The sequence below is a fragment of the Hyaena hyaena genome, unplaced genomic scaffold (assembly GCF_003009895.1).
Source record: "Hyaena hyaena isolate Hyena2069 unplaced genomic scaffold, ASM300989v1 scaffold_93, whole genome shotgun sequence".
Taxonomy (NCBI): domain Eukaryota; kingdom Metazoa; phylum Chordata; class Mammalia; order Carnivora; family Hyaenidae; genus Hyaena; species Hyaena hyaena.
The window spans coordinates 1135108-1279286 of NW_024080724.1; the positions used below are offsets into that span (position 1 = coordinate 1135108).

A 144179-nucleotide genomic window follows, 5' to 3' on the forward strand; every position below is an offset into this window, starting at 1 on the left:
CCAAGTGTTTGGTATGCAAACATCCCCAGCGCTCACTCACCCAGAGGAGGACTTGGAGGGAGGGGAATAGAGTGTCCGAGAATGAGGGAGGCCAGACAGGCTTCTGCCAGGGCAAGCGCTGGAGCCAGAGCTCTGACTTAACTGGCAAGTGAGAATGGCGCAGTTGCCATCTCTGGCCACTTAGTGGCAGCAGCTCTAGCCAGAGTCACCTCTACCTCAGTTGGTTCTGCTGGATGACTCTTTACTGGAGGCTTCCCTGTGCTAAGCCCTCCGGCAGGCACGGGGGGGGGGGGGGGCGCGAAACATTGGGAAGGTTGCAACTCATTGCCAGTGGTCCCTTTTAGGTAGTGACTGCTTTAGGTTATTCCAGCTCTAAACTCTAAGTCTAGGGGATAGAATCTACTGGAAGCAGGGAGTTGAAATTTCCAAATAAATGGAACTAAGGCATCATGTTAGTTTCTAGTATATATTCTATGCCAGAAGAGCTAAAACTCCAGTGGATGAAGAAATAGCAAAAATAGAAGAAGCTACTGTTCAACTAGAGACACCAATGAAAGCAGCTGATATGAATAATAGTGGGTCAGTAGCAGGCCAGGGAGTAAGGGGAGTCTTTTGCTCTCTTCCTTTGGGTTATAAACCAGCCACTGCAAAGGGAAGTTTGGCTTGAGGATAGATTTGGACATGATCTAGAAGTTCCATGAAATGAAAAGTGTTCACTGATTAATTACATAGGCCAGCATTTCCCAAGATGTGGTGTGCAATCCACTGGGGGAAGGTGTAGATAATTTCAGATGAAGCATCTTTTATTTTAATAGTTTGGTATTTGTTTTACTGTTCCTTAGATGAAATATAATTTATTACACCACAAGCCTGTGATTGGTTTTCTGTTTATAATGGTGATATACAATTTCCATGATATACTTTTAGTAAGAATAAGTGTATCTGAAGAAAAATTTTAAGTAAATGATAATATAGAAGACATTATTACAAGAATATGGCAAAAGTCACAAATAGTGAATGTCCACAATTGGAAAGTTTGGGAAATATTCATTAAGCCAGGGAATTAAATATACTGATTTATAGACAAGAGAGTTCAGAATACCAGATAAGTGAAGGCAAAATGGGAGGATCCAGATTCCAGTTCCAACTGCCACTCAGCCTGTGTGAGACAGGTCTCCCTCTGGATCTCCATTTCCGTATCCAGAAAATGACTCTATTGCTTTACTCAGCCTTATTATCTAGTGGTTCTATTTCACTCATTACTAGTGCAGTTATGAGCAATCATAATAACAGCCAGAGCATTAAGGTTGGCTGTGAGCTGGATACTTTCCATAATCCATCATTTAAAATTTTCATAATAGTCATGAGAGGTAGGTGTTATGATGCCTGTTTCATATGTGAGGGGATTGAGGCTGGACGATTTTAAGTAGCTTTTGCAAGGTTGCACACAACTTGATTGGAATGGACATAGATCGGACTCCAGAGTCTGTGTCTGTGGCTCCCAGCCTTGCTGTGTCATAACAGTTAATTTCTAGTCACCCTTCAAAACTAAGCTCAAGGTCATTTTACTTGACCTTCTCGCTCCATCATGGCTAGTATCCCTCACCTGTGTCCCCTTACTTTTGTATGTTTGCTGCTATTTTAGATTTGTCTTTGTATCCCTAACACACTGCATTGTTTGGGGCAGAATAATCAACAAATGGCAAAAAGAGGGAAAGCGTGAGGGAGAGGGAAAAGGGGAAGACAGGAGAGAGAGGGGATTGGAAAAGAAAATAATATATATGGCTACTTTATTTTATTAAATGTGAAAGAAGTAGAATTGAGAGGTAAGAGAGCAAGGGGATTAAGAGGTTGGTCTCCTAGATCCAAACCACCCAGCTGTGCCACTTACCAGGTGGATGACTAATGGCACAGGGTCAATGCCTGGGCTTCAGTTTCTTCATCTATAAAACAAGGAGATCAATAGTTACTTACCTTTAAGGATGTTGTAGGGACTAAATTAATTACAATGGTGCCTGGGATATGGTAAGCAAGTGTTCAATAAACATTGGCCATTATTATTATTATTATGAAATGAATTACAAAGTGAAAAAAACCCCACAATACCATTACATACATACAAAGCCTCTTCAATTCCCCAGTTCTACTTGTTAACCAGTACAAATTCATACCATGGCAGTTCTGAATAAGAATTATAGCCGCAGGGTACACAATATAATATCCTTATCTTTCCACTTCTGTGCAGTAGAATTAACACTTCTACTCTCAGAACATCTGGAAATATCAATATTAAAATGATCACACTGTATTATACTCTAATTCAGATTTACTTGCTGTCTCTCATTCTCAATCAGACTGAGTTTCTTGAGGGAAAGGACTCTTGTTCGATTCTTCTCTATGTTCACCAATTCTTAGTGAAGAGGCTGGCCAATAAAGGTTCAATATATGTTTGCTGAATGAATATTTTAGAAAATATGTATACATGTGAACAATAAAATTAAAAATACTATGTGACATTTATCATACAAGAAGCTCAAATCAAATGTGATGATAGCTCAAAAAGGAGAGATCACTTCTAGGGAGGAAAAGGTAGTAGACAGAATGGTGAAATCTGAACTTTACAGACAGTCAGCCTTGGTTTTGAGCCCTAACTCTGACATTTAGGAGCTTATAAGACCTTAGGATATAATCTAATCTCTTTAAATCACTAATATCCTTATCAGTGAAATGGGGATAATATTAGTTCGACAAACTAAACAAGATAATATATGTAAATTTTCAGGTACCTGTTATGGGTTTGTAAAGTGGCTAACATATCATCATCACCATCATCATCAAAGGCTTTGTGATGGAGGCACTCAGTATCTGGCATCAAAGGCTTTGTGATTGAGGCACTCAGTATCTGGATGGGCAGACACAGGGAAGAGCACTGAACAGTCAGGAGGTGTGAATAAAGGTACTGTGGGCGTTAGAATGAGCCAAGGCCAAACAGGGAAAGCAAATGGCACTGTTGAATCAGAACAGTGTGGGGTAACTTCAGAAAAGTAATGGGAAGGGAAGGTTGGGAAGTTGGTTTTAAAGGCCAAGCTGAAAAATTTAGTCTTTATCTTGCAAGTATTACTGAGACTTGACAATATTCTACATAGAGTAGTGACCAGTTCAGAGTTAGCCATAGGGGGAATGTTCTGGCTGTTAGTGCAGGACAGTCTAGGGAGGGTGAGGGAAAATGGAAGCAGATAAACCACTTAGGAAGCTTTTCCAGGGCTTCCAATGAGAAGTTGAGGTTCTCCTCTGGGATGGTGGCATGGAGAAGGATAAGAGGGAATGAACATGTAGGACACCGGGAAGAAGAAACTCATTGAACTGTGCCCAGCTGGAGGCTGTGTCCAGTGAGGAGGCAGAAGCCAAGACAATTGGGAAGGTTTACAGCTGGATGACCAGGAGCGTGGCGCCACTACCCTAACAGAAAGAAACCAGAGGAGACTGGTCTTAGGGGCAGATAAATCTGCTTTTCACTACGCTAAGTTTGTGGTGCAGTGGGATATTCCGTAATGAATGATATCCAAGAGACACCTGAACACGTGAGCTTAGAACTCAGACTGATATTTCTTTAGAAGATATCAGCACAGAGATAATAGCTAAAGGTGTACGGTTAGATCAACCATCTAAGTAGGGTGGGAGTAATATAGAGAAAAGATCAGAGAGTCATCCTTGGGAAATACCTCCCACGTCTAGGGGAGTGAAAGAGAAGCCTGGGAGCAAGGATGAGGAAGAGGGAGAACAGGGAAGAACACACCAGCACAGATGCCAAGAGCAGGCCAGGTTTCCAGGAGGGTGGCAGTGCCAGGAGGGATCACGAGCTACAGGAGGCCAGAGAGAACTGTGAAGGGGCCACTAGGCATGGCCTTTAGGAAGTCTCCGATGAAGCATGAGAGAACAATATGTGGAAAGAAAAACCAGAGTGCGGGTGTGAAGGAATCTAGAGGGTGTGGGTCACGGGGTCATGGTAATACAATATGAGTTAGGGAAGTTGGGGGAGAGAAAGGATAGAGACGGAATGGGAGCTCAAGGTGGGAGCAGAATTGTTCTTCTCCCGATAAACTACCACTCACAGTTCACCCAGAGATGCTTACTTGTCTGTACATTTAGAAATAGAAAGAAACCTTGTGGAGGAGGCCAGAGGAGGAACTTTGGAACAAACTAAATTGAAAGCCAGGTCACCGCCATTCTAAAGTCACGGACCGTGTTATCACTATGAGCACAACAGCATCTGTTTTAGCGGAGACAGAACTCATTTATCATGCATCACCAGACTGTGAGAGAGGGAGCCCAGAAACTCTCCCTCCCCACTTAGGAAAACAAAGCTTGATCCACTCTTTGAAAAGAATTCAAAAGCTTTGGAAAAGGATTTTAGCAAGGAAGGAACGCTAAGAAAAAGAAGTGCACAATACCTTCCTTTCCGTCATTTGTCTACCCAGCCACACTCTAGGAAGATGCCTAGGGTGCACCATTAGTAATACTATGCACACCACCCAAGTTTATGACACTCCTATCCACACGGTGCTTTTCATTCTACGGAAAGCCCTCACGATCACTTTTATCCTCACAGGATCCCTGTGAGGTTTTACTTTTTTTGTTTTACAACTAAAGAAACTGAGGGTTAGAAAGAACTGAACTATTTCCAGCCCCACCCCAACCCCCAATTACACAGCCAGGAAATGATATAGCTACGTACTTTGCTCTTTCTCGTACATGTTCTCAAAATCACTCACATGGTCCTCACAGTATGATGTTCTAGGTGTGGTATGACAAACCAAAGGGTAGCAGGACTCTGACCTTCCCCTGGTGTGGGGGCTTTATAATTATATCAGTATAGCCTAAAACTACATTAGCTTTGGAGCACTTTTTTCAGATCATGTTTTGACTAGACAGTATCCTGTTGCTTCCTTCTAACCCCCATCATAAGAGCCCTAAGGCAGAAGTTCTTAGCAATGTTTCCTTCCCTCCCACTCTTGCCCAGTTAATCAGGCCTCTGAAATGCATGAACAAGGCCTCAGTATCTAAACTTGCTCCAGGGGTGCCTGGGCAGCTCAGTGGCTAAGCGTCCAACTTTTGATTTTGGCTCCAGTGGTGATCTCACACTTTGTGAGTTGGAGCCCCACGTCGGGCTTTGCACTGGTGGCGCAGAGCCTGCTTGGGACTCTCTCTCTCTCCCTTGTCCCTAATTGTGCTCTCTCTCTCTCTCTCAAAATAAACATTAAAACACACACACACACACACACACACACACACACACAACTTGTTCTAGAGTCAAGAGGCAAGAAAGCAGTTCTCTCCCTCAATACCTGGTTTGATCTTGTAGGAAGAAGGCTGGACAAGGAGGCTGCAGACCCAGGTTCCACACTCACACCACCAGCCTAGCTCTGTGACCTTACATCACTTAATACTTAGCACCAGTGTCTTGATCTGAAACATAAAGCTTTGTTTTACGTCTGCTGCAAGGATCTGGTGAAACACTTGTGAAAGTATACCCTGTGCTGAGTTTAATTTTCTGCTGTAGCTGACTTGAATTTCTTAATTTTTGAAGGAGGAGCTGCGCATCTTCAGAGCTGGGGCCCTGGGCCCTACAAATTATATAGCTGGTCATGCCTGTGTGACCTTGACCAAGTAACAACCTCTCTGGCCTCCACAGTCTATAATTAATTGAACTGAACTGTTAGGAAATAGACAACCCTCAATCCTTCTTCTACTCTACTTATTAACAAAATTTGCCACAATCGATCGCCCCCTCCTCCTTGAAATGTTTTTTTCCCTGTGGCTTCTGGGACAGTTTACTTTTCCAATTTCCCTCTGCTTCTCTGGCTGCTCCTTCCCTGTTTTCCTCCCAATCTGTTAGCATCTCCCCAACTAAACTCCAGTCGTCTCCTGAAAGCCTGCTGCTCCTCATGTATTCGTGCCAACTCCATCCTTCCAGCTGCTCAGACCAAAACTCTTAGTGGTTGACTATCTCTCACTCCACCTCCAATTTGCAAGCTACTCTGGGAGCTGACCACTTCTTCACCACTGCCATCACAGTGCCTGGCTTCATCACCGCTCACCGGGATTACAGCAAGACCCTTCTAACTGGTCTCCCCGCTTGCACCTCCACCATCACCCCCCACCCCCATTGCTAAGAGTCTATTCTCCACACAGTAGTCAGAATAATCCTTTAAAAATATAAATCAGATCATATCACTCTTCTCTTCAAAACCATCCTGTAACTGTCCATCTCAGTAGAAATCCTTACAAGGTGCAACAAACTTACCTCTCTGAATCTACTTCCTACCACCACAGACCATTTGCCAGCATCCCTTTGCCTAGAATGCCCTCCCAGCTATCAGCCTGGCTGGCCCCTCACCTCCTTCAGTTCTGTTCAACTGTCACCCTTTCGGTCAAGCCTTCCCTGACCATCCTATGTATATATGTATTTTATTTTATTTTTAAATGTTTTATTTATTTCTAGGAGAGAGAGAGAGAAAAAGAGAGAAAAGGAGAGAAAAAGAGAGAGGGAGTCACAGACTCTGAAACAGGCTCCAGGCTCTGAGCTGGCAGTCAGCACAGAGCCCGACGCGGGGCTCGAACCCACAAACCGCGAGATCATGACCTAAGCGAAAGTCGGACGCTTAACCGACTAAGCCACCCAGGCGCCCCTGTATATATGTATTTTAAAGTTTATTTATTTGAGGGGGGAGGGGCAGAGAGAGAGAACCCTGAGCAGGCTCTGCACTGTCAGCGCAGAGCCCGACACAGGGCTCGAACTCACAAGCCAAACTGTGAGATCATGCCCTGAGCCAAAATCAAGAGTCAGACGCTTAACCCACTGAGCCACCTAAGCTCCCTCAACCCTATTTAAATAACAATCAACATCGGCTTTCCCCCTCATTCCTCAGCCTGTTGTTCCCTGCTCAATTTTCTCCAAACTCTGATATAGTACATATGTTTAAAAATTTGCTTGGTGGTTATCTCTCCCCATTAGACTACAGGCTCTGTAAAGGCAGGGACTTTTGTCTTTTAGCTGCCGTATCTCCAGTATGTAGGATGGTGTCTGTGAATGACAGTAGGCAGGGTTCCAGAACAGATGATGGGATTACTATTATTAAGTCACAGCTACATCAGTTCATCTGAGTGTATAAAGTACCTCCACAGGTTTCCTGCCCTGCATACAAGAGTGTGAAGATTTCTGGGGAAGCACTGTGGCAGCCTCTCACTCGACTAAACTGTGGGGATGGAAAGGTGAATCAGGAGAGGTAACTATACCCTAAGAGTTTGTGGCTTAAAGAGAGGTTTTGTGTAACTATGCAAATAACTCTAGAACAAGGCACTGTTTATTAAAAAATATTCAGCCTTTCATTTTATGGCTAACATCTCAAATTCTGGTAATAACCCCAGAGTTTTCTACAGGGAGAAGTGACAATGAACCATGGCTTGTTGTGTGACTACTTCTGTCCCAGACAAGTTCCTGCTCTGGCCTGCTTATCAAATCAAAGACACCTTGCCTGGCTTCCAATCTAGTTTGCTTCAAAGTCCTTCCACTGGCCCCCTCCACCCAATATTGGCTCTATTTACTGTTAACTCAAGTCCTCACCCTCTTATAGTCCCTCCACATTCTGCTCCCAGATACAGGGAACATGAAGCAGGGGTGAAGTCAACTTAGGAAGGTTGCAACAGGGTAGAGAGTCTATTAGCTCCTTGCAATAAAGATGTGCCTATATAAATCTCAAGTGTACAGTGCACAGAATTCAGGAACTATAGCTGTCAGTCTTTGCATCCTGATGTTCTTGCTCAGCATGTGTACAATAGGTGGCATTTCCTAAGTTTGCTGAATCATTGAACAGAATGTAATAAGCCCTGAGTAAGGATAATTTATTTTTTAAATCTTTATTTATTTTTGAGAGAGAGAGAGACAGAGCATATGCAGGGGAGAGGCAGAGAGAGAGAGAGGAAGACAGAATCTGAAACAGGCTCCAGGCTCTGAGCTGTCAGCATAGAGCCTGATGTGGGGCTTGAACTCACAGACTGCAAGATCATGACCTGATGCAAAGTTGGATGCTTAACTGACTGAGCCACCCAGGTGCCCCAAGAGTAAGGATAATTAAGAAATACTTCTGCATCTTCTGTAAGGACCCCAAAGATATTTTATAAGGTTATTTTATTGAGCTATCATAAGAAGAAAACTGTAAGAATGAAAGCATCTCAAATAAAGGGATCAATATTTAAAAGGCCAGTTTAGGAGCGCCTAGGTGGCTCAGTCGATTAAGCATCCAACTTCAGCTTAGGTCATATCTCACGGTTGGTGAGTTCGAGGCCCATGTCAGGCTCTGTGCTGACAGCTTGGAGCCTGGAGCCTGTTTCAGATTCTGTGTCTCCTTCTCTGCTTCTCCCCTGCTCGCACTCTGTCTCTCTCTGTCTCTCTCTCTCAAAAACAAATAAACATTAAAGAAATTTTAATACCAGTTTAAATGATATAGCACTACTACTTTATAATATTCAAAGTTACTTTAATTTTTATTTTATTTCTTTAAACCCTATATCTGAAAATCCAAAAATCCAAAAGAGACAAATAACAAATTATACCTTCCATTCCTTCTAGGACTCTTTTGAATAGAGACTCCCTGAGGTTATCAGAAATTTTAGACCTTTTCTTATGGGAAAGGCTGGAGAACTGAGAAACTTAAAGCATTAGGATATGGTGACTGAAAACCACATTAAGTTTGGGTGATGGGTACATGGGTGTTTGTTATGTAATTCTCACTACTTTCCAGTGTGTTTGAAAAGCTCATTTCTCTCATACATTTACACTACACATACATTTTCATACCCAGACAAGATCAAACGTGAAAAGATAATCTGCCTTATAATCAGTGAGAGGTGCTGTCAGCAATAAGAAAATTTGGAACAGGTAAATCATTCCTCTCCTTGGCTTTCAATTTATCTATATATAAAATGAGGGAGAAGGAACTAGATGGTTTGGGGACCCTTCCACTTCTTATTTTTCAATGTTTATTTTTGAGAGAGAGAGAGAGCATGAGCAGGGGAGGGGCAGAGAGAGAGGGAGACACAGAATACAAAGCGGGCTTCAGGTTCTGAGCTGTCGGCACAAAGCCCGACACAGGGCTCCAACTCACAAACCATGAGATCATGACCTGAGCCAAAGTCAGATGCTCAACTGACTGAGCTACCCAGGCATCCCTAGGGCCCTTCCACTTCTAAATCCTTAAGAGTCTAAAGAAGTAGGAGTTAAATATTCATTTTTTAAGGGTTTTCTCTTTATAAAGGATTCTTTTCAGATTTTCTGAGTTTCTTTAGTGCATTTAAAACTATTACTTGGGGCCCGCCTGGGTGGCTCAGTCAGTTAAGCCTCTGACTTCAGCTCAGGTCATGATTTCACAGTCCGTGGGTTCGAGCCCCGCGTCGGCCTCTGTGCTGACAGCTCACAGTCTGGAGCCTGCTTCAGATTCTGTGTCTCCCTCTCTCTCTGCCCTGCCCCTGCTCGCTCTCTGTCTCTGTTTCTCAAAATAAAATAAAGACATAAAAAAGAAAAACATTTAAAAAAATAGAAAAATGAAACTATTACTTGGTTTACCAAAATCTGGTTACTATATTTTATTATTAATAAAATCAGCTAATACTTGTTAAGCAAGTTCAATATTCTAGGCATATATAAAATGTTTGTACAGATTATTTGATTTAATCACCCCAATAACACCACGAGATAGATACCGATATTGTCCCCATGATGTAGTTAGGTAAATTGGCCCCTAGACTATCTAATTTGCCTAACTAAGCAACATTGGAATTCAAACTCTCTTCAGTCCAATCTATGACTCTAGAATAGTGTTAATCATGCATTTCTCAAAAAGACTGCTCCTATCAGGGTGTGTTCAGTGGTCCTTCCCTACTTGAACAGCCATGGTCCTCTGTGCTTCTTTACCTTCTCAAATGGGAAAACCAGTTGGGGATGGGGGTAATTCCTTTGGTTTCAACTTAATTTCTGTGGCATAACATGGTCATATTTTCATTGAGAAATCTTTTTGACCTTCCCTGGATGAGTAACAGTGGATTTCACTAGTTATCTTAAGGCATTTGTGAATGATCAGGTGAGCAGAAAAGGGTTCAGACTTGCTTTGAGTTCCTAATTTGGCTCCTTGGGTCTATTATCTAAATTTCACAACATGTATAGCTGTGAAATTAATTCTGCAACAGATTTGGGTAAAAAATGCCATATGCAGGAAAATAACATAAGATTAATTTTACATCTTCATAACTTTCACATTATGATTTTTACTTTTTCACAAGAACTCTGAGGTGGGCAAGTCAGGAATTATGTACCCACTCTGCAAATGAGGAAAGAGTCACAGAATGGGGAGGTGACTTATTCTAGGGCATGGACCGGTTAGACCTCAGAGCTAGGGCACTTTCTACACTATGCCATTTCCATATGAAAAAAGGGCCAGCAGACTCAGGCACTTCTTGACAGACAGAAATAAATGACTGCTCTACTGGAGGCTGCGCGATGCCAGGCTGCGACCATGAGGCTCCCTGTATAATTAGCAGCTGTGCTACAGGATGAAGACAGTCGGACCAGCCATGCCCCCTACTCACACCTGTGCAGTCTGATAAAGAAAGCAGAAGTAGCCAGCAGCTGTGGTCCAACTAGATAAAACTTTTAGGCGGGAAGTTAAGTGACAAGTAAACTCGTGTGTACGCGCCTGTGTGTTTAACTGTTGGTGGCTTTGATATTTTTAAAAAGGCTGCTTGTGGAAGTCAGACCAAATAGCAGGAGGTATTACAGCAAGATGAATTCGGGAAAGGACCAGTCTCGCTTGACGCTCCACCAGACACCTGGTCGTCATCAAGAAGAGAACCATGTTCCAGGTAATGAAAGAGATCTTAAGAGGTCCCTGGTGGCCACTAAGATGTCTTAGTGACAGTTGGGAAGAACTGGGGCTGTGATTATTTTCCTAATTTTTATGGCTTTGGCCCCCCAAAAGCACATAATTGAGTATGTTCATATAACCTTGGACGGGAAGGATTGGGGCTGTATAACCCTCTGAGGTGACTTCTAGTACATTAAGATTCTAATAAGCCAGAGAAACCCAAGGAGCTAATAAATTATTAATAATATATTTCCGTGAAAGTTAATGAAAATACCCAGTACTGAATGGTTGTGGTAAAACAACCATTATACCCCTATAGTTCTATGGTAGTGTAAAAGTGGTATAATTTTTGGAAAGAGATCTGGCCTGCCTATTGCCAGGTCTTTAGTAGTGCTTATTCTTTTGACTTCCTAATCTTAGCCTTGGGTCTGGTCTAAAGCAGCATTCCTCAAAATGTTTTGCAGAACCCTGGGCCTTGAGACGGCCCTCAAACTTTTTTGTGCCATGGATCCCTTTCGCACTCTGATGAACCTATGGACCCCTTTTTAGAATAAATATTTTAAATACATAAAATTAATAGATAAGATTCTGAAGGACACAATTGTAAGATACAGTTATCAAAAGGAAAAATCGTGATACAGTGTATAGGCTTATTTACAGATGCATTACATAGCAAGCTTATAGTCATGGAGGGTCTAAAAGCATTGTATCAGATCAAATATATCATCTCAACTAAGTTGTGTTTTTAGGTGTCTGCAACAACTGTAACGTGATATGTAAAAAAATCTGTGATTTCTTTTGGTGACAAAGTCACTTACTGCACAAAAATTGTTGTGGTTTGTCACCTACACTCATAATGGAAGGAAATGGTAATTTAATTAGACATTGGTAAAATAGAGATATAATATCCTCCCATCCAAATTTATCATTAAGAACTCTGTCTAAGAACAAAAGGTGTGGTGGCCCAAGGGGCATGCTCTGTCTTTGGGGGCCCCTCAGTGCAAGTTTGTAATCACTTTACAGGCTCTAAGAAGATCCATTAGCTTTTCACAAACTTAGATGGCAGCAGAGTCTTTCTTTTGACAATAATTTCCCAAAGAACTTCGAGAAACATCATCCTAAGGAAAAAATTCAAAAGGAAAAAAAACTATGCATGAATATTATTACAGTTTGAGCTACAGTGGCAAAACAAACAAACAAACAAACCCCAACAACCCATAAAATTGGCAACAACCAATACATGTGGAATGACTGGGCAAATGGGAATACATCAACTTGATTAAAGTTATAATTATGAGGACTATATCATAGGAACTATTTCTGACATAATGTTAGGTTAATAAATGATAAAATTATGGCATGCTATCATTACAACCTTGTGTAATATGGAGACTAGATAAATATGAGAAATAAAATGAAAATAATGTTAAGGATGGCAGAACATGGCTGCTTTTTTTTCTTTTATGTTTGTGCAATATGTAAAATTATTTTGAAGAAATTGATGGGTTGATAGCACACACAGGTACAAAAACTGACCCTTTCATTAAAAAATGCTTACTGAGTGTTTGCTCCTAGGCATTCTTTGGAGCATAAGGATGAATAAAATATGGTCTTTGTCCTCTAAAAGCAAGGAGAACAGACACCCAGCAAGGGGGGGGGTGGTGGTCTACCACCTTACCATAGGGCTCTTGCTAATAAATGCTACAATTTATCACTATTTCCTATAACTTCCATTTTGATCCTACAGAAACTATTGGAACTTGGAGTCTGCGAAACAGAGAACAACTCAGGAAAAGAAGATACGAAGCACAAGAGAAGCAAACTTCACAATGGCAATTTGGGTATGGTATAATTGCAAGGGAAGAGGAATGGATATTTGTCAAGTATACGCTATGGGCTGAGTAGTGCTCAGTGCTTTTACGCACTGTATTTTATCTGTCCAACAAGTCCATGAATCAGGAGCTGTTATCCCTATTACAATAATAATAATAATAATAATAATAAATAAACTAAATCTCCAAAGGGTTAAATCTCTTGCCTAAAATCACACAGGTGGTGAGGTGGCAGGAACAGAATTTTATCCCCATTCTTTCTTTTTTTTAAAAAATTTTTAAAGTATTTCATTTATTTTTGAGAGAGAGATAGAGACAGTGTGAGCAGGGGAAGGTCAGAGAGAGAGGGAGACACAGAATCTGAAGCAGGCTCCAGGCTCCAAGCTAGCTATCAGTGCAGAGCCCCATGTGGGACTCAAACCCACGAACCATGAGATCATGACCTGAGCTGAAGTCTCGGACGCTTAACCAACTGAGCCACCCAGGCGCCCCTCCCATTCTTTTTAAATTAAAGCACCAGGCAGTTGAATTCTACTGTATAGAGGCCTGGTGTTCTTTCTCCTGCTCTGGTAATATAAACATAGAAGCATCTTGTGGGAAGCAGGAGATACCTTTGAGGAGAGTTCCTGGTTAATTTTCCAAGCTTTCTATTAGTAAAGTCCTAATTGAATGAGTATAATTAACTCTCCATAGAATAAACCAAAACACTTCCTGTAAGTGACAGAAGAGTTTAGGAATTTTTTTTTAATGTTTTATTTATTTCCGAGACAGAGAGAAAAGATCATGAGCAGGGGAGGGTCAGAGAGAGAGGAAGACACAGAATCCGAAACAGGCTCCAGGCTCTGAGCTGCTGTCAGCACAGAGCCCGATGCGGGGCTCGAACCCAGGAACCCGAGCCGAAATTGGACATAACCGACTGAGCCATCCAGGCGCCCCAAGCTTAGGAGCTTTTAAATCTCCAAGCAAAGTCACCTGTATATAATCTTAGGGAGAGAGTGAAAGACCAAGATTATAAGTGAGGCAGCATCTAACTGCATCCATTTAAAACATGACTATGAAAGCAGAGGTACTTGGAGGTGCTTGGAGAAAGAAAAGGGGAGCTCAAGGAGCCAGAGTGCAACACTCATCTAAGCCTGGGTTTCTCAACCCGGGCATTATTGATGCTGCGGACAGGATAATTCGTTGTGTGGGAGGCCGTTGCGTGCATTGGAGACGTTTAGCAGCATCTCTGGCATCTAGAAACCAATAGTACCCCTCCCACCTGCATTGTGCCAACCAAAAATGTCTCCAGACGTTGTCAAATGTCTCTTGGTGTGGGGGCTAAAGGGACAAAATTGCCCCCAGTTGAGAACCACTGATCTAAGCACTCTTTTATTATCATTATTAGGTTAACAGTTAGATTTGCATTTCTTCATTGTTGCGAAAAATGTTTCTTTCGATGGCAAAGATAAAATAGGTATACATTAAAAAAACATACAATATTGATATTTTAGCACCTTTCTTAAGAAAGGGCACCAATCCCTCTGGGGACTGAGAATCTTCTCTTCTGCTATAACACATGTTTCTCTAGCCCCAATCACCTCACATATGATTGGTAAATAGGAGAATGATGTCAGTATAATGTAGAAGTTGTATTGGTTCGTGATTTTTCCTAATCAAAAAGGAATACAATTAGAATCGTCAGCTTAGCTGTTGCATAAGCAGGGTCCTTTGCAGCCGTTACCAGGGCTCCTTCTCAGGAGAATGCCACCAGCGCCACACGTAGGTTGCACTTCCTTCTGGGCCCAGCCCAGTGGCAGCCGTGCTGGCTCAGAGCACCACCAGCATTTACGTATCTCAGCAGCTGAAAGCCTGCACTTACACTGTTGCTTCTGTATATTTTTGCTACCCCCCAGACAGCCTCCAGCCATAGTAGGCTGCCTGTCTGACTACTCAAGATATCTCCCCCAGTACCAATTATTGTTTTTGTGAGTTTAAAAAGTTGCACAGGACTTGAGTTGTTTGCCTTAACACTATTTTCTCCCATAAGTGCTGTACTTTCAGTGTAGGGTTGTGCTGAAAGTGAAGTTTTTTGGGAATGCATATATTATGTTATAGCAGAAACTTCTGTACTTGAGTCCTGTGGCAGGTGACTTGTGGAAGAATATCCTACTATTCCCTAATTTCATACTCTCCAAGCAACCTTCTGATCCTTATTTGGCTTCTCAAATACCTGCTGCAGAGAAAGAGTACATTCATCTGTTAGTCCAAGCATCCTCTGCTGTGTGACTTTGCATTCCTCACCATTCACTTAAAAATTGGATTTTAGGTTTATAAATCAGTCATTTTGATCTGGTTGATGGGTTCTAGCCCAGATAAATGGAGATGGTCTCAGTATGCTGACAGAATTGGATTTCTGGGCTTGCTGGGTGGGGGGTACAAGGCTGAAAAAGTCACTGAAGAAGATGACACCTTGGTGAGCCTCTTGGCAGCTGGCTGGTCTGTACTACTGAGGGCTGTTCTTACTACAACATACCATGCAGCGAAACCTTAGTGGTTCCAGAGAGAAGTTGCAGAGTGTTATGGTTAAGAGCCTTGGCTGTTAAAGCCAGAATGACTACAGTTGAAGTGTGTGGCTCCCTCACTTCTAGCCATTTGACCTTGGACAAGAACATATCTCAGTTTTGTCATATGCCAAGTGGAGATAATAATGGTATCTACCTTGTAAGTTGAGGTGAAGATTATATAACACAATAAGTAAATTACTGAAAACAGTGCCTGGCACTTAAGAAGCACTTTAAGTGTTTCCTATATTAATATGAATAGTAATTTATATGTGAATAACTCATTCCTCTAAGTTATTATATGCAATTCTTAAAACGACCACATGACGTTGGACAGATACCATTTACTCCATTTTGTCTATGACGAAACCAAGGCATAGAGAGTTTAAGTGACTTGCCCATGATCACATAGCTGATCAGTGGCAGAGTACAGATTAAATTTTAGGCCACATAGATATACTTGCATCTTCTGAAAAACTACCAGGAAGGACATAGAACATTACTCAGATTCCCTCATATAGTGATCCACATGACAAGTTATTTAGTGTTCAATATCTAGAATCAAATAAGTGTTTCCTGAAAAAGTCACATACACCATCTTTTAAAAATCTGACAATAAGGACTTTATAATTTATCTTGTTACCTTTGTTACTTGGAATTATACTCTAGAATAGTGAGGTGCCATCCCATCATTTTTACATAACATTTTTCATATATTATTTCTAATACTAATTTTTGACTGTTTTATTTCATATATATCTTTTTAATATTAATTTCAAACTGGTTTTGGTGGGGCAATCTTTAAAAAAAAATTTAATTTTGGAAATTTCAAGCAGAAACGAAGGTGGAATAGGGTATACATTTAAGTGTGCAAGGAATTATGAACACTGCAAAGATAGAAACACACCGGTTTTATCTAGTTTGCTAAAAGAAGTACAAATATTTACTATAAGAATATTTCTCCACAAGTAACAATGGTATGAGGCAGCTTATGTTTCTCACCTTAAAAGCAAGGCCCTGATAATAAATCCTAAGTAAGGAGAGCATTTCAGCCCTGTGGTCTGCAAGGGGAGGCTCTGTAGAGCAGGTACATAGAACAGAATTTCAATAGGTTTAGAAAAAAGATGAAATGTTTATTTTTAGTACCTTCTTCTCCCCACCACCAGCCCATCTGTATTAGCCATCTGCATTTAGTTATAGTTGCAGTACCTAACAATTTGTCATTGGCCGAAATTTCCATGAATGTCCTTTTATCTTTTAGATCCTGAATCTAGCTATTCATTTGGAGTAGGTATGATATGGCCACTCGTACCTTTCCACTGGCCTTCTTTACCTCAAGAAATGTTTTTGCAGCTTTTGACCCAGCTTACAGTACACCTCGTTTGACATGTATTGCTGCTTTTTAGCATTCCCTACACAAGACAGTGAATTAGATAAGCAATCAGATATACATCTTCCGTCTGCAGGCTGTGCAGACAAGGAATTGTGCCTGGATTGCAGATCTAGAAATGCAATTGTATCAGTTTCCCCAGGGAGTAGTGGGACTAACACATACAGACTGAACCTAGAGAGACTACTGTATAAACCACAGCACCAATCTATTAGTTTATAACATCAATTATACGTTTTCCATAACCAATCTTGAAGCATATGCTCTCAAACACACACACTCTCTACACTCACCAAGAAGGTTCCTTATGAGCAAAGTGTCAGAGACAAAACATCTCTGAGGGTCATCTCATCTCCTGACAGCTAAGAGCATCTAGCACTGGCCCCTTCATTTTACAAACAAGGAGGTTGAGGCCTAGAGAAATAAGTGATTTTTTTCATGGTCATGCAACAAGGCAGCAGGAAGACCAGAGGCTCTTATTACTAAGCATCTATTTGAATCTTGTAGTCCCATTGCTGACACTAATTCTGATTTTTCACAGAGAGAAAAAATGCAAGAAGCCAAGGACAGGAAAAGGAAATAAAAGAGGCAGAAAGAGACAACAAAACACAGACCTGAAGGCAGAGCCTCAGTCACAATTTAAAAAGGACACAGGGGAGAAAGCACTGGCGCCTACGGAGAAAGAAACTGAACCGCCTAGGACTATAACAGAAGCGCTCTCTCTGGTAGCCTCTCCCAAAAAAGATGTGCCTGAGAAACAATTTTCTGCCATGGATCAAGAAACCATTGTACATCAGGAAAATTCTTCTGAGTTACAAGAAACAGCAACACAAAACCACCCTTCTGAAACATGCCAAGATATGGCTGACCCTGAAGTCCTCTCTCCTAAAATGTGCCAAGAAACAGCCATACTTCAAGGCCACCCTTCCAGAGTGTGCCCTGATATGACTAAACCTGAAGACCTCTCTCCTAAAATGTGCCAAGAAATTGCTGTACTTCAAGACCATCCTTTCAGAATGTGCCCTGATATGGCTGAACCTGAAGCCCTCTCTTCTAAAATGTGCCAAGAAACAGCCATACTTCAAAGCCATTCTTCCAGAATGGGCCCTGATATGACTAAACCTGAAGACTTCTCTCCTAAAATGTGCCAAGAAATCGCTGTACTTCAAGGCCATCCTTTCAGAATGTGCCCTGATATGACTGAACCTGAAGATCTCTCTCCTAAAATGTGCCAAGAAACAGCTGTAGCCAAAGTCCTTCCTTCTAAAACTGAAGACAGAGCTGACCTGGAAGGGTGCTCTCCTGAAGCATTCCCCACACCAGATGTGCCTAAAGGCTATGCTCATGAAACACACCAAAAAAGAGCTGAATCCGAGGAACACAATTCTGAACCAGATCAAGGAATGGGTGAGATTGAAAGCTTCTTGCCTAAAACAGAAGAAATAGCTGTGCCTAAAGACCCTTCTATAAAAACACACCAAGAAACAGTTGAACCTGAACGCTTCTCTCATGAGACATATAAAGAAATTGCTGTGCCTAAAGCACCCTGTCATGAGACAATCCAAGAAATACCTGCTGATGAGGAATATTCACCTGAAATATACCAAGAAACACCGGAGCCTGAAGACTATGCATCTGAAATATACCAAGAAACACCTGGGCCTGAGGACCTGTCCACCAACACATATAAAAATAAGGATGTGACTAAAGAATGCTTTCCAGAACCATACCAAGGAACAGGAGGGGCCCAAGGCGAGAATCCTAAAGGACACCAGGAGGATGCTGAGGATGTTTATGCTTTTCCTCAAGGTATGGATGGCTTATTGGGACAAGTCAGTGACATTGCCACTTAATAGGATTCCCCATTTATAATTAGAGCATGAACATAGATTTACACTCCTTCAGAGTGCTAATTTATAGACTTCCTTGACAATTGTAGGATACCCCCTGTTATCGCAAGTGATATCATTCATGCCATTAGCTAGTTTCAAGTAAAGAATGTTTTGCATTCAATCAGTGTCTGTTTGGCACATTTACAAAGAATTAAAAGAAAATAATTGACAATATAAGTGTGTATACTAGGTACTTGACATAGTATCCATTCTGGGAAGCTTTAGCCAGTGAAATGAAATAAACGCAATATAGGATGAATTACGTGCAAAATATTTTGAAGAATGATTAAGTTTAAACTAACAAGAAAGCTTGATAAATAAAATTTCTTGAGAATTAAAATTCCCCAGCAAACTAAAGCAAGTAAAGTGTACAAGGTGCCAAGGGGGTTAAAAAGGTACAAAATGTGATCCTGTTACTAAGGGAACTTGTTTTTGTAGGATTTATCAGGTTTGCCAAAAAACCTTTCTATGTCAGTATTTGTTCCTGAAAAGCATTCTCCTAAGCATAACACTTTTAAAATAATGTGACCTTTCTTCAATTTGGCCTTTGTCTCTGGGACATAACTGAGAACCTCGATTCTCTTTGTACAAAACTGTAGACAGTATAAGAAATGGGCTGAGTCTAGCAGACCGTATTTGTTCTTTTGGTAGCCTATTTGTTCTTTTTCCTAAAAGATAAGTACAGCAAAAACATGGGGTTAGTTGGGTTCCAATGGGTACAGGTTTTGAGGAAATCCCTTGAAAAAATTAGGTAAAAAGCAGCCTGCCTCGGCTGACAGGAGCCTCTGTTGGAGACGCACTTCTTATCCGCAAGGCTCAGTTCTAGGTTTCATTCTCACCAAAGTTAATGTGGGCAATTAGTTCATGCTTTTCTTGTTTGGGGTTTTGTCTTGCCAAACAAATGGATGTATATACCGTTTTACTGATTAGAAAATGCTCATAGTAATGAATTATAAATGTTCGTTATAAGTTAAAGCAATATGTAAGTGGTTATAGAGTAAATCCCCTCTGACACCATCTCCTATCTCTGAACCTCATCCTGGAGGTTGTTTTCCTTTGTTTTAACAAATGACATTGTATAATACATTCTATTGTGTGTAAGCTGCATTTTTTCATAATGCAGTATATATCATGGCCATCTTAATGACATCTTTTGTAACAATTGTATAGTATTGTATTATATGTACAATAATTTATCCAACCAGTCTCTGAAATGATGAACATTTAGGTTACTGCCAAGTTTTACTATTATAACAATGTTCAATGAACACCATTGGAAGTAGCATTTATTTGGCACTTTCTATGTGCCAGAAAACATAAAACCTGTTGTGTGAATTATTTTATTCAATGTTAAAAACCCTACCAGAAAAATAATATTATCCCATTTTATAGATATGGAAACTGAGGCACTGGAAGCTTAATTTAATGCTTGGATTTAATGTTTGGATACATTCTGTCAAATGAGCCTCCCAAAATGTTTTAGTAGTCCACACAAACCAAGAGTTTATAGAAGTACTTTTCCCCCAATACTGCACATGATTACATTTAAAATCTTTTCCTGTGTGTTATGTTTTAAAAAAACCAAACAACCTAATTGTTTTAATTTCCACTTTTCTGATAACCACTGCTACTAGACATTAGCATTATTATGAATCTGCATTTCATGATTGTTATAAATTTGAATTTTTTCTTTTTAAAAATTATTTCTTTTTAAAAATTTTTTAAAATGTTGATTTATTTTTAAAATTCTTTTTAACATTTATTTCTGAGAGAGAGAGAGAGAGACAGCATGAGCAGGGGAGGGTCAGAGAGAGGGGAAGATACAGAATCTGAAACAGGCTCCAGACTCTGAGTTGGCTGTCAGCACAGAGCCAGACGTGGGGCTTGAACCCATGAACCATGAGATCATGACCTAAGCCAAAGTTCGACACTTAACTGACTGAGCCACCCAGGCGCCCCCATGTTCAATTATTTTTGAGAGAGACAGAGCATGAGCAGGGGAGGGGCAGAGAGAGATGGAAACACAGAATCTGCAGCAGGCTCCAGGCTGTGCGCTGTCAGCACAGAGCCCGACGCCAGGCTTGAACTCACGAACTGTGAGATCATGACCTGAGCTGAAGTCAGAGGCTTAATCGACTGAGCCACCCAGGCGCCCCTAAAATTATTTCTTTAAAAATGTTTATTTATTTATTTTGAGAGAGAGCACGGACGCATGAGACAGAATGAGGAAGAAAGAGAGAAGGAGAGATAGAATCCCCAGCAGACTCTGTGCTGTCAGTGTAGAGCCTGACACGGGGCTTCATCTCATGAACTGTGAGGTCGTGACCTGAACTGAAATCAAGAGTTGAACGCTCAACTGACTGAGCCACGCAGGCGCCCCTGAATTTTTTCTTTTAAGAATTGCTTGTTTGAATTCCTGTTCCATTTTAAATTTGATCATTTTGGATTGATATAGAAAATCTCTATCTAATATTTAAGCCTTTACCTACATATAAGTTGTCAATGTATTTCCAGCTGTTTGTGGTTCAAATTTATTTATAGGGGTTTTTGTCACTTACATGACAAGATTTTAATTTTAAATTTTAGTTCTTCAAACCTGTCATTCTTTTCCTTTATGGTTTCTGATCTATGTCCTGCTTAGAAAGGCCTTTCTAATCCTAAGATTATAAGAACATTTTATAGTTTACAACATTTATGGTATTTTAATAGTTAAGTCTTTAATTCATCTGAAATTTGCTTTTGTGCAAGGTGTGAGGTAGAGTTTTTTTTTAATCTAGATAGTCAATTATCCCAATACCATTTATTGAACCTAATTTCATGTTTTATTTTACAGAAATGAGAGACAAACCCAAGGCAGAAGAACCAGAGATGCCAGCAATTCCAAACATTCCTCAAGAGATTCATCCAGAAAATGACGTCTATAGTTATGTTTTGTTTTAACGATGCTCAACCATCATAATTGTCCAGCAAAATACACATCTTAATATTCGTGTGATTTTCTCAAAATATTGTATATCTCTACAATACTCAATATTTTAAGTGTTTTTTTTTTCATATATAGGCCACAGTTGAAAAAGAGAACTAAGGTGTTTTTTTCAGGCTCTACCACATAGACGATATCCTGCTAGTTTGTGTGTGTGCGTGTCTATGTATATTGGGTGGTGAATAACTGATTTTTCCCCTTAAGAACAAACCTTTCTTTGGTAGGTTTTTTTAATTTATTTTTTTCCTTGGCTAATTCTTAAAAGTAGAGAGAGTATTGTCTGTTCACTTAAAATTTGGGAATTTCTTGTAAACTTTGTTCAATTATCAACGTGACAATGGCATTGACATTTTATTCAGGCTTTAGTTGGCTTTTTTTTTTTTAAAATGTTTTATTTATTTCTAGGAGAGAGAGACAGCGTGAACAGGGGAGGGTCAGAGAGAGAGGGAGTCACAGACTGAAACAGGCTCCAGGCTCTGAGCTGGCAGTCAGCACAGAGCCTGACGCGGGGCTCGAACCCACGAACCGCGAGATCATGACCTAAGCGAAAGTCGGACGCTTAACCGACTAAGCCACCCAGGCGCTCCTTTAGTTGGCTTTTTAAGTTAATGTTAACGATTTGTTCTTCTGGGACTCCTTCAAAGATATTTTGAGGTGATGAGTAATGAATGTAGTTTACTTGAGTATTTGAATTTTGATTTTCTATTTTTCCCTTTTCAATATTGTATTTGTGCAAAATGTACATTAAATCATTATCACATGCTTCGCCGTGTGGAGAGCATTGTGGTAAGCACTGTGAGGGTTAGAAGACTTATAGCATATAGTCTTTACCCATCAGGGGTTTAATCTAGTCTTATGGGGAAATAAAACAGAACATAAATAACTACAAAAGAAAATAGTAAAAGCTAGGGGCGCCTGGTTGGCTCAGTTGGTTGAGCGCCTGACTTTGGCTCAGGTCATGATCTCACGGTTCATGGGTTTGAGCCCCGTGTTGGGCTCTGTGCTGACAGCTCAGATCCTGGAGCCTGGAGCCTGCTTCGGATTCTGTGTCTCCCTCTCTCTCTGACCCTCCCCTGCTCACACTGTCTCTCTTTCTCTCTCTCTCAGAAATAAATAAAACAATAAAAAAAAGAAAATAGTAAAGGCTAGTGTCATTTGAATAGTACGTACAATAGAGGAATACTCTTTTTTTTTTTTTTTTTTTTTTTGCTGGAGTGACGTGAAAAAATTACATCTCCAAGCAGCCTTGAAAGATGGAAAAGATTTGTATTGTAGGTGAGGATCACAGCATTACTGTATGTGACACAGAGAAGGGTGAATTCAAGACATATTCAAGAGAACTACCTGCAGACTCTAGTTAATGCAGGGTCCATGTGGAATAGCAGGTTAAGAGGCTAAAAATCTCATATTATTAAGAGTGAACAGAAATTTGCATACCAAAGACTATGTTAGGTAATGGGGAACTAAGTAGGACTTTTGAACAACAGAGTGGCAGTTTTAGTATTTTAAGAATATCTGTCTGGTGATGATGGTTGGGATTAGCTGAAAATGACAAGAGACTGGGGGCAGGAATAGGAACTCTTCTGGAGCGAGGAGATGTCTGAAGAACTCCCTAGTGTTTGGCGGGGGTTGGGGGCAAGTTGTTTGCAGTTTTCCCTCTATACAAGACTCCAAGTAAAGGAGATTTTTGCGAGTAAAGGTTTAGTTTAGCAAGGGCACAATCGTACAAGCCCTGTAGGCACGCAGGCACTGTGCTAGGTTCTAGGCTATACAGGGAAGAACGAGACAGAATCCCAGTCCCTCAAGCATTTGTAGTGTAGGGCAGAGGTTCTGCACACTCAGGATCTATCAGAACCACCGAGGTAGATTTAAAAATTACAGCTGTTTATCCCCAGGGATTCTGATTTGCCTGTCTAGGATGACACCCAGGCATAGATATGTTAATTAAAACATTTTTTTTTGTTGTAAATGCTTTTTGAGGAATAATTTTAGAACTCATAGAAAAGTTTAAAGATAGAACAGAAGTTTTTGTATACCTCTCACCAAGTTTATCCTAATGTTAACATGTTCTGTAGCCATGGCCCTTTTATCAAAACTTAAGAAATTAAAACCGGTGACATTGCCATTATTTGTATTTCATTAGTTTTTCTACTAGTGTTCTTTTTCAGCTTCAGGATCGAATCTAGGATATGGCATCGCATTAAAATATTTAAAAAGCCCTCCAGGTGATCCTTGTGCAGCTACAGTTGAGGACCACTGGTATCCTAGGAGGTTACAATGCTCTTTCCTTCCTGTTAGCACACATTCCCCCACAAACAGTACATTTTTTCCTCTTGGGACATATGCATCATACAATGATTACTCATACTCCATTATACTACACAAGTGACATATTGAAGGCAGAATAACCATATAATAGTCTTTTACATCTGGATGGCACTTCAGAATTTATACTTTCACATACACTTAACTGATTTGCACAAGAGTGTATGAAATGGGCGGGGCAGTGATTATCATTCCAGTTTTATAGATGTGGGAATAACCTCAGAGAGGCTGGGTACTCACCTAAAGTCACATCTAACTTCCTCGGTACTTTTCTTGTTGGGTCTAATCTTAGAAAATCTTAATCTCAATTTCATCTTCCAGAGTGGGTCAACATTAAAGAGTAAACGGAAGTTTCATGCTCTAATAGTGTTGCATTAAGATGAACCATAAGAGATTTGCATATGTACCAGGCACAGGGGCATAAAGGTGAGAGGAGGAAGTAGAGGGAATGAACATAGTACATTAGAAGGAGAGGGAGCTTCTCTTTTTACCTTTTAGGACCCCTTCTGCTTGCCCTCTTACCCCACTCCCTGTATACACACAGTCTCTGCTTTCTCACTATTCTTATTCAAACACCAGTGTGCATCTAAACATTTTCTTGTTTTCTTCTTGGCTTAAAATGGTGAGGTCACAGAATCAAAAGTTTTGCAACCATCTAAGCCCTACTTTGTACTACCCCCCTCTCATGGTAGGTACAATGGTGGTTCTTAAAAATCCATGAAACCCATGCTACTAACTCTAAAATGATGCATGAGAAGTCCCAAAGTTTTCATTGCTTTTCAGGGATACTTTACCCCAGTGAAAGATTAAGAACCATTGCAAGGGGAAGTGTTTCTGTAAGTGTAGGCTCATGACCACCTGTATTGGAAGCATTTCCTTCTTTTAAAGGCAGATTCCTAGATCTTACCTCCAAAGAAAAGGTTGCCTTATAAAGCTTTTATTTTTATTTATTTATTTTGAGGAGGGGATAGGGGGGAAGAGAGAGAGAGAGAGAGAGAGAGAGAGAGAATCCTAAGCAGACTCTGTACCATCCACTTAGAGCCCGACTGAGGGCTCTAAGTCCCAAACCTTGTGATCATGACCAGAGCCAAAATCATGAGTCAGATGGAGTCAGATGTTTAACCAACCGGGCCACCCAGGTGCCCCAAAAGGTTGTCTTATAAACTACAAATAATCATATATAGCTCTAGATAATAAAAAACTCAAATCATATAATAAAATCGCTACATATTTAAATTCCTATTTTCCAGAAAGAGAAATTTTACATTTGAAATTTAGATGTAGCAATCTACATCAGTGTTTCGAAATCTGCTTTGCATTTCAGTACTTGTCACAGTTGGTAATGCTTTTATTTACTTATTTATTTTTTTTTTTTGCGTGATTATTACTGGATAATGATATCTAAGGCCAGGAGGGCAAATACCTTTCATTTTCCACACTAGTCTGTCCACAAATTAAGCAAGACTATCACTTTCAATACCACCATCTAGTGGCAAACGCAGCTATTACCATGCCAGTTTCACAGAGTATATATAGCTTAATGTTCTCAAACTTGTTTCTGCAGTCACACAGATTAACAGCATTTCTGCTGGAAACAGATAAATGGCATTCTTTTCCAAATTTTCATGGACAGAGGACCGAACACACATTTATGAATGTGATCAATTTTAAGTGTGTGTGTGTGCGTGTGTGTGTGTGTGTTTTAAACCACAACCTTCTCTTTAAGCCTTTGGCTCCTGCTGGGTATTTTCTACTAGTGATCTATTATTCCATAATACATGAAAAGGTTTAGCGACAGCTTTTCATGGTTGTGCGTTTAAAATCTGTGGATTTGCATGCTTTTGAATATTTGTTCTACCCCCCACCACAAACAGGATAAAAAAGCCCAGATACAGAATTACATACACAGAGAAACTTGATATAGGTGAGAGATGACGTTACAATTAAGTAGGGAAAAGGATAGTATCGCTGCAAGGATAACTGGTCATCGCATGGGATGAAAACGTGATTCTTGTTGGCCTTTTTCAGAGCTGTCCAGAAACAACGATTACAATCTCTCCCAGGTACATGGCATTTGACTCTCAATTTCATTCTCGCTTCAATAATTCCCGCAAAGTACCGAGTACAAAAAAAGTCCCCACTTATCCCCTATTCCAGTGTGAGGCTCCCCATCCATTAGACTTTAAATAAGGTTTACTTGGGGTTCCTTGCTGACAATATATCGTTTATATTGTGGAAAAATTGAGTATACAGAAGTATAATCATCTGTGCATTCCTACCACGAATTTCTAACACTTCCTAACATCCGATAATTACGCTAATGTGGTAACTGCATATATCTCCACCCTTCTTTTTTAAAAATCAGTGTCATTCGTTGGAGACGTAGGTTGTTTATTAATATTTCGAGAGAGACATCTTAGTGTGTATATCGTCATCGAATGTCCCCACTGGCAAGCACTGGAACTCGCAGTCGCTGACTGGCGGGGAATCGCAGCGGGTCCGCTACAGCCAAGGGACGCCGGGACCCGGGAAAGGAACTGAGGCCGGGAAATGGTTTCAGCGCCAACCGAAGCCTTACAGGGTCCACCAGCGCCATCCGCAGGGAGCTCGCCACCGCCCCTCCCCGCGCATGCGCCGGGCCCTGAGCCCGCACCGCTCGCCAGCGCGGCTTCTGCGCAGGCACCGGGCTCGGACACCGGAAGCGGAAAGTCTGTCGAGTCGGGTCGACACCTCGGGATAAAGTAGCCATGCGCGTCTTGGAGGAGACTGGGCCTGAGGCCACAGCGACCCCGTGCGGGTGCGTGAAACCGGCTTTGGAAACAGGTAACTTTTAAGAGACCGGCGGTTCCGCACTTCAAAGAGGTCTAGGCGCAGGCCTTTGACTTTAGTGCAGAGAGGGACGTAAAATGCGAGAACTTGAACCGAAGTGCGTCATTGCGCTTCTTGCAGAGCCACGGATCACGTGCACCAGCGACCACGTGATTTTGACGAGGCGAGCAGGATGATGTCATCTCTCGATCTGTTCTTGGTAGCAGTGGTTGGCGTGGTCTAGGCATGATGGCTGGGAACAGCCACGTGCAGTGTAACGGCCTTTCTCTCCGGGAGTTCTTGCTCCTGTGGGAGAGAGGATGTGAACGCTGGGAACTAATGAATAACCGCAAAAGAGAGGCATCCTGTGCTGTAGGAAGTGAGGAGGGAGACGGGAAAGTTCCAGGGCACAGAGACGGGAAACCTTTTTAAACTGGGCCTGGAAGGATGGGCGTGGGTTTATTTTCTTTTCATCATAGAGAGCAGAATATAACTTTTAGAAATTAGAAGAAGCAAATGGAAGAAAATCAAAGCCACCATCATCCAGGGAAACCACTTATAATATCTTGGTGTCTACCTACCATACTTCCTTCAGTGCATGCACGCGAGAAAAATGAATTGATACGTGACCCCACTGTTTTATAACTTCTTTGTAAAACTTAAACTTCATATAAGCCTGTGACCATTAATAATTTTAAGGGATTGCACATTATTTTGCTTTAGAGGTGTGTTGTAACTAACCAGTTCCCTATTGCTGGGCATTTAGGGTACTGCTAGTTTTCATTGTTCTGAAAGTTCTTAACACTAAAGTCTTTGTGCATGTTACAAATGTTTAACTTAGATGAAACTTGCTAAAAGTACTGCTACTTGGTCAGGGGTTGTGCTCATTTAAAAAAGCTGGTGTACAGTGCCAAGTTACGGGTCTAATGTTTTGACAGGCAGGAAGGAGCAGGGCTCAGAGATCTACGTAGCGTGGGATAGATCGGGGGCGGGGGGGAACCATTGATTGGATTCAGATTGTAGAGAAACTTAAATACCAGGTTAAAAATATAAAGTCTGTTAATGGTGAAAAGTGGAAAGTTTAGAGGGTAGCTAGGTGCTTAAAGTAGCTCAGTTGGTGGAGCTTCTGAATCTTGATTTTGGCTTTGGACATGATCTCATGGTTGGTGAGTTGGAGCCCCCTATTGGGTTCTGCGCTGACAGTACGGAGCCTGCTTGGGATTCTCTCTCTCTCTCTCTCTCTCTCTCTCTCTCCCCCCTCTCTCCCTCTCCCCACCCCCACCCCCCCCCCCCCTCCCCCCTGCCCCTCCCCCCTCCCCTGCACCCTCTCTCAAAATAAATAAATTAAAAAAAGAGGGTAGCAGACAATTAAGGAACGCAGAGTCTAGAGGATTGGTGTATTTTAACCCGGGGAGGGACCTGTGTTGGGGACATGAATTACAGTAAGGGTAATTTAAAAGTCCAGGCAAGTTGTCAACACCAGAATTACCTTGTGTACAGAAACTCTGCATTAATAACTTGTTGGTTTTTCTTTTATTACACAATTAATGCAGTTATTAATATTGTTAAAAACGAGGGCAAGGTCTAAGTAAGAGCTTTGAAAACTACTCTTTGCTGAGCAGTTGGTGTTATACTAGGTGCTTTAAATATTTTCCCATGATTTTGAAATATTGTGAGATTCTTCACAACTATTAATTCCACTATGATAAGAGTTCTTGTTTCTTTTACCCTAACTTAACTCAGTGTCTGGCAATTGTATACACCTGGGAAGTGTTTGTTAAACAAATGAAAACTGGACACAGGGACCCCCAACTTACTAGGTTCGGGGTGGTTTTTTGGCCATTTTTCTTTATGACATTTTAATGGAACACCAGGACTTGTTTGGCCTCAGTTTCTTCATCTTTAAGGTGTTTACTGTCTTTATTCCACAGGAACATGGATATGAATAAACAAAAGAAGGCCTATATACATACTTGGAAAAAAAATTAAAGCCCTCAAAAACATACACAGTATGGAAGTGTCTTAGAATCATAATATTGAGAGAGGAAAAAATAAGTCTGAGAAGATAACAGTTTAATACCAGTTTTTATAGAGTTAAAAGACAGAATGGGGCGCCTGGGTGGCTTAGTCGGTTAAGTGTCCGACTTTCGCTTAGGTCATGATCTCGCGGTTCGTGGGTTCGAGCCCCGCGTCGGGCTCTGTGCTGACTGCCAGCTCAGAGCCTGGAGCCTGTTTCAGTCTATGACTCCCTCTCTCTCTGACCCTCCCCTGCTCACGCTGTCTCTCTCTCTCTCCTAGAAATAAATAAAAACATTAAAAAAAAAAAGAGTTAAAAGACAGAATAAATGAAACATTATCTAGGCATGCATTTGCATGTGAAAAAGTTATATTTTAAAAAGTTGCATTAAAAAAAAGTGAGTGATAATGACCCCATTTAGGTACTTGTTTATCTCAGCAGGAAAGGATGGATGTGCCCTAGGAGAAAATTAACATAAAAAGATAACAATTTGTTGGTAAAGCTCTCGTTCTTGAGATGGGTAGTGAGTACACAAATTTCATAATATTATGCTCAATTAGTCATGTGTTACATATAATATTTTATATGTAGCCAACACTATAGTTGTGATAAGTGAAAAGAAGTGAAAGGTGCTATGAGGGACAATACCAGGCCTACAATCTCACCACCTGTGCTGGTGATGGAAGCTGGAAATAAAATGATGGTCTAGAGGGTCTTTATATCATCTCTTAAAAGAAGTTAGTAAAGCTTTCATGAACTGTAAAAAAATAGTTATTTGTAAATTAGTCATGGATACCTTGGACTTTAAACCTATGTTGATACTGCCTAGCCAAGTTTCCTTCTTTTGAAAAGAGTTGCTACTTAGGGAAACAAAAGGGGGGGGGGTCTGATTATTGTAAAAATTTCAAATATTACACAAATTACAAAGTCAAATATAAAAATAATCCAAAAATCTCACTATCCATTTTACATGTTATCACATCCATTTTACCAGAATGTTAACATTTTCGTGACTATCCTTCCAAATGGCTTTCTCAGCATACATGTACATATTTAAATAGGTGAGTGTATAAACAATCTTTCATAAATGGGATTATGTTCTTTCGCTTTTTAACTTTCTATTTTAATCAGGTTAGACTTAAACAATCCTTTTTCCCATGTAACATGAATTTTTTGAGTATCTACCTCCTTGCATGCAATATAGACAGTGAACACCATAGTAAACAAGAGAACAACTCCTGCCCATAGGGAACTTCCATTCTAAACGGGCAGAGAGCTACTGGACAAGCCTAACCTGAAATCTCCCCTGTGTCTAGACATTTTAGTAGTATGATCCCATGCACTCCCTTTATTGTGTAAACTACTTTGTTTCGTATGTTCTGTTTTTAATTGAATGCATTCCTGTTACGACATGTTTTCCTCACTATCCAAAAGTAGAGCATTCTTATGAAATGTTTGATAAGCTGAAATGACATAATGCAGAGTAGTTACCATTAATTTATATGGGAAACATTTAGATGGAAAATACTTGAGCATTCCCCAATGCAAAAAATGATCTCTCTTAGGCTTTTTTGTTACCTTAGAACACATCTTGCTAGTGGATGCACAAAATAAATCAAGATAACCACAGATGCTCACAAAGTTCAAAGATCTGGTGTCTTAATGCTGAGATGCTGAGTAGTTCCTGGGGAAAGGCCTGGGTGGGGCTGATCTCACAGCTTGAGGTGCACCCTCCCTGCATCTGTAACAGCTCTCTGCAAAATAAATACTGACAGTATTTTCACTTCTTGCTTTTTGGTAAAAGCAGACATTAGATATCTTTTGATTAGCAAAAGCAGGTACTAATGTAGGTCTGTCGTAAATGCTCAGTGGCTTAATGCAGACTTTTGAAAGCATGTGGATACCTGTATACAACCTCTGTCTCTTTATCTTTCATTGTTCTTTGCCTTATCTTTCCTACTCCAGCCAAACAAACTAGCTTGTTCCTGCATGTGCTGGAAGTTAAAGTTCTCATTTAACTTTGTGTGTGTTATTCCCTCTGTTGTAAATAGCATTTTAGCCCTGACCAGTCGCACACCTTAGTAAATGGTATCATAGAATTTGATTTATGGTCACAGTAGAACATTTAAAAATGCTTCCTGTCTTTTTTTCTTAGACCTGCACTCTTTCTGGTGCATCATCCAAAGGGATATAATAATGTATATGTAATAATGAGGATATTTATATGTATTCATGATACTATATGAAACATTTTTAATAGTTGCATTAACACTTGGTAGATGTTAAAACTATGAAATCAGTACATTAAAGAAAACATGTTTTCCTACATCTTTATTTGATATTTTGACTAATGATTTCCTACCTGATTTTCTTCTGTAGGGAATCTTTTAACTGAGCCAGTTGGCTACTTGGAATCATGTTTCTCAGCCAAGAATGGTACTCCAAGGCAGCCATCTGTTTGTAGCCTTTCGCGGGCTTGTTTGAGAATTCGAAAGAGCATCTTTAATAATCCTGAACATTCCTTGATGGGCTTAGAACAGTTTTCTCATGTTTGGTAAGTTGTCTTATAGTTAGAAGTGGTTCTTTGGGCCAGAACTTGCCCTTGAGTAAAGTCCTCCAGTTGAAGGCAGTCTTGGAGTCTGCCATCCAGACCATCCTTCCTATTGCAAGGAATTCCCGTACCATATTCTCGCGCGTAATTGTCTGTGTAACCTGGGCAACCTCAGGGAAGCTTGGAATCCACGGGGCAGGGAGGGGAGCATGATCCATTTGCAGTTGGTTCTGACTGTGATAAATGCCTTCTGTTGAGCTGAATTCTACAGACCTTCTTGATTCTGCCTGTGGGTACCTATTGTCTTCTGGACCAGGGGTCAGCAAGCTATAGCCCGTGGACCAAATCCATCTCCCACCTATCTTTGTAAATAAGTTTATGGGAACACAACCACTCCCATTCATGTATGCATTGTGTGTAGCTGCTTTTGTGGTGTAGCGGCAGAGTTGAATAGTTACAACAGAGACTTTTTGGCCTGCAGACCCTCAAATGTTTACTGTTTGACTCTTACAGAAAAACTTTGCAGACTCTGCTCTAGACCCATGAAGAATTAGGTCTGTTCTTCCTCAAAGACAAAAGAGCTTTAGAAATCTGGATACTTTAAATAATAAAGTATTACCTATATTAGGACCTGTGTTATACTGGTGTTACTGACTGTCACTTGGAATTCTGTGTCTGTCCATTCTTCTCACTCCAGCGTCACCAGTATGGCTTGGTCTAATTTTACGGTGAAGAACTAAAATTAGGTATTTATTCTGAAATGGTTTATTTTTCATATTAATTTGGAGATATGAATAGAGTAAAAACATAAGTATCTGACCTAGTTTGTATGATGTTGGTTGAATTAATTAAGTTAAAAACATTGCTGATTTTTAAAAAAATAGGTCTGGAGCTATATAAAGAGATTTCTCTGTATCCCTCCTATTTTTCTCTTCTCTCGTCCTCACCCCTTTACACTCTTCAGAGATTATTACTGTTAACAGCTTGGTGTGTATCCTACCAGACCTTTTCCTTTTTTAATACACATAGAAGCATATACATACACATTGGGAGTGGGTGTTTGTTTTAAACAATGGAATATGTTTTCTTCGTTTAACAGTATGTATCATGACAGTACATAGAGATTTATCCTTTTCGCTTTGATGGAAAATATAGGTATACCAGGAATAGACCACTCTCTTGCTAATGGGTAGTTATTTTGGTATTACAGTAATGCTGTAACAAACCTTCTTAGACACAATTCTTGACACTTGTCTATTTTTACAAATAGGATATCAGAAACGGATATATTGATGGAGGAGGGCACTTGTTGGGTTGAGCACTGGGTGTTATATGGAAATCAACTTGACAATAAATTATGAAAGAAAAAAATGGATATATTGAGCTAGCAGGGGTGCATATTTATAATTTTGGAGAGCTATTGCCAAGTTGCGCTTTAAAAAGCTTAACATATATCAGAGATGTATAAAAATGACCTTTTCCTCTACGTTCGTGCTGATGCTATATGTTACCAGCTTTTTTACATTTTTGCCTGACAGGGAAAAACAGGATTTTATTTTTCAGTTCAGTTTCTGAATTAGTAGGTTCAACATCTTTTCTTATGGGTTGCTGCTATTTCTTACTCTTCTGTGAATTGTCTTTTCATGTTCTTTGCTTAGTTTCTTATAATGAGTTGTTCTTTTCTTTGTGATATTTAGGAACAGTTTATATACCACAGATATTAACCCAATGTCCATTTTACAGATAGTAAACATTTTTTCCTGAGATGACATTGTGTAGTCATAAATTTAAGGATCTAATAAATTCGAATCTGTTATTTCTTTTCATGGCTTCCTGCTTTTGTGTCTTGTTTAGGAAGAACTAGTCAAGTTATTTAACATTTCTGAGCCTCAGTTTCCTCATTCTTTTTTTTTTTTAAGACATGCTTTTTTTGTTTTAGTGTTTTATTTATTTTTGAGAGAGACAGACAGAATGTGAGTTGGGGAGGGACAGAGAGAGAGGGAGACACAGAATTAAAGTGGGTTCCAGGCTCTGAGCTAGCTGTTAGCACAGAGCCCCATGTGGGTTTGAACCCATGAACCGTGAGGTCATGACCTGAGCCAAAGTATGACACTTAAGTGACTGAGCCACCCAGGTGACCCACAATTTTCTTATTCTTAAAATGGGGATAAATTACAAATCTTATGCTTGTTTAGAGAATTATGAAATGAGTATAAAATTGTCTAGCATACTGCCTGGCAAACAGCAGGCATTTACTCCATAAATTTTGCTTATTTAGGCCCTTGAGAAACATTTTTTAAGTTCCTACCATATGCCAATAATTGTGTTACAGGCACGGATATGGAGATGAAACTCTGCTTCCCTTCAGGGAATAAGAATGGTGTTTTTTCCCCCATCGATTACATTTTAATACCATTAAGAACATTCGTTCATTTCTAATTTGTGGAGTTAAAGATTTTTCCCCTCAAATAATTGTGATACACTAATTTGTGTTCTGTTTTTACTCTGGTTTTGTTTGTTTTCAATAGGATTTTGTTTGTTTTTCACAAGAATGGTCATTTGAGCTGTAAGGCAAAAGTGCAGCCTCCTAGGCTGAATGGCGCAAAGACTGGAGTTTTCTCTACTAGGAGCCCTCATCGTCCCAATGCAATAGGATTGACTCTGGCCAAGCTGGAAAAGGTAGAAGGTAACACATTTCCTTCCTACTTTGATCTTTTTATCCCTACCCAAAAGATGTGTTCTAAAGCCAATGTAGTATTGACCACTGCCTGTTATTCAGATGAGTACCAAGCGTGCTAGCACCTGAGAACTGCCAGACATTGAAGAAGACAAAATGACGCAAAGAATGTTACACTTAGAAATCAGTGCTCGTAGGATGCTCAGAGTCTGATTATATCATCCCATATGTCAGGAGCTATTATGTTATTTTAAAATAATGAAAGATTCCATAATTTTCTCTGACTTGGAATACATTAAATACAAAATTATTCAAAAATAATTGGTCACTTTCAGAATTAATACAAGTGACTGGTTGTATGTGGAGATATGGTAAACACATAGGGTGGTGCTGTGTTAATTCTTCCTTGCACCTTTGAAGAAGTGGACATGCATCGTGGCTGTAGTACAGCTCTTAACTCTCATGTGTGGCAAAGGCTTTGTGATGAATCTCACTTTAACATTTAATACCTGCCAGATTGTGGAAGTTCCTGTGTAGAATATCATACTAGTTTTAACTCTGTGTTCATATGTAGCTTAGTTACTGGACCATACATTTTTTGGAAGCATCCTATTCTTTTTTTATTATTATTATTAAAGTATAAATGACATACTTTGTTAGTTTCAAGTGTATAATATAATTCAATATTTATATACATTGTGAAGTGATCATCCTAATAAGTCTACCATTTGTCACCATACAGAATTACAAAAATGCTTTTCTTATGATGTGAACTTCCAAGATCTACTGTCAGCAACTTTAAAATATATAGTACAGTATTATTGACTGTAGTCACCATGCTGTACATTACATCTCCCTGACTTATTTATTTTACAGTTGGAAGTTTGTACCTCTTGATCTGTTTCAGCCATTTCACCCATCTCCCTACCCTCTTTTCTCTGGCAGCCACCAATTTATTCTCTGTATTTTTGAGTTTTGGTGTGTATCTTTGTTTTGTTTGTTAGTAAAGCATTCTGTTCTTGAGTCACTCTGACCTAATAAGCACATTTGTCAGAGAGGCAAAAGATGAAATAGGTAGACTGGAAGTCAAGAGACCATTCCGGGCCTTAGTTTGCTTGTCTGTAAAATGGGCTGAGGAGCAGGACCTGCGTCTCTGGAACTCCGTAGTATTTTTTTAGGATCTTATGAGACAAAAGCTCTTAAGAGTAGTTTTTAGGCTGCACAGTATTAAATAGGTAAGACCAGTTATTTTGTTTTTTTCCCCAGAACTTGAAATTCCTCCCCTGGATTGTATTCAGCTGGGCCTTATGTAGGTTTTCCAGGAATATTCTGTAGCCAGTTCAACTTGAGCTTTATCAATTTGTGATGGCTAGCCAGCTTGGGTAGTAGTACTGGAATATTTGTGATCATTCATGCAACCCACACATATTTTCTGAGCATTATACATGTGCCAGGCATTGTCCTAGGTGCTGAGGGTATAGTGGCAAACACATCAGATAAAAATCCCTACACTGCAGAAGAACTTAAAATTTTAACATGGGAGACCAAATTAGAAATGTAAAAGGCAAATACAGTAGCACTGTAGACATTCTTTTTTTTCTTTTTTTTTAGACATTCTTAACAAATAAGTGTTATGGTGACTACTAGTATTTGTGTGGTGCTTTACAGTTTGTAAAGAGGGTTCATGTTATGTTCCGTGTCTCTTTGAGTTTGATAGGGTAGCAGTCTTCTATGGATGAAGGAACCAAGGCGCTTAGATGTTTGATAATTTTCCTAATGGCATCCAGCCAAGTGATTGTCTGACTCTAAATCCCATGCATTTTTACCTATGCTGCAATGTCTTTCTTCCTTCTGCAGACATTGTTAGGCATAATCCATCACTTAGGAAGTCCAAAGTCCTCGTTCCAAAGTTGCAGGCTCATTCACAGTGAGCATGTTGTAGAAATCAGTGTCCTTTGTTGGTCATGTTTTTCTTAAATGGAGATAGATTCTTAAATGGAATGTGATCATATGCAATTGTTTTATTCTCATCTGGCCAGTTTCTCAAGGATCATGTTAGTAGGCTCTGCACCAGTAGCAGGAACTGGACATGCGACTGTATAAGTGAGATAACAAAAGACCAGTCCTTAATATTTGGTAGTGGTGACTTATGTTCTGCTTAATTGTTTGAGTATTAGGCTTCTATTGCTCTGTAACAAAGTACCACACACTTATCAGTTTAAACATTTATTATCTCTGGAATGTTATTGCGTTTCATAATAATTAGAAGTATATGAACAGCTTAGCCAGTCCTCTGCTTAGAGTCTTAACCAGGCTGCAAATAAGGTGTCATCTGGGATAAGTTCTTACCTGGAGGCTCAGCTCTGGAAGAATTTGCTCCTGGGCTCACTCATGTTGTTGGCCGGATTCACTTCCTTGTGGTTTTGGGATCGAGAGCCCCAATTTCTTGCTGATTGTTGCCAGGTGGCTGCCTTCAGCTCCTAGAGGCTCCTGCAGTGCCTTGCCACATGGGCTTTCCCCGTGTGGCTGCGTGCTTCATCAGGCCTACGAGGAGAGTATCTCCAGCGAATCTGCTAGCAGGCACAGGAGCCAGACAATGTAACATAGTCACCAGAGTGATACCAGGTCACACTCAAAGATACATTGAGGACTCTGCTGTGCCTGGAATAGAGTTTAGAAGCCCCAGTGATGCAAAGATGAGTCAGTGCTCAAGGGCCTACTGTCCAGAGAGACTCTAACTAGGTCATTGCCAGACCATGTGAAAATAGCTGTAATAGAGGTCTGTACATAGGCCTCTCTGTGGAACCCAGAGGAAAGAACGCTTCTGTCCAGAAGAGCCAGAAAGACTTTGTAGACGAGATGTTATAAAAGAGCCTTAAAGAGCATGTAGGAGTTTGACAAGTAAAGAAGAGGATGGGTTTCCAGGTAGGATGAAAAGGGTGTATCAGTACCAGGTATCAAAGAGCCTGGCGTGTAAGGGAATTGTGAGTAAGCTTGGTGAGGCATAAGGAGATGGTGTTAGTTTTTAATTGTTTGCACTATTCTTCATTGTTACTGTCTCTAAGAGGAGGTGTTTTTCACGTTATAGGTGGCGCCATCTACCTTTCCGGAATTGACATGATTCATGGCACACCTGTCCTAGACATAAAGCCCTACATAGCTGAGTATGACTCACCACAAAACTTGATTGAACCTCTACAGGACTTTAATTTACAGAATACGCAACATAAGCATCCAAACTTGTCCCAGTCTGGTGGCAAGACTGACAGCTGTGACCAGCAGCAGCTCTCAAGGTGCGATAAGCCACCGCCCTGTAGCCACCCTAAGGAGAAACTTAAATGTCCCGAAGACAGAACTTCAGGAGAAAACTATATGAAACGGGACAACTCAACAAAAATCCGGCGAAACTCCCCTAAGCATGGAGAGAGAGTGGGAGATTTGGGTGTCAAATCCACAAGTGATCAGAGTCCGCGCGTGGCTGAAGAGCAAATTGGCCCATATTTCCTGGAGAAGAGCTTTTCAGAGGAAGATACAGCAAGGAGGCTAAGGAGAGGGAAAGAAGCAGTAATTGCACCAGGAAGTAGTGCAGAGGTCCATCGTGGGGCCCTTCGCTGCCCGCCCAGGACTGATGCAGCCTGCTGCAGCGTGGTCCCTGCCTGGGTGAGAGAGGCCCCCGTGGCCACCCTGGATGTGCGGTTTACTCCTCATGCAGAGATGGATCTTGAGCACCTCAGTTCAGGAGGTGAACCAGGTACTTTCTGTTCCTTACTTCTCGGTGAGAGCTTTAGTCAAATTTGGTATTTCTGAGGGCAGTCATACAGCATATTTGTCAGGATGGCTGGTCATAAGAAATGTAGGAGTATAAAATAATATTTGAGCAACACCACCATCTGATGACTTCCGTTCAGCCACTTTGTTCAGTACAGTGAGTCCCAGACACTCAGTAAAGTGTTTCTGAGAATGGCTGCTGCCTCATGAGGTGGCTCGTGATTTAAGGCCTCTTATCAGTCTGTTAGAGTAGTAGTCCCTGGAGTTTTCAGACTCCAGAAACTAAATTGTGCTTGTTCTATACTTACGTCAATTAACGTGTTTTTATCTGTTTTACTGTCTGACTAGAGAAATATCCCATCTTATTCTGACTATCAGGTGGCTGATAGCTCTACCTCTGGCACAGAGCCCAAGGGTGAGAGGGAAAGTCTCGTAGCACAGTAATTGTTCCCATAAAGTCCCAGCACTAAAGACATAACCCTTTACTGTAGAAGAGAGGCCACAGGGCTTTTACTTGGAGCTTGTTTACTTTAATACCTGGTTTTTAGCAAACATTGCAATCTGGTTTCCCCAGTCCACAGCAGATCCCAAGCAGCAATCTAGAGTGAAGGAAGGGGCTGTTAAGAGGTGGCTACAGTGATCCCAGTAAGAAGTAGCCAGTTAAGTTGCTAAGGGTATGTCCGATTTCATCTGCCACTCCAGGTGTGTTTCTCATTCTTTCCAAATGCTTTGTGCTTAAACAAAGCATTTGATTATTAAATTGACCTCTTTAGGGGCGCCTGGGTGGCTTAGTCGGTTAAGCGTCTGACTTTTGCTTAGGTCATGATCTCGCGAATCGTGGGTTCAAGCCCCGCGTCAGGCTCTGTGCTGCCAGCTCAGAGCCTGGAGCCTGTTTCAGTCTGTGACTCCCTCTCTCTCTGACCCTCCCCTGCTCACGCTGTCTCTCTCTCTCTCTCTCCTAGAAATAAATAAAATTTAAAAAAAAAAAAATTTTTGTTTAAATAAAAAAAAATAAATTGACCTCTTTATTTAAAAAGTTCTGTCTATGGCGCGCCTGGGTAGCTCAGTTGGTTAAGCATTTGGCTCTTGATTTCGACTTGGGTCATGATCTCATGAGCACAGAGCCTGCTTGGGATATTCTCTACCCACCATGTGTCTCTGCCCCTCTCATGCTTGCTCTCTCTCTCAAAATAAATGAACAAAAAAACTTAAAAAAATTCTGTTTATGAAAATTGTTTCATCATTGTATATAGTTGATGGGAAGAGGAAGGTCAGTTTTAAAAGGATTTTGTGATAGAACGAAGAAAGCAGTGCTGCCTGGAAGATACTTTCTATATATACTTACCCTTTGATAAGCCTGCAGTTATCAGTGAATGCTTCATACTTGGGAAAGTTTTATCTTTTTCAAACTATAGTGCTATGTGTCTTGAGAGGTTACAATATGCCTTACTGTTTTATTTTTTTACTTAAAATTTTTTTTAATGTTTTATTTATTTCTGAGAGAGGAAGACAGCATGAACAGGGGAGGGTCAGAGAGAGAGGGAGGTACAGAAGTTGAAACAGGCTCCAGGCTCTGAGCTGGCTGTCAGCACAGAGCCCGGCATGGGGCTCGAACCCACGAACCGCGAGATCATGACCTGAGCCTAAGTCGAATGTTTAACCGACTGAGCCACCCAGGTGCCCCTGTGCTTTACTGTTTTAAAAAATCATTAAAAAGAGAAATTGTGAAATGTAACAAGGATTGATTTAGAACAGAATTTGGAGCCAATACAGAAATAAGAAATGACCTCAGGAAGTTTATAGTCTAGAAAAGAGAAAACATTGAATGGCACTGGTGTGTGTGTGTGTGTGTGTGTGTGTGTGTGTGTGTGTGTTGGGTGGGTGGGATTGGTGCTGGAATGGAGTGCTGTGGACACATGAGGCAGAGAAGGATTGTGACCTGGGAAGCAGAGAGGAAATCTGGGAAGACTTCCTGGAGGAAAAAGTGTTTGAACTAAACTTGGAAGGTTTAGTAGGCAGAGAAGTGAGATGGCAGATGAACAACCAAAGGCCTGGAGCTTTTGCCAGTTACACTGTTACTAAAGAGTGTGATGTTTTTGAAGCTCCTCTTTTTTGAGTGGCCTTGGAGTACTTTTATGAGCCATGCAATGAAAGAATCTTAGCACTGCATAATTGGTCCTTGTTTTTTTTTGTTTGTTTGTTTTTAAGGATTCTATGTGATCAGCAGTTGAATTGGTTGGTCCTTGATTTTTGACCAAAAATTGAAATTCATGGCTTTACTTACAAACTTACTTATTAGATATAGCCCAGAGTGATTTTTGCCTGTTGTCTAAAAATTGAATTTACTTTCAGAAGAATAAAGATCTACCACTACTCCAGACAGTATTTTGAACAGGGTCAGCACCCTTCCTTCCTTCCTGGAAAGGCCCAGCCTTCATTTGGATATATGTTATATTGTAGCTATTAAAAGTTAAGTCACAGTTAATTTTTTTATTTAACTTTTGTACATACTGTATTTTTAAAAATTAGAATACATCCACAATTAGATAAATGTAGGAAGTTTTGCCACTTGCCAGGTACACAACTGTTTACCTGAAATATAAACCTGGGTGGCATGGGGTGGCCTGTTCCCTAATGATGGTGTTCAACTTTCTCAGTGTACCTGTTTTGTCATGTCCTTGTTCCTTAGGGAATGTGGTGTTACTTTTTTTTTTAATGTTTATTTATTTATTTATTTATTTTTAATGTTTTTTATTTATTTCTAGGAGAGAGAGAGAGACAGCGTGAGCAGGGGAGGGTCAGAGAGAGAGGGAGTCACAGACTGAAACAGGCTCCAGGCTCTGAGCTGGCAGTCAGCACAGAGCCCGATGCGGGGCTCGAACCCACGAACCGCGAGATCATGACCTAAGCGAAAGTCGGACGCTTAACCGACTAAGCCACCCAGGCGCCCCTTTAATGTTTATTTTTAAGAGAGAGAGTGCAAGCACGACAGGGACAGAGAGAAGGGGACAGAGGATCCAAAGCAGGCTCTGTGCTGACAGTAGCAAGCCCAGTGTGGGCTCAAACTTGCGAACTGCGAGATCATGACCTGAACCGAAGTCGGACATTCAACCGACTGAGCCGCCCAGGCGCCCTTGTGGTGTTACTTTTAAGTGGAGCTGTGACCCCAGCTGTCTGAGGCACCCTCTCTTACAGCTGGAGCTCTGTGTATGTGCGGGTTTAGTCCTCTCTCTTGTGGCTCTCTGAGAATGCTGGAACTGCCCGTGCATTTCCCTGACCATGCTGCCTTTCTGAGAAAATGACAAGGAATTGAATTAGAGTCTATGTTGAGCATAGAAGATTTTGTTTAGCAAATGAAAGTTGGGAGCATGCATAAGTTTAATACTAGCAAATATACTTGAAAATGACATTCTCTGTAATGACTGAATAGATTTCCAAACCCAGTTCATTTCAAGTGATAGTCAAGGAACCAACCAAACTCCACATTAAAGTTCACTGTAATGAAATTTGACCAGCATGGTGTTCAGCATTAAGTTGTATTCTTCTCATTGCAGATGGCAGTCAGTCTTCATTTAAATATTTTCAATCAGTAGAGGAAGCAAGGCATGCCATTGAGGCTGTGTTGTCAGCTGACCCTCGGTCTGTATATCGACGGAAGCTCTGCCAGGACCGCCTTTTCTACTTTACTGTAGACATAGCGCATGTCACTTGCTGGTTTGGTGATGGCTTTGCAGAGGTTCTAAGGATCAAGCCAGCTTCAGAGCCTGTTCAAATGACTGACCCTACAGAGTCCTTGGTGTCTATGGGATCGTAAGTAGCCTCTATCATGTGTTTAAGACAGCCTAATTGACTTTGGATGTGGCTGTTGGATTATCTGTATAAGCTGACGATATGCTCTCTTTGCAAAAAGAAGCAACACTTTGTTATCTCATTGCTTTGATTGATTTGGGATGTTCAGAATATTTATTTGAAATTTGTATTTTAATAAAGTGAAAGATGTAAAATTTAGAGAAATTCCCATACGCTTTTCAATTAGTTAATATTGAAGAATCCAAAAGTGATGATGTGTCAGTGAGTTCTCAAAGAAGTTGATTGTTCTTGACACTTGGTAAAACTGGGCAGAGATCATTCTAGCAGGAACTCACAAGCTAAGGGGATCTGTTCAACAATTCATATTGGTTTTCTTGTCTGGAATAGCTTGACCCCCTATTTTTTTCTAAATCAAACTGAGTTAACGGTGTTTTAGGAAACAGAAAATAAGTGGTTATAAAGAACGTTAGAGATTAAACCCCTGTGTATCAGAGACTTTGACCCATACACATAGTTATATATGTAGCATGTGTATATTTAATCCTGATTCCAAAATAGGGACTCTGAGGTTTCTCTGGATGTCTTTTTATCAGAAAAGAAAGTCACCCCAGAGGTCCAAGAAAATAACTTAATTACTGGCTTATTTCTTACTTATTCCATGAGTATTTACTGAAAAGCTAGCGTGGGTTAAGTTTTGGTGATAAAAGGAGGTAAAAACAAGACGCAGCTCTTGTTGCAAGTCATAGTTAGGAGAGGAAGAAGACATAAGCACATTAATTTATTACAGTTAGATAAATATAGTAATTAAGTTTGTACATGGTTCCTGTGCAGCACCACGTAGGAAGCGGTTGTAGGAATATATTGCCTATAGGTGGTGTTAATGATGTTGATCCCAGATAACTGAAGATTTATGATCTGCATAGCCAAATTAGACACCTGTCAACATGACAAGCTTTCCTAATCACAACTGTAAATCTTAATAGCTGATTGATCATGGTTTTGAAATGAGCCCTGCTGCCTGTAGATACTTGCACAGAGTCATTTGTGGCTGATGACACTGCACTCTTGAGCCAGACTGAATTGCCTTTGAGGTCACTTAGAACCTCTTGGGGAAGTATCTTTAATTTGATTTTTAAAAGCACTTTATTTTGAGAAAATTACAGATTCACAGGAAGTTGCAAAAATAGTATAGAAGCCACGTGTACCCTTCATCTAGCTGCTTCCCGTAGTAACATCTTACATAAACTGTAGTATAATGATAAAACCAGGAGGTTGACATTGGTATAATCTACCCTTTATTTTGGATTTTGATGCCTTTTCTCTTAAAATTATTTTGAGACTAAATCAGGGCTTGAGGCACAAAATGTTGATATTTAATATTGAAAAAATAGTGTGAGGATGGTAACAACCAGCCTTCTAGCAAGAGGACTGTTCAGTTGTTTGAGACTTTAATATAATTCTCAGGAATATGTATGATAGTGCTCATTATTAAAATGCTCTTCCTTTCTAGGAGATAAAGTCTGTTCTCTTAGAGCCACTGACTAGTGGGGCCACATAACATAAGGCCAGTAGCGCCCTTGTCTTAGCCTGTCAGATATCATCTGGCTCCCTGCCCCTCAGTCCTGTGTCTTGGCTGAGCCACCCTCATTTCCTTCAGCTCCTTCCCATGTAACATGATGTTAAGCCTCTCCCCACCCCGATCTTTGAATCCCCCGTGTGAGCTTTTGTCTCCAGGTATGTATTTTCAGTGTTCTGTTGTCAGGAAATTTGGATCTCCAAGTCACAAACTTCCATCCTTCAGAAGAGAAATAGTTTGAAGTAAGTCTTATATTCCTTTTCATTGTGGGAACTTCTCCAGAAGAAAGAGGTACAAGGCTGTTATCTACCTTAAATTTTAGATTTGCTGTTTGGTGCCTGTAGGGGGAGCCCTTGATAACTGATTATTTTCATTTCACTAGCCTGGAGATAAATTCCAGTTGTTCGAGCTGTTTAGGTAATTTTGACTTTCCGCCCACTTACCCCAGCTTTCCTGAACAGTAACTTCCACAAGAAATACTGATGCTTGTCTATCACTTATAGGAAGAGGTTAGAGGATGTGTGCCATTTATTAAATGTTTTTTTTTTAATTTTTATAATTTTTTAAAAAATTTATTTCTGAGAGAGAGACAGACAGGGTGAGCAGGGGAGGGTCAGAGAGAGAGGGAGATACAGAATCTGAAGCAGGCTTCAGGCTCTGAGCTAGCTGTCAGCACAGAGCCCGATGTAGGGCTCGAACCCACGAACTGTGAGATCATGACCTGAGCCAAAGTCGGACGCTTAACCAACTGAGCTACCCAGGTACCCCTAAATGTTTAAATCGTAGCTTGGCTTAAGGGCTAGCATGGGTTATTTCAGCATGTGGAGGCTGTTCACAACCACACAGACTCATTAGCCAAACCCATGAGCTTGCATATACATGGTATTCATGCTCTTAATGTATTTGTGACTTTTTTCTTTGAAGGGGTCTTCTCTTTGAGAAGAAAATGGAGTTAAAGGTACAAATCAACCTCTTGTTGATAGTTTTCTTTTTGTGATAGGGTCCCAAAGAAGGTAGATGAAGACTCAATAATAATGAAATCTGTATCAGTTACTAAACATCTATCATGTCCTTGGCACCAGGCTACATGCTTTTCATACATTGAGCAGAGGTTAAGTAACATGCTTAAGCTCACACAGCTGGTTAGCCATGCACTGAAGATTTCAGCCCATCCAGTCTGGCCCCAGAGTTGGCTTCCTTCCCAGCATGGCTCTGCTGCCTCCCACTTGCAGATGCAGATGCTTAGCAAACCCTGCTGGTTTATTTGAGGGTCAGCAATTTCATGTGCTTAGTAAGTGTAGGACACTTAGAGTGATGTTCATGGGAATCCAACCACTAAATTAAGAATGGGGAGGAATGAGAGTAGAAATGCCCATTCCAGATCTCTGTAGGACCTCCTGGGAAGCAGCATGGGAGATGTGGAGAACGCTGAGTTTGGCCTCAGAAACTTCAAGTGCTGTTTTCTGCTCTGCCCTGTGCAAGCTTTGTGACCTAGAGCAGATCACTACACCCACCTCCAAAACTCCACCCTCTTCAGAGTTGTTCCGAGGATAATGCTTGGGGAAGTATTTTCTGAACTCTTCAGTGGTCTACAAACTTAGGTAATATTTTTATTATGCCTGTTAATATTGACACCCTTTCTGGCTTACCTGCCTGGATAAGCAGACTCAAGGGAACCAAGTGGTCCTTAAAATACAATGTGTGTGGATGGCCTTTGTATTCTGTTTTTATTACAGGCGGTTTTTTTTGTTTTTCTTTTTAGTAAGTAGACTTCACACTCAGCATGGAGCCCAACACAGGGCTTGAACTCATGGCCCTGGGATTAAGATCCGAGCTGAGATCAAGAGTTGGACACTTAACTGACTGAGCCACCCAGGTTCCCCCAGAATTTTTTTAAAGGACTCCCGTTAGCAAGTTATAGGATATTTGGTAAGGGAGGTATCACAAAATGCCCTACCTTAAGGAGCCAGGTGACATTAAGCCACATGCCCAGGGCAGTGTCTACCTTCCACCTGGCCTTCCCTTCTGGGATTGCACGTGAGCCTTCCCTACCTGTGTGTGCAGTCAGCAGGTCAACCCCTTTCTCATACATGATCCTCTCCAGTGTCCTTTCTCTTCTACCTTCTTTCCTGATTCCAGCCCAGATACTTCAGGAAAATCTCTATATTTCTTTTCTTTTTCCTTTTCCTTTCTGTTCAAGCTTTTATTTAAGTTCTAGTTAATTAAAATGTATGGCAAATTTGGTTTCAGGTGTAGAATTTAGTGATTCATCACTTACATATCTGCATTTCTTTTATAAGAAAATAAAATTATAGTCATGGTATAAAATGATTAAGGTAAGTTTTACCTCTTTGACAAAGAAGAAGCAAGTCATAAGGATTAAAGCTCAGTGAAATATAACAGGGTTTTTTGTTATTGTTCAGATAAGGCCCCGGGGGCACCTGGGTGGCTCAGTCAGTTAAGGTTTGACTCTTGATTTCGACTCAGATCATGGTCTCACAGTTTGGGAGTTTGAGCTCCGTGCCAGGCTCTGTGCTGAAAGCTGTGCAGAGCTTGCTCGGGATTCTGTCTTCCTTTCTCTCTGGCCTTCCCCTGCCTGCACGTGGCCTTCTCTCTTTCAAAAATAAATAAACATTAAAAAATAATAATAAGTCTCTCAATATAGGGAGTCACCAAATGACTCTCCAGCATCCGCTCTCTTCTACTCTGCCCCTTCTCCACCTTTGTAGGTTCTAGCGGGTGCAACTCAGAGAATTCAAGGTTTAGGTCAGTGCATGTGACTGTGAACAGGGCCAAGAAAAGCCTTTTTGATGTACGCAGGAGGTAAAAATTCAGTGATCCACTCTGTTTTTTGATGGAGGGGGCCGCTTGTCCAGTGAACTCTCACATCACACTAACCAGTTTTGAGTCGATGTGTGTTTGTGTTGTGCTGACAAAAAAGGGAGGATTGGATGTACTGTAGTGTCCTCTCCCTGTGCTGCTGGGCAGCTCACCTGAGAGTCCTGTTCTGGTTCTTCGCTAAATCATGCAATGCAAGATACATGAACCTTTTTTATTCAGTGTTAACAGGTTTTATTTTAAATATTTACCCACATGCTAAACACTGCAGAACAGTCTAATAATTCTTCACATTGGTAGAGAGATTACGGTTTACAAAGCAATTTGAAGTATATTCTCTTTAGGCATCTCAGCAACCCATTGTGGGTCAGTTTAGCTTCTGAGAGCTAAGTTTGGTACCTAACTGCTATTTACAATGGGGGTCAGCAAACTATAATCCGAAGGCCAGGTTTGGCTCACATCCTGTTTTTATATAACAGCCTAAGTAAGAGCTGAGAGTGGTCTTTACATTTTAAAAAGATTGTAAACAAAAACAAAACAAGAAGATGTGACAGAGACTGTGGCCTGCAGAGCTGAAAATACTTATTGTTTGGCCCAAATTAAGTTTTGGGGCTATTACATGCTTCTACGTCAGGGATTATCTATGTTTTTGAAAGGATCTAGTCATACAGCCATGTGAGAAAACTTACAAATATGACATAAATACCATGTATGTTTTAAAATATTCTATTTATATGCATAAAATGAAGTTCCATGTTTACACACATGTAGAACGTTTCTGGAGGGATAAATAAAAATATGCCAACAGTGGTTGTCTCTGGGGATTGGTCTCTGGGAGCTCATTGGGGAAGGAAACTCATTCTCTTCAGTATGATGTGGGCTTTTTCTAATCATGAATACACATTATTTTTATACGTGGAGCATAAGGAGAGTAAAATGTCCTAACTTAAGTAAGTTAGATTTATACAGCTAAACACATAACTGTATGACCCGCTCCTGCCCCCAAATCTGGTAAATGCAGGTACAGACATTTTTACTTTTTCCTGGAGCATCACATATGGATCACAAAACCAGAAACCGCCCAGGTCACACATCAGCTGTGGAGCTGAGCCACTTTGGGGCAGGAAAACTGGCGGAACCTGGACAGCTTGTCCCCAAGGGTACACTGACGTCTTTTGTTCTTCCAGAGACAGGGTTTTGGATAAGGCATTGTGCCTCTAGGCACCTGTGTGGATGCTGTTGCTGGCATAGAGCTAAGCCATGGTGAGCACCTTAACCCAGCACTCACCAAGCCTGCGCACTTCATCCAGTCTGGACTATGGGATAGGTCTCTGCTTGTAGGATCCATTCACTCGTCAGCTCCACCCACTGTCTCTGTCTACATGTTTTATTTAGTGAGCTCACAGACTGACTGGTGGGGATTGCTCTTCCTGCGTCCCCAGAGCTGGCCCTTACTCACTGTCAGAATGGAAGCTCGGTCAGCAAGAAAGGAGAAGCTTGGAGCTGGGGATCAGCTGTGCCCACTGGGTAAGGGCGCTGTGCTGAGGTGGAGATGGGGCAGAGTAGGAGGAGGGGCAGGCTGGCCTGTTGGCAGGTGGCAGAGCAGAGCCATTCTGGGTCAGGGATGGAGTAGGGTTGTCAACTTATTTGGAGGCTCAGGCTCTGCCTGGGTTGGGGTGGAGTTGAGGTCTGGGAGAACTGGCAGAGCCAAGGCAGAACCGAGTCCCAGAGGGGTGAGGCAGGTTATCCAGGGGACCTCAGGGACCCGTGATATCAGGACCGCTTGACTCCTGTCAGGACTCCCTGCCTGGGAGTCTCTCTCTGTCTCCCTGCCCTTGCCCAACTCGCTCGCATTTTTTCTCTCCCTAAATAAGTAAATAAACTAAAAAAAGCAAAAAAAAAAAAAACCAAAACCCTTTAATAATAATAAAAAAAGAACAACTGATTTTTCTTAGTTCTTTGCCTAATGTCCTATCTTTGCCAAGATAAAAGGTCACATTGAAAGATACCTTTAATATAGTCAGACAACGTGAGTATAGAGTGCTTGCAAATGACTGTAAAGGGAAAACAATTGACATAAAATTAGTGACGCCAAGCACAGAATAGCCCCTGGGTCATGAGGTGGGAGGAGCTTGGTCGGCAGGGCTTACCCCTCTCCTCTTCCTCTGGGGAACCCTTGTACTGCCACGTGAACAACCCCAGGTTAACCGGCTGGATGATTCTCTAGTTATGCCCAAGTCCCAGCTGACACTGAACTCGTCACCACACATACAAATGCAGTTTGTCCCTACATCGCCTAGATCTGAGTTGTCCTAGACCAGAAAAACTGCCCAGCCAATACATAGAAACAGGGAAAATGTTATTTCAAGCACAAATTTTAGGGTAATTTGTTACAAAGCAAAAGCTAGCTTCTGTATGTGTACCACACTCTTGAGGGGACCAGTAGAAAGCTGATTTATCTAACAGGAGGGATTAACATGAAAAAAGTCCCAAGATGCTGAAAGGGTCTTTACAGTAGTATAGATTTTTGTGATAATAATAATGAAAGAGCAGATAAATAATGGAAAGATACTACTATTTTTTCCATTGTACATATGAGCAAACTGAGGCTCAAAGACATTTAATTACTTTATAAGACCACATAGCTAGGAAGGGGGAAGACTTAGGAGGGAAAACCTGAGTCAAACTGCAAAACCAGCATTCCTTTTTTTTTAAAGGCCACACATGGCTTCTTCTTCTTTTTTTTTTTAATGTTTTATTTATTTCTAGGGGAGAGAGAGAGACAGCGTGAGCAGGGGAGGGTCAGAGAGAGAGGGAGTCACAGACTCTAAAACAGGCTTCAGGCTCTGAGCTGGCAGTCAGCACAGAGCCCGACACGGGGCTCAAACTGACGAACCGTGAGATCATTACCTAAGCGAAAGTCGGACGCTTAACCGACTAAGCCACCCAGGCTCCCCAAAACTAGCATTCTTAGATACTGACATCTTAAATACTGAGAGAATCTACAAATGACAATTCCATTAGAAAAATGAAAAAGCCAGAAAACCAAACTGAAACAGAGTTTACCACCTCTCTGGAATCACGTCTCTGATTTCTGGATAAATATAGAGTGAACCCATGCATTTATTTCTGTTGCCTGCTAAAATCCCAATAAATGAAAGCAAAAAAAGAAAATAAGCCCAAATAAGCAGAAGAAGGAAAATAATAAAGGTAAAAGCAGAAATCAATGAAATAGGAAAAAAAAAAGAGGAAAACCTAAAGCTGGTTCTTTCAGAACAAAAATTTGATAAACTTCTGGCCAGACTGATTAGAAAAAAAAGAAGACAACGGGGCTGTCTCTCTCTCTCTCTCTCCTAGAAATAAATAAAACATTAAAAAAATTAAAAAAAATAAAAGAAGACACCAATTAATAATATCAGGAATGAGAGGTGACACCTCTATAGATTCTTCAGATTATTTAAATGGAATATTATGAACTTTATGTCAATACATTTTAAATGAAATGAACAAAAAATATGAAAGATACCAAGTAGCAATCTGCTTAACAAAGAATAACCCTTCTATCAAACTGAAATTATAATTAAAAACCTTCTCACACAGAAAACTTCAGGTGCTGAGGGCTTCACTGGTGAATTCTATCAAATGTTTAAGGAAGAAAAATTCTAAACAAAAAATATGAAAGGGAATATTTTTCAACTCGTTTTGTGAGCCCCAAATTACTTTGATACCAAAACCAAACAAAAATATTACAAGAAATAAAACTACAGCCAATATCTCTCATGAATATAGTTGCCAAAAGTTCTAAACAAATTTTTAGAAAATTTAATCCAACAATATATTAAGGGATAATACATCATGACTGGGTAAGGTTCATCTCAGGAATATGGGGTTGGTGTAACATTTTAAACAAGCAATCAATGTAATTCACCATATTTACAAACTAAGAAAAAAGATGGTTTCAGTAGATGCAGAAAAAGCATTTGACCAAATCTAATGTCCATTCCTGGTTCAAAACAAAAACAAAAACAAAAAAAACCCTCAAAACTAAGAATAGAAGGGAAGTTCCTCAGTTTGACAAAAGGGCATCTATAAAACACCCGCAGCCCACATCATAATGCTGAAAGGCTGAATGTTTTCCACTCTTGAGATCAGAACGAGGTATCTATACATACCACTTCTATTCAATATTGTACTGGAGGAACTAAATGCAGTAAGGCAAGAAAAAGGAAAGGCATACAGATCAGAAAAGAAGAAATATAATTTTCCTTATTTACAGATAACACATCTATGAAGGAAACTCTAAGTCACCAAAAAAAGCCACTAGAGCTAATAAGTGAGTTTAACAAAGTCATGGAATATAAGGTCAAAAAACAAAAATAAATTTTATCTCTATAAGCCATGAGCAATTAGAAGTTTAAATAAAAATACCATTTAGATAAAATTACAAAATAAATAGGGATAAAATGTTTTGAATTATGTGTAATGTCTGTACACAAAATTATAGGACACTGCTGAGGGATATTGAAGAAATGGAGATATCTACAAGGTTTGTGAGTCAGAAGACACAGTATCATTAAGGGTCAACTCCTCCAATTGATTTAAAGATTCAAGGAAATGAAGTAGGCTGGCTATCTAAGGCAAGGGGCACTTCAGTGGGAAAGCCCTGAGGCTGGCTCTGCAGCCTACCTCCAATATGAGCCTCAATCCATCAGCAATCTGCTCTTTAAGGCTTGCCTGTTCCATATCTTGGGCAGCCAACATTTGGAGTGTGGGGGCAATACTTGGTCACTGAAGCCCCTTGACTACTTGTTCAGTTTCTGAGCATCTCTCAGTTCACTGATTCTCAGAACATCTTCCAGTTGTGACATCGGAGCTGGAGTCTTCTTGGACTTCACTATCTCTCTGGACTATTTGACCCTTGAAGGAATCCCTAATTTAATCTCCAATAGCTTTTTCCTAAAGTGGAAACTCCAAGGAGATACTCCGTTCTGCGGTGATTCCCTCCAAATACTCTTCCTCTGTTCTCTGCCTCTGGGACACTGCTTCTCCAAGGTTGGAGTCTGATGGTATACAACTCCACTCACAGGTTGTATCCTGCCATCATTTGACTGGGAGTGACTCTGGACTGCCTTTCTTGTCCCCCGTACAGTCACATTGTGCCACGATTTGTCTATGATGGGTGAAAGTTTGTCTTCTCCTTGGACTGGAGGTCTTGTGTGAACCATGACCAACATCTCAGGACCTTCTGGCTTCCTTGCTCACAGCTGAGAGGGCAGGGAAAGAAATATTCAGGGAATTTTTTTGTGATCAGCTTGTCTCCTGACTTGCCCAATGGTTTCTTTCAAAAATTTTTAATGTTTTATTTATTTCTGAGAGAGACAGCATGAGCAGCAGAGGGTCAGAGAGAGGGGGAGATACAGAATCCAAAGCAGGCTCCAGGCTCTGAGCTGTCAGCACAGCTGATGTGGGGCTCGAACCCACGAACTGTGAGATCATGATCTGAGCCAAAGTCAGACGCTTAACCCACTGAGCCACCCAGGCGCCCCTCTTTCAAAGAGCTAATAAGCAAGCAACCTTGGCTTAGTCATCCCTGAAACACGTGTGGCTGAGAGGGAAAGCAGACCAGGGAAACTATGTTTTGGTCTCTATCAACAGTTTAATGGACTTAAGGACCTTGAGAGGTAAGTTCTACCTCTGCTGTACTCCAAACCATATAACCTGGGCTTCTAGTGCTTATCTAATGCCTAAATCAAGGAAGGAAAGCTTTCAGAAGGAATTCAGGCAGTGTTTTGATTCATTGAAGGTGCCAAATCGCCAGTTTCCTATTGGTTATAGTACTTTACAGGAGGGGGCAGTTGGCAACAAGCCTTGAATGACATACACCTACAAGGGCTCCTGCCAGAGATATCTACCCAACTTTTTGTCCAAGTGAATCTTTAGGGTGTTTTCCAGTTGCTCTTGATGAGTCATTCCCTGAGTGACATATGAAGTCACTTTGTCTCCTCATAATCAGACCCTAGGCTCCTCATGGGGTAGCTTTCTAAATACTAGATTATTTGGGGAGGGGGCCTTCCTTGGGCTATGTTACAGAGTCTTTGCATAGCACTCCCTAGCTGGCACTTTGCCAGGCCCCTCACATGGCAGCTTCCTGGATGCCTCACTGTCCTCTGGCCTAGATCCTTCCCTGCTGCTTTGGCACCTATGATAGAGGGCTGTAAAGGTCCACATTTGCCCTTTGTTGGAGAAGTCCCTGCTAATTTGCCCTGAGGCTGTATTTGTGCCACATGGGCTCACTGCTGGATAAAGTTTTCAAAGGTGGTGCTGCAGTTGCCCCAGATCTCATTGCTAGGAAATTCTCCAGCAAAGGCAGAACCTGGTACTTAAGACCAAGAGGCCCCATAGGAGTGTTGGGAGTTGGAGGATTAAAAATTTCTTGAGATCTTTGGACTACAAGAGGGCAGACATCACAAATGTTCCAGCTGCTTCTACAATAAGTGCCAACCCAGGGATTTAATTTCCCTTGGGATGAGTGACTGTACTTCATCCTGGTATCTAGGAAAGGACACTCCACAGGCCCTAATAGGGACTGAGAGAGTGGGAGAAAAGTCGAAGAGGGCCTGGGGTGCCCCAGGTCAGTGGGGATTCTTTAGCCTGTATTTGAACTGGGCCCATTAGGGAATACACTAAATAAGACAGGGAGATGCTAGTTGGGGATAAACCCTCTCCAGAGACCAGGACACTAGCCCCAAGGACTCATGCAGAGAGGGGAGACCCTGGAAGAGCTGGTTCCATTTCTGCTGCCAAGAGCCTTCTCCCCCCAGCCCCACCTTCAGTGTTGGGGGATTGGGAACTGAAGACGATGCAATTGCTCTGGTTTATCTGTTCCTTCACAAGGGTTGAGAGTCTTCAGCATCCTGTGTGTCAGGAAGAGACTAAAGTAGTCCCAGAAGAATTCATTGATGTGCTTCAATTGTTTGGGAACTACCCTTCCTCCTATTCTTTCCCGTCCATAATCTGGAAACTCAGTCCCTTTGTGACTTGTGTATTCAGGAGCTCCTAGATACCAGGGCTGAGGGGAAGAGGCTACCACCTCAATGCAACTGCTTGCAGAGTCCCCCAGAGACGCCTGTGAGAGAGGGGAGGCCTCGGGCAGAGGAGATGTGGAAACCAAAGTGGACCCAGAGGGAGCAGCATCTTCCCCAAACTCCCCAAACATCAGAAGATCAGCTTCTACAGTCACTCTATCGATCCTCCCAGCGGGGATCTTGCTGTCCCCATTAAGAAGTTAGCCCAGATGGTTCCACAAGATAAGAGGTACAAGTTGCAGCTGGGAGCAGAATGGGGATGGGGGACCCAGCAGGCCTGGCAGAAGTCACATTCCCCTATATCCTTGCACAACACTTCTTTCATTTCTCAACCAGGGAGTTTCTGTCACATCCCCTTCCCTATAGATTCACCCTCCCGTGCAAGTTCAGCTGCAATGGGGTCCTGGAATCACATGGGCCATGCTAGGAACAGAGGTACAAGAAAAAAGGAGAAGAGATTCATTAATACCTGCTTTTCCAAAGAGCAAGCAGGTTCCTTGTCACATGACCTTCTTTCTGGCAACCTGTCCAACCTGGGACACCAGGAGAAATGGTCACATGTGGTGAAGGGAGGAGCAAGGGATCTTCTAGGAGGCTGAGTAAAATGGTCTTGGGACACTAGGCTCTGAGAGCCCCAAGCATTAGTATACAAGATAAGTCAGTGAAAATGGACAGGCTCCAGTATGGAATAGTGCTTTATACTTTGTCCCATCAGATCCTCACAACTACGCTGTGAAGGATGCAGGCCAAGCGTATCTCCACAGGAATATGAGCCTTAGGAAAGTTAAACAGTTTGTCCCAAATCAGGACCTGAATCCAGAGAGTCCTACCACTGCACCTCACACCGCCACCTAGTGGACAAGACCCACTGGCCAACTCCCTCAGTCTTTCATTCCCTTGGGTGGGCCTAGCAGAGAACCCCAAAATATTCTAGGTTCTGACTCCTTCCTCTGAGTTCCCCTGCTGAAAGCTTTGTTTTCAGAGAGAGATGGGCTCTCGCAGCTGACATTCTCACAGACTGTAGACCTGAGTGAGTCTCATGGAAAGGAGAGACTAAGTTAAACTCTTGAGAGCTCTGGACTGTTCTGGCAGAAACTTACCTGCAAATGCTCCCTCTTGGCACTTCTTCTTACCCCTGCCTTGATGTTGAAAGACAAGAAACAAATGAGGGGCTTGGACTCAATTCTTCCTCTTTTCTCTCTAGGCAGATCATTATTCATGGATAACTTTTCTACGGTGCATTAATGGAGCTCGGCATTCCTTCTCTTTTATTCATTTGTAAAGTGGATAAAAGTATTTTCTATTTTCTTTCTTTTTTTTTTTTAAACCTCAGAGAAGGGTCTTTTCTGCAGGGTCCTCAGTTGATTTTCTTCAATTGGAAGGCCTCTCCTGAGGAAGAGTCCAAAATCTCAAATGGGATATGCTCTAGAAGGTAGAATTCTGCTCCATGAGGACAGCACCTGATTAAAAACTTTCAGAGGCTCAGCACTGCTATCCAGATTAGTTGTAACACATAGGAAAGGCTGAGCCAAGACTGGTGAACGAAGGTTGAGGACTCTGTTCTGCAGGTTCTCTGTACTCTGAATAATTCAGTTTGTGGTCCCTAAATTGCATGACTGGGGTTTCCCCAGAACCTCTGTACAGCACCCGGAATGGTGGTCTGTGGGTGTTGGATAGAAGCCCCTGTCTCTACTCCAGCCCTTTCTTTCCCACAAGGGTGATTCTCTCTTCTTTTCTGAGAGTTTCCATCTCAGTTGTCTCTCTAGGCCAACATAATTGATTTAGAAAAGTGAGATTTAGAAAAGAGGGATGGGGGGGTGGGGAGACTAGATCTGTGCTGGAGGCTGGTTGTCAGTTTCTCCAGGATAGTGGTTTGAGGGGGGACAAGGTATAAGGTGAATTCCTAGCCTCTCAGCCCAGCAGACCCCTCAAACCTCCAGCTCTTTCTAAACCCTCCCTCCCTCCTCTGTGCCCTCCTATTCTCCAGCATCTTTTCATCATGTCAGATGTATACCTCCTCATGCTATTCCCTCCCTATTCCCCTCACCTTGAACCTGGATATTAACTGGGTCCTTCTTTACCCCTTGGAGATCTCAGCTTGAACCCCACAGCCTTGGAGGGCCTAAAGTCATTTCTAAAGGCCTAAAAAAGAAATTTTTGCTCATTCACTTGGGAGCCTTTAACTCCAGCTTCGTTGCACAACCTGTTCTTGCCTTGCATCAACACAGGTGTACAACTCATCCCCGGCCCCCTTTAGAACTCCCAAAAGGATCCCCTTTCACATAAAAGAGCTAGTGAGCAATGCAGCCTTTGCTAAAGACTGTGCAGAAGTGACCAGAGAGAAAGAGGCCCATAGCACACACCATGGCAAACAACTTCAAAATCCTCTCTATTAATTCTTTTCCTCCCAAAGTCCCTTTTGTGTTGCTGTGCCCCTAAAGGCTCTCAACTCTCCATCCTCTACCCATGCAGCATCCTGCCCTGCTGACCCTTTCCCCTCTCTCCCAGGTGCCTCCCCTCTTCCCAGCATGGTGATTCTTTCCCCTCATTTTACAGAGCAATCCCCTCTTCCAAGGCTCTGCCCCAGCCTGCACAACCAAACCCATCCTGACCTGAGGAGTAGGAGGTGACTTCTCCTTAAGGTAGTCCAACCTTATTTTTAACATTTATTTATTTTTGAGAGAGAGAGAGAGAGAGGAGGGAAGGGGCAGAGAGAGAGGAGAGAAGGGGCAGAGAGAGAGGGAGACAGAGAATCCATAGCAGGCTCCATGCTGGGAGATCATGACCTGAGGCGAAGTCCAATGCTCAACTGACTGAGCAACCCAGGCACCCCTAAGGTAGTTCCGCTTTTAAAGAGAGCATTTGAAGTTATTACAAAAATATATTTGGTCAAGTTTGAATCGTGTCTATACTTCTCCTATGAAGGGTTTCTTGATTTTTCTTACCTACGTTCTATATTTTTACCAAAATCCCTATTGAAATCTTAATATTTTTGAGATTATGTCTTTCACATAACTATTCATTTTTTTTTCTTTTTACAGATTTTAAAAAAGATTTTATGTTTAAGTGATCTCTGCACCCAATGTGCGGCTTGAACTCACAACCCTGAGATCAAGAGTTGCACACTCTACTAACTGAGTCAGCCAGGCATCTCTCTTTTTACAGTTTTTTTATGTAAATTACTTCAAATGTACAACTTAGGGACACCTGGGTGGTTCAGTCGGTTATCGGAAATCAACTCTTGATTTCGGCTCAGGTCATGATCTCACAGTTTGTGGGATCAAGCCCTGTGTCAGGGTCCTTAGCACTGACACTGCTGGAGCCTGCTTGGGATTCTCTCTCTCCTCCTCTCTCTGCCTCTCCTACACACACGCACACATATGTGTGCATGCTCTCTCTCTCAAAATAATCTTTAAAAATTGTGTAATTTGATGAGTTATGCCATATATATATGCCAGTGCAATCATCACCACAATGAAGATGAGCAAATCAAATAATTTTCTTTTTTAAAATATTTATTTATTTATTCATTCATTCATTCATTCTTAAATATTTTATTGTCAAGTTGGTTTCCATATAACACCCATTGCTCATCCAACAAGTGCCCTCTTCCATGCCCATTAACCCCCTTCCCCCTCCCCCACCCCCATCAGCCCTCAGTTTGTTCTCAGCATTCAAGAGTCTCTCATGGTTTGCCTCCCTCCCTCTCCCCAACTAGTTTTCCCCTTCTCCTCCGTTAAGTTCCTCCTAATCTACCTATACGTGCAAACATATGGTATCTGTCCTTTTCTGCCTGACTTATTTTGCTCATCATAACACCCTCAAGGTCCATCCATGTTGCTACACATGGCCACATTTCATTCTTTCTCATTGCCATGTAGTATTCCATTGTATAGATAAACCACATCTTCTTGATCCATTTGTCAGTTGATGGACCCTTGGGCTCTTTCCATGTTTTGGCTATTGTGGAGATTGCTGCTATGAACATTGGGGTACATGTGCCCCTATGCATCAGCACTCCTATATCCCTTGGGTAGATTCCTGGCAGTGCTATTGCTGGGTCATAGGGGAGTTCTGTTGTTAATTTTTTATTTTTTGAGGATAAAAACTACACTGTTTTCCAGAGGGGCTGCACCAGTTTGCATTCCCACCAACAGTGTAGGAGGGTGCCCGTTTCTCCACATCCTCACCAGCATCTAGAGTCTCCTGATTTGTTCATTTTAACCACTCTGACCGTTATGAGGTGGTATCTCAGTGTGGTTGTGATTTGTAGTTCCCTGATGAGGAGGGACGCTGAGCATCGTTTCATGTGTCTGTTGGCCATCAGGATGTCCTCTTTGGAGAAGTGTCTGTTCATATCTTCTGACCATTTCTTCACTGGATTATTTGTTTTTCAGCTGTGGAGTTTGGTGAGTTCCTTATAGATTTTGAATACTAGCCCTTTATCCAATATGTCATTTGCAACTATCTTTTCCCATTCCATTGGTTGCCTATTAGTTTTATGGATTGTTTCCTTTGCCGTGCAGATTTTCATCTTGATGAGGTCCCAGTAGTTCATTTTTGCTCTTGATTCCTTTGCCTTTGGGGATGTGTCAAGTAAGAAATTGTTGTGGTTGAGGTCAAGGAGGTTGTTTCCTGCTTTCTCCTCTAGGGTTTTGATGATTTCCTGTCTCACATTCAGGTCCTTTATCCATTTTGAGTTTGTTTTTATGTATGGTGTGAGAAAATGATCTAGTTTCATTCTTCTGCACATTGCTGTCCAGTTCTCCCAGCACCATCTGTTAAAGAGGCTGTCTTTTTTCCATTGGATACTCTTTCCTGCTTTGTCAAAGATTAGTTGGCCATACGTTTGTGGGTCCAGTTCTGAGTTCTCTATTCTATTCCATTGGTCTATGTATCTGTTTTTGTGCCAATACGATACTGTCTTGATGATTACAGCTTTGTAGTAGAGGCTAAAGTCCGGGAGTGTGATGCCTCCTGCTTTGGTTTTCTTCTTCAATATTACTTCGGCTTTTCAGGGTCTTTTGTGGTTCCATACAAACTTTAGGATAATTTGTTCTAGCCTTGAGAAGAATGCTTGTGCAATTTTGATTGGGATTGCATTAAATGTGTAGATTGCTTTGGGTAATAATGACCTTTTAACAATATTTATTCTTCCGATCCATGAGCATGGAATGTTTTTCCATTTCTTTGTGTCTTCTTCAATTTCCTTCATAAGTTTTCTATACTTTTCATCATACAGATCTCCTATATCTTTGGTTAGGTTTAGTCCTAGGCATTTAATGGTTTTTTGTTCAATTGTGGATGGGATCAGTTTCTTGATTTCTTTCTGTTCCTTCAATATTGGTCTATAAAAATGCAACCAATTTCTGCAAATCAACTAATTTTCTAATAAAACAATAAGTTCCAATCAAGAAATCCAACTGGAAAAAAAAAAAAAAAAGAAGTCCAACTGAAGACTCATGATAAACTAACCAGATTCATGGAAGTGAGACCCTGCAGAGCCCAAAGTTGTGGGACAGGAAGCACACAGTCTTACAGAAGGTCATTGGGACTGAAGGTCATTGGGTTAGTAGGGCCAGTGCTGCTTCCACCCCTTGGTTCCCAGGCCATCTGTCCTTCCTAGTGGGGTCACACCACCATATAGGGGTCTCTGATTTAATGAATATACTACATCCTGAAGGATGGCTCTCTATCCTTTCAGGATGTTGCCTCAGAGGTGGTACCTTGTGCCTTTAGAAGGGCATTTCAGCATTCTATGAGGCTAGCTCCTGCGGGTGCAATATGTGATGTTAAGTGGTGTATCCCATGACCATATCCCATACCCTGAATAGGCCCCAAGCTCTGAGCTGTCAACACAGAATGCAATGTGGGACTTGAATCCACAAACTGTGAGATCATGACCTGAGCCAAAGTCAGAGCTTAACCAGCTGAGCCACCCAGGCACCCCGCTATGTCAGTTTTAACAGTGGTTGATAAGACCCTTTCCATTGAGGTTCAAGGGCATTTTTCCTTGATGTCTTTTCCAGAATCCATATTTCCATAATTCAGACCCTACAGAGGCTGCTTAAGTGGGTGTTCTGGCAACTTATAAAAATAAAGCAAAAAAAAAAAAGGTTTCATCCACCTTTCTCTCTTGCATGTCTGTTTCTTCCACCAATTTCCCCCAGGATGGGAGCCATGTTTTAATCATGTCTGTCTTGCTTCATCTTCTCCAGAGACCCCCACAGGGCCAGGTGCAGATACATATTTAGAAAAAATATGTTGAACAGAATGGCATTGTGCCCACCTTGCTTGCAGTGGGCTCGCTCTCAGCCGCTCATTCTTCCCGCGTGTCCAGCCTGGCGGATCTGTGCTGTGGCATGCACTGCTTGAGTCCTGAGAGACTGGCCAAATTCCAGGGCAGTACTCACTGCTTGATGAAGCCAGAAGAATGCCTGAAGCGGATGAGCACATTCCCATCCAGTGTGCAAATGGTAGTGAAATCACTGTAGCTTCCTGGGAGGGAGTCAAACGCCATGACCCCAACCCCAGCAGGAAGATGCTGGTGGATATGTGAACAGAAACAGATTTTCCAGAACTCAGAGTTTTTGCATCTTATACTACCCAGGGTCATCATCATTAGAGTGTAGCTTTATTTTTCCCTTTGACTTGAACCTGGTGAGACTGCATTTGTAAGAAAAGGTTTTCTTATCTCCTCACTTGCTCAACAGTGGAATGGCTGCCGTGGGAAGTATTAGCTCCCTGCCTGGGGTGCTGGATAACTAATTGGCAGAGATGTGGTGGAGGTGGAGAGGACTCCCAGCCCCAGGATGCTATGAGTCCCATTGTCCCCAGGATGCTGCCAGAGGTACGCAATCTGATGCGGATTTCACAATGCAGTTTTGAAGTTAGTGATGCAAATTCATTCAGGAGAAAACTGTGGCTAGTGAGACGGACCCCAGACTGCTGCTGGTGCTCAAAGGGCCTGACTCACACTTCACAGCCCCTGCCAGCATTTCAGAGGGAAGCGATGTTGCGATGTTGTCTCTTGTTCTTCTTCCTCTGCTCATCCCCTGAAGGTAGGCGGCTGGTCTTCAGCCCTCCTCTCTTCATTTCATGCAACCCCCCCCCCCCCCCCCCCCCCCCCCCCCCCCCCCCCCCCCCCCCCCCCCCCCCCCCCCCCCCGCCGTGGAAATCTCAGCCACACCTCTGGCTTCAACCCCTACCTCTGTGATGATACATCCTAACTCAGTGTCGCCAGCCTTGACCTCATCCCTTAGCAACAGACTCATCTAACCAACAGTTTATTGGACATCTCCCTTTTGTCCTACCTTGCAAACACAGTGTGTCCCAAATTAGGTTGTTTTCTCCTGACTTCAAACCTGACGCCCTTTACCCAGCCAGTCACCTCATGCAAAAACCTTCCATCTCCCTCTTAAGTCCACTTTTACCTTGTGTTCTTGTTCTTGTATTCCACCCCTTCAGTGCCTCTTTTAGGCAGCTGGGGGTTTTTTGGTTTTGTTTTGTTTTGTTTTGTTTTGTTTTCCCCAGTTCTGTTGCCACTTAATTTCATTACCCCTCTCTCCTGGACCTTACAGTCGAGCTTCATGACTGGTCCTCTTGTGCCAGCTCCCTCTTTTCTAACCACCACACTATGCTGCTGCCAGAGTGAACATCCTTCAGCCTAGGTAGGATCGTGTCACTCCCCTCCAAACAAACTAGCCTAAGACATACAAAGGCCGACAATATCAAGTGTTGGTGAGGGTATAGAACAACCAGAACTCCGCGCGTTCTGGTGGGAGTGCAAATGGACAAAACGGCTTTGGGAAACTAACAGTGTCTATTCATACAGATACCTGCATTCCCTATGACCTGCAATTCTACTGCTAGATAGGTAGCTAACAAATGTGCCTCCATGAAAACACCAAAAGACATGCACAAGAAGATTTACAGCCCCTATCTGGAAACTACTCAATGCTTGTTAATAATTATGATACATTTGGGGCGCCTGGGTGGCTCAGTTTGGCTAAGCGTCCGACTTCGGCTCAGGTCATGATCTCACAGTTCGTGAGTTTGAGCCCCACATGGGGCTCTGTGCTGACAGCTCAGAGCCTGGAGCCTGTTTCGGATTCTGTGTCTCCCTCTCTCTCTGACCCTCCCCTGCTCATGCTGTCTCTCTCTCTCTCTCTCTCTCTCTCTCTCTCTCTCAGAAATAAATAAAACATTGAAAAAATTTAAAAAGATAATTATGATACATTTATACAATGGAATATTAGCAATGGTAAAGGAAAAACTACATTTATGTATAGCAACATGGATGAGTTTTGAAAACATTGTGTTTAGTAAAAGAAGCCAAATGCAAGAAAATAGGGAAAACTAATTTATGATGTTCAAGTCAGAGTAGTGCTTTCTCTTTCTTCCTGAAAGGGGGAGGTTTTTAAAATTTTTTTTTATTCTTTATTTATTTTTGAGAGAGAGACAGCAAAACAGAGTGCAAGTGGGAGAGGAACAGGGAGAGGGAGGGGGAGACAGAATCCGAAGTAGGCTCCAGGCTCTGAGCTGTCAGCACAGAGCCCAACACGGGGCTCGAACTCACAAACCTTGAGATCATGACCTAAGCTGGAGTTGTACGCTTAACCAACTAAGCTACCCAGGGGCCCTGATTTGGGGAGTTTTAGTAATGATTTGTTTCTTTAGCTGGGTGATGTTTGCATAGGTGTGGTCAGTTTGGGAGAATGTTTACAATTTTCTGTATGTATGCTATTTTTCAAAAAAATTTTTTACTAAAACATGCCCACCCACACATACACACCAGAACAAAATTGCTTCCATGTTCCTGGTACTCAGAGGAAACATTTTCAGACCTTAGCAGAACACTCAGTATTCTCAATGGTATGACCCAGTCTGCTAGGCACCTCCTTCCCTCCCATGTCCTGACCCCAGTCTGCCAGGCCACCTCCTTCCCATCTGTGGCATGTGTGCCGTCCACACTAGGTCACTCCTTAATCTCCTCACGCATCTCTGTACCCTTGCTTTTGCAGCTCCTTCCACCTAGAATTCCTTTCTCTATGTGGCTTTTTGCTGAAAATGCCACCTCTTCTGTGAGGCCTCCCCTGATTTCTCAGACCAAACAGATCTTCCCCGGTGTTGCACTCCCATGGTGTTCTGCTTTCCTTCTCTCATGGCTCTCTCTTCCTCTGCTTGCATGGGTTTCCTTGACTGGAGACAAACCTTCCAGGTGATAGGAACAGTGCCTCATTCATCGTGGGGCCAGTGTCGTGTCTGCGACAGTGCTTGAGCTAACATATGCTTGACAAATAATTGAATGTGTGCTCTGAGTTAAGTTGCAGTCCGTATTGCCAGAAAGCCAAGACACCCAGCGTGCCTGCAGAAAAGCTTTTGCCAAGAGCCAAGTCCCTTTGGAAGTAAACACATCCTGCAGTCCTTCATTGGCTGCTGACAGCCAAGTAGATGTAAATGTGTTGTGCAGCGTTGTGGGCAGGTCCAATTAGACTCGGTGAGACCGAGCAGCCCCACTAACATGAATAAGCCGTGCAAATATGTAGTTAATGACCATGTCGCTCCGTGTCAATTCTTAATCCCAGATAATTAGCAGATAGATAATTGGTAGAAGAAGGGGAGGTGATGATGGATGTCCCATCACTTGGGTGAAGCTAATGATCCTCTGTGGATTAAGACCCACCCTCTGTAAGTGTTGATGGCTCCTATTTGAAATGCTCCTTTTGAAAGGGCCTAGATCCAAGAAGAGGTGTCAGGAACTCCAGAGTGGGGCGTAGACATCAGCACTAATTCCTGGGCTGCTTCTATTGAAGCTGGGTGAATGGGCCTCATTGCTGCCAGCCTGGTGCAGACAACTCAGAGTCTTGTACTGCCCCTGACTTGGTGGGTAATCCTGAGTAGACCTTTTTCTTCTCTCTCGGTTTTACCATTTGTCTAATGGCAAATGGTGGAAAGGGTGGGATGAGTATGTTGATTCCTGAATCCATTGTCTACATGAATTTCCCTACTGTTCCTTCTAGGCCACATCAGAGGCATAGTTAGCTGGCTTGGATGATAGGATGCTGTGGAGGGGACATTATGGAGGAGAAAGTAGTATCTGAGGAGTGAAGTGACAATGCCTTACATGAGCTGAGGCAGGGCCAGCTAGCTACCCACTAAAACAGAGCACCTAGTTCCGCAGCATTGAGGTATCACTGGCATGAAGCTGGCCAGCCAGTGACTCTGTTTTCCAGGCCCCTTTGCACTGAGCTGGGGCCTTGGGAGTGGTCCTCACTAGTGGAAGGTGAGTGTAAGTGGTGCGTGTCACTTGCCACATGGAGAGTCACCTGGTAGCTGGGAACACCCTGGGTGGACCGTTCTCAATAAAATCGCATTGTGTTAAAATTTTTAAATTCTCGGGTTTATTTGTTACAGAAGTCAGAGATCCCTAACTGACTACATAGGTAATCAAGAAATCAGTTTCTTCCTGTGAAGCTGATACTAAGAGCTAAAAAGTGAAATATACTTATAGTTCACAAATATTACTAAGCACCCACTTTGTATCAGGTGCTGTGCTTACTATATGTAGGTACTATGTTGGGCGGCTGATTTGAGATAAAATGAGTCAATGTAAAGGAAAATATCAAGTTAATACTAGTATTGGTTGCATGAAGATTTGGCCTTGAATGACCAGAGGGTAGTCAACACTGACATACGCCAGACTATATCTGGCACATGCTAGGTGATTTTTCTATACTGCTAAGTGCCTATGTGCCAGGACATCATTAGACAGGGATACAGTGAATAAGTGTGTAAGTCACTGCTCTGTCCTCAGCGTGCTCATAGCCCAGGGCAGTGGTTCTCCACAAGGGACGATTTAACCCTTAGTGGATATTTAGTAATGTCTGGAGATGTTTTTGGCTGTCGCAATGGAATAGGGGTGGGGAAGAAGGGGGTAGGTATTGTCATCTAGTAGGTAGAGGCCAGAGATACTGGGAAATTTCCTACAATGCATAGGGAGTCCTTATAACAAAATACTGTCTGGACCCAAATCTCAATAGTGCCAAGGTTGAAAAACTGGAATCCTAAGAACAAAAGAGTAAGGAGATAAATCTACTAGATGTTTCAAATGTATAGAGACAGACACCCAAGGTTGTGCTATAATGGGGTAACAAAGATCCATTTCTACTGGGGAGGTTCCGTGAGGGCCTTGGGGGAGGTTGGATGTGAGTAGGTTACAGATTGGACTGCCCCAAGAGACATGCAGGAAGAGAGAGGCACCCGGGGAACATCACTGAGCAGCTTACCAAAGCCAAAAGAGACCAGCCCCAATTCTAGATGTGAGTTATGTCAGGGGAGGCACTGACTGAGTGGACCTGAGATAATGGGTGTGAAGATGCTTTGTAAAAGGTAAATTTAGGGCCATGACAATAGTTGTTATAAAAAAGTGGCCTGGGTGTTGGAGGTTGGTTTGGATTTGGAAATCTTAACTTTTTAAATTCCTGTGTAATAATTTTGTTGGCATAGACAATCTTTTTGTCCTGAACCCAATGGCAAATTTCTTCTTCCAGAAGTTCTCCTGGAGAACCAGTGAGCTAGTAGCACCAAGTTACACAACCCCAAGGAGCACACTTGCATTGCCCGCAAGGGGATACTAGTTCCATCAACAGTTGTGTGCATGGTGACCCTGGGGTCGTACCCCCTGGAAGCCTGAGTACAACAGCTTTACATTTGACAAACCATTCATGTTCAAGAGAATGAAGCTTAAAGGAAGCTCTGCAGTGGAATCAGGTGTAGAAGAGTGAGCTCTGGACTCAGGAGGCCAGGTTTGAGGCTGTTACCGTAGGTGGTAGGTAGTTAGGTGGTTGTGGTTAGGTCACAACCTTTGAGTTTTAGTTAGTAAGAAATTTATATAGATATGAAACCCAAGATTTCTGAACCTAAATCCAGTGTTATTAAAAAAAAAAGATTCTAGTGAAACATATCCATATAAAAGGAGTTGGTACAATCTTTCTCCTCCTCCTCCTTTTACATCATCATCAGCAGCAGCATCACCAAATGAGCATCCTTGAACCAACCACCCAACACAAGAGATCAGAACATTATCATAGATCCCTTGGGATTCCTCTCCCCTATCGTTTCCTAATTCCTCCCAGTCCAAGATAACTACTAACAAGAGTTTTGTGCTAATAAATCCTCCTGTATTTCTTTGTAGTTATCCTGTGATGGTGTAGAGGACTGACATTTAGCCTGTTGCTCAGGTAAAGCATCTCCCATTGTTTACAGCTGGTGTCTGTTTTGGTTGGCTGGGTGTCCACTCTGATTGGTTGGTGCCTGTGACTCTTGCCTGAATAGTCAGCAGACATTTCTAATATTACTCCTATATGTAGAATTCCTAAATTAGAAAGGTATTACTTAGTTTCATCCCTTAGCACTTTTTGCAAATGGAATCATAAGGCATGTGTTCATCTGTGACTTTTCTTTTTCATGCTCGACATTTTGTTTTTTGGATTCATCCATTTTGATGTTTGCAGGTGTAGTTCATACATTTTTACTTCCAAGTATCATTGAATTATATGAGTATAATTTATGCACTTTTTAAAAATTTTTTTAATGTTTTATTTATTTCTAGGAGAGAGAGAGAGAGACAGCATGAGCAGGGGAGGGTCAGAGAGAGAGGGAGTCACAGACTCTGAAACAGGCTCCAGGCTCTGAGCTGGCAGTCGGCACAGAACCCGACGCGGGGCTCGAACCCACGAACCGCAAGATCATGACCTAAGTGAAAGTCGGACGCTTAACCGACTAAGACACCCAGGCCCCCTTATTTATGCACTTTGAAGGACATTTGTGGGTTTTTTAGTTTGGTACCACAAACGTATTGGTGTAAATATTCTTGTATACATCTTCTGGTGCACACATGCTGCATCTGTGTTTATGTCCTCTTTTCCTTAACTAATTGTATTTATTCGAGCCTTCTCTCCCTCTCTCAATCTCTTTCTCTCGTCAGAAGTTTGTCTATTTTATTAAGCTTTTCAAACATATGGATTTTAAACATATGGATTTTATTTTTGTTGATATCTCTTTATTGTATTTTTATATTTTATTAATTTTCCTCCTCTTTATCTTCTACTTTTTGGATTTATTATTGTTATAATTTTTAATTTTTAATGTTAGCATGCTTACTAGTTAATTTTTTTTTAATTTTTAATTTTTTTTTTTACGAATAGTTTATTGTCAAATTAGTTTCCACATAACACCCAGTGCTCATCCCCACAAGTGCCCTCCTCCATGCCCATCTCCCTCCTCCCCCGCACATCCATCAGTTCTCAGTTTTTGTCAGCATTCAAGAGTCTCTCATGGTTTGCCTCTTTCCCTTTCCCCCACCATTTCCCCCCTTCTTCTCCCTACCTAATTAATTTTTAATTCTTTCTTTTTAAGATAAATATTAAGGCTCTAATTTTCCCTTAACATACTGCATCAGGTCCAACCCTCAGGTTTTGATATGTGATATTTTAGTTATGGTTTGATCTTAAATATTTTTCTATTTCTATAAGATTTCTTCTTGGAGTTGTCTTGAATTGTTTTAAATTTTCCGAACACGTAGGGCTCTATAATTATTTTTTTTTGTTATTGATTCTTAACTTAGATACATTGTGGTCACCTTTGAGACTTGTTCTGTGGGTTTGCACCCGGTCAGTATTTGTAAATGTGTCAAGTGTGAAAACAAGGAATGAGTTTTCTTCTTTTGTTGGATGCTGTATTTCATGAATGACCTTGGGTTTATTAACTGAGTTGTTCAAATATTCCTTTATCCTTATCGATACTTTTATTTGCTTTATTTTTGATTATTGAGAGAGATGTGTTCTCTGTGATGGTGTAGTGTATTTGTTAAAATCCCTTTTAGTTTTGTAAGCTTTTGCTCTATGTTTTAAAGTTATGTTGTTAGATGCATATAAGTTTAGAATTATCTTCCTGGTGATTGGAAAGTGTTATTACGAGGTAACCTACCTTATTTCTTGTGAGGGTTTTTTCTTTTTTTTTTTTTTTTTTTTACAGATAGTTTATTGTCAAATTAGTTTCCACATAACACTCAGAGGGTTTTTTCTTTTTTGCCATGAAATATATTTTGATATTATTGCAGGCACAAGGATTATTTTATTAACCTTAAACCTTAATACTTTTAGGGGCACCTGCGTGGCTGAGTCAGTTCAGTGTCCGACTTTGGCTCAGGCCATGATCTTGCGGCTTGTGGATTCAAGCCCCATATTAGGCTCTGCATTGGTGGTGTGGAGTCTCCTTGGGATTCTATCTCTCTCTGCTCTTTCCCCACTTGTGCTTTCTCTCTCTCTCAAAATAAATAAATAAACTTAAAAAAATAGTTACAAACAGAGAGAGGGAGACAAACCGCAAGAGACTCTTAAATACAGAGAACAAACTGAGAGTGGATGGGAGGGTGGGGGAGAGGGGAAAATGGGTGATGGGCATTGAGGAGGGCACTTGTTAGGATGAGCACTGGGTGTTGTATGTAAGCCAATTTGAGAATAAATTATATTTTAAAAAAAGAAAGAAAAACTTAAAAGCATGTGAACTTGTAAACTTTTTAAAAAAGTTTATTTATTTATTTTGAGAGACAGGGAGAGCAAGTGGGGGAGGGGCAGAGAGTGAGGGAGAGAGAGAATCCCAAGCAAGCCTCACACTGTTAGTACAGAGCCCAACGTGGAGTTCGAACTCATGAACTGTGAAATCATGACCTGAGTCAGTTTCTTAGCTGACTGAGCCACCAGGTACCCCAGATTCATATGCACCTATAAGAAGTAATACAGAGATCCTGTGTACCCTTTACCCAATTCCCCCAATAGTAACATCTTCTAAAGCAACAGTATTATAACATAACCAGGATAGCAAAGTTCATTTAGTCAAGATGCAGAACACTTCAAACACCACAAGGATCTTTCATGTTTTGCTTTTATATTTATATCCACTTTACTCCCACTTTCACCCTGACTTTAACCCTTGGCGGCACTAAGCTGTTCTCTACTACAGTAATTTTTCATTTCAAAAATGTTATATAAATGTAATTACACAGTGCATAATCTGTTGGAATCAGCTTTTCTTCCCACTCAGCATGATTCCCTAGAGATTCTTTCAAGTTCTTATGTATATTGATTATTAATTCCTTTTTATTGCTAAGGAATAAACCTACTGGCGGGGTTGTGGGAGGGGGGATGGGCTACATGGGTAAGGGGCATTAAGGAATCTGCTCCTGAAATCATTGTTGCACCATATGTTAACTTGGATGTAAATTAAGAAAAAATAAATTAAATAAAAATGAAAAAATAAAGGAGTGATCCAGGTTCTCTGACTCCTTACCAGTATTTGGTGTTGTCATTCTTTGCCTTATTTTAGTCATTGTGATAAGTGCGCAGTGATATATCACTGTGGTTTCAATTTGCACTTCCCTACTGGCTAATGATGTTGAACATCTTTTCCTGTGCTTATTTGCCATCTGTATATCATCCTTGGTGCAATATTTCTTTTGCCCCTTTTCTAGTTGGATTTTTTTTCTTACTGTTGAGTTTTGAGAGTGGTCTATATATTCTAGATCTAAATCTTCTGTCAAATACGTGGCTCGAAAACATTTTCTTCAACTTTGTAGCTTGTCTTTTTTTCCTTTTAACAGAGTCTTTCACAGACAAATGTTTTAAACTTATTTTACTAAAGTCCTATTTAGTGATTTTTTTTTCTTTTATAGATTTTGCTTTTGGTGCCAAGTTTAAGAACTTTTTGTCTGCCTAGTCATACATCCCAATGATTTTTCTCCTATCTTTTTTTCTAAAAGTTTTAGAGTTTCACATTTTCTGTTTCAGAGCACTTTCCATTTTAAGTTAATTTTAATATAAAGTATAAGACTTGGATTGAAGTGGGGGTTTTTTGTTGTTGTTTTGTTTTATTGCTTTTGGGTGTCCAATTGCTCCAGCACCATTTGTTTAAAAGGCTGTCTTTCCTCTATTGAATTGCTTTTGCACCTTTGTAAAAAATCACTTGGTGATATTTGTGGGGGTATATTTTGGGTTTCTCTGTTTTTTTTCTTCATTGATCTATGTGTCTTTCCCTCTACTAACACCACACTGTCTTGATTACTAGAGTATATAAGAAGTCTTGAAGTTGGGTAAATGAGTCCTCTCACTTTGCAATGGACTACATTTTTATGTCCTCTGAAAATTCATATGTTGAAATCCTATCTCCCAATATGAGGGTATTAGGAGGTGGCGGCTTTGAAGGGTAATTAGGCCATGAGGGTGGAGCCCTTATGAATGAGATTAGTGCTCTTATGAAAAGACCCCAAAGAGCATTCTCAATCTCTTTATACCACATAAGGAGGATACAATGAGTAGTTGTCAATTTGCAAACTGGAAGAGGGCTCTCTCTCACCAGAACCCAACCATGGTGGCAGCCTGATCTCAGACTTCCAGCTTCCAAAACTGTCAGCAATAAATTTTTATTGTTCATAAGCTGCCCAGTCTACAGTATTTTGTTATACTAGCTCAAACTGATTAAGATCTACTTTATTCTTTTTTCAAAATCTTTGAACTATTCTAGTTCCATAGCCTTTGCAAAATTTTAGAAGAATCTTGTCTATATCAACAAAAGCTCTTGCTGGGATTTTGACAGAATTACATTAAATCTATAAATCTATTTTGAGAGAATTGACAGATTCATATGCTGAGTTTTCAAACCATGAACATGGTATGTTTTTATTTAGATTTTCTTTGATTTCTTTCATCAGAATTTTGGAGTTTTCAGCATACAAGTTCTGTACGTGTTTTGTCAGCTTTACGTCTAAATTTTTTGAGTCATTGCATTTTTTATTTTGATGTCCACATTTTCATTGTTAGTACATAGAAATATATTTTTTGGTATGTTTATATTATATCTTGTGACCTTGCTGGACTCAGTTCTAAGAGAATTCCTTCCTTCCTTTTTTTTTTTTTTTTGTAGAATCCTTGGGTTTTTCAAAGTAAATAATCATGTCATCTGAAAATAGGAACAGTTTAATTTTTTTCTTTTCCAATCTGTATGCTTCTTATTTCATTTTCTTGCCATAAAACTTCTAGTACTATGTTGAACAAGGGCACTAAGACTGGACATCTTTGTTGTGATCTTGATCTCTGGAAGCATGGAGGAGGGCACTTGTGGGGATGAGCACTGGGTGTTATATAGAAACCAACTTGACAATAAACTATTAAAAACAAACAAACAAAAAGAAATAGTCATTATTTCATCATTAAGTATAATGTTATCTGTAGGTTTTTGGTAGATATTCTTTATTAAGTTGAGGAAGTTCCCTTCTCTTCCTACTTTTCTGAGAGTTTTTATCATAAATGGATGTTAATTTTATCAAATGTCTTTTCTGCATTGATTGATAAGGTTTTGTGATTTTTTTCTTCTTTAGCCTGTCAATATAGTGGACTACAGTGATTAATTTTTGACTGATGAACTAGCTTTTCATCTCTGAAATAAACTGCATGGTCATGGTGTGTAATTTTTTTTCACATATCACTGAATTCTATTTGCTAATATTTTATTAAAGACTTTTCTGTCTATATTTATAAGGAATTGTGATCTATTGTTTACATACACACACACCTTTATCTGATTTTGGTATTTGGTAAAAGGCAAAAGATTTATGCGATCTGAAGAGAATCCACAGTATTGATTTTGGTATTTGGGTAATACTAGCTTCATAGAATGAATTAGAACTTATTTCTTTCTCTTCTGTTTCTTGGAAGAGATTATGTAATTGGTATTAATTCTTTAAAAATTTGGTGGAATTCCTTCCAGTGAAATCATCTGGGCCTGGAAATTTTTCAGAAGTTTGAAAAATTAAAAATTTAGTTTCCTTTATAAGGCTATTAAAATGATCTAGTTTTAATCTTTTGAGGAATTGGTCTATTTTATCTAAGTTGTCAAATTTATGTGTTTTGCATTATTTGTAGAATTCGCTTATCTTTTTGATATCTGTGGGGTTTGTAATTATATCATTTGCTTAATCCCTGATATTGGTGATTTGTCTCTTCTCTATTTTTCCCTGATCAGTTTTGCTAGAGGTTTGTCTGTTTTTTTTTTATGCTCTTTGTTTCCTTTATTTTTGTCTACTGTTTTTGTTTTCAATTTCAGTGATTTCTTCTCTTATAGTTATTACTGCCTTCCTTCTACTTACTTTGGGTTTATTTTGTTCTTCTCTGTCTACTTTCTTGAGGTGGGAGCTTAGGGTTATTGATTTGAGATGTTTCTTTTTTTCCAATGTATATTTAGTGTTATAAATTTTCCTGTCAGCACTGCTTTTGCTGTGTCCTATAGCTTTTTATATATTGTACATTCATTTTCATTCACTTTCTTGTTTAGAAAAGAAATTCCCTGAGACTTTCTCTTTTACCCATTGAGGTTTTTGGTTTTTTGTTGTTTGTTTTGTTTTTCAATCTCTTATACCCAATGTGGGGATCAAACTCATAACCCCAAGATCAAGAGTTGCATGCTCTACCAAGTGAGACAGCCAGGCTCAGCCACTGAGTTTTTAGATGCTGTGTAGTTTCCAAGTATTTAGAGATATTCCTGATATCTTTCTCAGAGAACTTTAGAGAGCTCATTCTCTATGATTTCACTTCTCTTGTAGAGTTTTTTTTTTTTTTTAATGGCCCAGGATATGGTCTATTCTGGTATATATTCGATAGACATTTGAAGAGCATGCGTATTCTACCGATGCTGGGTGGAGTGTACTACAAATGTTAATTAGACCCTGTTGTGGTATTGTTGGATTGCACTATATCCTTCTGTTTTTCTGTCTAATTTTTCTACCAATAATGGAGAGAGGGATGTTGAAGTCTCCAATTCTAGTTGTGAATTTGTCTCTTTCTCTTTTCAGCTCTAAAAAATTGCTTCACATATTTTGTAATTCTGTTATTTGGTGTATACTCATTTAGGATGTCTAAGTGTTCTTGCTGGATTTACCTTATTGTCATTATGTAATATCCCTCTCTGTCCCTAGTAATCTTCTTTGCTCTGAAGTCTACTTTACATGATATTAATATAGCCCTCTGTTTTGGTTTGGATTTCTATTAATGTTTGCATGATATATATTTTTGATCTTTTATTTTCAACTTGCCTATATTGTTGTATTAGAAGTGAGTTTCTTATAGACAGCTATATTAATTTCTTATGGCTGCTAAACCAAGTCACCACAAACTTGGTAACCATATATTTATTCTCTTACAGTTCTGGAGATCAGAAGTCCAAAATCAGTTTCACTGGAATAAAATCAAGTTGTTGGCAAGATTTATTCCTCCTGGAGACTCCAGGGGAGGATCTGTTATTTGTCTCTTCTAACTTCTAGAGCCTGCTAGTGTTCCTTGGTTCATGGTCATATCACTTCCCATATATCAGTTATCTACTGCTGCATTAACAAGTTACCCCAGAACTTAGTGGCCTAAAACAATTAATTGCATTTATCATCTCACAGTTTCTCTGGCCTTCTTCTTCAGGATCACTCACAAGCCTGCAGTTATCTCAAGTTTTGACTAAGAAGGACCCACTTCCTAGCTCACTCACCATGATTCTGTTTGCTGGCAGTTCTTTACTATAGGACTAAAGTCTCAGTTCCTCATAAGTTCCTCAGTTCCTTACCATCTGGGCCGCTCCATCCTTCATTTTACAACATGGCCATTTGCTTCATTAGAGCAAAATAGAGAGAGAGAGAGGAAGGGAGAGAGAGAGAGTGATAGCAAGACAAAGTCACAGCTTTTTGTAACCTAATCATGGAAGGGACCTCCTATCATTTTTGCCGTATCCTGTTCATTAGACGCAAGACACTAGGGCCAACCCACATTTATTGAAGTGGAGAGAGATTACACAGCCTGTGAATACTGGGCGATGGGATCATTAGGAGCCTTGTCAGAAGCTGCCACACTGCACAACTGTATGGAACAGGTAGGAGGGACAGATGTGGTATGAGGCACATTAAACCTGAGATAACCATCAGTACTCCATCTGGAAGGTTGTGGACAGAGGGCAGCAGCTTGGGTATTCAGGCTATACATGGGTCTGACTCTGGGTCAGGCACTTTGGATCTGATTAACGTATAATATTGGGCCCAGATCTGGGTAGGTGCTAGCCCTAAGCCTCCCTAGACCCAGGCTGAGTACCAAGGTGGGAGTTGACTTTCATCCTTCTTGCTGCCAAGCCACTTTCTCAAGTCTGTATGCTGTGAGCAACCACTGCAGGCAAGGCACAATGACAGGCACAGCATTATACCTGAGCCAGTAATGTGCTGGGTGTCCATTCATTTGCAGAAATTCATAGTGTAACAGCAAGAGCACCAGATCAGAGCCTGATGTCACAAGTCTAGTGTCGGATCCACCCTACTTGCCAGTGACTTCTCTTTGGGCTTCAGTTCTCCATGCTATAAAAATCAGTGCACTAACCCTCTGCCCCCCATATCACTCACTTTGGGGTTCTTTCAGGGCTTTATGAACTAATGACATGAAAGGCTTTGGAAATAAACTTTCACACTACAATTACCAAAAACTTTCACATTATGCATTTCCAGCCTCATTTCATATTCAGGAAATGGGGACTCAGACTAACCAAATTCTATGTTAAAGGGACACAGGAGGCCACCTGATTGCTCCCAGCCATACACGTCTACCCAGGGTATGCGTGAGACTACTAAAGACAAGATACTACCCAAGATCACATGCAAAGTTGGTGGCTGTGGACGGGTGAGGCCATGAGTCTTTTGACTTCTACCCTAGTGCCTCTCTCAGAACCAGGAGCCTTATGATGCAAAGTGTTATCACTCAGAAGCTCTGGTGTCTGACTGCCTGGCTTCAGACTCTGCTCCCACCATTTCCTAGTTCACGGTCTCTATCTCCCCGGGGAGTCTGTGGAAACCCAAAAGCACCAAACAGTGCCCGCCACATAGCTCACTAAATATTAGCCATTGTGATTGGCATTAGAGAGGGAAGGCAGTGTTGTGTCCATTTTCTGTTAGGGAAGGTGAGACTGAGACCTGCCTAGGTGCTGGAGCCAGGACTTGAACCAGTACTTTTCTGACAAAAGCAGGCAATCTCTCAGAAAACAGGAAAGTACCAAACTTGGTCAGATTTGACTCTTATTAATACTACACCATAGACTCTGAGTTCATTTCCTGCATGTGTGTAGAGAGTACAGGGGGCAGTGGAGGGCAGCCCAGCTTTCCTGAGGATGAATTCAGGAGGAAATTTTCAAAATGAAACCTAAAAGTGCCTTGCTAAGAAGCAAGGTTTCTGCCAGGGCATATAACTTATGGGGCCAGTCAACCTGGCACTAATGTTTTAGGAAAGCTGTTTATGTTAATTGTAGTTTAGGATTTGGGTGAAAAGACTGTTTCAGTTCTGGGGTTTTGCTCTCCTATCGGGCCAGCTGCAGGCCCAGACGGGCCCCTGTTGGAAGGAAGTCAGCCCTCCTCCCCCCAAGGAGGAAGGGCCCTCCTGTCTGTGGTCGGGCAGCATTGTACTTGCTGGATTCCAGGCTGTCAGTCTCACGGCAACGCTCCCAGGACGCTTAGGCTGTAGATTGTTTTGTTAGGTTTCTCCTACAATTAATTTGGAAATTACCCAGCTGCCCACAGCCTCTCCCAGGTGTTCCGTAAACTACGGGCCTGTTCCTGCAGCCTGCGCCTTGGTGGGACCAATGGTGGCGGAGCTGGGAGGGTAAGTCTTGGCTTGGGGGACAGGAGGCACTGTCTGCCATGGTGGGGCTCATTGTAAGCAACAGTCCCCTTCAGCTTTAGCACTAACCATCCTCCTCTGTAGAATCAGAAGCAACCAGATCCAACACACCTCACAGACATTATCTTTAAGCCTCACACACCCTGTAGAGATAAGTCAGGGTCCTCTGGGGGATCCGCCCCACTCAGGGGCCCAAAGAGAGAGGCTTTCCCTGGAGCTCTGGTCAAAGCCAACAGGCAAGTCTTCCTGATTGCCAGATCCAGTAAGGAAGAATCCTCAGACATCTGATTTGTTTTGCTGTAGATTTCGTTACATTGGTTGAGTCCCTCCCATGCCTAGGTCGCGTGACCTTGAGCTTATTCTCTCCTCTTGGGACCTCCTTAGCCTCATCTGAAAAAATGCAGCTGAAACCTGCTGCCTCCCAAGACTGTTGTGAGGACCTAAAGGATGACATATATGGAAGTGCTTGGTACACTCTGAACACAGTCACTCTTTGATAATATCAGGATTACAAATAGTCTGCCCTACCCCTGCAGAGCCACTTGAAGCTGGGGAACAGCAATGAGAGAGCCTTGGATAGGGTCTAAGATGTTAGCTCACTGCACAACCATAGAAAGTTACCTTCCCTGGCCCTTGGTTTCTCCTTCTATAAAATGAGGGTGGGACTAGACAACCTTTCAGCTGCAAGTTTATAAAAATAGCAAAGGAGATAAACTAGGAATCAGTTTTTCCCCCCCTGTCCATTAAGGGTCACCGTCTGTGCCAGTTATGCATTTGGCTGCAAGTGACACAAAAGCCCAAAGAAAAGCAGCTTAAGCTTGGAGGACATTTCTTATTTCCAGCAATAGGTGCCCAAAGCTATAATGAATCATTCCAGCATTAGTTAGTTCAGCAGCTCAGTGATGTCATCAGGCACCTAGATTCTTCCCATCTTTCTGCTCTGCCATCCTTGGCAGGTTGGTTTATTCTCTTAGGCTGACACCTCCCAGGTCCAGTGTGGCTGCCACACTTCCAGGAGTCACACTCAAACAATATTCAGAGAAAGAAAAGGACTGTTTATCTTCCCTTGTCTCTTTTTAAGAACAAAGACATGTTTCTCAGAAGCCATCAGCATACTTTTCTGGATATCTCATTGGCTTGGAAAGTATTCTGTGGCCATTTCTAAGTAATTCCTAGCAGGAGTGATGGAATTATCACTATGGTTTCCTTAGCCAAGTCCGACATTGTGCCCATGGGTACTCCAAGGGGTAAGTCTTCCCCTAAAACATATGACCAACTGGAACCTGGACAAAATCAGGGTCTTATGAGCAAAGAAGGGGGAAGTAGCTGGGTAGATGACTAGCTGTGCCTGGTACATCTTCTTGAATATGGCAGAAAGAGGATGTACTGTTTTATTTCTGTCCAGAGTTTCCCCTATATGTTGTCCTCAACATGTTCCATCTGATGGCTCTCAGCTCCATCATCAAGACCCCTGTGCCCAGTCCCCACGATAGGATATTATTCTTTGAGCACCGTTGCATAGAAAAATGTGGGCAGACCACACTGCACATAAGGTTGAGTAGTTGTATAAAGCTTTGATGAAAGTGTAGAGTAAAAGGAAAGTGTTACATGGGAGGGGGAAATTTTGAAAATGCTCATATTAAACGTAATTTTCCCACAGTGTAAGAAACCTTTCCCAGGGCTGCTCATGGACATGCCATGCTCCTACTCTCAGTCCCTGGTCCTGAGGTCCAGACCTCTGTGAGAGAGTGACATAATCTGTTGATGTTTGAGCTGTGTCACATGTTGGCTGCTGGAAGGGAAATGTCTGAGGGAAGCAGTAGATGGAGCAGGAGGCTGGTACTGTGATTGAAGAGAGAGATAACGGAGGCACCTATTGGGTTGGTAGCCTTGGAAGTCCCGAGGTGGCATGGGGCTAAGAGGTAACAAATGCACGGCGACAGGAACACATAGACGTGTCTAGGGAACAGTGAGGTGGCGCATTGGCTGAAGCCGAGAGGTGCAGGAAAGACAGCTATGGGAGGGGTGGCTGGGAAGGGGGTGGTGTAGGAATCATAAAGGGTCCTGAGTGCCAGATGAGGAGTTTGGGCTCTCTGCTGTAGACTTCAAGAAGCCTTTTCCCAAAGAACTAAAGTCTGACATCAGGAAGTGAAGTTGGTTGGGGGGAGGGCAGTATGGGGAGGCCCCTGCTGGCTTCTGGGAAGGGGTAGAGCTGAGAATTAGGCCCTGTGAGGCTCTGGTTCTCACACTTTATCTCTGATTGCTGAGTGAGTGTCTCCATGCCTGGAACACCATGGGGCTTGGCTCTGCCCACACTCCAGGGAGAAGCCACTCCACTTCTCAGATAGCAAGATAAGCCGGGGCTCTACATCAGGGCTGAGATCCACCCTGATTCTGGCTTCCCAGTCTCTTCCTCACCCTGGGAGGGGCTGACAGTTGATCCCTGGGCCTCCCAGACTCTGTGCTTCTGCACCTGGTTAACCCTGGGCTGAGCTGGAAATCTGAGCCTCAGCTCACAGAAGAGGGGTTGTGGCGCGAGCAGAGGGGCTCAGGGAATTCTTAAGGAAGCAGGCTTCCTCTCCTGAGGTAGAGTAGTGAAGGCTATTTGAGGAGCTCTGCAAAGGCTGGCTTTGGCCTCAGCTCAGGAGAGAAGATGCTGGAGAGAGGGCAGGGATGGGGAGAGACCGGGCACCAAACTCATTGAGGAACTCCTACCCTTCCTGACCCCCCCGTCTGCCCATTTTTAATTTGGTTCAGTTTTTAACTTAGGCCATTGCTCAGTTTAGGATGAGAAGCACCAGCCACACTCTGCCCTTGTAGGTAGTTCTAAGCTATTTATTTAATCAGTCCCAGCCCAGTTTACCCGTTCATCCATAGGAGGCCCTAACAGGGAAATCTTCCAAGGTGCTCTCCACCCCAACTCCCAATCCCTACTTTTAATACACCCCCATCTGATTACTTCCATCTCCACATTGCCGTTTATTAAGATGATAATCAAATGCAATCTCCCTTGGGGGAGGCATAGATTCTAGTCTAGCTTGGACACTTAAAGCTATGAGATTGTGAGTAAGTCACATGCTCTTTCTTTAGCTCTATGGAAGCTCTATACATACTCACAGTATTTCTATTATCGAGAACTCATATGATCACTGAGATGAGAGTCCTGGCTCTCCCAATGAGTTGGTATGTGATCCTGGGCTCCAGCCCCCTTCCTCAATCTGGGCTCCTGCCCCCTTCCTCAATCTGGGCTCCTGCCACCTTCCTCAGTCTGGGCTCCAGTCCCATTCTTTGGGAGACATGCCCTGTCTGAATTGCTTTTCATCACAGACATTTTTTTTTTTTTTTTGCTCAGGTACCAGGAGTCAGCTCTTCTCAGGAACAGAATGAGCATAGAAATCAAATTCTCCTGAAAGTTGTGCGTTTGAGGCAGGATAGGATTCATTAGAGTGTCCAGGATCTTGGGCTGACCAAGGGGCACTTAAAATGTTCTAGTAGAGGATCCCTTGGCCAGGATGGACTCAGAGACAGGGACCCCTTCCTGCTGGCTACTGTGTCCCAAGAAGAGAGCTTTTTTTCCTCCTAAACCCCCACTACCCAAAATTTGGAGCTGGAACTGAGGGATCAGAGGTCAAGTTTATTCCATACTTGGGCAATGACTGCTGCTTAGGGAGGGTACAGAGACCAGAACCCAAGGTCTCCAAAGTGCTTCAGGAGCCCGGGTTCCTGCCGTGGCTCCAACTGGCACCTCAGCTTTCAAGACACTTTCAGGTGCACCCTCGTTGAACGCCATGTCACAGTTACCCATAAGGCTGGGAACATGAGGCGAGATGTATTCTAGGGCTAGACTCCAAGATGCAGAGAATACACCCAAGGAAGGAGATGAGATGCTTCACCCCAAACAACCTTCTCCCCTTGCAGCCCAGCTCTCTCCTCTGTGCAGCCAGAGCCCCCACAGTAGCAGTGTATCACTGGTTGGGGACTTTGGTCAGAAAACAGGAGGCTCCTGGAAGGTAACCTGAGATTGCTGATCTCAACAACTTAACACATGTTTTTTCATTTCTCTAAATTTCTGCCTCTTTACCTAGGGCACATGAATCACCTGAGGGTCTTGCCGAAATGCACGTTCCGGTCCAGCAGATCTGGAGTAGGGCCTGAGATTCTGCATGTCTAGTGAGCTCCCAGGGGTTGCCCATGCAGCTGGTCTGTGGCCCACACTTGGAGCTGCAAGGCCTCAGGGCCTCAGCCGCTTATGTAAAATAGCAGGGAGGGCGTCCTGGCCCTGCACCCGGGATTCAAATGAACAAAACCAGAGAAGTTCAAGAATGTGAAAGTAAAGGGGATCTGCCATCTAGTTTTGCAGATGGTGAAAATGAGGCCTACTCAGTGCAGGAAGGAACTGGTTCAAGATCTCACAGCATTTCAATGAACAAGTTGAGACTTAGGCCTCCTGCACAGGAAAAACAAAAACAAAAACTAGAAAACACACTCACTGAAGTGTTTGCTGCACTTTCTCTGGGCAATCCGTGGGTTCCTTTGATTTCTTTCTTTCTAACTTATGTTATTATTATTTTTACAATGAAGATGTACCAAATTTGTAATAAGAAAAAACTCAATTTTAATAAAAGAAAATCCTCACAAAGCTCTTAGTAAATGAGATTATGTTTATGAACCGTGCCGGGTAAACTGTAACTATATACATTAGCTTCACGTCATGGGTGTGTGGTTCAGCTCAAACCGTCCCCAATTTATTTCAACGACATTATCCTTACTCCTCTGGGCACACGAATCACGGAGGTGTGGAGAAAGGCCAGACGGTTACCATCCATCTACAAGCGCCGCCAGCAGCTTCCTGCTCCCCCTAGCCTCGGCTGGCTGGCTGTCGGGACACTTCCCCCAAACGCTGGCCACAGGAATCTTTCCCCTTAAATTGGGGGGAAAGGTTCCCTGATCCGTTTTCGTAGTAAACGACCTCAGGCCAAGTCTGCTTTTGTTGCTGGTTTCCTAAGCTTAATTGCAAGCAAAGTTAATTTGAAAGAAAATAAATGTTACAGCTCTGGGGCGAATTCTAACGAGCCTTGGGCAATTAGGGAAGAACGCATCTAATTGCCCACAGCCCGGGGGCGCCTGCACACGACGCTGGGGTGCAGGGCCCAGAGAGGGGCAAACGATTTTTCTACTTTCATGAATAGGAAGAAGAAAAAAATAAAGAGAAAGGCGCCTCCCGATTCTGAGCTCCCAAATGGGGAAACCGAGAGGCCCTCTTCCATGGCTTGGGGATTCTTAGAGTTGGATTGTTCCAAGACGCTGCAGTGAAATGTTCTCAAGATTAGAGTCCCGAGGACTGCAGGGTCTGCCCGCTGGCTCGGCTGCGGTTGACGCCGCAGCGGCGCTCCCTCGCCTGCGCAGCGTCCATTCCAGGCAGGCCGGGTGGCGCGCGAGCGTCTGGTGCGGCCCGAAAGAGGCCGAGAAGGGCTGCACCTCGCCCGTCTCCCAGTCTTCTCCCGGCTCCCGCTGCACACACCCAGTTCCCTCCTAGAGGCATCCTTTCTCCAGGCACAGCCCCTGTCTTTGGACAACATCTCACCTGAGGTTCTATGCGACAAACTGGGGAGAGGGTGCCGAGACGCATGCACTTTCCCACCCCATCCTTCCCGCTCCCGGAGCTTTACCCCCAGGCTCCAGGAGGCCTCGCGATAAGGGGCGCTTTAAAACGTTAAAGCCCTCCTGTGCCCCGCACTTTATAGTTCACAAGCACTTTTCACCTCTCTTGTCCCCTGTAGCCTAAGAAGGGCACTCCGCGGTAGGAGTCACAAATTCCCATTCACAAAAGTGGACACTGGAGGAAAAGGGACTTAAGGTTAATGGCCAACGCACTCGACTTGGTAGTTAAAAAAGAAACCAAAGGTCAACTACCGCACTAACTGGGCATATAGACCGCCCTTTGCCAGCCCAAATACCGCTGCTGGGCCCTTGCTAGCCAAGGACAAAACCCCTGAGTGAAGGTCTCTCAATTTACGGCTGCTACCAGCGAGGCAAGGCATCTTGACTTCTGGGCTGGGAGAGCCAGACTGTCTAGCACGCCCATGGAGAGCCTTTGCATTTCATACCTGCAAGGGTCTATATAGAGATGAGAGAGGCCCAACACCTCGACTTTTGCAAGGATGCAGGGCTGGATCTGGAATCTGGACCCAGACAGCAAGGTCAGTTCTCCAGCGACCTCCTGCCTCCAGATGGTCATTTACCCACCACTGAAATCAGGAAGGACCAGCATCTAGACCTGTAGAGTCCAGTACGGTAGCCATCGGCCACATAGTGCCACTGGCACTTGGCATGTGGCTAGTCCAAATGTACATGGGCTGTGAGTGCAAATGCACTCCAGATTTTGAAGATTTAGTGTGAAAAAGGTTAAATATCTCAACAAACTTTTATATTGATTATATGTTGAAATAATAGTTTGGCTATATTGGGTTAAATACAACATACGAGTTAATCTCAACTGTTTATTAATGTGGCTACTAGAAAAAATTAAATTACACATGTAGTTTCTATTTTGGACAGTACTCATTTAGACAAATACCCGTCTGGACTGAATCACATTCACGTCTTTGTGAACAAGAGAGCACAGTTCCCGAGATTAAAAATAAAAATTACCAATGGTTTTCAGTCTTCTTTCTCACGCACCCCCCCCACCCCTTCGCTAGCAAGTTAACTACTCAGAAAGGTGTTGAGTTTCTCTTGCCAAAACTCACTTGATCAAAGATTTGTATTAACACAGTTCATCTGAACACTCGGGTTTACCTGAGAGCTGCATACCGAGCCTCTGAAGTATTTAACCCTGGAAATTTTGGCTCCAGAATAAGAACTTAACGAGATATCTCTAGAGAAAGGTGGGAAAGTGGTTGGGTTTTCTCTGATTTTGGTCAGCTCGATGCTTAAACTTAAAACAAACAGATATAAAAGAGAGCTAAAAATCCAGTGTCTTTCTAAAGCTTACTCCACGGGCGGACCCAATGAATTTTTCTCTTTCCTTTTTGTATGGCAGAGGCTGCCAGGGATGGAAAAGCCAGCTCGACAACCTGAAAGCTGTCACCAAAGGGCTGCCCTGAGTCCTGTTGTCTCTTTGAATTTTAGTTTGCCAATTTGGTGCAGGGTCACTTACTGAAATGAAAGAGTGGACAATGGACACATGAATTTTTACCTGCCTCACTGGAAAACCCAATTTACGACCTAGCAGTAACAGCTACCGAATGATCAGCACATCATGCTCAAAAGATTTGAGAAATTATAATATAATTGCTTCCTGGAACCAATCCAGAGACTTTAGGTTAGGCGCTTGTCTTGAACTCGGTTCCAGTTCTTGGGAATAGGGTTAGGGCCTGGGTGGCCCGCCCATGCTGCCAGATATGTGTGGCAGCAGCCATGATGATGGGTGCTTAAAGGCCATAAGGGGGTCGGATCCTGCAGCCCTCCTGTATGACAGAGGAAGAGACTGTGTGTGTGGGCGATGGGATTAGGTCACACTCTGGAGCCGAGGCATAGTCTCCAGACTACCAGCCAGGTCTGCAGTTCTCAAAGGCAGGGGAAACCAGCCCCAGGTCAAGCGAAGCAGAAATTTCTCCCGTTTTTGTTTTTGTTTTTTTTAAAGGAGGGGGCTACTTCTTTTGCAAATTCATCTTCCTCACCTTAAGGAAGGCGCTATTGGAGCCTTTGCTGTAGTAAAGTAATCAAAGGCGCGAGAAGCAGAACGGTGTAAAAGGCCGGACTGAATTTCTTGCAAGAGAGGGATGGGTGAAGACATGGTGATTCCCCACGGTTCGGATCCTAGACTCTGGTGTAGGCACTACTCTGCGCCCCCATTATCGCCAAGGACCTCCCCAGTAGAATGTCAGAAAGGCACGTCCTTTGGAGCTTCGCCTTATTGAGGGTCCTTTGTCCCAGTCCGTGGGCCCCCGCCGCCCCCCCCCCTCCTCCCACTTCCAAAGCGAACCGGAGTGTACGCGGTGCACTGGGAGGCTGTGCCTCTCCTGCCCTCTCTGTCCCTTCCACGTGGCTCTCAAATCCTCTCTTCAGTCCTGTTCTCAGGTCTCAGGGAAACTTAGTTCATGTGGACAGCCGAGGTATCTATGAATTTTCGACCGTAAGCTCGGCTCACATGGCGGACACATAGCGATCCACCCCGCCAGGATAGGCAGTCGCATGGCGAGCATGATAGGCGCCTCCACTGCCCGCTCCGAGCTGCCCACCAGGATTGTAGCAAGGCCCCAGCGCTCCAAACTGGCCGGGCGATGTGCGCCCATAGAAGTCCACTGCGGTCTCGACGCCACCACTGCTGCCACCCGCGGGGGGCGAGGCGGGCCCCGCCAGCCGGCCAGCCGCTGCGAAGAGGGCACTGCCTGCCCCTTGCGGGTACGCGCCATCAGGGCCCGCGTAGGCGGCCGCATAGGCGGAGTTGGCGGGTCGGGCCCCCGCGCAGCCTGCAGGCTGGTAGCCGGTGGTGGCTGCGGAGACGCCGGCCGAGGCAAAGGCGCAGGAACCCGCGGGCCCCGACGACGCAGGGCCCAGTTCTGGACTGAGTGGCCGTTCAGGCACCAGGCCGAAGACGCGGCATGGTCCTGGCGACGCAGCCGGGTAGTAGACCGGGGGCGGCGCCGCAAGCGACGGCGGGGCATAGCCTGCGTAGACGGCGCCGGGGTAAGACGGGCGCGCAGCGGGCACTGCGCCCGGGAAGATGGCGGCAGCGGCGGCGGCGGCGGCAGCGGCGGCGGCGGCGGCCGCGTCGTGCATGTAGGCTGGGTAAGTAGAGAGGTCCGAGCGCTTGAAGCGCTTGCGGCGGCGCAGGAAGCTGCCGCTCTCAAACATGTCCTCGGCGTTGGGGTCGAGCGCCCAGTAGTTGCCCTTGCCTGGACGGCCAGCCTCGCGCGGGATCTTGAGGAAGCAGTCGTTGAGCGTCAGGTTGTGGCGGATGCTGTTCTGCCACTTTTTGGGGTTGTCGCGGTAGAAGGGGAAACGCTCCGTGATGAACTTGTAGATGCCGCCTAGCGTGAGGCGGCGCTCCGGCGCGTGCGCAATGGCCATGGCAATGAGCGCAATGTAGCTGTAGGGTGGCTTTCCGCGCTGCAGGGGGCGCTTCCGCCGACGCCCGCCGGTGCCGCGACCCGCGGCCTCCGTTGGGACCCCGGTCGCCGCCTCGCCGCGCTCTTCCTTCACGGCCGCCAGCACCTCCGTCTGAGGCGGCGGCGGCGGCGGCCGGCTCTCGGCGGTCATGGCTCAGCCGTCCCGCGTCCCGGGCGTCCCCGCCGCCCGCTACTGTCGAGGGGCGGGGGCGGGTCTCGGAGGCTGCCGGCCGGGCTGCTGGGCCAAGGGAGCCGGCGCTGGACCCTTCTGCGGAGAGCCCTGGGAGTCCTCGCGGGCTGGCACTCGGAGCACAGCTTCCCCAGCAGGGGTACCCTGGAGTCTTGGCGCCCTGGGCTTCCGGGCTGGCTCGGGAGCGTCCCGCCCACCGACGGCTCTGCTCGTGTTCTGGAGCTCGAGGCCAGGCGCCGGCAGCGCGGTTGGGAGCGGGGCAAGGCCCCCCGTCGCGGGCTGAGGGGCCCTTTGCGCGCTGGTGCCGGGCGGTCAAGGGGTCCCCCGAAACGGTCCTGGGGCTGGGGCGCCTGCAGCTGGTCTGGGCTTCCCGCTGATCTGAGGCTAACCGTCGTCGAGTCGCGCGCCCAGAGGAGGCTGCGGGCCCGAAGGCCTGAAGCGAGGGCTGTTAGTGCAGACTTGGGGCACTCGGTGGGGGCTGCCCAGGCCGCACCTCTGCGGCCCAGCCTGTGGCGGGTAAGGAGGCGAGGTGCAGGCGCGGCGACTGTTCCTCTCCGCGGCGTTGGCCTCCGGCCGCCGAGACCGCAGGCGAGGCGCTCCCTTGCACACACCCGGACGGCTCCTCCCTCCACCGGCTTCTCTCCTTAAAGGCGCCAGGAAGCTTGGGGCGGCGCCCGGTCCCCGCCCGCCCCCCGACTTCCCGCCCCCTGTCCCGGGCGCACCTCTGCAGGTGGGAGCAGCGGAGGAGGCGCGGCGGGAGCCCCACAACGTCAGAGCGGGGAGGGCTCTCGGAGATCGCCCCGGGCCGGCCTCCCTGCGCGCCGACGGGGAGACTGAGGCCGGGAGAGCCCAGGGACTGTCTCCGGAGACCTCGGCTTCGGAACTCAGCGCTTCTGGACTTTACCAGCCTCTGCAGAGGGCTGGGACCCGCAGGTGAAAGGACGGGCTCGCTACGCTTTTTATTGTCCAGAGAGGGTGAGAATTGGCGGAGGGGGCTCTTGGTTCTTGGGGGGCAGGGATTGGGGAAGGGAGAAGACCTTCCAGGTGGCTGGCTCTAAAGGTATTTCAAGGATGATTTTCAAATCGCAGTCAGGGCTGCCTTGCCCCTTGCCGGTCCACTCCCTCATCTTTCAGACGGGGGTTCCTAGGCCTCGTAGGGGAGGTGACTTGCCCTGTGGCCTCACCGCGACTTTGCCGCTTAGCGGAGCCTCGCACCTGCGTCTCTGTTAGGACTGCGCTTTGCAGCCACTTTCTCTCTTTGGACCCCAGGTTCCTCGATTGCACGGAGGGTTTGCACCTCAAGAGATCTTCCGTTACCGATATTTAGGGGAAGGCCACACCCCACCAACCCTCTGTCTTTGGGTGACTCAGGACCTCTCTATATGACGGAAAGTGGCACACAGCGTAAAGAGGACAAGGACTAGGCGTCTGTCCTCTCGAAGTAACCTCCCTCCTCCTCCTGTTCACCCAGGTCAGGGAGGCTCCGAGTGGTTCCCAGGACCCCCGGGGGCAGCCGAGCAGCCCCTTCCCGCAAAAGGGCGCGAGGGCGGCGAGAGGCAGGGGCCGAGGTGAGGGGCCTCCAGGTGGGCACGTCTCCCGGGGGAAAGGGCGGGCAGATGGGACCCGTCTGCTTCGCGGGTGTCCTGTTTCTGAGTTCGTTTCCGGCCATCCCCTAGGGCGGGACCTCCCGCCTCTCCCGAGAGAGACTCCCAGCTGCGGGCGCCTCTTTACCCTGGGTTCGCTTTGTGGTCTGGCGCGGGGACACCTTGGGCCAGTCCTTTCTCCCAAGGGGGGGCCTCAATTTTCTCCTCCGTGCATTTGGGGCAGCAGGGCATATGCGAACCTCGGAAGCCCCTTCTGCCCTTAGGAGTCCGGACTTTGGCGCCGACTCCAGACATTGCAGCGGGGGTGCAGCTTTCCGCGGGGCTGTGGGGGTAGGGCGTGGGGAGCAAGTCTCCAGAGCGCGGGCGGCAGGTCGTCCAGGGGTTTAAGTCGCGTCCTTCGTAGTGGTGAGCTCGCGGTAGGTTCATTCGGCTGAGCACTGAGCAACTACCTTCGGAAGAAAGAGGTAGAGAGCCCAGATCCCCGCTTGGCCGCTCCGGGTTTGTAAACAGAAACACGGTTTGCATGAAGACCCTCCTCAGTGGATGGGTGCTCTAACGACTGGAGAGGGGCTTTTTCACCCGTTCAGCAAAACTGTTTCCTTCTAACAAAGTAACGAAAATGCGAAAATCCAGATTTCACGGTTACATTTTTTTGTAAAAGGGGGGGGGGTTTAAATTTTTATTTTAACTAGATTATATCATAACAATATTTCAGTACTGGATTTTGTGGTTCTAGTTTTAATTTTGGACCACTATCCTAACGCGTTCCCATAAATCAATTAATGTGATTCTCTAATTCTAAGAGTCCATGACCAGAAGTCTAAGTTCTTTGACTGTGATTATATCCCTATGACTTTAAGCTTCTGGTCAAATGTAAAAGCGTAGCCCTCATATTTCGAGATGCTGGGACGAAGATTTTGTGCCTGAAAATATGATGCTACTACTGGAAGCTGCAACTTCCTTCGTCTTTAGATATTTTCACCATTCTAAAGTATATATTACTTAATTTGAATTCCTGTCTAGGAATGCCTGATTAGAAGATTTAGGTCCTATAAATCCACACCTCTGTTCTTTCTTAATTCTAAAATGTTAGTAGTACTGGATCCAAAGAATTGCCAACTGTCAGTACTGGATCCACTATTCTGTAACTCAAGAACTCTAATTCTGATAATTCTTATAATATTTGTGACTATATGCTTTAATGATTGGCCTTATGACTTTATGCGTCTTTTTTTTCACATTCAGCTCCTTAATTTATCTGTCATTCTTAAAGTAAATGGCAAATCTACTTTTCAAAGATGAAAGCCTGCTATTACTGAGGATATCTCCAGTGTTCTCTGCAACTCCAAAACCAGGAATGTTTCACACAATTGCAGCACTTTGCTTTTTAAGGCAATTGCCCTTAATTTATGCATACTCATTTGCCTTTGTTTATGAGCCTTTACTTTTAAACCCCAATGACAGTAGTTAGAAGCCACATGTCTCAGGATTTCTTGATCCTCAAAGTTTTGTGTCCGTGAACCCATTCTTCTAGAATTCGGATTCCTCTTTCTCAGATTTTGCTGCTACAGAATTACACCTGTGCATCAGACCAAACATTAGCATTCTGAGATTAGCATTCCTAAGGTCAAGATTTTCATGCTCAAAGGAGCCTAAAGATTCTATTCCATAGACGTTTTATTTAAACAACATATTTCAAAAATCTGTACTTTGAAGATTCCATAAATCCATGATGCAAAAAAACTGAATTAGGAAAACTATACAAACTGATCCCCCTTGATGCCAGGGCATTTTTTCTCTGGTCAAGTCCGCCCTCTTCTCTGGTGCAGTCTTCCTTAGCATCTGTGGGGGTAGCAGACACCACGGACAACCATTTGGAAGCTTGGAGATTATTTTCCTAGTTTAGCAGGGGTGGGCTGATGCCGATGTGGGCGGCTGCTGGGTGATTTCCATCTCCTTTGCACCTGCTTCCAGCCCTGCGTGTATTCCCCTTTGGAAAACCCCCAAAGGCTATTTTACGTTCAGTTTTTAGGGAGAGGGGAGGAATGCTGGTGGTCTGTAGGAGACCTTGCAGCTCTCCTCCCAGCAACTACTTTCCCGAGTTTTAAAGTGTCCTTGGAAGGTTTGTAAATATGAAGGAGGGGATCCATGGAGTTATGGAAAATTCCTCCGTATCTCTTGACCCAATGCCCTTCATGCAGATGCAAAGGTAACTAGCTCTTCTTCCTAAGGAAATCTTGGAAATACAAGCTGGAAGGAAACTAGGCCCAGATTGCTTAAAGGATTACTTAAAGTCTTGCAGAGGAGGTAGTGAGCTTCAAGGGAAGCTTGCGTCTTGGGCTCCTTACCTCCTGGGTCCTCAGCCTCTCTGTCTTTCCCCAAGCTCTCAGAGCCTCAGTTGCGTTTACTGGCCTGGCCTGAATCACTCTCCTTAGCAAATGACAATGGAAACTTCAGGCCCTGATGCTTGCAAAATCACATCCAAGAATCTTGGGACCTCAGGAATATAGTGACCTCTGTTTGGTTTGCTCTGGGACAATAAGTCAGGGTCTGCTGGCTCTATGGCTTCAGAGAACATCAGAACAAGACGCTGCCACAAAAGGAGTCCGTGTCACACTCATTACTGGCCCAGCAGCCTTGAGCCATCCGCTGCCCTTTTAGACCTCAGTTTCCCCATCTGTGAAGTGGGGCATCCCCTACCTTGTTGTGCCTCTTCCGGAGAATCGAGATGATGGAGTAGTACGCATTGCTGACCCGTGATTGTTTCCTCCGTCTTTTAAATTGTTTTCAGGGTGAAACTTCGATGTGGAAAAAAGACAAGCTGCTGGGGGAAAGTCAAGTCGTTCTCATTCATGAGCGGAGATAAGACACACTCCTTGAAAAAGCAGCGGTTGATGAAATTACAATGTTTTCTGCAGCTTAACCCAGGGTTTTTAGACTTCGAGGCCCCTTGAGCGGCTTCTTTTCACGCATAGCGCGGCTCAGGGACCCCTGGAGCTGGGTCGGGGCAACCGGACTTTGAGCGCTTCTTGTCATGGGTTCACTTAAACTCCGTGAACGCAGAATTATAGTCTCTCTCAGAGACAGAATGGAAGAACTGGGTCTCAGAGAGGGGCGCCTTCTGCTTCCCGCCACCCTGCCTGGCTAGCTCTGCCACCAGCCTCCCGACTCACCCTGACGAAGAGCCTCGAGTCTTTCTTTGCTCCCAATCCCTGCTCCACAACCGTTTTCCAACCCTACCCACCAGTTCCCGAAGCGGGGAGCTTAGGAGCCGACTCGGACATCCAGGAGCTCAGCCGCGGCGGCGAATTGGGCACGCCGGCTCCGAGGGCGCGCGGACTTGGCCCACCTCGCACGGCAAGTCTGGGACAAAGCCCAGCCTGAGCTCGGCCTCGACCTTGCCCGCGCCGCACTCTTGCTCTGCGCTCAGCGAGCGTTCCCTGCCAGGGCCGAGGCACTCCGGCGAGATCCTCGTCGGCTCAGAGAGAGCCGGCCACCGGGCGGAGGAGAGCTCGGCGGTGGCGGTGGCCTCTCCTGGGAAAGGCGAGGACCTAGTCTGAGATGGCGATGAGGGCAAGAACCTGGGTCTTCTCAGCCTGGCAGGCGGGCGCACGTCGCTTAGATTTTGGCACCGTGGGCGCAGGAGCAGCCCTCTGGGATCGTCAGGCGGCCGGGTTTCATAGTTTTTCCGCGCTCTATGCACGGGCTTTGAGACTTGGAGGAGCCCGCAATTGGCACGGGAAATTATGGATGTTTATGTCGGGAGACAGAGTCCCTGGTTTGTAAGACAATCTCAAGCGGCTGTTGATCGCTTCCCTTTCTCCCTCAAGGGGGAAATGCACTAGGCAGCGTTCTACTTCAACCACCTGAGGCATACAGGAAGAGACCGTGACCTGTTCCGCCTCTTCAGGCCAGGCTTGGGCTAGAACCGAGGCCTCTGACTGGGATCCTTGAGGTCCCCTGCCGCCTGGCACGGAGCTCATCAGGATGGCCTGCCAGCAGCTGGGTCCAGGTTCCTGGGGTGGGGGGTGGGGTGGGACTGGGGTGGTTAGAGCTTGGCAGGGTGCCTCAGGCAGGTCCCCCCTGTGAACCCAATACCGCTGGCTGGCTGGTTGCTCAGGACCATGGTCTGGGGAACTGGAAGACAGTGTACCCCGGAAACACGTGCAGGTGGTCCAACTCTCCTCTGGCCCCTTTCCTTAGGGCATTTTTGGGCCTCTGTATATCTCCAGGCCTGGGGGTGTGTCTCTCTGGTGTCACCATCTGTCTTTCTACCTCTGTATGAGTAGGACTGCACCCGTCCTCACCTTCCAGCCCACTGGTGGGAAGTAAAGGGGCCTGCACGCTCCGGCCAGGGCCAGGCTGCCCACGCCAGTCTCTTCCCTCCCAGGGGATGGTGTGGACAGTGGCAAAGAGGGATGGAGGGATGTCCAGCCAGGAGGATGCTGCAGCTGGTGGGAGTCCTGATACTTGGCCTTTCTGCCCAAATGCCTCTCAGAGTCCCCCGCTACAACCCCTACCCCTGCTGAGCCTGCCGAAGGTGAAGGAACACGGTAATCTGGCTCCACCCTTCCAGACAAGTCTAAGGCTCCAAATAGTCCTCAGCAGGGCACTCCCACTGACTGTCTCTGCAGAAACCAGGCCACTTGGCTGCTTAAAGATCCTCAGTGGCTCCCCTTCATCCAAGGCCAGATCACATGCCCCTTCCCTGGCCTGGCTACACAATGGAGCCCCTTTCTGCTCCTTCTCTTTCTCTTGGTCTTCACTGCCTCCAACTTCCGGGAGGACTTCCAGCAAGCTTTCTCCAGTCCCCTTGTACAAGTTCATGCCCTCAGCCTGGAAAAGCTGCCCCCCCAACCCCCCACCTCAGCTTAAATGTCTCCTCTTCTGGGAAGTCCTCCTTTTTCTGCCTGAGTAAGTCAAACACTCCCTCTTTGAACCTGCCCTAGCATGTTTGGATTTGGGCATTTGTCACATGTTTGGTGGTTTAATGATTTGGTTAATGTGACTGTCTCTGTTCTTCTCTGGGAGCTCCTTAGTGGCAGGAACTGGGACTTTGTGCAACTGGGCACCTGGGTCACCAGCCCAGGGCCTGGCACAAGGCACAATGTGGCTCTGCTGTGAGAACCAGTTACTTAGAGTCACTCACTCCTGGGTCAGTTCCTATTTCTAGCTGTGTGGCCTTTGGCCACTTAGCCACTCTCAGTCTCAACTTTTTGATCTATAAAATGGGGATGATACTAATGTCATGAAAAAATTGTGAAGGTTACTGATATCACAGTACTCTTTTATGTGCACACACTGTTTTAAAACTCTTTACATACTTAAATACATGAATGTATCAGGACATCTGTAGCTCTCAGGCTTGTCGCTAACTGGGCCTTGGGGGTACATCCAGGAGAGCAGGCAGAGCACTGGATCTGAAAGGCATGATTAGCTATGCCATCTAGCCTGGTGTGTGGCTACAGAAAGAGGGGTGTCGCAGGTGATATGCAGGAAATGAGGGAAGGGCCTTGGGTTTGCCTGCAATCTGGGTTTCTGCCCAGGCAGATCTGGCCCAGCCTTTTGGCAGGAGGGTTGGGGAAGGCTTCAGCATTGAGCTGGGTATATTCAGAGGCATGTTCTTTAAGTCCCGGAGCTGTCCATGTGCTCCACCCATAGGGTAGAATTCCAGGGGCTGCGGGGCCAGTTAGGGGATCCGGGCTTGCCCTCCTGATGTATGTTTGGACATACTCCAAGAGTAGGGAGGAGGTGAGAGACTGCTGCTGGGGTTCCTCTAGGGGCTCTTACCTTCCGCGGGGGGTGTATGTGGCTTTCCAGCTTTCCTGAGCTCTAGCCAGGAGTTTTTCATGTTCTAACTTTCTCATAGACGCCTACTATTTCCTATCTGTGGTTTGTGGAGCTGCTTCTGACTGTGAGGGCAGTTTTCTGGCCAGCGATGATTGGGACTAGCTTTCCCCCAATGAATAAGATGGTCCAAACTCAGATAAGCAGCTCTATCTCTTTTTCTAGGTTCACTTTGCTGACCACCCCCTAGTGGGATCTGGGTTTCTGTCATTGATGATATTGAAATAAAACAGACCGACAGCAATGGAAAATTTTCTCCAAGAAGGAAAGAGTGTGTCCTTTCCATCACACCCTAGTTCTGTTAAGCATTTTGTCCGTGATTTAGAAGACGTAGACAGCAAGCTGATTGAGCTTGTGGCTGACCACACTGAGGTGCTGATGCGGGTAGCTGATAGATGCAAGACTCAGAATAATCACCAGGTTGGGAGACTGAGCCAAAACCAACAAAGGAAATATTTTAAAAACTGGTATGAAAACATTGTAACATTACAGGAGACAAAACAGGAAGAAAAACGTCACTCACATGCCAATTACCTATCATTCACCTACTAGGTTTCCCTATGGTCTGTTGTTTTTCTCCTTTGTGTTCTTACACATGTATGTATGTTTGCATAGGTGTAATCATTGTGTATGTACAATTCTGTAGTCTTTGTACACAATGCATTTGCATTATTTTGTAAACATAACTACATGTTGCCCCTTACTTTCCATTTTTCATCTATAATTGTGAGTATAATGGTCTAGTGTTGATTTAACCCTGTCACACTAGCTGGGCAATTAGGTAATTCCCAATATCTTTGATATAGGTGATCCTACTATTAAGGTGTTTGTATAAGGAGCTTTTTATTTCTTTTGAAATATCCTTTAAAATAAATTCCTAAGAGTGAGATTTATGGGGCCAGGAGTGTTTTTATGGCTCTTAATATAGTACTACCAAATTGTCTCCAAGTCTCCCGACTTACCATATCAAGATAATCAAGGGGCACCTGGGTGGCTCAGTCGTTTAAGCATCTGAATTTGGCTCAAGTCATGATCTCGTGGCCTATGGATTCTAGCCTTGCATTGGGCTCTGTGCTGACAGCTCAGAGCCTGGAGCCTGCTCTAAGTTCTGTGTGTGTGTGTGTCTCTCTCTACCTCTCCCCTACTTGCGCTTTGTCTCTCCCTTTCTCTAAAAAATAAACGTTAAAAAAAATTTTTTTAAAGGTAAGATAATGAACATATCCATCACCCCTAAAATTTCCTTGTACCATTGTGGTTGATTTATCTGACCCACCCTGCCACTGTCCACAGGCAATCACTGATCTCCTTAAGTCACTATAGACTATTTTGCATTTTATAGAATTTATATAAATGGAATAATACACCATATTCTTTTTGTCTGGCTGCTTTCACTCACCATATTTATTTTGAGTCTCATCCATGTTGTGATATCAATAGTCAATTTCCTTAAATTTTTTTTTTTTTTTGCTAACTAGTATTCTATTATAGGGATATACCACAATTTGTTTATCTTTTTCACTTGTTGATGGACATTTGGATTGTTTCCATTTTTGGCTATTACAAACAAAGTTGCTATGAATATTTGTGTAGAAGTTTTTGTGTGGACACATGTTTTTATTTCTCTTGGGTAAATACCTAAGAGAGGAATGGCGAGGTCAGATGGTAGATGTATGTTGAGGTTTTTAAGAAATTGCTACACTTTTTTCACAAAGTGGCTGTATTTCATTCATTTCTACTAGCCGTATATGAGAGAATTCTAGTTGCTCTATCTCCTTACCAACATTTGATATGTTCAGTCTTTTAAAATTTTACCCTTTTTAGTGAATATGTACTGTTATCTCACTGTAGCTTTAATTTGTGTTTCCCTCATGACTAATAATATATTTATTATTTATTGCTGTGTAACAAATTAACCCCAAATCATCGGCTTAAAACAGCAAACATTTTCTCACAGTTTCTATGGGTCGGGAATCTGGGTGTGGCTTAGCTGGGTGTGCCTAGCAGAACTGACCCATCTGAGGTTGAAATTGCTTTGGGGTAACGCTGGTTACAGGAAGACTGGAGAGGAGAAGTAAACGGACAAAGGGCTGGAAAAGTGGACAGAAGAAAAACAAATGAACAGATTGGAAAGAATTATCATTCAGAAAGAAGTAGTGGTTCTGAGCCAACTGTCAGGCTGTAGTTCTGGTTTGTTCCTGATGATTCTGGGAAATGGAACATTTGTTGAGCAGGGTACCTGTATCAGGCTTTGGATAGGATCTATAAGTTAGTTCATTTAATCAGTACTCAGAACAGTCCCATTTTACAGATTAAAAAAATTTTTTTAATGTTTTTTATTTATTTCTGAGAGAGACACAGCGTGAGCAGGGGAGGGTCAGAGAGAGAGAGGGAGACATAGAATCTGAAGCAGGCTCCAGGCTCTGAGTTAGCCGTCAGCACAGAGCCGGATGTGAGGCTCGAACCCACGAACCAGGAGATCATGACCTGACCCGAAGTCGGACACTTAACTGACTGAGCCACCCAGGCGCCCCCCATTTTACAGATTTAGAAATCAAGATCTAAGAAGTCAAATATAACTTGGCCAAGACCATATACCTGAGACTGATTTAAGCTCTGTTTCTTGCCAGATGCTCAGGTCTTTTATCACAGTACCTGTATATTCGTGTATTATTCCACTTCTGCCACTGCCTCTCAGTATCCTTTGCCCCCGGGGCCAGGGAGATTTCTCTGAGCAAGTTCTAGTGGTCACTAGGAAGTGCAACTCCTCCATCACTCAGGTCTTTAACTGTGGTAGCCTGCGTTCTCTTTGGAGCTTGAGCTGTGTTGCCAAACCTCCCACCTTCCCCACACCTGATAGGCTTCAGTGGCCTCTGTAAGGTCAACCTCTCTATGTAAGAGGACTGTAGGTCTTTGCTCTGGCTGCCTCCATGAATGACATTTGCCCCATAATGAAAGTCACTGGTGGCCTGGCCCAAGATGTCTTCTGTCCTGTGAGAAACCCCTGTTATATGGGTATGACACCCATAGACACAATAAATCTTGGATGTGAAACCACTTCAAGTTTTAGCTTCAAGTAGTGAGCGGGTTTGAGAAGGTGAAATTTCCTCTCCAGCCTTAGGTTCTTCAGCTATCACATCAAGGAGGAAGATTTGGTTGGCAAGATTAGTACCCCATGAAAAAGAAGACTGCAAAGTCTGCTCCAGTCTCTAAGAGCACTAGACATTGTCTTTTGATGAAAACATTCATAGATCTTCATTAAAGTTGTGTCACAAATAAAATGCAAATTCATATACAGATGATACTGAAGTTTTGGTCATTTTTCGGACATGAAACATTTCTCAGTGCTTATAAAAAAGTATATCTACCTTACATGTATGTGTGCATGTTTTGAGAACTGTGGAATTTATACTTGTCAAGAAAATAATTTGTCAAAATGATTGAGAAACACTAAGAGATTATCATCTCTCTAGCCTGATGGAGTAATATTAAACATATTTAAAAACTAGGATGTTATTCAATGAGTATAAAGTTACAGTTATACAAGATGAGTAAGTTAGGAAGATCTGCTGTGGGACATAGTGCCACAATATGTCCTAGAGTTAACAATACAGTGTTGTGCACTTAAAAACTTGTTAAGAGGGTACATTTCATGTTAAATGTTCTTACCACACACACAGGTACAATGATTCTTTTGGAGGAGATAGATATGTATGTTATTTGGGGTGATAGCATTGCCAGTGTATCCATATATCCAAACTCATCAAAATGAGTGCATTAACTATGCTTTTTTTGTGTACCTATTATACTTCAATAAAGCTGTTAAAAAAACAAGCCAACAAGACAGGGGTATTGACCAATCAGAATACATGCACTGGAACATGGGCCAATCAGAATGAAGGACTGCACTATAGCATCCCTCCCCAAGGTTTCAGGCTGTAACCCTATAGTTGTAGCATCTTTGTGTTTCCAGAGAATCCCAGGGGAGGTTCCAAGACAACCAAGACATGCTGGGAGCAAGGGTGGTGTGGGGGTGGGAGTTTGGGCAGTCACTGCTTAGCTATGGCACATCTCAGTATTTCAGTATCTCAATGTTCAGAGATTGCATGTGGCTCATCCTTCTGGCTGCTGTACCAGGATGCCATGCGATGCCTGGGCACGGGCTTGGACTCCTGCATTCCTGTACAGCTGACTTTCCATGGCTACAGCCCACCTGGTATCAGGGCACTGCACCAGCCTACCCCAAATTTGACTTTAAAATGCTGGGCAGTTTTCCACCCAGGTGGTAAACTCGTGACCCTCCGAATCTGGTTTTGGTGGAATGAGTTCATCTCCTCTTGACTAAATGTGTGCAAGTGAGCTGTGTAAAGGAAAGGAGGCAGGATTTGGGGTCGGGAGTTGGTTCTGGGTTCACATGTCAACTCTGCTGCTTTTTTTTCCGTATCCCTTCCGGGGATGAGGTCCTCCTGGATTTCATTCCTGTGACCTCAGTTTTGTAGTCAATTAATGGGATGGTGACCTCTGTCCTGTCCCCCTCATAGGGTTGTGTTGAGGTTTAAATGACAGGAAGGAGGGGAAGTGCTCTGCAAACTGTAGAGCACTGTGCACACATCAACAAGTCTCTGTTCCATAGATTAGAAGATCTGGCTGTTGAGAATGTTGCTTGTCTGCTTCTGTTTGAATTGGGGGTTACGGATCTGAATGTTCCCTGACTATTCTCAAATGTGATCATAATATAGCTCCAGCTTTTTATGAGGAAGGGGACGGTGGGCTGCAGAAAGTGTGATCTTTCTTTTCCCTTAACTCTGCAATATCAGAGCTGACATGGGCTGCTAGAGAGTACCAATTCATCCCCTCCATTTTATAAATGTGGCTGCTGAGGTCCAGAGAGGGCCAGTGAGTGGCCCAAGGCCACACAGTGTGTTCGTGGTGGAGCCAGAACCAGGTCTGATGCCCTTCATCACAACACATGATGTGTTTTGTGGCAAACCACTCATTCACATTTTCGTTCATTCAACAGCATTATTGCGTCCCTACTCAATGCTGGGCTCTGTGCTGACAGTTTTTGAGGTAGACAAGTCAGGTGCAATCCTCTCTAGTTGCTCATGACACTGGGCAGAGAATGCTCTTTCAGAGTCCTAAGAGGGGACCAGATAAAGTGTTATCCCTGTAGGTCAGGCAACCCCTCCTGGGGATGGGGGTCGTTTTTGAGAAGAGTCGGAAAGTGTGCTGATGAAGCTGGTGATGCCACCCTAACACCAGTGAATAACCAGCCATCCTCACCTAGCTGTCTTGTTCGGGTTTCCCCAGCTGTTCACACTGCAGATGCAGGCGTTGAGTCCCCAGGAAGGAAAGGGATATGACCAGAGTCACAGAACTGGAAAGTGCCAGTGCCACTTTGAAAACAGAGTGTGATTCCAGGGCCTGGTGGATCTTGTGAAGTGGCTCAGTTTAGGTAGAAAGGGTACAGGTTTGGGCGCTGAAGAGACCTGGGCTCCAATCCCTGCTCTGCCACTTCCCAGCTGTGTGAGTTTGGCCACATTACTATTCTGAAGACTGTTTTCTCATGTGCAAAATAGAGATCACAGGGTACTTACCTTACAGGGCTCCTGTGGAGGGGAAACCAGTGCCTGGGAGCCGAGTTCCTGCTAGTGCCCTGCATGCAGTGAGCACCTGATATGTGTTTCTTTGCTGTCCTACCTGAAGGGGCCAAGTACTCCTGGCCTGACTCTCTGCATCTGAGTCCTGTGCTCCCCTGAGGAAGGCCTGGAAGATGTTCCTCAGCTGAACAATAATAAGGGTCGTGGCAAAGGTGAGGTTTGCTGAAGGCTCAGGCTTGAAAGTTGGGCCCTCTCCCCCAAAGTGCTCTTTTGGGCTCTCTGTCTCTCCCTGTCTCTGCCTGTCTGTCTCTGTCTCTCTCTCATGGGTAGGGCCTACTCAAAGCTCCCTTAGGCCCAGTTTGGATGCCCGGAGTTGCTGCCATGCCTGAGTGCACGGGCTGTCAGTTTTGCCTTGTTCCTGCTGCATTCCGGCTTCGTATGTCAGCACCTCATGAAAATCTTCCAGGTCCCGGCTTTGAATAGCCCCTTGGCTGCCTGGGAGTGAAGAGGCTGCCTCTGTTTTGCCTGTCAAATCATCTGCTTTGTCTGTCTATGGGCAAGTAAGCTGGGTCCTCTTACATAATACCGACCGGGCCATCACTGTCAGGGCTGATTTTGTCCTTCTCAGGCTGAACAAACAGCCATTCAGACCCACCAGCAGAGGCCATGCGTGGCAGGAGCTATTCTTCTGATGCAGTTTGATGACAGGCTCTGAGCAGATGCGGAGTGCCCCAGTGGGGAAGGAGCTGGGCTCTGACTTGCCTCTCCCAGCCACTGCAAGTCTTCCTTTCCTCGCTGAGTCAAACCTTCCAAAGGACTTCTGCTCTTTGCACTCACGGGGTATGCAATTCAGGGAGTGGGTAAAATGAAACAAGAGCGAGACCCTGATATACAAAGAAAATATACGGAGAACCTGATAACCTGCCAGATTTCTTCTTTTGCCTTAACTTCTAGGGGCCGTGGAACAAATTTAGTACTGGAGGCAATAATTACCTCATCCCAACTACCCAGTAACATCTTATTTGTTTGTTTGTTTGTTTACTATTTGAGAGAGAGCGAGCCAGTGTGAGTGGGGGAAGGAGAGAGAGGAGGAGAGAGAGAGAGAGAGAGAGAGAGAGAGAGAGAATCTCAAGGAGGCTCTGCCCTGTCAGCACAGAGCTCCATCTCAAGAACCATGAGATCGTGACCTGAGCCGAAATCAAGAGTCGGACACTTTCCCAACTGAGCCACCCAGGTGCCACCTTCTCCATAACATCTTTAATCAATCTTTCTTTAATGTATTTTTTTATGCTGGTAAAACACACATAAAATTTACCATTAGTGACATTCACAGTGCTGTGCAGCCATTGCCCCTCTCTATCTCCAGAACTTTTTCATCACCCCAGAAGGAAACTGTTGACACATTAAGCAGTCATTCTCCATCCATTGACTTCTGAGACAGCACAGGTATCCTTGTGAAGTGTAGGGTGTATGGTCTGTAAACAAAAATAATAAAAGAGAGGAGACAAGTCATAAATTTCATTGCAGCTAGACAGATTCACTTTTTTATTTTTCCACATTCATTTTTGTTTCCTTCTCTTTGTTCAGTTGGGGATTGAATTATGACTCATTTCTGATTTGGCTGTGTCATCCCAAATTCCTTTCTTTCTTCTCCCTGCCTTTCCCTCCTTCCTTCTTCCCTTCAGATCTACTGTCTATCTAACCTACCAACCCTTTCTCTCTCTTAAAAAACTATTATTAGTCTGTCTATCTATCTCATTTATATATCCATGTATCTTATCTAATATCTATCTATCTATCTATCTATCTATCTATCTATCTATCTATCCATCCATCCATCTACGTCTCGCTTTGTAAACCTAGATCTTTGGCTCCCAGCCCTGCACATTAGAATCATCTGGTACAGTTTTAAAATCTACTGATGCTTGGGTCCCATCTCAGGCCAGTTGAAATGGAAACTTAAAAAAATTTTTTTTAATGTTTTATTTATTTCTGAGAGAGAGAGAGAGAGACAGACAGACAGACAGCGTGAGAAGGGGAGGGTTAGAGAGAGAGGGAGACACAGAATCTGAAACAAGCTCCAGGCTCTGAGCTAGCTGTCAGCACAGAGCCTGACGCAGGGCTCGAGCCCACAAACCGTGAGATCATGACCTGAGCCGAAGTTGGACACTTAACTGACTGAGCCACCCAGGTGCCCTGAAATGGAAACTTTTGATGAGGGTCCTAGGCATCTGCATATTTAAAAAAAATTCTCCCAGGTGATTCTGATGCATAGTCAAGGTTAAGAACTACTCACCTAAATACTTATCTTTCTGCAGAAACTTTGTATTTCATTCTGGTCCTCTGTTGTTGTTGTTTTTTTAATTTGTCTGTTTGTTTGTTTTTTACATAAATGGCTGTTTACCACACATAATGCTGTGTAATCTGTCTTTTAACAATATGTATAAACAACTTACTATGTACTGAAATAGTTTTTAAGAACAACATTTTAAAGTCTGCCTATGGGTGCCTGGGTGGCTCAGTCAGTTGAACATCTGACTCTTGATGTCATTTCAGGGCTTGATCTCAGGGTCATGAGTTCAAGCCCCATGCTAGGCATGAAGTATACTTAAAAAAATAAAAAAAATAAAGGCTGCCTAGTATTCTATTAACATATATGTTACATTTATTTAGTTAGCCTCCTGTTGGGATTTTGGTATTATGTCAAGTCTCTAAATTAATTAGGGACACTCTATGTATATGTCATATTTCCTTAACTTAATTTAAAATTCTGAAATTTTGAACATATACAGAAACAAATATGATATACCCCTGGGTACTTTAGCCTGGCTCCAACAACTATCAGTCATATTCAGTTCTGTCCCATGCATATCCGCATCTTATTCTACTATCTTAGTATTTTGAAACAAACCCCAGATGTCATTATAAGTTCGTCTGCAACTATTTTAGTATATATCTCTAAAAGACAACAAAACCCCAATACCATTGTTATATGTCTCCCCCTCAAAATAAAAATAATCCCTTAATATCATCAAAGGAAACTTGATGACTTGTGATGGTTCAGATATCCAAATGTTTCATAAATGTATTTGTTTTATTTTTATGCTTTGAGATGAAAAAAATTTTTTATTGTGGTAAGAACCCATAGAGTTGTTTTGATTGTTTTTATTTTTTTAATGTTTTATTTATTTCTGAGACAGAGAGAGAGACAGCGTGAACAGGGGAGGGGCAGAGAGGCAGGGAGATATAGAAGCAGGCTCCAGGTTCTGAGCTAGCTGTCAGCACAGAGCCCAATGTGGGGCTTGAACCCACGGACCGTGAGATCATGACCTGAGCCGAAGTTGGATCCTTAATGGACTGAGCCACCCAGGCATCCTTGTTTTGATTGGTTTTAAGTTTCATTTAATATATAAATTCCCACTCCACCTTTATTTTTTCCTTGGAATTTATATGTTGAAGAAACTAGATTATTGGTCTTGCAGAGTTTCCTACATTATGGATTGTATTTTTACAATGTAGTTTACCTTGTTTCTCTGTTTTCTGTATTTCCCATACATTGGTGACTTGGGCTAAAAATTTATGTGATATTTAGCCTTCCAATTAATGAACATGTAATATTTATCATTTTAATTTAGCTTTTCCTTAATTTCTACTGATAAGCTTTCCTATTTTTCTCCATAAAAGTCTTGCATGTCTTTTTAAAATTATTATTATTATTATTTAAGTTTATTTATTCTGTGTGAAAGAGGAATAGAGAGAGCAAATGAGGGAAGGACAGAGAGAGAGGGAGACGGAATACCAAGCAGGCTCCATGCTATCAGTGCAGAGCCTGAGGCAAACTTGATCCCCTGAACCATGAGATCATGACCTGAGCTGAAACCAAAAATCGGATGCTTAGCCACCTGAGTCACCTAGGTGCCCCAATCTTGCATATCTTTTAAAAATTAATTAGTTAATTAAGTTTTGAGAGAGAGAGAGAAAGAGCACAATTGGGCAAGGGGTATAGAGACAGAGGGAGACACAGAATCCAAAGCAGGCTCCAGGTTCTGAGCTGTCAGGGCAGAGCTGACACAGGGTTGAATGAAACCCATGAACTATAAGATCATGACCTGAGCTGAAGTTGGACACCCAACTGACTGAGCCACCCAGGCACTCCTATTTATATGTTTGTTTGTTTTTTAAAATTTTATTTATTTTGAGAGAGAGAGAGAGAGAGAGAGAGAGAGAAGGAGCATGAGCGAGCAAAGGGAGGGGCAGAGAGAAAGGAAAGAGTATCTCGAGCAAGCTCTGTGCTATTAGCATGGAGCCCGACACAGGGTTCAGTCTCATGAACAATGAGATTATGACCTGAGCACAAATTAAGAATCTGACACTTAACCAACTGAACCACCCAGGTGTCCCAAAGTCTTGCATGTCTTATTAATATTATTTCTAATATTAGTTTGGTTTTTTTTTTTTTTTTTGGTTAAAATTGGAAGTGTTAGCTGCTCTTTTTCTTTTCTTCCCAGCTTCACGGAGATATAATTGACATATCATGTTGTGTAAGTCTAAGGTATACAATGTGATGATTTGATACAAATATGTAGTATGTATTGCAAAATGTTTACCACATTAGTGGTTTAGTTAGTGAGTTAGTTAACACATTAATGAGTGAGTTAATTAACATATTCTTCATCATACATAATTACCATTTTTTGCTGTGATGGTGAGAACATTAAGAATCTACTCTCCTCTTAGCAACTTTCAAGAATATAATGCAATATTGTTTTATTAATGTTTATTTATTTATTTTGAGAGAGAGAGTGAGCAAACTGGTGAACAGGAGAGGAGCAGTGAAGAGGGAGAGAAAATCCCAAGCAGGTTCCATGCTGTCAGCTTGAAGCCCAACACAGGGCTCAATCTCATGAAGTGTCAGATCATGACCTGAGCCGAAATCAAGAGTTGGAGGCTTAACTGACTGAGTCACCCAGGCGCCCCACTTTTTTTTTAAATGTGGGCTCCATGCTCAGCACAGAGCCCCATGTGAGGCTTGAACTCACATCCCTGAGATCAAGACCTGAGCTGAGGTCAAGAGTTGGACAGTTAACTGACTGAGACACCCATGCACCCCAGGGCATAAATATTTTACATATGTAAAATAGATATTCCAAATTTCAGGTAAGTCTTAGAAATTGGATAGCAACCAGTTCATAGTTGAACTCTCTGAGACCAGGGCGTTGATGACTGCTTCAGTTTTTCTGCTTGCCCATATCCTTAAAATCTTTTTTTTAAGTTTTTAAAATTTATTTTGAGAGAGAGCGCACAGGAAGGCAGAGAGAGAGAATCCCAAGTAAGCTCCGCACTATCAATGAAGAGCCCAACGAGGGGCTCAAACTAATGAACCATGAGATCATGACCTGATCTGAAATCAAGGACGCTTAACCAACTGAGCCATCCAGACGCCCCACCCATATCCTTATAATCTTAAAGGATAAGCCTTTAAGATTCTGATTTCACTCCAAAATTTGGAGTGAAAAGTAAATGCTGGCTGTGTTTGATTTTTATCAGGTCTGTCTCACATACTAGTTTAATTCAAATGCGTCTATCTTTATTTTCCTTATTTTGCCTTTTTTAAACCATTAAACTCACACTATGCCATCCTATCATAGACACTAACCTTAGCCACAGCCCTCCTCATGCTCACACTGTTTTATTTATGCATTTTATCCAAGGTCCTTCCAATGGTCCTCTATTTGATAAGTACTGTTTTTCCCAGAATCAGATATGAACAGATTTTTTTGACGAATTAGAAAGCATGTTGAGCCCAGACTCAGGGTTCAGGGTTTGTAATTTTGGATTCATCTCCTGTCCTCTCTTAGCCTGAAAATGAGGCTTAGAGAGAGGCAGTAACTTGCCAACATCAAACAAGAAGTTAATGTAGACTTGGGTTTAGAATCTAGTCCCTTTCGGATAGTGGGACTTAAAACAAAACCCTTCTGGGTGGCCATGATGAATCTCCCCACTTCATCCCTTCATGCCCACCTTTTCTAGTTCAAGCAGGTATTGAATCTGCTACAAAGTTCCAGCACCTCCCTTCAAGATCAGGGCTCTTCTGTGTCTCTGGCCTCCTTCTCCACTACTCCTCCTTACTTGCTCTTTTCCTCATATATTTCTCTGACTCATCTCTTACCCAGTCCTGACCTATCCTCACTTCTCTCCCCTCTACCTTTCACTGGGTGACTCCTCATGAGGCACCTCTTCAGGAAAGCTGTCCCCTTCCTGTAACTAGTGATTGATTCATCAGTACTTTGTGGACTAAACTAGATGCCAGGAATAGTCTGGGTGGCCAGTATATCACCAGCACTGACTGCACTTACACAAGCACTGAAAGCAGTGCTTGGCCCAAAGCGGTACTGAGTGAATGTCTGCTAAATGGGCAGATGAATGAATGAAAATGAGTGGAAGGCATTTGGTGATGGCTTTGAATGAGGATTTGTTTGGAGGTCAGTCAAATTATTTTTTTTAATTTTTTAATTTTTAAACTTAAAAAAATGTAAGGTGTGGAGTCCTCAGCAGTCAAATTATTTTAAAGGCCATCCTCACAGGGAGCTAGGGAAATGACACAAAAATGACAGGCAAAATGGCGTCTAAAAATACCAGAGCCTCAGGATCTTCTTTTTCACACCTGGCTTGGCCACTTCTGTTTATTCAGAATCCTCATATTTCCATGTAAATCACATTCCTTGATATTAATCTGGTTTTGACTCTATGTCTTCCTGCCTTGTGGTTAAAATACGGAAAAATTGCCATGGTTAGTGAGCTTCTGGATTTAACATCCAGAAATTATTAAGAGGTACGTAAGCTTCTTGTGTCAGGGAGTGTACCAAGTGCCTGACATCGGGTATCTATTAAAATCCTCACTGGTCTTGGGGCGCCTGGGTGGCTTAGTCGGTTAAGCGTCCGACTTTCGCTTAGGTCATGATCTCGCGGTTCGTGGGTTCGAGCCCCGCGTCGGGCTCTGTGTTGACTGCCAGCTCAGAGCCTGGAGCCTGCTTCAGTCTGTGACTCCCTCTCTCTCTGACCCTCCCCTGCTCACGCTGTCTCTCTCTCTCTCCCTCCTAGAAATAAATAAAAAAAAAAATTAAAAAAATTTAAAAAAAAATCCTCACTGGTCAATGGTAACTCCGCATTTTGCAGGTGAGGAAACAGGTCCAGAGAGGTTCACTCATATATTGTCATCCAGGAAGCTGGAAAGCTGGGATTTAAATCTATATAGTATCCTTTCGTGCTGCCACTCTTGCCTCCCCAATTTACAGAGTGGTTCCACGTCAGTCATCTCAATGGCTCCTTGAAGCTACTCAGTGAGGGAAGAGAGCACGGGTCCCTAATCCCACCTTACATGTGTGGAAATTGAGGGAGTTAAAGGCAAACTGAGCACCTCAACTCAGTCCAGCCGACCCCTCATTTGGCCCTTGCCAAATGTGGATGATTTGCATTTCTACTCCAAGTCTCAGACTCCTCATCTGCAAAATGGGAATGAGGACTTTTTTCCGCCCTTGATACCAGATATATGCTCTTTCCCAACACTTCTCCAACTTTCTGACATCAACTATGATTCGTTCAATTCTTTTTCTTTAATTAAAAAATTTTTAAGTTTATTTATTTTGAGAGAGAGAGAGAGAGCATGAACAGGGAAGGGGCAGGGTGGGGGGGAGAGAATCCCAAGCTGGCTCTGCACATCAGTGCCCAATCCAGCATGGGGCTCGAACTCACAAACTGGAAGATCATGACTTGAGCAGAAACCAAGAGTCTGACACTGAGCCACCAAGGTGCCCTGATTCATTCAGTTCTGACACTGACTACTCAGAGCTAGTGTCAGACTCCACAGGTTCAGGGCACAGTCCCATAGTACTGCCCTCACTTCAGAGGCCATTCCAAGCAGTGGGTCCTCGGGTCACCTACACTTTCGCCAGACTTGGCTCCAAAGTCAGGGATTCCCAGGTTCAGTAATTAGCTAGAACATCCCTCTCATTCCAGAGAATGCTATAATTACCACTACAGTTTATTAGAAAGGATGTAAATGAACAGCCAGATGAGAAGGTCCATAGGGTGAGATCCAAGAGTCTGGAGTAGAGAGACTTCTGTCTCCATGGATGTGGAGTGCACCTTCCCAGCACCTTGATCTGCTCGCCAACTTAGAAGCTCTCTGAACCGTTTTTTCAGTTTCTTTTTAAATGGAGGTTTCATTACATAGAATTGATTTAATCACTGGCTATTGGTGATTGAACTCAGTCTCCAGCCTGACTCCCTGCCAACCCCCTCCCAGGGCAGATGTGAAAGGTAGGGCCGCACATTTCATCGTCCTAATCATGCCTTGGTCTTTCTGTGACCAATTCTGTCCTCAAGCTATTTGGGACCCACAAGAGTGACCTCATTAGCATACACTCAGGTAAGGTTCAAAGGAGCTTATTATGAATAATAAAAGAAATGTCTATCACTCCTTTCACTCAAGATTTCAAAGGTTTTAGGAGCTCTGTGTCAGGAACCTGAGATAAAGGCCAAATACATGTATTTATTATTATACCTCAGGGGATAAGAACCTACCTGCAGGGTTGCTGGGGGACACTTAATGAGACAGTGGAGGTAAAGCAGCTAGCAGACGTGATTTGTCTACAGGAAGCCCAAACCTTTCAGGCAAAGGGAGTGAAGATACAATGATGAAGTTGGAGTGGATGGAAATAAGGTGGAGCCTGGGAGGGGTTGGAGAACAGCAGCCAGGGGTGGATGGCTGGACTCCCCACGGACTTATTGGGGCCTACCAGCTGTACCTACACCGCGTTAGCTGAGGGGGGTCAGAGCTGAGGGAATGACCAAGCCCAAGCTACTTGGATGACTCCAGTGAGGGAGAAGTCCTTGACCAGCACCTTCTTCTCTAATCTTTCTTTGGCCCTTTCCCTTCGTGCATCCCTTGCCAGCTTATCAGAGACTCTTGTCTCTTCCTCCTGCCTCCCAAGTTGCATCTACACACATGCATGTGAGTGTGTGTGTGCATACACATGCACACACATGCACACACACAGACAGAAACACATATGCACACTCTTGGGACTCATACAGTCTTTCCGCAAAACCAGCCCATCATTTCTCCCAATAGTCAGTAGCATCATCCTCCTGAGCAACTCTCAGAGTCATTCATTCATTCATTCATTCACTCATTCATTCATTCACCAAGCATTTCCTGAGCTTTGGGCACCCTGCTTTGGCCTCACTGAACTAAACAAATCATGTCTCCCTGCCCAGTAAGGGAGCTTCCCTGTCAATCTCAGTGATGCTTTCTCAGCTGCATGCCCTGTCTCCAGATACACTTCCACTTTGCCGCTGCAGGGTCCAAGGGCAGTGCCCCAAGATGGGCTACTTTGGCACATTGGTTATTATTTTATTTTTAATGTTTTTATTTATTTGATAGAGAGCAAGCGCAAGTGGGGAGGGGCAGAGAGAGGGAGACAGAGGATCTGAAGCAGGCTCTGCGCTGATAGCAGAGAACCCAGTGTGGGGCTCAAACTCACAAACCGTGAGATCACGACCTGAGCCGAAGTCAGATGCTCAACCAGCTGAGCCATCCAGGCGCCTTCACTTTGGTTATTTTAAATAGAAGTTACTTAAGAGACTGTCTATGCAGGAAGGACACTCAGATCCTTCTCTTTCCCCTTGAAAGCAGAAAATAAATCTCCCCTGGGAAAGGAACGCTCCACATACCAGGAGGTAGAGACATCTTAATCACCAGAGATGGGAAATTTAGAGCCCAGAAGGCTATATAAACAACCCTCGTTACCTTTTACTAATTTACTTACCACAGCCCAAATTCTGTTTAGAATTCCTTACTAATTGAAGGTCCCAAAGTTAGGTTTTCTGTGTCCTGTCAATTCCCCTCTTCATCTATAAAGTATAAAAACCACTGATTTTAGACATTTCTTTAGGTTTCACTTTCATTATTGAGCTTCCATGCATGCATGCAGTAAAACTTTGTTTCTTTTATTTTGTTAACCTGTCTCAGATAAATTTAATTCTTAGTCCAGCTGGAAGACCTTGAGGGTAGGGAAGAATATTTCCTTCCCTTTACTGCACTTAGGGAATTCTTCCTTGGCATCCTGTTTCTTATCCTTAAAAATATTTTAAAATTACCACTTAAGTAATGTTGAATAAGAATAGTAATATTATTAATATTATACCCATCACCTACTGCCTGAACTTTCGGCCTTCATATCTGCATGAATACTACTATGTTTATAGAGTTGATTTTAGTGTGGAAGGTAGTATAACAAAGTGGTTAAGAGCTCGGACTTTGGGGTTGGCATAGACCACCTGGGTTTGAGTCATGCTTGTATGTCTTAACAGCCATGAGACCTTGAACATGGTACTTCCCTCTACAAACCTCCATTTTCTTATCTGTAAAAGTGTGGTATTATAATACCCAACTCAGAGAGTTATAAGAATTAGGTAGGATAAGGTTTATAATGTGCTTAGCATTCAATACATGTTGGTAATTATATCTGTAGTCAGATTGTATACTTTGCCATGACCTACTTTCTCTGCTTCATTTCAGAAAAATTTTCTACCTTGTAACTGATCATTCATATTTATTATTTTGAATGTTTCATCAAGCTTCATTAAAATTAATTTAGTCATTTCCACATTGTTAGATATTTAGGTTATTTCTGATTTTTCTCTAGTATAAATAATGCTGTGATTAATATTTTGCAACATAAAGTATTTTTTAAAAGCAAAACAAATGGAGTCCAACATATTTTTATGTCTCAACTCTATGTAAAATCTGTGATAAATGTGGGACACTCCAATCAAATGGGGGGAGCCACCAAATGTGGGGTGTCCTCATTGGGTGGAGGCCACAGCATGGGCAGTAAAAAAAATTCACCCAAGACAGAACAGAGGAGATAGAAATTTACTGAATACATTGCAAGGGGGCAGTGGTCAGGCCAGCAGAGGAGAGACTGTCTGGGATAAGACACCGTTATAGGGCAAGGTGAGGGAGTTATGTGGACGTATGGGATTTTCCCTTTTTCTGTAATCTTAGGAACTGTGCCTGGTTGAAACTGGTCAGTTAGGGCCTATGGTTATTTATTTCAAGGTGGGTCGCTTAATGAGAATGTTTGCATTCAGCTCAGTGGTCACTGTGGGCCCTTTTGCCCTGCTCTATAATAAATACTCTGGATACAAAGATTGCTCAGACTAGCTCCCTTCCTTCAGGGATATCACAGTCTGTGGTCTAGAGAAGCCTTAGACATACCTGTCCATTGTATAAGGCAGGGAGTACCTAGTGCTTCCAGAGAAGAATAGATTGCAAACGGCTGACGTGAAGGGAAGTGATTGGCGAGGAGGAAGACTTTGTGGACCTGGACGCTCCATGAAAGTTGTACTCACATTCAGACACACATCCAGCATGCAAGGCACCTTGACTATGGGATCTGCATCCTGTCCTGGAGAGCTCATGTGCTGTTGGGGGTGTGAAACCAGGACTCCAAGCCTAGGTGGAGAGGCCACAGAGAGGTTGACAGCTATTCTCAGAAGCAGGAGAACTTGTGACAGCAGCCTGCTGGGAGGTGGGGGAAGGCTTCTGAGGCAGGACTTTGGCCCAGAGTCTGAAGGATGAGAGAGTTGGAGCCTTGGGAGAATTTGCAGACAGCAGGAGGAGCCCTCTGGGAGGGAGCATGCAAGGGGTAATGACGTTGTTTCATGCTAGTTTGCAATTGTTTGGAGTTCTGGTAGAGGAGGAGGAGGAATTTCTATAGAAGTACATTTTGCTTCCAAGGGACCTAAAACATCTACCAAAGATGAATGTTTGCTGATTTCCAGGTCACTTTCACTCACCAAACCTTGATAAAACTGGACAGTAAATGACTGCAGCACTCCCCAGGGGCCAGGAATACATTAAATTTTTTTTTAAACATTTATTTGTTTTTGAGAGACAGAGAGAGACAGATCATGAGGAGGGAAGGGTCAGAGACAGAGTGGCACACAGAATCGGAAGCAGGCTCCAGGCTCTGAGCTGTCAGCACAGAGCCTGATGTGGGACTCGAACCCACGAACTGTGAGATCATGACCTGAGCCGAAGTCAGATGCTCAACTGACTGAGCCATCCAGGTGCCCTGTGGAATACAAAAATTAACTTATTTTGGTAAAAAAAGAAAAACACATTATATAAGATGTATCATTGGAATCATTTAAGTAATCTCTACACCCAACACGGGGCTCATATTCACAACCCTGAGATCAAGAGTTGCACAGTCTACTGAGTGAGCCACGCAGGCGCCCCTCACTGTAACCGTTTCTAAGCATACAATTCAGTGGTATTAAATATCTGCACATTGTTGTGCAATCAATCTCAAGAGCTCTTTTATCTTGTAACACTGAAATTCCATACCCTCTAAACAATAGCTCATCATTTCTCCTTCCTCCCAGCCCCTAGCAAATACATTATACTTTTTGTTCCTAAGAATTTGACTTCTTAAGGTATCCCATATAAGTGGAATCATATGGTATTTGTCTTTTTGTGACCGGCTTATTTCACTTTACATAATATCCTCAAGGTTCATCCATGTTGTAACATGTGTTTGAACCCTGGCCTCCCCCTCCCTGCCTGCCTCCTCCTAAGACAACTATTAATCTTCTTCTGTCTCATAGAGTTGCCTATCCTGGATATTTCGTCATAACTGGAATCATACAATAAGTGACCTTTTGTGAATGGCTACTTTCACTTAGCATAATGTAATGTGTCCAAGGTTTATTTATGCTGTAACATGAGTCAGTATTTCATTCCTTTTATTGCTGAATAACATCCTATTGTGTGTTAAGTACCACATTTTATTGACCCATTCATCAGTTGATGGACATTTGGGTTGTTGCCACTTTTTGGCCAATACGAATAATGCCATGAACATCCATGGATAGGTTTTTGTGTGTACATATGTTTGCATTTCTCTTGCTTATATACCTCAGAGTGGAATAGCTAGATCACGTGATAACTATGTCACCATTTGAGAAAATGCCAGACTGTTTGCCAAGGTGGCTGTAGCATTATATATTCATCAGCAGTGTGAATATATCAGGGTTCCAATTTTTCTACATTCTTACCAACTGTGTGACATGTGTAGTGGGTTGAAAGACCCCCTCCCCACCAACTCCAAAGATATGTCCATGTGTTAATCTCCTAATCCTTGGAAACTGTGAATGTGCCTTTGTTTGGAAAGAGTCTCTGCAGATGTAATTAATTTAAGGACCTCATGATGACATCATCCTGGATTATCCAGGAGGGCCCTAAATCCAACGATGCATGTCCTTTTAAAAAACACACGGAGGAGACACAGAAAGAAGAGGAGAAGGCCATGCAGAGATGGAGCGAAGATTGCAGTGAGCAGCCACAAGCCAAAGAATGCTGACAACCACCAAAAGAGACATGGGATGGATTCAGATTCCCCTAAAGCCTCTGGAGGGAGGGTGATGCTACCAAACCTTAGTGTTCGACTTGTATCTTCCTGAACTGTGAGATAATAAAATTCTGCTGTCTTACATCATTCAGTTTGTGGTCTTTTGTTATAGCAGCCACAGGAATTGACACTTGATATTATGTGTCTTTAAAAAAATTTTTTTAAATGTGTATTTATTTTTGAGAGAGACAGAGCACAAGTGGGGGAGGGGCAGAGAGAGGTAGAGACACAGAATCCAAAGCAGTCTTCAGACTCCAAGCTGTCAGCACAGAGCCTGACCTGGGGCTCAAATTCATGAGCTGTGAGATCATGACCTGAGCCAAAGTTAGAAGCTTAACTGACTGAGCCACCCAGGTGCTCTGATATCATGTGTCTTTTTGATTATAGCCATATTGTAGCCATCCTCATAGGTGTGATGCAATAGATTCCAATCTTTCAGCCCCTCTATGGGTCTAGACAAAGACACAGGATTCCAAAAGTGGTCTAAGAGATGTGGGATACAAAATGGTGTCATATACATGTCCTCAGTGCCCATGGCCCCAGCATCTTTGTCCCATATTTTCCCAACTTTTGCCCCCACCGCTAAGGAAGTATTAGTTCTGGATCTTGGCTCCAAATCTCTAGCCAGCAAGCTAAGATGCCAACATGACATTGTGGGTTTGATACCATGGAGCCAAGATTGCCAGCTGTTGTCCTGAAACACCTCTGCAAGTTGATCAATCAGTCCTGGCCATCAGAGGCTCTGGTGAGAGAATGCAGTCTGTGGACCTGACCCTTCCTCAGAGAGAGGAGCCACAGGGGGCTGGGGGTTTGAGTTAGGTCCATTATACTTGCCCAGGTGGCCATCTTACATGCCCAGTGTTTACTCTACCTCCCCAACATCACTCTAATCCTGGCCCTCTTCTCCATCCCTCCCAGAAGTCACTGTACCACTATAACCATCTTCTTAATGGTCTCCTGCTTCTAGTCTCTGACTCCTCTGACCCCACACAGCTGCAGGAGGGCCTTTCCTAAGGCACAGTCCTGATTATGATACTTCCTTCCTCAGGACCTTCAATGACTTCTCATTGCCTACACAACAGTTTCAACTGTTTAAGCCTCGTATTCAAAGCGCTCCTTGATCTGGATCCTTTGTCTCTCTCCAAGATCATTTCCTTCTTCATGCCACTCTCATCCTTTACTTGGACCAAACAGAATGACTCACTCTTCCCCAGATGTACCCCTTGCCTTTGCTCTTATTATTTCTTTCTGCTTGGAATACCCTTCTCACGACATCTCATGGACTGAAATATTTCTACTCTTTAGGACTTGGCTCAGATGTCATCTCTCCATAAAGCCTGCTCTTTTCTCCCAATTGTGTGGCAGTCCTTGATTTCCTCACCTGTCGGACCAGGGCTGCTGCAGTACACGTCTCTGGGGATCAGGGTGAGGGGCAGTCATTTCATAGTCTAGGGAACTGATTTCCCACAGAGTTGTGCAGTTAAAACAGCCTGTGCAGCCCTACATGGTCACTGTGGGCAGGGCCACTTTATCCCCTGGAGCCTGGGGGGGTATGGTCTTGAATTTTCTGAGGGCTTTCCAAAGATACATTGGCTCCCAAATATAAAAAGAGCATATCTAAAAGAATAGTAAGTTCTAGAGAAAAATTACTAAAATGTCCTACTTTACAGTTAGAAATGCTTACATTAAAATTGGTTTTTATAATAAAGATTTAATTTTAACTAGGGAGATGCAGCTTCTGAAGAAAGAGTGATTAAGGCTGACGGTGATGATGATGATGATGATGATTGATGATAGGTAACATTTATTAAATGCTTTCACATACTATTCACTATTCCAAGTGTTTTACAGAGTTTTAATTAATTTAACCTTTATGGCAGCCCCATGGTGTTGTGCTATTATCCTATTTCAGAGACGAGGAGACTGAGGCATAGCCTATGAATGTCTTTAAATAGACCTGCTTGTCTGTATCATCCTCTGAATCTTAGACATCAGGGACTATTAATGATTCGATTCTATATGCAGCTTAGGTCTTGGCATATAATGGGTACCCAGGGGCTGTAAAATGAAAGAATGAATAAATAGTTGAGTTGAGGATCCTTCACAGCATCTTAGATGCACCATGTACGTCTTTATGTGATGGATTCACTCCTATCTCACTGATTTTTTTTTTGGTTGTTGTTCTTATCTCCATTCCTAGGCTCTGTTAATTTAACTACTTCAGGTGGTAAGAAATGAGTTTTGGTGATTGCTTTGCTAAGGGATTATTGTAAGGATTCATAGGAAAGAGAGATAGAGAACTTCTGAATGGTCACAAAACCAAGATTCAGAGAAGCCTGGAGCAGCATTTTGAGTGCAACAGGTTTAGGAGTTGTCCTGTAGAAGCAGACACCTGATGCACTAACCAAGGTATTGTGTACAAGTAGTGAGCAAAAGAGAACTGGGGTGGATGTATTATTATCAGACAAAAACATTTAAATATAAATTTTTTTTGACAAAATTGTATATTTTAAGTCATACAATGTGATGTTTTTACCGCAGTCAAATTAATTAATAATTGATTACCGTGTGTGTGTGTGTGTGTGTGTGTGTGTGTGTGAATATTTGGGATTTATTCTCTTACAAATTTCAAATATGATATATAATGTGTTATTATTACCTGCAGTCACCATGCTGTACATTAGGTCTACAGAGCTTATTTGTCTTATCTTACAACTGAAAGTGTGTATCCTTTGATCAATATCTCTCATTTCCTTCCACCCCCTAGCCTCTGGTAGCCACCTTTCTACTCTCTATTACATAAGTTCTACTTTTCTCTTGTTTGCTTGTTTTTTGGATTCCACATATAAGTGAAATCATGTGATATTTGTCTTTTAGTGTCTGGATTATTTCACTTAGCTTAGTGTCCTTTAGGTTTATCTATATTGTTGCAAATGGCAGGATTTCCTTTTTTTTTTTTAAGCCTGAATAATCTTCCAATGTGTTTATATGCCACATTTTCTTTACCCATTCATTCATCTGTCAGTGGACATTTAGGTTGTTTCCATATCCTGACTATTGTGAATAGTGCTTCAATGAACAAGAGATTGCAGATATCTCTTCAAGATAGCAATTTTGTTTTGTTTGGATAAATATCTTGAATTGGAATTCCTGGATCATATAGTTGATCTGATCTTAATTTTTTGAGGGAACAACCATACTGTTTTTCATAATGGCTGTACCAATTTACATTCCTACCAACAGTTCACAAGGATTCCCTTTTTCTCCACATCCTTATGAACACTTGTTATCTTTTAACTTTTTGATAATAGCCATCCCAACAGGTTTGAGGTGATATCTCATTGTGGTTTTGATTTGCACTTCCCTGATGATGAGTGACATTGAGCGTTTTTTCATATGTCTGTTGCTCATTTGTAGATCTTCTTTGGAAAAATGTCTATTCAGGTCATTTGGCCATTAAAAATCAGGTTGTTGTTGTTATAATAATAATTATTATTATTATTGCTGTTGAGTTGTAAGAGTTCTTTATATATTTTAGATAGTAACTCCTTATCAGATATGTGGTTTGCAAATATTTTTTCCCATTCTGTAGTTTGCCTTTTCAGTTGACTGTTTCCTTGTCTGTGCAGAAACTTAGTAATTTGATGTAGTTCTACTTGTTTATTTTCACTTTTGTTGCCTGTGCTTTTGGAAACAAGTAGATTTTAAGTGAAAAAGATTACAAGAGACAGAGAAGGACAGTATATCTTGATAAATGCAACCTATTAATGGGCATTTAATTATATAGCAATTATAGACAAATTCACACCTGAAAATAGAGTCCCAAAATATATGAAACAAAAATTCGCAGACTTGAAAGGAGACATTGTCAGTTCTACAGTAATAGTTGGAGGCAGGTTGGATTTGGAGTGTCGTTCTTCTCCAACTAGTTCAGGCGATTCAGGGTTGAAGAAGAAGAGTTAATTGCAGAGCAATGAGTCACCATGGCCTTCGGAGCCAAGGTAAGAGGGGAATAAGGGCAAATTCAAAATAAGTGGATGGGATGCTGCAGCACAACTCTGAAGTTGAGGGCATGACAATTCAACTGGTGTACAATTACGAGTTTAAAAACAAATTGCTATATTCCCATCATTGGCAATGGGCATGGGGATCAGCACATCATCCACAGCACCTTGGAGGCTGACTGGAATTTCTTTGGCTGGTAGCTGCTCTCAATTTGGAAGGGCCTTTGGTCTTTATGTGAAATTCCTCAGCCTCTTACCAAGCACCTACCATGTGCCAGGCACTAGTAGGGTGTCAGGTATATAAAATGAATAAGGTAAGGAATGAAGTTTTGACACATGCTACAACATGGTTGAACCTCCCCAAAATTATGCTAAGTAAGAGAAGCCAGACACAAAACACCACATATTACATGATTTCATTTATAGGAAATGTCCAGAAAAAGCATAGTTGTAGAAATAGAAGGCAGATTAGTGATTGCCTGGGCCTGGATAGGAATGAGAAGTGATGGGTGTGAGGGATCCTAGTGGGATGATGGAAATGTTCCAAAACTGGACTATGGTGATGATGGCACAGCTCTGTAAATTTATGTTATAAACCATTGAATTGTACACTTAAAATAGGTGAATTTTATGGCACATAAATTACACTTCAATAAGGCTTTTCAAAAAATTCATGAAGTCTTTGCATCCTCTTTGGGAATGTGGACCTTCTTCAGGAGGAGGGACTTGCAAGATATACATTAGATATTGAGTTGGAGCCAGCATGTATCAGGCACAGGGCTAGGCACTTGAAGGAAGGTAAGGAGAAGGTGAGGGAGAAGTGAAGTTGGCCCATTTTCATTTTGGGAAACATACTGCACATGCTACATGTTTTATACTTTCCCAAAAAGCAAAGTATTCATGCCTAGCTCAGGAGGGGAACTACACAGCCCTGTCAATGTCTGCTCTAATTGGTTTGTGCTAGCCTGGTATGTTTTTTTGATTGTCAGCCATGGGTGGGAGTATAAGCTCACCCACCCAGTCTTCTTAGAACACTGAGGCCTAGAGGGGGAAAGGACAATATGGTCCTCGTTCAGACAGCAACTGAGTAGATTTGAACCCAGATCTCTAGCACCCCACACTCCTGCTTCCTTTTAGCAGTTCTCTCTGGGCTCCTGCATAGCAGGCTCTTGAGGACCTGGGGTTGTCTCGGAATCATGGTCTTTTTCTTCTTAGATAGTAGAAATCTGGACATAAGTCCCAGCTCTGACACTGGGGGGAAATCGTTCCTTATCTTGGGGACCTGGCATCTGTATTTGCAGATTGGGGGCCATTGGATGAGGAGACATGAGCATTGATGTCTTGTGAAATAAAGGCGTTATTCTAAGGAGCTTGATAGTTCCAACCTGCCCAGGAGCCTGGGACATCCCCTCCCCTGGGCCAGCCCCTGGAGGTGAGTCATAGGGAAGGAGAAAATAATTCCATTATGGAAGGGGGCCACCCACTGGGGCTTTATTATCCAACATAATAGTAAAGTAATTGCCTCTATTACCCAGGGCCTCATATGAACCTGGCACTGTGGTAGGTGCTTCCCAAGTTTTATCCTACTTAATCCTCACAGTAAAATGGCAAAAGGTAGGTGGTATTATTTGTATTTTACAAAAAAGGAAACTGAGGCTCAGAGAGGTGAGGTAAGCTAGTACACATTCCCTTCCCACAGTTGCCTGTTGAAATCTTACACAAGACTCGAGACTCACCTCTGGCACCATGGCTCTCCTTGAGCCATCTTAAATTTTTTTAAATGTTTTTATTTATTTCTGAGAAAGAGAGAGAGAGAGAGAGAGAGAGACAGTGTGATCAGGGGACGGTCAGAGAGAGGGAGACACGGAATCTGAGGCTCCAGGCTCTGAGCTGGCTATCAGCACAGAGCCCGACGAACCCATGAACCGTGAGATCATGACCTGAGCTGAAGTTGGACGCTCAACCGACTGAGCCACCCAGGAGCCCCTGCTTGAGCCATCTTAGTACCTTCATGCCACTGTATCTGTCTGTTTCCCTACAGCACTTTGGATGTGGACTGTGGGTCTTTGAGTCTAGGTCAGCTGCCCCAGTAGGCCAGGAGCTCCTGGAGGCAGGAAGCAGGCCCTGTTGGACTCTATCTCCCCGAGCCTGGCCAGGCCTTCTGGGAATGTGGTTTGGATCAGCACCCAATTTACAGATTGGGTCAATACCCACAAGTAACAATAAGAAGGAAAAATACAAGGTCAGCAATGGTGAAAGTAAGTCATAATCCTCACACCAACCCAATCCCTATGAAGAAGGGATAAGGATCCCCATTAAAAAACAATAAGGAAACTCTCTATGAAGCTTGAGTAATTTGATTGAGGTCACACTACCAGCATGTGGAGGAACTGGATTCCAGCCCTGGCCTATACGATTCAAAAGCCATGTTCTTTTCAATGTTCCAAGGAAGTTGCCCAGATTTAAGTCTTTTGATTCCTCCTTTATAATTTTTGCCATATCCACAAACCACCTGTGAGATTGTCTCATCAGTATTTTCTCTTTAAATCAGCTTACTTTTTGGGGCGCCTGGGTGGCTTAGTGAGTTAAGCGTCCGACTTTCGCTTAGGTCATGATCTCGCGGTTCGTGGGTTCGAGCCCTGCGTCGGGCTCTGTGCTGACTGCCAGCTCAGAGCCTGGAGCCTGTTTCAGTATGTGACTCCCTCTCTCTCTGACCCTCCCCTGCTCACGCTGTCTCTCTCTCTCCTAGAAATAAATAAAACATTTAAAAAAAATAAATAAATCAGCTTGCTTTTTTAAACATAAATTTATTCTGAAAAGAAACTTTAGGGGCGCCTGGGTGGCTCAGTCGGTTAAGCGTCCAACTTCAGCTCAGGTCATGATCTCACGGTTTGTGGGTTCTAGCCCCGCGTCGGGCTCTGTGCTGACAGCTAGCTCAGAGCCTGGAGCCTGCTTCAGATTCTGCATCTCCCTCTCTCTCTGATCCTCCCCTGCTCACGCTGTCTCTCTCTCTCAGAAATAAATAAAAAGCATTAAAAAAATAAATAGAAACTTTAGATGGAAACCCAGTATCATTTGCCATAATTAATTAATTAGCTACTATAATAACAAAGTTCATTCCGGTGCCTTTTAAAAAAACTTCCCCTTTGATTTCTTGGTTGACCCATTCATTGTTTAGTAGTATGTTATTCGCCTCCATGTATTTATGTTCTTTCCAGATTTTTTTCTTATGATTGATTTCTAGTTTCATACCACTGTGGTCAGAAAAAGATGCATGGTATGACTCCCATCTTTTAAAATGTGTTGAGACTTGTTTTGTGGCCTAATATGTGGTCTACTTTGGAGAATGCTCCATGTGCCCATAAAAAGAATGTATATTCTGCTGTTTTAGATGTAATGTTCTTAATATATCTGTTACATCCATCTGGTTCAGTGTGTCATTCAAAGCCACTGTTTCCTTGTTGATTTTCTGTCTGGATGATCTGTCCGTTGATTTAAGTGGGGTATTAAAGTCCCCTACTATTATTGTATTACGGTCAATCTTCCTTTATGTCTGTTAGTAGTTGCTTTATGTATTTAGGTGCTCCGATGTGGGGTGCATACATATTTACAGTTATATTCTCTTGTTGAATTGTTCCCTTCATCATTATGAAGTATCCTTCTTTGTCTCTTGTTATCCCAGCATTCTTTTTGCTTCCACTTACATGGTAAATGTTTTACCATTCCTTCTCTTTCAATCTGCATGTGTCTTTACTCACTTTATCTAAATTGAGTCTCCTTTAGGCAGCATATAGATGGGTCATCCCAGTGCCTTTTTGGGTGGTTGACACATATACTCTGGGGAATCCATGTTACATATACCCCATGTGTTTCACACTGTTCCTATGATCACTTTTAAATCTCTTCTCTTTTCTCTTATTTACTGTCCATTTTGTCACGTGATGCTCAGAGTCTTAGAGAGTGAGATTGGAAGGGGCACTAGAGAGGTTTGTGATGTCATTGAGGCTGAGAGAGCTTGTGACTTGCCCACGGGAACATGAGAATTAGTGGTCATATGGTCCAGGTCCCACAGGGGCTTTTCACCTGTGCTTACATTTCATTGGCCAGAACTGGTGTCACCTTACTGCACAGTCACATGGTGCCACCTTTCTGCAAGGGGACAGAAAGTGCAGACTCCTTTAGAAGGAAAGAACCAAAATAATAGTGAGCATAGTAATATCTCCTATATATTATCCTTATACCATTCTTCTGGGAGGGGTACTAAATATTATTTCTCTTTTATAAATGAAAGAACTGAAGCCCAGGGAGGTAAGTTGACCAAAGCAACACAAGCCAGGACTTGAACCCAGGCAATCTGGCTCTAGGGTTCATGTGTAAAACCCAGTCAGAGTGCCTAAGATTTAGGCAGCAGTCTATCCATATTAGTTTTCGATGGCTGCCAAAACAAATCACCATAGACTTGATGGCTTAACACAACATGAATTTATTAAGTTCCAGAGTCCAGAAGAGGGAAATAGTTTCACTGGACTAGTTTCAAGGTATAGGCAGGGCTGTTTCCTTTAGGAGGGCTCTAGGGAGAATCCATTTCCTTTTCTCTTCTTGCTTCTGGAGACAGCCTATACTCCCTAGCTCATGGCCCCTTCCTGAAATCATTCTAATCTCTTGCTTTCACCCTCACTTCTCTATAGTCAAGTCTCCCTCTACCTCCCTCTTACAAGGAAACTTGTGATTACATTTAGGGCCCACCCAGATAAGCCAGGATAATATCCCCGTCTCAAGATTCTTAATTTCATCACACCTGAAAAGTGTGTAGATCTCTTTTGGGTGCCATTATTCAGCCTGCCACCCTATCCATGTGAGCTCTTATTACTTGGATTCTGGTTATCTTTGGTCCATCCCTTTCTTGGGGCCCTAAGTACGTTCTACCTTGCAAGATAGCAATTTGTCATGGTTTCTTTCTTCTTTTGGAATTCAAGCTCCCCGAGGGCAGGGATTGAAGCTGATTCACCTTTCTCTCTGCAGAGTCAGACACACATAAATGATATAATTGTGGAAGTGATTGAATTGAATGAGCTAAACATTTCCCTCAAGGGCATCAGAAATAGCTATGGTGAAGGAGGAGCCAGTGAATGGTGGTGTCCCAATATACCATCTTTTTGAGGAGGAAGGGGGGGTAACCAGTTGTTCTCCGGGGGCTTACTGCTGCTTCATCCGGTGCCACTGCCTCATGCCTGTACACTGAGGAGGTAAGAGCTGAGGGAAAAGTTGGCTGTCTTCTCACCAATGCCTTTGACTCACTGACTCATTCAGTAAATGTGTATTGCCTTTATCTATACGTTAGTAACATCTTCAGCTGAGGCAGCCATGGCCTTAGGAGTCTCCTTCTGATGCTTGTGGAAAGGCTTTGGGTCATATTTGTTATGTGCCGTGTGCAAATTCCCAATGAATGAGGTGGGATGGAAGGAGGCTCAGGATACCCTGGCTCAAGTCCTAACTTTGCTGCTGCCTTGGACAAGTCACACCACTCCTGGAGTGTCCACACAAATCTATGTTATTGTATTTACCACATTATTAAAATGCAATTATGTATAGTTTCTGCATTCTCCTTCCATACTACGACTTCTCTGAGGAGAGGACAGTGGCTATGTCATCTTTGTTTTCTCCTCCACTATCTTAACACTTGGTACATCATAAGCTCTTAGAAGTAGCAATAATAGTATAGTAATGATGGTCACAAAAGCTGTTTAGGGAGAGTTTACCATGTGCCAAGCACTGTTTTGTGTACTTTCACATTGTAACTCATTTAATCCTTGTAACAATTCTTTGAATTAAATAGTATTATTAGCCACACTCTGCAGATGAGGAAAATGAGGCAGAGAGAGGTTAAGTAACTTGTCCAAAGTCACACAATTAGTGAGTGGCAGAGCCAGAGTTTAAGTTCAGGTCCTCTACCCATAGTTCATGGTATAAACTACTCTGCAACATGGCTTGCTCAAAGAATGAAATAAAATGTGGAAATGTGAAATGAGGATCTCCAAGGTCTCTCTAGCTCTGATTTCCTGTGAGTCTCAAAAATGCCTCTCAGCAGATTGTAGAAAGGACATCTGCTCTGGGATGGCAGTGTGGACCATGGAAACATGGGTACAGGCAGGGTCTACTGTGAGTGGGAGTTTAAATCCCAGCTGTGGTGCTTATGGACGTTACCATTTATTTATTGGATGTGACAAAGTTATTTAACCTCCCTGAATTTCATTTTCCTCATAGGGTAAAAGGACAGTTATATTTGCATTGCAGAGCTACTAGGAGAGTAAAATAAAAATATAAAAATAAAACAGAATATCTTATGGAAATGTGCTTGGTGTACAGCCCTACAGAAAGCAGTGGAGTTCGGAATGTAATTGTTACCAAGTTGGATATTCTTCAGAACAGAACTTGGTGGACCAGTTAGGTGGGTCAATTTCTCAAGGATTAGTGTAAGAGAGCCCCATAGTAAAAAGTTAAATGAATCCAAGGGTGGTTTATTTTCTGGATATATGGAGTTTGGACGGAGATCGAGCAGCTTGCTTCTGTGTGTGGGGGTGGGGGTGGGATAGGGGATAGTCTTGGCATCAGTTGCTGGGGATGGGGGTGGAAACATATAGTGGAATGAAGAGGAACCAGGGGGTGAGGTAATATGTTCGAATTCCAGCTCCGCCATTAACTTCCTGTATGATCTGGCAGGTGTGGCAAGTCACCAACGTCTTTAGGTTTCTGGTTCCCCAATTCCAGGATGAGGATGTAGGATTTGAAAACCTCCAAGGTCTGTCTGAATACTGCCAGCCTGGACATTTCCAAGCCAAATTCTTCAATGAATGAAAATTCCTCTAGTATCCATCTTTTATCAAAAGAGCAACAGTTTTTCCTTCTTGCTGGCATTGCTATGGATTTGAGTCAGGCACAGGCAAGAAGCATTTTGTTCTGGTTTTAGGCCCCTCCCCTTTCAAGTGGGGAAGGAGCTCTGAGAGGTCTATCTATCCCAGCCAGATTGGCTCAGGCCTCTGCACAAGAATATCCAGTGAACAAACATTTATTTTATTTTTTTCAAAAATCACATAATTAGTAAATAAAGGATTATGGGAGAAAACAGATAAGCAAAATGGACAAAATTAAAATCTCTTATAATCCCATCACCAAGAGATGATCACTCTTAATATTTTGGTATACATTCTTCCAGATGCTTTTTTCTATGTGGATTTAAATGAAAAAAATTAGATCCATGCAGAATATACCTAGCATTTTGCAACCTGCATTCCCCACCTAACATTATACTGTGAGCAATTTCCCCATAGATTACATATTCTACATCTTTAATGGCTTCAAAGTATTCCATGGTATTGGTGTGATATTTAACCAATCCCTCGTTGGACCTTTTGGTTATTTCTATTTTTCACCCTAATGAATGTCAATGTCCTCAAAAATTTGAGTACATGTTTCAGGCTTTCTTAAATTTCTCAGAAGAGGAATTGCTGGGTTGACAGATTTGAACATATTAAAAGATTTTGATACACATTTCTTTTTGCTTTCTAGAAAGTTTGTATCAAACAATACAAGTTTATATATTACCACTTTAAGAGCAAATAGGAGGGTTGCCTATGCTACCTATGCCTATGCCTATGCTAGTAAGGGCTGGGGAGATCAGGGAAAGCTATGCAAAGGAAGCATCTAGGTGGAGATCTGTAGGATAAACAGGAGTGAACCAAACAAAGAGAGATAGCATGTGAGAAGGCCCCAAACGCATAGTACTCTCAGGACAGAAATAAATTCCACGTGGTTAGGGTTTGGAAGGCAGGCAAGTAACAGGAAACTAATGGGAGAACTAAGCAAAAAGCCGACGCAGAGTGACGTAAGATTCGTATTTTAGGAAGGTTACTCTGTCTTCAGTGGAGACAGTGGATTGGAGGGGACAAGACTGAAGACAGAGTGACAAGTTAGGAGGCCGTAGCAGTCCCCCAGGTGAGCAATATGGCGGTGGCCAAGACTGAGATAATGACAGCAGGAGTGGAAAAGACAGGCTAAAGGGACATTGGAGAGGTACGAGGATAGGACTTAGTGATTGGCTAGTACGAGGATGGGAGAAAGAGAAGCCTTAAAGACGCTCTCAGGTTCTTTTTTGACCTGGGGAAGATGGAGAACCTAGACACTGCCCTCTGGCTTTGTGATAGGAAGATGGTATGTTCAGGTATGCTACCTGTGGGGTTCCTGTAAACACGAGGATCTCTAGAAGAGAGCTGCAGTGGCTGCTGGGACCTGGAGTCTGGGAGAAGATGCAGTCAAGTCACCCTCACCAAGGAATGTCTGAGAGAGAACCTCAAGGCACATCAACTTGCAAGGGATGTGTGGAGGACGAAGACACTAGGAAGAAACAGCCAGAGGTAAAATCCTTGAGTGCCTGTTGTCATGGACGCCAAGGGAATTTTTCAAAGACAAGGGTTGGCACACTCGGATACAGATCTGTACCTCACATTTTCTCAAAGAGTATCTCATTTAAACCTCCCAACAAATTACTGGGGTGGGGAACTTCATCGTACAATTTTGGAAGAGGAAACGGAAGACCAGAGAGGGAAGACAAGTATCCTAAGGTCCGGCAAGGCAGCGGCAGATAAAACTTGAACCCAGGTCTTGATTGGCAGGGTGAGGGCCAGGAGGGAGAGCCTAGCACGTAGAATTTTAGCGTGAGCTCCTGGGGCGGGTGATAGGAGAAATAATTAATGGCCACCATTCAGTGTGTGCCTAGTATGTGCTGGCACTGCTCTAGGCCTCACTTGCATTATTTCTAATCCTCACAACCACCAGGAGAGGTAGTAATTTTACTCCGAGTGCACATAGGAGCCTGGGGCCCAGAAGTGAAGTGACTTGTCCGACTTCACGCCTCTTGGCAGGTGCAGGGCCAGGTCGGGGACCCAGGTCCTCCCCCTCTCCAACGATGATCACCCGATCACGCAGGCCGCTCCTTCCCGAGAAGGGAGGCTGCTGCTCCTGCGGGAGCTCCCAGAGGCGCCCCCTGAGACCCCCGTTCGCCCGTCGCCCCCGCGCGCATGCCTAGCCGCTGAGGCGTGAGAGCCGCTGCCCGGGGCCCTCCCTCCTGCGCGCCTTGCACAACCGGGCCAGATAAGTGCTGCGTCTCTGGGCAATTATCGCCTTCCTGCCGCCACCGGGGCTGGCCGGGCAGAAAGCCAAAGACCAAGGGACTCGCAGCCACCCAAGGAGAGCGGGACCCGCCGGTGCGGCCAGGTATCAGCGCCACGCGGTTGCACAACGCCCGGACGCGGGAGGCGGCGCGACGCGATGACGTCACGCTCAGCCCGGCGCCGGAGCCCCCCCGCCCCTGCGCCCAGGGCTGCCTGGAGGGAAGCCGGCGGGGAGCGCTGCCGGGTAGTCCCCTGTGAGGTGTTCTTCTCCTCCTCCTCGTCCTTCTTTCTTCTCCGTTTCCTTCCTTTAGTCCTTGCTTCATGTTTCCCTTTCATCCCTCCCTCCCTCCTTCCGTCCTTCACTCCTCTCTCCTCTTCCCTTCCTTTTCCCTCTTTCCTTCCTCCCTGCATCCTTCCCTCTCTTGCTCCACTGCTTCCTCGCTCCTCCCCTCCCTCCCCTCTCTCTCTCCTTCCTCCCTCTTATCATTCCTTCACCTTAAAAAATAATTTTCGGGGGCGCCTGGGTGGCTTAGTCGGTTAGGCTTCCGACTTTCGCTTAGGTCATGATCTCGCGGTTCGTGGGTTCGAGCCCCGCGTCGGGCTCTGTGCTGACTGCCAGCTCAGAGCCTGGAGCTCTGTGTCTCCCTCTCTCTCTGACCCTCCCCTGCTCACGCTGTCTCTCTCTCTCTCTCTCTCTCTCTAAGAAATAAATAAAACATTTTAAAAAATTAAAAAAAATAATTTTCTAAGGCCTGTTTTTAATTGTGGTAAAAAACAATATAAAATTTATCATCTTAAGTGTTCGGTGGTAAGCACGTTCACAGTTTTGCAACCAGTCTCCAGAGCTTCTTTTTTTTTTTTTTTTTCATCTTGCAAATTATCCATCAAATAACTTCGCCTCCCAGCCCCTGGTAGCCACTTTCTGCTTTCATTTTCATTTCTTCCTTTTGCCTTTTTGTGCCGTTTCCTTTCTCCTTTTTCTCCGCCTCTCTTTTTCATCTTCCTCTTTTCTCCCTCTTCTTGAAAACCTGATGGCCCTGCTGCACCCTTGCCAGCCCTCTAGAATCTGTGCCAGGGGTTGGGCCAAGAGACCTGTCAGCGAGGCTGTTACAGCGCTGGTGAGTCATCCTTCCTCCCCCCGTGTGTCAGGGCCAGTGGGCGGCCCCTGGAAGCCTCACCTGGCTCTTCCCTGGTAGGCAAACATGTCCAGCAAGGAACTTTTGCCAGGACGAGTTAATTAGAGAGAGGCCCCGACTCCAGTGGAGTCTAGGGTCAGGCTGGGAGCCCCTCTCTGCTCTGGGCCTTCCCCAACCCTGGGGCTCCCCTTCTAGACAGTGCAAGACAGCCATGATGATGGTGATGGTGGTGATAACTTGGACTGACACAAAACCTTACAGTTTACAAAGCATTTCCATAGACGTGATCTCATTCTCGTTCTCACAACCATCTTGGGAGGTAAGCCTTATTATTCCCGTTTTACAGGTGAGGAAACTGAGCCTCAGAAAGGTGAAGGGATTTGCCTATGACCATGGAGCTAGTAAGCTGCAGAGTTGGCAAGGTGGGGACCCGGATTTATATCACAAAAGCAGAGAAAAAGTGGTTAGGTTAAAGTTTAAAACATCTTTTTAAAAAAACTCCGTGCTCTCTTCTGTGTTCCCATAGCACCTTGTTTAGACCTCTTGAGTGCAGACCCCGCCTGGTGGGTTTCTTCAACATCTGGGCAGAAGGGGCAGCTACTACTGAATGAGTGAGTGTATTTGATGGCATGCATAGCAAGTGTAAAAGAGCTGATTTCTAGGCAGCTAGGAGACTTTTAAAAGTCAAATTGAGTTGCCACTTAGCTGTCTCTGGGTTCCCTGGAATTTTGCATCTCCGTTAGATGTACAGAGAGAATACAGGAGATGTATCCCACCTTTTCTGGGTAAAATCTCTGGCTCATGGAGTACATTGTTTCAATTCCTTTGTCATATCTTGGTGTGGAAATAATTTTCGGTGTCATGGGAAATTGTGGTACATTATTATTTTTTTTAATTTTTATTTATTTCTAGGAGAGAGAGAGAGAGACAGCGTGAACAGGGGAGGGTCAGAGAGAGAGGGAGACACAGACTCTGAAATAGGCTCCAGGCTCTGAGCTGGCAGTCAGCACAGAGCCCGACGCGGGGCTCGAACCCACGAACCGCGAGATCATGACCCAAGCGAAAGTCGGACGCTTAACCGACTAAGCCACCCAGGCGCCCCAATTGTGGTACATTATTAATGTTTACCAGCATCCGTTTCTCCTCTACTTCTGGACACATGGAGGCATACACTCCCCTGGCCCCTTGAAATAAAGCTGTACCTTGTGGGCTGGACTCAACCATTCTTCTCCAGCTGCATTGAGGCCACATTTTAGAATGTTGGAGCTTTTTGGCCTGCGTCTCAGAGATATTACTGTAAACATAACCTCCTATGAACTATTATGGATATGTAGAGTGGGTAAGAAATAAACTCTGGTGGTATTAAGCCACTCAGCCTTAGGGTGTTTGTTACTGTGGCTTAATGTAGCCTGTTCTGACCAATACATTATTCCATAGAGCAATCAGTATAATACACTTAGTGTATTAGTGTAGTGCCTAGTCAATTTTTTAAACATAACATTTGCCTTTTGGAACAAGATTTAAATATTTTAAAGCAAAAATATTAAAATTGCATAATCTAGTAGAAAATATAAGCTTGATTTATATTTTCTTCCTTGAACCTAAATTATCGCATATACTTTTAAAAATGTTAAGAGTTTCATGGAGATATAATTGAAATGCAATAAATTCCACATATTTAAAGTGTATGATTCGGTAAGTTTCGGCATGTTTGTATACCTGTGAAACAATGTCTACAGTTATGATAGTGAATATATACTTGACCCACAAAACTTTCCTTTTGTCTTTTTGAAACTCTTTTCCCTATTCCTTCCTACCAACCCCACCCTGTCACCTAATCACCAGGAAACCACTGACCTGCTTTTGTCATAATAGCTTATTTGCATTTCCTAAAATTTTATATAATGGAATCATACAGTATGTACTCATTTCCGTCTGGCTTCTCATCCCTCAGTTCTTTTGAGATTCTTCCAGGTTGTTGCAAGTGCCAGTAATTTATTTTTTTTTATATTGCTGAGTAGTATTCTGTTGTATGGATATACCATGATTTATCCATTCCTCTGTTGATGGACTTTGGTTGTTTCCAGTTTTCGGCTATTACAGTAAAATTACTGTAAACATTTGTGCACGAGTCTGTGTGTGGACACGTGCTTTCATTTTCTTGGGATACCTGGTAAATGAATGGCTGAATCATGTAGTAGTTGGTATATGTTGAACTTTTTAAGAAACTACCAGACTGTTTTCCAAAGTGATAGTAACATACATTCCCACCAGGAATCTACGGTGGAGGCTTTTAATTCTTCCATATCTTTTCTGATAAATTGGTATGGTTGGTCCTTTAGTCTTTTTAATTTTAATCATTTTAATAACTGTGTAGTGTATGTCATTGTGGTTTTAAAAATTGTGATAAAATACACAAGCATAAATTTTAACATTTAACTATTTTAAAGTGTGCAAGTCAGTGGCTTTAGTACGTTCACAATATTGTGAACCATCACCACTGTAGTTGCAGAATATTTTCTTCACCCCAGAAGGAAGCTCCATACTCTCTATAAGAAGACACTCCCCCTGCTTCCCTTCCCCAGCCTCTGGCAGTCACTAATCCCTATTCTCCGTATTTGCCTATTCTGGATGTTTCATAATGGAATGTGGAATAAATGAAATCCTACAACATGTAGTTCTTTATGACTGGCTTCTTTTATGTAGAATAATGTTTTTGAGGTTCATCATGTTGTAGCATGTATCAGTACTTCATTACTTTTTGTGTCCAAATAATATTCCATTGTATATCCATTTTTGTTTATCCATTTACCAGATGGTGGACATTTGCTTTGTTTGTTTGTTTGTTTTGCCTTTTTGGTTATTATGAATAGTGCTACTATGAACATTTGTGTATATATTTTTTTAAAAATTATTGTAAGAACATGAGATATACCCTCTTAACCAAATTTTTAAGTGTACAGTGCATTATTTTTGACTGTATGTATCTTGTACAGGTTGTTGTTTGAACATCTGTCTTCAGTTATGTTGGATATACACCTAGGAGTGGAGTTACTGGATCATACTGGTGACTTGATGTTTAATTTTTTTGAGGGACTGCCAAACAATTTTCTACAGTGGCTACATTAATTTGCATTCCCCCCAACAAGGCAGGAGGGTTTCAGTTTCTCCAGATCTTGTCAACCCTTATTATTTTCCATTGTTTGGATAGTAGCCATCCTAATGGGTTGAGGTGGAATCTCGTTGTGTTGCCTTTGTTTCTAAAAGATAATTTCACTGCGTGTACAATTCTAGGTTGACAGTTTTTCTTCTTTTGTGTATAAAAGATTTTGCTCTACTGTCTTCTGCCTTTCATTGCATTTAACAATAAACCCGTTGTCATTTCTTTTTCCCACTGTGTATAATGTGTCTCAGACTGCTTTCAGGATGTTTTCTTTATCATTTGTTTAGAGCAATTTGATTATAATGTGCTTTGGTGTAGTTTTTAGATTTCTTTGTTTGGGATTTATTGGGCTTCTTGGATCTGTGTGTATTTATAGTTTTCAACATATTTGGAAAACCTTTTATTGTAATTTTAAAAACATTTATTGAGATATAACTTACATACTATATAATTAACCCATGTAAGCTGTACAGTGAAGTGTACACAGCTATATATATGGATGATGGACAACCATCACTGAAATCAATTTTAGAGTATTTCATTATCCCAAAGGGAGACCCTCCTTTTTGTAGCTGCTGTCTTCCAATGTGCCCCCTCTATCTACTCTGGGTCTCTATATATTTCACTATTATGGATATTTCATATAAATAGAATCATACAGATACCATCTTTGGCCATTATTCCTCTAATATTTTTTTTTCTTTTCCCTTCTCCCTCTCTCTTTTAGGTACTCCCATTAAAAAATTATTTTGAAAGCCATATTTCAGTATAATTGGCTTCCTTTATACTCCTTTATGTTTATTTTATGCATTTCAGTAACTTCTTCTAAGATACCCATAGGCCTGACCAGACTGCTAGAGGGGTCCTTGTCACCAACATGTCAAATAGAGTATCTCTGTTTTGTAAAGTGTTATAGATCAGTGTTTTGCAAACTGATTTTTCAAAGAATGCTATTCCTTAGGATATTAATAGTTGCTGCAGTAGAGATATTCTTATTGCTCACATAAGCTTGGGAAATACCTCCTGAAACAACATTTGACATCCTTCTCTGTTGGATTACTCAGAGCCTTTTATTTGCTAAAATGCTTTGTGTATCTCTGAGAGGAAATATGGCCAACACTTTCTAAGCAATATAGCACATAGTATACACTTTTTAAAAATAATTCCTCTGGGGCGCCTGGGTGGCTTAGTCGGTTAAACGTCCGACTTTCGCTTAGGTCATGATCTCGCGGTTCGTGGGTTCGAGCCCCGCGTCGGGCTCTGTGCTGACTGCCAGCTCAGAGCCTGGAGCCTGTTTCAGTCAGTGACTCCCTCTCTCTCTGACCCTCCCCTGCTCACACTGTCTCTCTCTCTCTCTCTCCTAGAAATAAATAAAACATTAAAAAAAAAATAATTCCTCAATAGTTGATACAAATCTGTACATGCAAACACATGCTAATTAAGTCAGTGTTCTTTCCAAGTTCAAATGTTGTGTGGACATAAACCTAATTTTTTAATTATAGTTTATTGTCAGGTTGGTTTCCATATAACACCCAGTGCTCATCCCAACAAGTGCCCTCCTCCAGCCCATCACCCATTTTCCCCTCTCCCCCACCCCCATCAGCCCTCAGTTTGTTCTCAGTATTTAAGAGTGTCTTATGGTTTGCCTCCCTCCCTCTCCTTAACTATTTTTCTCCCCTTCTCCTCCCCCATGGTCCTCCGTTAAGTTCCTCCTAATCCACCTATACATGCAAACGTATGGTATCTGTCCTTCTCTGCCTGACTTATTTCACTCAGCATAACACCCTCAAGTTCCATCCACGTTGCTACACATGGCCAGATTTCATTCTTTCTCATTGCCATGTAGTGTTCCATTGTATAGATAAACCACATCTTCTTGATCCATTCATCAGTTGATGGACATTTAGGCTCCTTCCATGATTTGGCTATTGTTGAGAGTGCTGCTATGAACATCGGGGTACATGTGCCCCTATGCATCAGCACTCCTGTATCCCTTGGGTAAATTCCTAGCAGTGCTATTGCTGGGTCATAGGGGAGTTCTGTTGTTAATTTTTTGAGGAATCTCCACACTGTAGCTGTACCAGGTTATATTCCCACCAACAGTGTAGGAGGGTGCCCGTTTCTCCACATCCTCACCAGCATCTGTAGTCTCCTGATTTGTTCATTTTAGCCACTCTGACCGGTGTGAGGTGGTTATCTCAGATTATACACTTTTTTTCAATTTGTTATTTTAAAAAAGCTTTAATAGCATATAGTTCAGTGCTAGATTAAATGCTCCAAAATACAAATCTCCTAAAAAGGGCCAAGACTCTTTTACATTAGATGTGTATTTCTCAAACAAAGGATAATAATCTAATGGACCCGTTTAAAAGGACAAAAATCTTATAGACTCCCCCAGTATTGACTTACATGTATTTTAATTTAATGTAATTTAAATATATATACATATATAAAAGTAGAGATAACCTCCTTATATATAGTGAAATCAAAACACATTTACAAGTTAAATACAATGCTACAAAACCCATCAAAATCCAAACTAATAAATACATTCAGTGTGATGGATTTTTTTTCTTGCGACACTTAAAGGCTATGTTTGTGTAGTTTTCCTGTTTGTTTGCAACATTGCTATGAGGCTGACCTCTTAAGGGGAAGTTTCTTGTGAATCTGTCATGCCTTTACTGCTGTGTGCATGGGGTGACTCAGTTCTCCCATTGTCTTTTTCCATTCAAACTCCTGAAAGCTTGCTTCTTACAGGCCTGTGGTCTTGTTTCATCTTTCGTTAACACCTTGGGATTAGGTCTGCCTCTCTTTTCTTATTAACTGTTGTAATAAAAGTACTATTGCTTTGTCCCAATTCTATCATAAAAGTACAGACCTGGGCAGTTTGATGGTTAATTTTATGTGTCAACTTGGTTAGGCCAAATAGATATTTGGTCAGACATTACTCTGATGTTTTTATGAGGGTGTTTTGAGATAAGATTAATATTTAAATCTTTAGACTGAGTACTGCTTCAGATTCTCTGTCTCCCTCTCTCTACCCCTCCCCTGCTCGCAAACATGCACATTTTTTCTCTCTCAAAAATAAATAAACATTCAATCTTTAGACTGAATAAAGCAGATTTCCCTCCCTAATGTGGGTGGGCCTCATCCAATCAGTTGAAGGCTTGCACAGACTAAAAAGGCCAATACGTTCCTGAGTAAGAGAGAATTCTCCCTGCCTAATTGCTTTTGAACTGGGACTTTTTTTTTTTTTTTCGTAATCTTCAGCCTAACGGCCCTTAGACCAGAACTATACCATCAAATCTCCTTGTTCTTAGGCCTTTGGACTTGGACTGGAACTACACCATCAGCTTTCCTGGGTCACCAGCTTGCTAACTCATCCTGTGTGTCTCTGGAGAACGATGATTAATACAGGCACTGACATCATGTGGCAATAGTTAGGGGTAAAGTATAAATTTTTAGTATTTAAATATGTCCTGTGCAATATCTGGGATATAATTATACTAAAAAAGTATTTGTTGTTTATCTGAAATTCAAATTTAATTGTGAGCCCTCTATTTTCTCTGGTAATCCTACCTCTAGATGATACAGGATACGATTTTATTTTTTATTAAGATTATTATCAAGATAGAAAAGTTAAAATTCTTCCTGAAACTTGAAGATGGACCTGCAGACTCCCAGCTGAGAAACCACCGTGGTGTTTACATGAATGGCACTCAAGGGGAGTGATTTGGGAGGCTTGCCCCCACACCCGTGCACCACCCAGGAGCAGAGTGGCGGGTTCTGTCTACCTTGTATTCCAGATCGCCTTAACACTGTGTCACCAGAGAGAAAAATGGTTCTAAGGATCCGGTATCAGGCACATCCCCTCCTCAGAAGCTTTCACAGTGAACTGCAGGGCTGGCCACCTAGGAGAACAATCCCTTAATGGGCTTACTCTGTGATTTCTGCGCCACTCACCAGCACAGAAGAGAATTGTTGCCCACCAGCCATGAGCCTTCTCTCTTGATCAAGGCCGTCTTTCTCTAAGAAATCCTCAGATTCTTCACACTTCTGTTTGCTTCGTCATCTCCAGAAGCCCAAGCTCTGCAGGTCAGTGGGACCCTAACCCTCGTGCTCTAGTCTGACTCCATTTCTCATCCCTGTGACACTCCCAGATTCTTCTTCTGTGGGTTTGTGAACTCATGGCTGTCTGCGACACTCTACCCAATAACCTCAACATCCTCTCTAAGTGAAAACTGGATGTCTGCTTGTGACACCTTTTCTTCCACAACCCTTTCAGGTGGAGGGAGTCTCTCCTCTTAAACATTGGGTACCTGAGGGCCTGAAGGTGGGGCAGGTGGGGTAGGTGGGCAAGTAGGGTGAACTAGCTAGGGCCTCCTTGCTTTCTGTTGTCAGTTCCAAAGCTATTTCTTCTGCCTCTTCCTTCAAAACTCCACTTCTCTGAAGTACAACTTAATGCACTCTTTACCCTCATTCATTAGTATCTTTAGCATTGATATACTATTTTCCTGTTTGTTCTTTTTCCTGACATCATTCCTGGCTATTTCAGCATCCATGTGGATGTGCTGTCCAACATGCTGGCCTCTTAGCCCCATGTCTGTCTTTGTTTTTTTTTTTTTTTTTTTAATGTTTTTTATTTATTTCTAGGAGAGAGAGAGAGACAGCGTGAGCAGGAGAGGGTCAGAGAGAGAGGGAGTCACAGACTGAAACAGGCTCCAGGCTCTGAGCTGGCAGTCAGCACAGAGCCCGATGCGGGGCTCAAACCCACGAACCGCGAGATCATGACCTAAGCGAAAGTTGGACGCTTAACCGACTAAGCCACCCACGCGCCCCACCATGTCTTTCTTTCATCTTCTTTGTGATCTCCTTCTTTGGTCTGAACCCCCCACCCCCACCCCAGCCACCCAGTCCTTTGTCATATCCATGACCATGTCATCACCAAAAACCTAGGCATCCTGCTCTCTGACCCTCACTTATTCTAATTTCAGCTCCCTGGGGGGGGTACTATTTCCACTCCATCAAGACTTCCAAAAACATTGACCCTCCCACTTTTTCACTCTTATCATTTCCCTCATGTTCTTAGTTCTTCTCTTAACCAGCTTATTTCTGTGGTTCATCATAAGTGCTCTTTTCAGATATTCCTAATTCCTTTTTTTGCTCTTCTTCCTTCATATTTGCTCTCAGTAAGCCTGTATATCTGCTTACTACATACCTGAACTCCGGCAAGTAGACATCATAGGAGAAAACACGTACCCAGACCTGTTGGCCTCACTTAAAACTCCTGGCCAGACATCTCAAGTCAGCACTCAGTCCTGTTCAGCAATCCTCCCGCCGATCTCTGGGTGTTTACTCCCACTCTCCAGCACAATTATTTTTTGTCCTTACTTCCTTTCTTCCCCACTCATTAGGAGGGCCTCTCTGGAGAGGCCATCCATTCTCTGCCCCTCCCCCACAGCTAATGACCTTACCTCCCATTTCACTGATACATGTAACAGTTAGACAGGAACATCCTTATCTTCCCACAATACCTCCCAAATCATCTAAATTTGTTTCCCTATTTCCTGCCTGCTTTTATACTGCTATGTATGAAGTGTCCCTGCTTTTATCAAAAAATATACTCTTCAGGGCACCTGGGTGGTTGAGTTGGTTGAGCATCCACCCTCAATTCAGGTCATGATCTTGCAGTTCCTGAGTTTGAGTACCACATCAGGCTCACTGCTGTCAGCGCAGAGCCCACTTTGGATCCTCTGTCTCCCTCTCTCTGCCCCTCCCCAACTTGTACTCTTTCAAAAATAAATAAACATTAAAAAAAAGATATACTTGTGAGCTAATCTTCTGGCCTCTTTTTTCAGTTCTCCCATCTCTGCTGCATCCCTGGTTGTCTACTGAGATCTTTTTTTTTTTTTTTTTAATATTTTTTAAAAGTTTCCCTTTATTTATTTTGAGAGACAGAGAGAGTGAGCAGGGGAGGGGCAGAGAGAGGGAGACAGAGAATCCCAAGCAGGCTCTGCACTGTCAGTGTGAAGCCTGATTGTGGTCTGAGCTGAAACCAAGATGAGTTGGAGGCTTAACCGACTGAGCCACCCAGGCATCTCTCACCTAGATCTTTTCTAACAAAAGTATACCCATCCCATTATCACTGTTTGCAGTGTCTTCCTGCAGCTGACATCCTATTTCTCTGCTGCCCTTGATGGCAGCCCTTTCCATGCATTTGTCACCTCTCCCTGCTTCCTTACCTCCTGTTCTCTAGTTGGTCCTCTGCGATTGGGCTTCTGGGACTCTGACAAGGTCATCTGACCTCCGATAGTCATTTCTCTGTCCTTATGTGATCTCTCTGCAGTATTTGATACAGTAGACCACTCCCTTCTTGAATTACTTTCTTCACTTTGCTTCTTGACTATCATATGCTTTTGGTTACTCTTTTGTGCTGTCAGCCTTATTGCTGCTTGACTTCCAAATGTCAGAGTGCTCCAAGTCTTGACCATAGATCCCCTTCTCTACATCTTCTGCTAGTGATCTTCTCTGGTCCAAAGCTTTGGATACACTGTATGCAACAGTGCTCCCCCCCGCCCCAACACTCTTATCTCCAGCTCTGCCAATCTCTTAGACCTTGACTCATAAATATCCAAACTTATATTGAGTACTTTCACTTGATGTCGATAGGTGTCTCAGATTTAACTTGTTCCAAGTCAGACTTTTGATTCTTCCCACCTTTAAACCTGTCCTTCCTTCCGCCCTCCCTATTCCAATAAATAATACCCATTCACACAGATTATCAGGCCTAAAACCTTGGGTATATCTTTGATTTATTGATCTTTCTCACCGCTTAGAACCAAGTCCTGTTGAATATCCCTCTAGAACTAATCAAGAATGTGAAACTTTTCTTCATCATCACTATTACTCTCTTTGTTCAAGCCAACATTAACTCTCATGAATTATCGCAGTGGTCTCTTAACTGGTCTCTCTATCTCTGTCCTGTTCCCCTACTTACTATTTTCCACCCAGCAGCCAGAGTGATTATTAAAAGTATAAATCAGATTGTGCCAACTATTCTTCTGAAAGCCCTTTAATGGTCTTTCAAAGCACTAAGAATAGGCTAAACTCTTTATCCTGGCCTACAAAGCTCTGTGTGATCTAGCCTCTCCAGTGTCTTTTTGAACCAGTCTCTTCCTCTTCAGTGTGCTGGCCTTCTTTCCATCTCATCAACACATACATTGTTTCCTGCCTTAAGGTTTTTCTAGTCGGTGTTCCTTCTGCCTGGAACTCTTTTTCTCCAGATAATGTTTCACAGCTTTCCCTGACACAGTCCATTGAAAAGAGTCATCCCAATAATATGAATCACATCGTCTTGTTTCATTATTTGTGTAGCAGTGATTTCTACCTACCATTTTCTTATTTGTTACACAGCCTGCTAGGATGAAAGCCCTGTAAGAGCAGGGATCTTGTTTGTCTTATTTACAGCTGTGCTCCTAGTGCCCAGGCCAGTATCTGGTACATAGTAAACATTCAATAAACAATTCTAAATAAACAAAAGAATGAGTGAATAAACATGCTAATATAAAATAATTATGTGCCCCATAGCCAGTATTAAGCCTTGCAAGTCTTTAATTAAGGTCTAGAGGGGGGGTTATAATCTAATGAAGCCTTTTTACATATGAAGCTCTTCCATAATGGTGTTACCTCCCTATCTTATGCCTATCCTTGTGGCAGACATGATCAGTCAACACACTTTTTCCTGATGAGCCTGGTCAAGGTTCCACAATCCTTTGCAGAGAGGGAGAAGTCCATTTGTTATTCCAACGAGGCTATGGTCTAAACTGCTTTACAGTAGAGCTGTGTCTGTAGCTTTGGGAGGTTGGACACAGTTGGCCAAGGTAAGGTGATGGTAGGAATTTAGATCTATTTGTTATGTTCTCTGATCTTAAGTACTGACATTATTCTTTGACAGAACCCCTGAGCTGGTGCTTGGGCTGTGGCAGGAGGAAACCTCCAGTTCTGGGTGGTGTTGGTTAATTGTAGTGGCTTAAAGTGAGTCATGGTGTGAATATGCAGTCTGTTGGGAGAGCCTAGAAGTAGTATTTAAACACTTCTTTTGGGATTTCAAGTGAGTAGAGCCATCCGTAGCCCCTGAATGTCATGCATCCTGGTCTGAAGGGGAGGTCTTTGGAAATGGCATTTTTAGAACCAGGCAAGGAATTAGATATTGAAAAGGAAACCTGACACCCTTGTGTACACAGACAGTTCAAGGAGATCTACTTCCCTGCTTGAGCAGATTCAGGGATGAAGTTGGTGAGGATGGATTTGGTTAGGTCGAGACTGAGGTGTCTGTTGGATATGTGCTGGTCTTAAATCCCAGGGGAAGATTTGGACTGGGGTTAGAGATTTGGAGGTCATCAGCATCCACCTTGTAGTGGAAGCTGTGGTGGAGGATGAAATCACTTGGTAGGTGTGGCCATGATGGAGTCATTATGACAACTTGGAGCTCTGATCTTTATGAAACTCTGACCTATGTCTGTCTATATGACCAAAGCTAAGTAACCGATTAATGTTTCCAGTAGGAACCATCAATCATCAATGTGATCCAAAATGGGTGAATTGACAAATGAATGAATGAACAAATCACCTCCATACAAGCAATGTGTTCAGGGCCTTCAGTATCTTGCCAGGCTCTTAGTGCCACTTGTCAGTCCTTTTATTCATCCTTTCATTTCTCTAAACAACTATTCATGCCCCATAGTTTCCCGTACCCCTCCCTATATGTCGTACTTCACGGAGCAATTGAGACCATCAAGTGTGACCTTCCCTGTCTTCTCACTTTCTTATCCTCAAATCCAACATCGCCCCCTTTATCTCATTCTCAGAATGTCCCTCCTTCTTTTCAAGGCCAATCTGTCCCCCTATACTCTGCACTTCATTCATCCCCTCCAGCTTTCTCTAGGATCTTGTTCTAACAGTTATCTCCTTCTTGCCTTTTTACTGGTTTACTAATCTTATCCAAATTTCTTTAAAGAGTAGTTAGTACTCACCATTCCTACTTCTTCACTGCCTGTTCACTCTCGAGCTCATTACACTTTGCCTCTTGCCCCCACCTACGTTTCCCTAAGGACACCAGGAACCCCTAATAGCCAAACCCATTAGAAGCTTTTCAATCCTTATGTGACTTAACTTTCTTTTTTTCCTGCATTTGACAGCTGAGGAGCCTTTCCTTTGGTAATACACACAATACTGAGTTTTCCTGATTTTACTCTTACTTGTCTCCTTTGTGGGCTCCTCCTCTCCTGACCTTTTAAAAAATATTACTGTTCTTGGGGCACCTGGGTGGCTCAGTCAGTGTCTGACTTCAGCTCAGGTCATGATCTCACACTCTGTGAGTTTGAGCCCCACATCAGGCTCTGTGCTGATAGCTCAGAGCCTGGAGCCTGCTTCAGATCTGTGTCTCCCTCTCTCCCTGTCCCTCCCCGACTCACACTGTCTCTCCCTCAAAAAAAAAAAAAAGAAAACATTAAAAAATGAAAACATATTAGTGTTCTTCAGGATCCATCTTTGTTTTACATCCCTTGTTATTCTGTAGGCTTTCTTTGGGCAGTCTCATCCACTCCTGTGTTTTTAGTGTATTTGCTTATATGCTGAGAGGCATGGGGGTACCATGGCAAGGACACCCAGTGTCTTCAAGGTGAATTAGGAGAGCAGTTCTGAACTTCATGATTAAGAGGTAAGGGGTCTGGATTCAGAGCAACTCTGGTTAATATTCTATTCCCATTGCTTTCTGGATTAGATCCGATTGCATCTTTCTATCATATTGTGTTTGGTTGTCTATTAAAGATGTCTACCTAGGGGCGCCTGGGTGGCTCAGTTGGTTGAATGTCCAACTTTGGCTCAGGTCGTGATCTCATGGTCTGTGGGTTCGAGCCCTGAGTTGGGCTTTGCGTTGACAGTATGGAGCATGCCTCAGATTCTCTGTTTCCTTCTCACTCTGTCCTCCCCAGCTTGCATTCTCTTTCTCTCAAAAATAAATAAACATTAGGGGCACCTGGGTGGCTCAGTCGGTTAAGCATCTGACTTCGGCTCAGGTCATGATCTCACAGTTTGTGGGTCAAGCCCTGCCTCAGGCTCTGTGCTGACAGCTTCAGTTTCTGTGTCTCCCTTTCTCTCTGCCTCTCCTCTGCTCATGCTCTGTTTCTCTCTGTCTCTCAAAAATAAATAAATGTTTAAAAAGATGTTAATAAAAAATAATAAACATTAAAAAAAAAGATGTCTACCTAGTAATGACCTATAATCCCTTACAATCTTGGGGTGCATTTCTATTCCCTAGTAGATATTTGGGATTTTTATAATTTTATAAAATATTTATTTAAGTAATCACTATACCCCACAGGGGGCTCGAACTCACAACCCCGAGCCAGCCAAGCACCCCTAGGATTTTTATAATTTAAGAGTATTAATCTGCTACATTCATGATGGGCATGGGGAAGACATCAAGACACCGAGCTGATTGTCACACTCCTGAGAGCTCACAAGGTGAATATAGAAGATTGCCTGGACTAATGTCTTTTTTTTTTTTTTAAATATTTTTATTTATTTCTAGGAGAGAGAGAGAGACAGCGTGAGCAGGGGAGGGTCAGAGAGAGAGGGAGACACAGACTCTGAAATAGGCTCCAGGCTCTGAGCTGGCAGTCAGCACAGAGCCCGACGCGGGGCTCAAACCCACGAACCGCGAGATCATGACCTAAGCGAAAGTCGGACGCTTAACTGACTAAGCAACCCAGGCGCCCCTGGACTAATGTCTTTAAATTAGGGGTGAAGGATGTGCTACTTTAGATGTTTTAAGCCTCACCATCTCTTATTTAAGCTGCTGCTACAATTACCACTTTTGTGTGGATGCCAACTTCCTGTGGGCTCACCCTGATAGTGTCTTACGTAGGCTCATGTTGCATAACTTTCTCCTCCATCCTGGGACTTCCCTGGTGACTCTCCTGTAGAACCCATATGATGCCCATACATGTGCAACCCAGAAACATGGGGTTAATTAGCATCTGTGGGAAAACTTCAACCACTGGGAAAGAGAGTTAGTGGATTAATTCTTTCCCTTCCCCCTTGAAAACAGTCCTGTGACTAGGGTAGACAAACTCATTCTGATTTGCCTGGGACTTTCCTGGTTTTAGCACTGTAAGTCTCGTGTCTGGGAAATCCTATGCAATTCAGTCCCTATGAAAACCAGGACAATGGGTCACTCTACCTGAGATGCAGATTGCCTGGGGGCATTTCCATGAGATGGAAAATGAGACTCATTTAGCAGTGGCCATCTCCATAGCACATCCTTCTATTGGCCTTCTCTCCTTTCTGCTTCACTCTCCTTATTCCTCACTGCTGCTCCTTAATGAAAAAGTAGCTCATAAGCCCCCTGACTCATGCTCTGCTTTCTGGGGAACCCAGGCAAACTCAAAGGAAGTAACCTGACTTACTCTGGTGATAGCCATAAGTGTTTTGATTGTGGGAAGAGGATTGTAAATTATTGCAAGGAGGAGAGCATTTTTCTGAAATTCATATAAGTTTCATTGGCACCTGTACAAGGCCTCATCTTCCAGCCATGCGAGCTGCATCTCTTTTGGCCTTTTTCTCCCACCACACTCCAGCTGCACTTTATCGCCCAGTAGCACTACACCATATGCACTTCCCTTATATATGCCACGCTGCTCCAGACTCTCAGCTCTGCTCATACCTGGAATGCCCACCCCACCTTCTTGTGAGCAACTCCTACCCATCCTTCATGATTCAGCTCAGATACTGTTGCCCTGTTGGCCGAGGCTGGGGAGAGTTCCCTCCTTTCAATCTAGTGCCTGTCTTTACTACTTCTTTCCCATATTCTCTGTTTTCTCTGTTCACTCACTAGAATGTGAATTCCTTGAAGGCAGGGATTTTATCCTGTTCAACTTCATATCTCAGCACTTGTCACACTCCCTGCTCAGTTTCGATTTGTTGAATGAATGAATACATGTTCCCAGCAACTCTGTGAGGTCAGTTGTGGTGGTCAGTTTTAAAAAAAAAAAAAAAAAAAAAAGTAAAATTGAGGCTTGGAGAAGGGAAGGAGTGATGTGGGCAGTTAGAAGCCAGGTCAGGGGCTCTCTCTACCCTACCAGTTGTCTCCCTAGACAAAATATTCCTGGCTTTTCCAAGCACTGTAAGCAGAGAGCAGTCAGGAACTCAGAAACACGCACTGAGTAAGACTCCCAGGGAGCCTTTAAGCGCAATCCTTAACAAGCTTATCTCCTACTTGGAAGGTAAGCTCCCAGTTCCCTTGTTACCCTGACAGCTCCTCTGTAAGACTGCTGCAGCCTTCTACCTGCTCTGGTTTTCAGCTCTCCCCTTTTTTTTTTTAATTTTTTTTTTTTTTAAATTTCTGAGACAGAGACAGAGCGTCAGTGGGGGAAGGGAAGAGAGAGAGGGAGACACAGAGTCTGAAACAGGCTTCAGGCTCTAAGCTGTCAGCACAGAACCCGATGCAGGGCTCAAACCCACCAACTGTGAGATCATGACCTAAGCCGAAGTTGGATGCTTAACCGACTGAGCCACCCAGGCGCTCCATGTTTTGATTTTGGAAATGCCCTTACTTTCCTACAACATTTCCTATATATTTGAAATGACTAAAACAAATATTACTCAGCATTTCTGGGTGTTTTGTTGCAGGGAGCTTCCAGGGTATTTAGTCTGCTACTTTGCCAGGAACCTTCACATTGCCTTCACCACCCCACTCCATCTTGATTGATATGTTTCTCTACAAGTGAAGGGCAGTTGTGCAGGAAAATCTAAAAGGTTGTCTCTCTTGACCCCACAGTTCTGTTGAAGTTATGGAAAGGATTGACCTTGGGGCTGTATAACATCCCATGAAGGTGTGGGCAGGTCTGGGGAGGAGAGCTTCACACCCAGCTGGAGTCCTCTTTCCAATGAGCCCCAGTCCTTTGACTCTATGCTGCCTACACAGTAAAGTCTAGTCTTCTTTGCTTGACCTTATGGCCTTTTGCCACCTGCCCTGTTGCCCTCCCCAACCTCACCTCCCCTTTCAATCAACCATATGATCCACCTGCTGTTACTTGGACATAGTCCGTCTTTCCTGCCTCCCAGACTTGACCTCATGCTGTCTCTTTATCCCATGTAGTCTTTTGCCAATGTTTTGCACCTCACATCTCTGCTGTCCTTCAAGGGTCAGGTCCAAGATCACCTTCCAGGAAGTTTGGGGACTCTTCCTCTCTCCCAGTTCCCCATAGTCCATCTCTGTCCCTCCTTGTGGCCTTGTCAGCATGTCTAGGGTCCATGTCTATACAGTCCTGGCTGGGAGGCCACCTTTGGGTTATTCCTTTCTTGCCAGTGCTCAGCACAACACCTTGCTTATGGAAGTTACTCAGTGCATTTGTGTGGAATGATGATAATAGGTTGTAGGGGCCTAGCTGCCACAGGGAGGTGTGAGAAACCTACTAAAACAGCATGCTTCCAGTCACTGGGAGATGACCATCTCGTGGCAACCCTTGAACTTGATGGAAGGTGACCACTGAAGCTGCTCTCCATTTTCTCGTCAACACTGGGGTTGAAGACTCAAACAAAGGAGGGGACACAGCTTTGCTCTGAATGGAGGAGAGTTTAAGGCTCTTAACCATCCAGGTACTAAAAGGAGACAAGATTCCAAGTCCTAAAAGATCCCTCAGCTACAATCATCCTATGGCCCAGACCATGTAACTCCCTCCCAATAGCACCTCTTTCAGTACCTTTGAGCAAATTATTGGGAGATCAGCTGATGGTGAAGGAGGTTTAAGAGTAACTTTGAGTATGTGGAGTTTTTACCTTGTATGCTTAGTTTAGCCCCCAGCTCCCATGCCAAGTTTGTCTCCACCCCAGTGCCAGCACCTGGTGTAGGGCTTGGAGAGAAATGCTGTTGTATAAATGAATGATTTCTCCAATATTTGAATAAGGAGGACCCTGAACGATTGCCAGACCCATCCACATTTTATGGAGAAATAAATTCTAGTAATAACCATTTCTTTGAAAGCTGTCTCTGCATTAGAATCCATGCTGAGCACTTTACATACATTATCTAAAAGATACGTGATCTGGAAGTTATCATCTCTACTTCTTTTTTTAAGATTAAAAATACATAAATAAAGAGCTAGGATTATTTCCTTCATCTGGTAGTTATCTTGTATAATCCACTCAAGGATGATCACTTAGTCTGACCTGATGAAGCCTGTATCCTTCAAGTACTGATGGAAACTGAAGGCACATACTGAGACTGTATTTCTGGAGTGTATGGTACAGTTTGAGCAGATACAGCAAAAGTGGGAACTCTGGGTATAGTTTTGCAGACGACCCCGATAGAGCTACTGGTGACCCATCTTGTTTTCAGGGGTGCAACAAGGCGAAAGCTTGCTCAGCTGATGACTTGCAGAACCAGCTGTGTCCAGAGCCCACTAGCTGACCCTCTGCTATATTGCTTCTCATTGCATCTGGAGAAAATAGAGACTCACGGAAAGGCAGAAACTTGACCTGGTCCCCCAGCCTCTCAGGCGGGACAGCCGCTTTATCCAGAGGCTCCTTCATTCCTGGGCCTTCCAAGACACCTGGCTGCAAGGACATGATGAAGAGGAAAAAAGAATCTCAAGTGCATTCTAAGAACCATCTTCATTCTCTTGCCGTGTAGGGAAGGAGCATGTACTCAAAGACCCAGCCAGGAAGAAAGATTTGATCTCCTGGGCAGGATCCACTTCCCATGGCGACGCCTTCTTGAGTAGAAGCTCTGGTATGAAGTAAGACTTGTTTAAAGCAGTTAAAAGCAGCAATCCCCATTGTGTCAAGTGGTGACAGTATAATCCTCCTTAATAATTTTGTTCCCTCTCCAAACTCCCCTCCATTATGCACCCTTAAAATGTGACTTCAGACTCCTCTTTAGGTTTCTAGTCCTATAAGTGCAGGGGGATTTGGCGAGAGGGGAAGAGGTAAAGACTGTCTCTCTTGCACTCAGATCACTCAGTGATGCATCACTGGAAATACCTCCTCCATTGTTTTGGCTAAAGCTGTTTTTTTAGAGTTTTTTTTTTAAGGCAAATTTAAATTTTATACAAAAAGTAGAGATATTAGCATGTTCAACCTCCACATCCCCACCACCTAGCTTTAATAATATCAACATATATGGCTGGTCCTGCTTCATTTATATGAAATCCACTCCCACCCCCTTACCACTGGATTATTTTAAAGGAAATTCCAGAGGGGTTTCATGGGCAGGTCTAGGATGCCATGGCCATGCATCCAAAATGATTGCTTTTAATGGCTATAAAATATCTCACCCGATGGGTGCAACATGCTTTACCAAACCACTTCTCCAGTCTTGTAAATGTTTGCACTTTTTTATTATTTGTGAGTAATACTGTATGTTTTTGTGCACAAAGCCTTTTCTGTTAAATTCTTCCCTTAAGACAGATTTCGAAGAGTAGAATTATGTTTTGGCTCTTGATGTATTTTATCAGTTTGCTTTCCAAAGAAGCAAACAATTTATATCCAAACAGCACTGTATGGGTGTATTGGCTTTTCTGTAACTTCAACAGCATCGAGAGTTATCATTTTAAAATGTTTTTTTTTCCCTCTAATTTAACGGGTTTAAAGCCAAACATAAGGTTGCTTCGAATTTCTTTTTTCCCCTTTACTCTGTCCTTACTTGTCAGTTCTTTCCGCTTAAACCAGTATTACAAAGGGTTCGTTTGTTGAATTTGTATCAATGTGGTACTGGCTGCTTAAATGAAACTCAGGTTACTTAATGCAGTACCTCTAGTACAAGTTGTATTAAAGATGTTCTTCTAACCATTAAAAAAATCAAAACATTTAAATTCTAAATATCAGAGATAATTAGCAGCAATATTTTTACTGGATTCTGTACCTACAGGAAATTCACAAGCAGGAGTAATACCTAGTTATATATGAACTAGCCCACAGAAAATGCAACACAAACAAAACAAAAACCCAAAACATTTGGAAATAATCTTTTACATGTGTAAGACAACTTAGAGGTTATAAGTAGCTTTCACGTTTATTATTTCATTTGAGTTTTATATTCACTCCTGGTGGTAAACTGGGA

At 43.1% G+C, this 144179-nt stretch overlaps 3 protein-coding genes and 1 long non-coding RNA gene across 8 annotated transcripts; 3 read left to right on the forward strand and 1 right to left on the reverse strand.

Moving 5' to 3' along the window:
* The first annotated feature begins 2878 nt into the window (after positions 1-2878).
* Positions 2879-21599, forward strand: HEMGN (hemogen). The gene is made up of 6 exons (XM_039234750.1): positions 2879-2956; positions 7186-7286; positions 10790-10914; positions 12664-12757; positions 17223-18490; positions 21407-21599. Exons 3-6 carry the CDS (start codon positions 10836-10838, stop codon positions 21511-21513), a joined length of 1548 nt encoding a protein of 515 aa, XP_039090681.1. The 5' UTR covers positions 2879-2956; positions 7186-7286; positions 10790-10835; the 3' UTR covers positions 21514-21599.
* Positions 21600-26557: 4958 nt separating this feature from the next.
* On the forward strand, positions 26558-73145 carry TRMO (tRNA methyltransferase O). 5 transcript variants are annotated; one of them, XM_039234842.1, is made up of 7 exons: positions 26558-26704; positions 31086-31260; positions 33786-33943; positions 37023-37685; positions 41257-41512; positions 65208-65253; positions 72266-73145. In XM_039234842.1, exons 1-6 carry the CDS (start codon positions 26629-26631, stop codon positions 65224-65226), a joined length of 1347 nt encoding a protein of 448 aa, XP_039090773.1. In that variant the 5' UTR covers positions 26558-26628; the 3' UTR covers positions 65227-65253; positions 72266-73145. The 5 variants fall into 5 exon arrangements, with proteins under 5 accessions (XP_039090773.1, XP_039090775.1, XP_039090774.1 ...); XM_039234844.1 differs by having other exon boundaries at positions 37023-37676; XM_039234843.1 differs by lacking the exon at positions 72266-73145 and adding an exon at positions 65625-65640.
* A 9653-nt stretch (positions 73146-82798) lies between these two features.
* On the reverse strand, positions 82799-84021 carry FOXE1 (forkhead box E1). Its single transcript, XM_039234749.1, has one exon. It carries the CDS (start codon positions 84019-84021, stop codon positions 82906-82908), a length of 1116 nt encoding a protein of 371 aa, XP_039090680.1. The 3' UTR covers positions 82799-82905.
* A 768-nt stretch (positions 84022-84789) lies between these two features.
* Positions 84790-94807, forward strand: LOC120233489. Its single transcript, XR_005528839.1, has 2 exons — positions 84790-85035; positions 94624-94807. It is a non-coding gene; the product is annotated as an uncharacterized LOC120233489 (long non-coding RNA).
* Positions 94808-144179: the final 49372 nt, after the last annotated feature.

What these genes read in the sequence shown, in the direction of transcription:
- TRMO (XM_039234842.1), top strand. Translation starts at nt 26,629, where the DNA reads ATGCGCGTCTTGGAGGAGACTGGGCCTGAGGCCACAGCGACCCCGTGC. An exon ending in GAAACCGGCTTTGGAAACAG is followed by an intron (nt 26,705 to 31,085) that starts GTAACTTTTAAG and finishes TTTCTTCTGTAG; the next exon opens with GGAATCTTTTAACTGAGCCA. An exon ending in CAGTTCAGGAGGTGAACCAG is followed by an intron (nt 37,686 to 41,256) that starts GTACTTTCTGTT and finishes TTCTCATTGCAG; the next exon opens with ATGGCAGTCAGTCTTCATTT.
- FOXE1 (XM_039234749.1), bottom strand. Translation starts at nt 84,021, where the DNA reads ATGACCGCCGAGAGCCGGCCGCCGCCGCCGCCGCCTCAGACGGAGGTG.
- HEMGN (XM_039234750.1), top strand. Translation starts at nt 10,836, where the DNA reads ATGAATTCGGGAAAGGACCAGTCTCGCTTGACGCTCCACCAGACACCT. An exon ending in ACTTCACAATGGCAATTTGG is followed by an intron (nt 12,758 to 17,222) that starts GTATGGTATAAT and finishes GATTTTTCACAG; the next exon opens with AGAGAAAAAATGCAAGAAGC. An exon ending in TGTTTATGCTTTTCCTCAAG is followed by an intron (nt 18,491 to 21,406) that starts GTATGGATGGCT and finishes TTTATTTTACAG; the next exon opens with AAATGAGAGACAAACCCAAG.